Below are 143,367 nucleotides of genomic sequence, written 5' to 3'. Positions count from 1 at the left end.
GGAAAAAATGCGTTTAGGCGATAATCCCCTTTTCTGGATACAGGCACAGCTACTGCAGAACACCACACTCCCGATCTGGATACGAAATAACACTCCGAACTGGAACAGCTGAACAAGAAAAGCATACAATCCGCTTACACTCTTGGCAGTCAGCTTACAATCCAATCCCCCCCAAGAACGAGACGACACTTCATTTTGAGGGTTAAGCAGGAACTCAAGACTGGGACACCCAGTCTGGCTTTTATTACCAACAAGTACATACAGGACACTCCCAGGGGGAGGATGAAATTAACCAATCACATGGATGTACCTCCCACACATTTCCTCCCCTTAGATTAACACTTAACACAATTATACTGTACACCTTTTTCCCCAATTCCTGGATGTACCCCAAATACATATGCTACACCTCCAAAACAGGTATCCCCTGATAGCCCTTATTCAGGGGGACAACATATGCAAGAATCAGCCCATTCGGATAAATGGTTCAGGAGTTATGGAACTTTAAAGTATTGACCGACCGCATGGGTAAAGTATCCGAAATCAGTTCCATGCATTTTGGCCCTGCGGTCGGTCACAAACAAGGGAATGAAAACAGACGAATTGCCTGTGTTATAGAGCCTGGAGAGGGTTTGAATGAATTCCCTTGTTTGTGGGGTTCTTTCTACCGAACGGGGGGTCATTCGGTAGTTTCCATACGAACTTCTGAAAGTATGGAGGTCTCAGCGGTGTTTGCCTAGTCAAGTGTCCGATTTCAGTTCCAGACACTCGACGGCAAAACACCGCTGTTCGGTAGTTAAAGATGGCCGCCGCCACGTGTTGGTTTCCTGAATGGCGGCCACCCAGAGGACACAGAACACATTACATGATTGCCAATTACCCGTTTGCAACATTGTTGCAAACGGTAATTGGAGGCACACTTAATCCTGGGTGGTCTGGTTGTTCGGTAGTTTCCTCAATACAATGAATGGAGTGGTTCTACCGAACAATCAGATGAAGGCTGCATATATATATATAACCCAGGTTAACTGCATACAACAATACATACATGACATTTAAAGTATTAAAGGCAGGATTACTGTACTACGTTCCACAGTCTTAAAGGTACAGTAGTCCCAAAAGTTCCAATATGTCCATCGCTGCTTTTAAAGGGCCAGCAGCAGCAATACAAATTATTACCTGCCCAAATATAGTCTTTAAAGTGCAATATGTCCAGGGGCCATAGTCAGCGGGCAGGAGGCTAGCAGCCAGGCCTCTCCAGTTCACAGTGGCGAAGCTGGTTTCGCCACAGAGAGATCCTTTTTCTTCCCCATATTGCATGAAAATGGTGCTCTGCTTAATAATGTGGAACACCCTTCTTTAGTAGTTTTTTCTTAAATTGGGCTCACCTGGCAATCTAATTATCACAGGTGTCCGAGATTGTTTTCAGTAAACAAAAGAGCCCTGAGACACAATGCCATCCATGAGTTAAACTGAAAATCAAAATATTTAATCTTTGTGACACTTAAATAGAATTTGCATAATAATTTGGAACAGGGTGGATATATATATATACACGTACATACACTATGTGGACTTAATTATTGAATTCAGGTGTTTCATTCAGACCCTTTGCCACATGTGTATAAACTCATGGATCTGGCCATGCAGTCTGCATTTACAAACATTTGTGAAAAAAAATCATTCTGAAGAGCTCAGTGATTTCAAGCATATAGTGAGTGCTTCAAGGAATGGGTTTCCATGGCCGAGCAGCTTCATGTTGTCAGGGTGGCGGTCCGGTGACCGGGACCCAGAATGCCTGATGTTGATAGTAGGAGTCACAGTGTGGAAGTGGATTAGCAGGGTCTGGTGCAGGGTAACCGCATGCCCCCTGGTGTTTACCACCAGCGTGTGTGCGGCCACATACCAGGACCCTGATGAAGCTTGGAAATAAGCAGACCTCCAAGGAGCTGAATAGTTAGGCTCTGCAGCAGGAATGTATCCAGTACAGATCAAGGCAAGACTAGAACAGACACCAAACATGAAAACAAGACAGAACTAATAGAACCCAGAACAAGAGAAGGATAGGTAGCTAAACCCAGATCATGTATACAATACATAAGGGAAACATTAACAGAACAGGGGGAGGACAAGACAGGACAAAATAAAACAAGACAAGATATAATAGGCAAAACAAGAGGAGACATAACTAAGTACTATATGTGAAAACCTATGGGGAGTCAGCTACATTATATGATCATACATTGCATAAACCTGCCACAACGTCAATATGCCCCATATTAAGCAGGTCCTACTCTAACTGCCTAATATCTGCAACGTTCACATGCTTCCCAGGTTTCTCCCCCAGTTACATTCCACAGCATTTTGAGAATAAGTACCAATTTCCCTATGCCTGTACCTGGAGCCTCTTAAATCTAGTGCTCTTTAAAGTTAGCTCTAATGATCTAATGATCTGAGTCTCCATATTGTTATTATTATTATTATTATTAAAATTTATAAAGAATCAACAAATTCCACAGAGATGTACAATAGGTGGACTAACAGACAAGTATTTGTAACAAGACGAGTTGAGGACCCGGCTCAAACGAGCTTACATTGTAGAGGGAGTGGGGTGAAGTGGCACAAGAGGTAAGAGTAGAAAGTATGAAACAAACAAAAAATAAATAAAAAACACCATTCTCGTCCCTGAACTCAGGACAAAATGTACAGGGAGTGCAGAATTATTAGGCAAATGAGTATTTTGACCACATCATCCTCTTTATGCATGTTGTCTTACTCCAAGCTTTATAGGCTCGAAAGCCTACTACCAATTAAGCATATTAGGTGATGTGCATCTCTGTAATGAGAAGGGGTGTGGTCTAATGACATCAACACCCTATATCAGGTGTGCATAATTATTAGGCAACTTTCTTTCCTTTGGCAAAATGGGTCAAAAGAAGGAATTGAAAGGCTCAGAAAAGTCAAAAATAGTGAGATATCTTGCAGAGGGATGCAGCACTCTTAAAATTGCAAAGCTTCTGAAGCGTGATCATCGAACAATCAAGCGTTACATTCAAAATAGTCAACAGGGTCGCAAGAAGCGTGTGGAGAAACCAAGGCGCAAAATAACTGCCCATGAACTGAGAAAAGTCAAGCGTGCAGCTGCCAAGATGCCACTTGCCACCAGTTTGGCCATATTTCAGAGCAGCAACATCACTGAAGTGCCCAAAAGCACAAGGTGTGCAATACTCAGAGACATGGCCAAGGTAAGAAAGGCTGAAAGACGACCACCACTGAACAAGACACACAAGCTGAAACGTCAAGACTGGGCCAAGAAATATCTCAAGACTGATTTTTCTAAGGTTTTGTGGACTGATGAAATGAGAGTGAGTCTTGATGGGCCAGATGGATGGATTGGTAAAGGGCAGAGAGCTCCAGTCCGACTCAGACGCCAGCAAGGTGGAGGTGGAGTACTGGTTTGGGCTGGTATCATCAAAGATGAGCTTGTGGGGCCTTTTCGGGTTGAGGACGGAGTCAAGCTCAACTCCCAGTCCTACTGCCAGTTTCTTGAAGACATCTTCTTCAAGCAGTGGTACAGGAAGAAGTCTGCATCCTTCAAGAAAAACATTATTTTCATGCAGGACAATGCTCCATCACACGCGTCCAAGTACTCCACAGCGTGGCTGGCAAGAAAGGGTATAAAAGAAGAAAATCTAATGACATGGCCTCCTTGTTCACCTGATCTGAACCCCATTGAGAACCTGTGGTCCATCATCAAATGTGAGATTTACAAGGAGGGAAAACAGTACACCTCTCTGAACAGTGTCTGGGAGGCTGTGGTTGCTGCTGCACGCAATGTTGATGGTGAACAGATCAAAACACTGACAGAATCCATGGATGGCAGGCTTTTGAGTGTCCTTGCAAAGAAAGGTGGCTATATTGGTCACTGATTTGTTTTTGTTATGTTTTTGAATGTCAGAAATGTATATTTGTGAATGTTGAGATGTTATATTGGTTTCACTGGTAAAAATAAATAATTGAAATGGGTATATATTTGTTTTTTGTTAAGTTGCCTAATAATTATGCACAGTAATAGTCACCTGCACACACAGATATCCCCCTAAAATAGCTATAACTAAAAACAAACTAAAAACTACTTCCAAAAATATTCAGCTTTGATATTAATGAGTTTTTTGGGTTCATTGAGAACATGGTTGTTGTTCAATAATAAAATTAATCCTCAAAAATACAACTTGCCTAATAATTCTGCACTCCCTGTAGAAAATATTTAGCATTGGTGTTTTTTGTACATGCGTAACAGATTTTGGGGGTCAAAGTTAGAAAAGGTGTTTTTTTTACATTTTTTCATCATTTTTTTTTTTAGTAAATTATATAATATGATGAAAATAATGGTATCTTTAGAAAGACCATTTAATGGCGAGAAAAACAGTATAAGATATGTGTGGGTACAGTAAATGAGTAAGAGGAAAATTACAGCTAAACACAAACACCGCAGAAATGTAAAATCAGCCCTGATCCTTAACGGTAAGAAAATTGATAAACGTTCTGGTCACTAAGGGGTTAAGACAGCCCTGATGACACTACATTTACAAATGTGTCATTGATTTTGAAGGTACTTCAGGAACATTAAGTATTTTTTTTTCCCATTAAAAAGAAATCTGCTCAGTATTTATTTTAATATATTTATTGGTTTGTTTTTAAAGCTAGTTTAATTGAAATACATGCATTTGGTTGTTAGGACATCAAAATGCACAGCCTCAACAAACGATTTAGCTTGTAAACCTAAAACATTCACTAGGTGGCAGTACATCTTCTCTAATGGACATTGAAGTGCTCTTTCTAAGTGATTATTCTGGGAGGGGGAGAAGCAGAGTCGCTGATGATACAAAGTAGAGTCAGTTGCACAAAAACAGAGAGAAATACGTCAAACTGATCAAATAGCAGCCGATAAAGATGTCTGATTTTGTTTATTGCAAATAAAGCCAATCCGATGAGAAATGCGTGTGCTGACCTCCGTCACAGCAAGTCTATTACTGCTTCTATTTTATCAGATCCAGAGCTTATATCGTTTTACAATCTGGCCACTGTGGAAATGTAACAATTACATCTACAATAAAAGAATATTAAAAAACATATCTTCCCACGGCTGGCAGTATGGACATTATTTTTATTAAGGCAGTCAAGAGCAAATATTGGCAACAATCCATTCTGGCAGCAGCTACAAATGTGGTTTCAAAGCAGAAAAATAAGTATTGTATTAATAGAAAGTCTGGAGAACCTTTTCCCCTGTAGACCCTTTTGGCTGTGATGGAATCTCCAGTGCTTTTTTATAGGTTGTTCTATCAAAAAGAGTTCCTCAAATAGTTGTTTTATTTGTCTAAGCACCAGAACACTCTAGGACACTTTGACACTATAAGCACCCGAACTGCTACAGCTTATTAAAGAGCTTTTGGGGCATAGATATTGTTCCTGTACTCCCTGCACTGTAAACACTGCCTTTTCTGAGATAAGGCAGTGTTTATATTACTGCTCAAAGCCACCTCTTGTGGTTGTCACTCACACAGCCACTAAAAGTGACCTGGTGTGGTACTGCAAAGATTCAGCAATTTCACGCTCAGCATGAAGCCACATAATGTTCCATCACTACGAGGAGATACTGATTGATAAATACACAGTAGCCCCCCAATGATTCCAGTTTTCTGGATCGCTTACCTCTCCTCCGACTTTCTATTAATACAATACTTATTTTTCTGCTTTGAAACCACATTTGTAGCTGCTGCCAGAATGGATTGTTGCGTTCTCTGCGAGGTTAAACACTCACATGAGTGGTTTTTTTTTTTGGAATGACAAATTCATGTCCGAATGGCAAAATTACCAGACTGAATTTGTGTCGCAATGGCAAATTTGGACCAAATTTGCAGCACAAAAATATGTTAATCATTATTTCAACCATCCACGAATCATAAGGAATGGACCAATAGAAAGTTAGCTATACCTATATATACGTACCTCTCCCACTCCTTGATGCCCTGCTGTGGTTCTTGTAGCCCATATGTGCATTCCTTGTATCTCCTGTTCCTGGTTTCTGAATTTGTCCGTTAACTCAATTCTTCTGATCTCTGGTATCCTTTGACCTTGGCTTGTTATAACCTTAATCTGTATCTCTCCTCTCCTTGACCTCCGCATTCTCTCTGACACTTCTACCATTAGCCCGGTCACTTCAAGGACGGGTATATGGATTGTCTACTTATTTTGTTATAGTCGGCACGTTTAGGTTCCACTCAGAGCCCGACACCTATGGGAAAGCATTAGATTAGCTAGGAACTCAGCCAGCAGTGGAGTGGCCAATGGGGGTAGAAGGGGTAGCAAATGCAGCCCATTTATAAGTGCCACCTGGGTTCAGCTGAGTGACCAGCACCCTTAAAGGAACGGCTCTGCCATCAGTTACTTCAAAGCAAACTTGTACTTTTAACTGCAAGAACACTGACAGACTTTCTTTTTGCAAAGATATAAAAATAACAGCACTGAGCCAAACAGAATGGAGGTTATAAAACTTTGTTAGAACTTTGCTCTTTTGATTCAGGTTGATAATACTCCTAGCAGAATCATATGAACAGCAGTGACATTGCTGAGTGCCTTCACTTATACATTGCCTCATTACCAATAAATACATATAGAGATCAGTTTGATATAATAATATGTTCTGTTTCCCATTGGGTACAGATTCATTAGATCCAATTGTGCAATGATGTTAGTAATTTTGTTTGCAAAAATATTACTGGTTGGTCTTCAGCCTGTTTACTTTGTGGTAGAAAATAAATACCATTAGCTTTATTTCTTTAGTGAACACGTTTTTCTTTCCAACTTTCCAGCAGAACGAACCCACACAGCAGTAATATGTCATCCCTACACGAGGACTGGAAAACTGGGCACAATGATTTATCAATTAGAATGTAGCCCCATGGAACAAAAGCACAGCTTAGTGGAAAAGGGCCTTGACAGGGGTTAGGAGGCCTGCATAGGAGGAAGCTGAGTGGGAGTGGTTAATGGAGAGGTTAAGGGGCTGGGTGATATAAGTAGGCAGACATCTTAGGGTTTGTCCCACCCTCCCTCCCTCCCTGGGTTTTTGGCGGTAGTGGGGTTCCCGTTTTGTCACAGCGGCGGGATAGGGAGCTCTAGGAGAGGAAATAGGCTCCCCAGTAGGAAGATTATGTTAATAGTTATTGGTATATTGGTAGGTTTAGAGTCCTGGAGGTGGCTCAGAACCTGGTGGGGTAGGGGTATTCGGGTATACCCCTACCATGGTTAAATTATAATAATGGTTGGCACTTTAAGTGATGTTATGTTGGTTCAATATTTTATATTTACAATGTGAGCAAGATATTACTTTGCTGCAGAGGGATTTTGATAGACTGGAGGACTGGGCACTCAAATGGCAGATGAAATTTAATGTTGAAAAATGCAAAGTTATGCACTTCGGCGTAAAGAATACACAAGCAACGTATACCCTTAATGGAAGCGAATTAGGGATAACAACACACGAATAGGACTTGGGAATTGTTATAGACAACAAACTATGCAACAATGTGCAATGCCAATCAGCAGTGGCCAAGGCCAGTAGGGTATTGTCATGCATGAAAAAGGGCATTCATTCTCGGGACGAGAATATCATTTTGCCTCTTTATAAATCACTGGTAAGACCATACATTGAATATGCTGTGCAATTTTGGGCACCTGTTCTAAAGAAGGATATTATGGCACTAGAAAAAGTGCAGAGGCGTGCTACAAAATTAATAAAAGGAATGGAACATATCAGCTATGAAGAAAGGTTAACAAATTTAAACCTATTTAGTTTAGAAAAACGTCGCCTGAGAGGGGATATGATAACATTATACAAATATATTCGAGGCCAATACAAACCATTGTGTGGAAATCTATTCACAAACCAGACTTTACATAGGACACGAGGTCATGCGTTTAGACTAGAAGAAAGAAGATTTCGACTAAGGCAAAGGAAAGGTTTTTTTACTGTAAGAACAATCAGGATGTGGAATTCTCTGCCTGGAGAAGTGGTTTTATCAGAGTCCATACAGATGTTCAAACAGCTACTAGATGCATACTTGCAAAAACAGAATATTCAAGGATATAATCTTTCAATGTAGGGTAATAACTGCTTGATCCGAGGATAAATCTGACTGCCATTCTGGGGTCAATAAGGAATTTTTTTCCTAGCTTGTTGCAAAATTGGAAGTGCTTCAAACTGGGTTTTTTTGCCTTCTTTTGGATCAACAGCAAAAAACATATATGAGGAAGGCTGAACTTGATGGACGCAAGTCTCTTTTCAGCTATGTAACTATGTAACTATGTAATATATATATATATATATATATATATATATATATATATATATATATATATATATATATATATGTTATTTATTAAGGGGGTCATTGCCTGTTATACCTAACAGAAGGATACGGAAATAAGGGCGGGGCATAGGGCAATGACCCAAAAAGTTAAAGTATGTTAAGTTATTATTGTTTATATATTTAATAAAGCTGTGGACAATTTTACCCATATACCCTAGTGTCCGTGTTTTATGGGGGTTAGGTATGTGGGGATTTGTCGAAGGTTGTGAATGGCCATATGGCGACGATACACCGATCATTCATTATTAAAGGAACACTTCCACACCCATAGTAACAACCTTATTTAAATTTACATTTTAACTTTGATGATTTGAAGTGGCTATGGTGTCTGGAGTCTACCTTTGCAGCATTGCATTATGAAAGACTGCACATACAGAGTTTAACCCCTCTGCTGCCAAAAATATAACTTCATCTCTGGCCGCATCATTTGGGCGCCATTAGCCAGCCCAGAAGAAGATTTCCAGGCTGGCTTATGCTTGTTTGACTACTGTTGTCAACACACACAGTATGCTGGTGACAGACAGCCAATGTCGCTATCCACCCCCTCCATGCCACCTGTGTCCTCACATCAGCCTGCCTTACCTGACCTCCATCTCCTTCACGTGAGGGACAGTGACATCAGCAGCTGAGGATGGGGCCGCTAAGAGAACTTGCTTGGGAGAACTGGCGCTGGACCGGAGGAGAGTTTTAGCTATTTCCTTTCTTTAGGTTGGGGGGAAGGACCAGGATTGGAAGGGTTACTCTGATCAAAAACAGTGATTTTTTTTAAAACACTAAAACATAAAACATTGTTTTCAGGTTGAAGTAGCCCTTTAACCCCTTAAGGACCAAACATCTGGAATAAAAGGGAATCGTGACATGTCACACATGTCATGTGTCCTTAAGGGGTTAAGTTGTCCCAAACTGCCATAGCCACAATTTGTTGACGGTTTAACCTCTGAGAGTAAAAAGGTGCCTGGACTAATGCCCACATCACAAATGAATCAAAATTAAATAGTTATGAGGGTGGGAGTGTTGCTTTAAATAATTTGATCCATGAGACCAATTTATGCACCATAACCATATATTATCTGTCTTTAAATTAATATAGTGGGAATACATTTTACATTTTACAGGTTTATCAAATAGTATTATAATTGCGTGATAAACAAATAAGACACACACTAATATTTTAAGGATATTCGTGTTATGCTTTTCTTCCAATTTTTTTTTCAGTTTGAAAACGCAGATTTTTTCATTCTGCACACAAAGCTTTTTCACGTTATAGTTTCACATTCTGTAATTGTCATCTTTATATTTTTCATCTTTTCCCTGTAACTGATCACTGTAGAGCTCACATTAGACCTTTATACAGATATCAAGTAATTCTATGTCTAGAACTGAGATGACCTGCTTTGCATTTATTTATAACACAGACTACATGGTGCTACATGGACTTACATACATTGGCAGAATGCTAAACCTGTGAACCTTCACTTACCTAGTCATTACATATCATTTCATTATCGGTAATGTGCAATATCAGATATGTATTTCTATTGATTTATGAGTATTACATCTATAATGCATTACTAACACATTTCATTTTCTCCCTTCTTTCTTCCCTCTTTCTATTCATCCTTCACTCCCTTCCTCTGTTCCTCATCTTTCCTGAGAGATTTTTGAAGGCCTTACATTCAGGGTCTTCGTGCACAGAAGAATGATACCTGACATGTCCAATGCTTCTTTATGACATGCATTGCCACGCATGCAATGTATGTCTCCAATGCTTCTCTAGAGGAAGCATTGGATTGGACCACAATTATCAAGTATGGAGATAAGTCTAACAGTGTTTTTAATTCAACCTCCAGCGGTGTTATTGGGGTGTCATTAGCCAGCTCAGAATAAGAGTTCCAGGCTGGCAAATTTCAGTTTAATGCTTGTTTGTCAACTATTGTCAGTACACACTGCATGCTGGTAACAAACAGCCAATGTTGCTATGCACCCCCTCCATGCCACTAATGTCCTCTCATAAGCCTACCTTGACAACTATACCTTTTAAGTAAGCGGCGAGAGGGTGACATTAGCGGAGAAGGATGGGGCTGTTGCGAAAACTTGCTTGGGAGTACTGGTGCTGTACCGGAGGAGTATTTTATTTTTGTTAAGTTTTGTTCGGTGGGAGAGGACCAGGACAGGAAGGGTTACTCTGATCAAAAAAAACTTCCATAGCCACCACTTGCTGACGGTTCAACTACTGGAGGTAAAAAGGTGCCTGGACTAATGCTCACATCACAAATGAGCTTAAGTTGTGATGAGAATGTTGCTTTAAATAATTTGATTCATGAGACCAATTTATGCATAATAACCATATATTCTCTATCTTTAAATTAATATATTGGGGATAAATATTACATTATACAGGTTTTTTTTATTATTATTTATTGTGCTTTAAATGCTTGTTTTTTTTCCAATTTGTAAAATTCAAATTTCTTTCAATCTGCACAAAATATTTATATTTATATATTTTTAAGTGATATTTTCACATTCTGTGTGTGTCATGTTTGTATACTTCACCTTTTCCCTGTAACTGATCACTGTAAACCTCTTTCCTCCCTTAGAATCACAATAGATCTTTATACAGATATCAGGTAATAATATGTCTAGAACTGAGATGACCTACTTTGCAATAAAGAAATACGGAGGTCAGTTTGATATAATACTATGTTCTGTTTAACATTTTGTCCAGATTCATGGGATCAAAGCCCAGAAATTGTGCAATGATGTTAATAAGTGTATTTGCAAAAAAATATTACTGGTTTGTTTTAAGCCTGCTCACTTTGCAGTAGAAAATAAATACCATTAGTTTTATTTCTTTAGTGAACATTAATAACACTTTTATTCCAACCTTCTAACAGAATGAACTAAAAAGCAGTAATGTGACTTCTCTCTTAGCAAACCAACAAACCAAACGACTCTACAGGAGGACTGGGAAGCTGGGCACAATGATTTATCAATTAAATATTCATTATTAAAGGAAAAATCCCACCCCCATACTAACTTAAGCTTACTTACGTAATATCAGTTTTATCGTGATAAGTTTCAAAGAGAAGGTACAGAGAGAGGTGAATAGGAAAGACTAACAAGTCCTCTTCACTGCGAACAGCATTATTATGTAGACAAATTTAATAACTAGAACATTAATCAGCGTTTTCCAGAGCAAGTTTGAGAGAGTATCATTATCATATAACTAGAAGCTTTTCAGTGTACAGGGTATCAGCTATTGAAAGATGCAGTTTGATGACATCTTGCGGCCTTCAACCCATCCAAGGGGGATTTGACTATCTTTTTCAATATGATAGAGCGGGAGTGACAATCCAGTGCTTTGCAGATCTGGCCCAAATGAAACCCAGTCGGGATAACCCGTCACCTAGTCTCCCATCTCACCATTAGTGCAAAATATGTAAATCCCAGCAGGGTTGCTCTTTGCTATCTGCTTATCAAGTGTGTGTGATCATCATAATAAGTCCCGATCCTCCCACCCACCTCTCCTGGTCAAGACCTCAGCGGTTTATATTTAATAAAATTTATTTAATTATTAGTTTTCTTTCTTTTTTTCCTATAAACAGCATAGATATATACATATCATAGATTACATACATATCCTACATATCTTACTATGTGTACAAATAAATACGACAAATAAAGACATACATATAAACTAGGAAACATAAACATAAACATAGACAAAGTTGACCATCCTATCTTGTTCATTCAACTCTGCCCTCAAATTACATAAAGTTAGGTTAAATTTTCCACTCCAGAAATTACCGTCAGAAATTACCGAAAAATTGCTGCCCAATATATACATACCAGCATTAATTCCCAAGGACCTTTAACCAATCATCCCATATCTCATATTGTCTACTATTAATGCTTAAATTAGAGGCTATTCCTCTTTCCATTTTACATTGAATGATAATAGATGCCTTAATTTGTGGCCAAGAATCTATTGTTGTCCCCTTCCAATTTGTGGCGATGGCCATTTTAAAGGCCATCAAGGCCTGAATCAAAAGATCTCTCTTATCTTTAGTTAATTGCGGTAGATTCAGATGTAAAAGCAAATTTTCTGGGGTCCAAGAATGGTTCAAGGCAAAACATATATTTATATGATCCATTAATTGAACCCAGGCTTCCTTAATTGGTGCACAGTCCCACCATATATGTAATTCATTTGCTCCCTCATTTCCACATCTCCAGCATTTAGATGTCCCCTCTTTTGTGAATTTCTGAATCTTATTAGGAGTCATATACCATCTATTAAGTATTTTAAAATGTGCTTCCCTGATATTTAGACAGTGTATCGTGGAGTAAACTGATTGTAAAGCCTTATACCATTCCTTTATGTCGACTTTTATTGCCAAATCTCTTTCCCATTTACTTTTAGCTATAGGGTAAACCGGTCTTTTTATCATTTTTATAATCTCAACGCATCTCGTTAGTAATTTAGTATTTTTCTCTGAATCTATCAACGCATTTAATTTAGATAATGAGAAAGAGCACATATTTCTTCCCAGGGCGCTTTGCAAAAAACTTTTGATTCTAATATAATTAAACGATTGTGAGAACGAAATACCATATATTCTGCGTATCTCAGCAAAGGGCATAATCTTCCCATCTACTAAAAGGTCCGCTAATTTTTTTACTCCAAATCTAGTCCATTCGGACGTATCCATGTTTTCCATCCATATGTCTAAATTTTTAAAAGTAAGAGCAGGTAAGACTTTGTTTTTCAGGTCTAAAAGTTTTTTGAAATGTAGCCAGAACTTTAAGAGCGATCTAGTTATCAGATTATCCGTCCTACAACTTATATTTTTATTTCTACTGTTCTTTCTTGTCGGCCACATTAATCTAATATTATTATATGGATCTGTAATATCTGCCCCTTCTATTTTAAACCAATCTTGTGAGCACGGATGCTGCCTAATTAAAGGCAGAGTATGCATCAACTGTGACGCTTGGTGGTACAAAAAAATGTTTGGAAAACCAATCCCTCCTTCCTTATACTTCAAGTATAGAAGATCCTGGCCAATTCTAGGTTTCTTGTGAGACCAAATATAATCCCTGAATAGCTTATTCACAAGTCTAAGCCGTTGAGGATGAATCTGTAAAGGAATCATCCTCAATAAGTAAATAAACTTAGGGAAGACATATGCCTTAATAAAATTAACCCTTCCCCACCATGATAACTGCAAGGCGTTCCATTGTTTCAGAGAGTGAGTACATTCTCTAATAAGGGGAATTATATTGGCCTTCATTGTGTTCTCTGGGTCCTTCACTATATTAATTCCAAGATATACAAATCCCTTTTTTTCCCATTTGAAGGCAAAATGTTCTTTTAGCTGTTGCAATTCTCTTCCCTCCATATAGAGGGATAATGCCAGTGTTTTTTGAACGTTAAGTTTATAATTTGACAGGAAACTATATCTTTCAATTACCTGCATGGCAACTGGGACTGACTTACCGGGGTTGGTTAACGTTATCAAGGTATCATCGGCATATTGACTTATCTTAAAATCCTTGTCCCCTTTTTTAAACCCAGTTATATCCGTATTATTGCGTATTTCATATGCTAGAGGTTCCGCCGTTAGGATGTATAATAGTGGAGAAAGAGGGCAGCCTTGGCGTGTGCCGTTTGATAGCGTAAACCACTCTGACTTAATCCCCCCCTCCTACTATCCTGCTAGATGGTGAGGAATAACAGGCCATTATCGCTGATAGGATCTGGCCAGCAAATCCAAAAGCTTTTAGTGTTAAGTTCATAAAATTCCAACCGACGCTGTCAAATGCCTTTTCTCCATCTAAGGCCATCACTAAGAAAGGAGTTTTATTCTCATGGATTTTAGTGAATATATTTAATATCCTCCTGATATGATTTGAGGACATCCTGCCTGGTATAAAGCCTACCTGATCCTCCGCAATCAGGAAAGAAATTATATTCTTAATTCTATTGGCAATAATTGAGGCATAAATTTTATAATCATTATTTAATAAGGCAATAGGTCGATAATTCGTTATTTCTTCTGGATTTTTGTTATTTTTTAGAATAGGAGTAATATTCGCTTCCAGCATTTCCTTAGGTAATTTGCCGGTGTTAATCGCTAAGTTATAACATTCCGCCATCCCCGGGGCCAGTCTATCCCTATACATTTAAAAAAAAGAATCCGTAAACCCGTCTGGGCCTGGGGCCTTATTTTTTTTCATAGAATCTATTGAATCCAGGACTTCTTGCAGAGATATCTCTGCGTTTAATTGCTCTAATTGTAGCTCGTTAAGTCTAGGGATATGAATACTCTGGAGGTAATTATTTATATCCTCTTGGGATGATATCGTCGGTAAGTTATATAAATTGTAATAGTAATCTCTAAATACCATTCCAATTTTCTTAGGATCCAATATAGTATCGTTTCCCTGTTTTATTTTTGTAATTAGTTTATTTTTTTTGTTGATTCTTCACTTTATTAGTAAGGATCTTATCCGCCTTATTACCCCTATAATAGTAATTCATTCTCATAATCTGTAGGTTTCTATTTATTCTAGACATCAAAATGTCATTGATTTTATTTTCTATGATCCTGATCTGATTTGACCTGGTTCTCCCCGGGGCAACAATATTTTCCTTATGGCATTCACTTAATTCAATATATAAACTAGATAAGGATTCTGGTCTATTTTTCTTATCTTTAGCTTCTAGACTAATTAGATGGCCCCTGATAACGCTTTTAAATGCGCACCATTTTATGTCCGAGGACACTTCATTATTGTCATTCTCCTCCCAGTACATATCTATCTCATTGGCAATCTGTTCCCTATTCACTTTAGTAATTAATAGCTTATTATTTAATTTCCAATCTGGTCTTTGCTTTAAAATATTATTCTTTAGCTTAATTTTTACCATGTTATGATCCGACCACGTGACCGTGCCTATATTTGTAGACTGTACATGTTCCAATAAGCTTCGATCTCCAAATATAAAATCTATTCTTGAGTATGAACAGTGCGTCTTACTAAAACACGTGAAATCTTTCTCTGAGGGACCTCAGCGGTTTATAGTGTTTATAGAAAGTAGTATTAACTTAAGCTTATTTAAGGGTTATTACAAGCACCATAACCACTTTGCTGATTTGAAGTGGTCATCTAGCCGGCAGCATCATTGGGGCGTCATTAACCAGCCCATAAAAAGAGAAGTGAATTTATTTATTTCCATTTCTTCGCCTCTCAAGCCCCCTCCACCCCCCTGGGTTATTTCTTAGCACTTTAACTTTATCTAAGATGACTAACATAAAGTTCTTTTCTTTTCTTTAGTCCTCAGTTTGTCCTCCTTCACTTATATAATTCCCCTTTATACTGCCTTAGCCTCCATCCACACTCTACCCTCCACACCCATGCTCCCCCCTTCCCCCTGTCTCCCTGCCTACTTCTTCCGGAGAGAGAGAGTGTCAGTATTCATTATTTGTCTCAAAAAAGAAAAAGAAAAAAGAAAAGGAAAAATGAAAAAAAAAAACTTTTAGTCATTCGAATGCCTAAATCTTCATAGCTAATTAGTGACCACCTGTTAAGGTCACTAAACCAGTGTGAGCTCTTCTTTGCCATTTACGTTGAATTGGAAGGATGTCATTGAATGCTTCTTTCCCCCATTTTCCCTGCCCCATATCAGCTCTTGTAATTTATTGATGAAATAATAAGTTGTTCTTAGAAAAGGTAGAAACATAGAAACATAGAATGTGACGGAAGATAAGAACCATTCGGCCCATCTAGTCTGCCAGGTAAAGACGGAAGAGAGAAAAGAAAAAAAAAGGATAGTAGAAACAGCACAACCCCCGAACCCCTCTTTCTTATGCTATAATTTACATTAGTAAGTCTACAATCGCAAGAGCTGCTAGCTGGTTACCTTTGTTGTCTCTAGTTTATCTATCCAATTATTCCAATATCTCTTTGAGTCTGTTTTTGTAGTTATTATTAAACCTTTTTACATTTTTGTTTGCCATATCACCTGTGAACCGAGCTCTGTGATATTTGGGACTTTAACTGTTTTCTAGGTTTGTCCAATGAACAATTTAGCAGGTGTTCTTGTGTGTAAAGTTATTATTAATGCTTTCTTTTCAATTTTTGCCCCAGTTACTATTTAATAGAATTGTTCCCGGTTTCAGTTTCACTTTTGTGACTTGATAGATTAATCTTTTGATCTCCTTCCAAAACGTAATAATCTTTTCACATTGCCACCAGATATGTACTAGGTTTCTGGTGCCCGCGTTGCACCTCCAACATTTTGCAGAAGTATCTGGTGATATCTTTGTCAGTAACTTCGGTTCCAGATATCACCTATTCAACGATTTAAAATGCACATCTGTCCGGTTTAGACAGTGAATATACTTATATAATTCCTTTAAGGAGTTTTTTTTAATGTGCAAATTTAAATCTTTATCCCATTTCCTTGTTGCTCCTATAGGTTCATCATATCTCTAGTGGTATAGTACATCCACATGTTTTGCCAGTAAATGTTTACAGTTATATTCTAATAGTTGATACATTTTCTGTATTTTAATATAAATATTCTAATATATATCCTTAGGTGATATAGCAAATTAATCATTTAACTGTTGGAAACATTATTTTACTTTCTCATCTAACAACATATCTTTAATTTTCTTTATACCCAGGTTTTTCCAGGAATTTACATTCATATTTTCTTAGTTATTGTCAATTACCGAATTAGGCAATAGCTCATTTGGTTTATTTTTGAGTTCTATCTCTCTTTTAAGTTTGTCCTACCAACTTATCAAGTTTCTTATAATTGAACTTTTAGCAGTTGAGTCTGTAATCAGCTTTTTGTTTATATCCAGGGCCCAGAAGATTGAGAAGAGATGACACATAAGCTCACAATGCCACAACAGCTAGAGTAAGAAAACTTTCAAACATAGGTTTACAACTATTAGGCATTAGATAACACTGCACATTTCTATTATTTAATGTCGCTTGTCAGAAAGGTACTTCTTATCTGATTATTGGAAACAGTTATAAACAAGAGTAGGTAAAACGAGATAGTATATAATTAGCTCAGAAACTGGCTTGCTTAAAGTGCAGAGTATGCACGGGAGAGACGCTAACTAAAAGTTAATTATAGACATCTGCATTGATATGACCAAGCTAAGGCTAGAATGTTTATTTTATATGGTACTTGCAGGTAAGAGGAAAGTTCAGGTAGGAGCATAAGTTGAGTGAGTCCACAGTCCACATAACATAATGCGCTGTGTCCATGGCAGTTGCCACTGATCTCTGGCTTTGTGTCCAGCATCAGGTTCATCCGATCCCCTTTTGCGGCAGTCGTGAAGCTTGGGCAGGCAGGTGACAGGGGTCCCCCCAAGCAGTGCCCCTCCAGTGCCCAGACGAGATCCGGTCCAAAGTTTTGATTACACAAGTCCCCTGTCTGTTTGTGCTCAGATCTTGGTCTTGGAGACACGTGAAATGATTGCGGAGCATGTGTTGGCAGGAGAACTCTAGTGAGTTGGGGTGGTGAATATAGGGGAGTCCTGTATTGATCTATGGTCTCGTAAGGGAGCAGCTCCGGACTGGGTAATGCCGAGCCTGGGGTCTTCCGGCTTGATGCCATCTGCCAGGTGGGGCAGTGAGCTCCCGGAGAAGAGAGGGGTACTGAGGGGTTAACCCCGGGGTGAGTCTCTGTTAGGACTTTAGGCGATTCACCCCTGGTCGGAGATTGAAGTGCTGGGTCTTTCGTTGGTTCGTCCATCTCCTTCTCCCTGCTATCAAGATCACTCCTGAGGCCTGTCCTGGAGCTGCAGGCTGCTGCACAGAGTCTTATGGGGTTATTTCGGGGGACCTCTTCCAGAGTGCCCCTGTGGGTAGAGAACTTGGCCCAGAAGTCAGCGAGTAGATGGTCTAGCCGCTCCGATAGTGAGGGCAGAGTGGATCTGGGTGCTGAGTGACACGTGGCATCCGCCATGTTATGTGTTGTTGGTACGAAGGTGCAGGTAAGCCTATTTTGGTGCCTTAGTCCTGGGCTACAGGCTGTGGTTGCTTGGATATCCAGGATATCCGGCGGGGGGAAGTGTACCGGGGAGACCTCCAGTGAAGTAGGATGCCATTGGTGGAGGGATCAGCCACCTCCCTCATGCCGTCTGAGTAGGCCGCATTTAAGCCTAAGATCTTTCCCCTGGATGTAATCGCGGATTTTGGTTGAGGACTCGATTGTGCAACAACGCAGTAGTAGACCCCTGTCTCTGGGGCTTGACCCCTTAAGGACACATGATTCCCTTTTATTCCAGAAGTTTGGTCCTTAAGGGGTTAAAAGCAGGCAATAAGCGGGTTGTTTGCAGGAATTTTGGCTGATTTTAGCCTTTTTAGCCCGGAGCTCGTCTGGTGTGTGACCGCTCAGCTTAGCTTCCAAGCTCCGCCCCTGAAGCCAGATTTTTTACTCCTGTTTTTTTTATTTTGTGTAATAGATATTCTAAAATCAAAAATACAGCTTTCAAAATCAAAATATAAAGCACGGAAGACAGTCGGCAGCCCATCTCATCCCGTTTTTTTATTTTGAACCAATGAGAAGTAAATCTTGAGCCCATCTCATAGAGTGCTGATATAGCTTGAAACATAGGGCCCCTAATTACATTTTTTGCTGCTGCAAACATAAAACCCATCCGATACTGTCAAATACCTTTTCTTTGTCTATTTACAGTATGAGTTGTTTTTTTCTCACCTCTATTCTATATCATCTATAATAACGATTATTCTTCCTAGATTATTGACCGATGATCTATCTACTATCAGTAGAAATTAGATTTAGTATGACGGCTTTTAATATGTCCGTATTGATCAAGGAGATTGGTCGATAATGACTAATTATCTCAGCATCCTTATTAATTTTATAAATAGGGACAATATTCGCTATAAAGAACTCTCCTGGGCATTTACCAGTGTTCATTATTTGGTTGAAGACTTTAGTGAGTTCTGTTTTTAAACTTTCATCACTTTGCTCCAGATGGATGTAACATACAGACTGTTTTCATTCTGCACACAAAGTTATATTTTCACATTCTATAAATGTCATGTTTATATACTTCACCTTTTCTCTTGTAACTGATCACTGTAAAGCTCTTTCCTCCCTTAGAATCACAATAGACCTTTATACAGATATCAGTTAATTATATGTCTAGAACTGAGATGACCTGCTTTGTATTTATTTAGAACACCCACAACATGATGTGTACATTCGTACATACATCGGCAGAATGCTAAACCTGCGAACCTTCACTTACCTAGTCATTACATATCATTTCATTATTGGTAATGTGCAATATCAGATATGTATTTCTATTGATTTATGAGTATTACATCCATAATGCATTACTAACACATTTCCTTTTCTCCCTTCTTCCCTTCTTCCTTCCCTCTTTCCATTCATCCTTCTCTCCCTTCCTTCTTTCCTCATCTTTCCTGTGAGATTTTTGAAGGTCTTCACATTCATCATCTTCATGCCCAGCACGATGAAACCTGACATCTCCAATGCTTCTCTATGAGAAGCATCGGACTGGCAGAACATGCATTGCCACGCAGGAAATGTAGGTCTCCAATGCTTCTCTACAGGAATCATTGGATTGGACCACAATTATCAAGTGTGGAGATAAGTCTAACAGTGTTTTTTAAACTTTTCTTTCATTAACAAAAAGGGAGTCTAAAATAAATAGGCACACAAGAAGGTTAAAAAAATATCAACATTTATTTTTAACTTTAGAGTGTTTTTTTTTAAGGGGCTTTAAAGAATGACTTAAGTACAATTATTTAAATACAATATCCAATGTCATTTAGTGGGACAGCAAATAATCCAGTTCCAGTCTTGAATGATGAATGTTTTTCTTTTCTTAATCTATTCTACAACCAATTCTCTTAATCCTTTGAAGAACAGAAAAGTATCTACAAAAATTACAAAGTTCCTTTTAAAGTATTCTTCAAAATAATAATTTAAGGACTTTCTATAATTGGAAAATGAGAATTGAAAGAAGTATGTAACTGGTGGCAAATGTTCATTAGCATTAGTCACACTCTAATAATTCATGCAGATAATGCTGAGGCACAAGGTGTACATCATTAGCAGTTTCAATTATTTATTGATGTTAGATAAAAAAAAAGTTCAGCAACTTCAAGGTCACTGAACCCACTTCTGGCTATAACAGTCATGCTCTTGAATTTCAGGATGAACTAAAATACCCCGGGAGTTTTGTGCTACACATTTAACTGCAAAGATGACCTTTTATTCAGTTTTTCTGTTTAAGTCACAAGATGCAGATACTTATTGTATTGAATCATTATTCTAGCTAGAATTACCAAAGCAAGAATCTGTAGTTAAACGAGCTGTTATGTAGGTGTGTTATTAGACTCTTGTGGCTTGTGAGTACTTTACAAAGTGTCTGTCGTCACCATTGGGTGGGATTTAGTGAATTCCTGAATAAATACGTTGATTAATTAAGTTTAAGGTATAGATAAGATTAAATAGATTGATAACTTGATAAATAGACAGACAGACAGACAGACAGATAGATATAAAGAGAGATATAGATATAGATAGAGAGATAGACATATAGATAGACAGACAGACAGACAGACAGACAGACAGATAGATAGATAGATAGATAGATAGATAGATAGATAGATAGAGATATAGATAGAGAGATAGATAGACATATAGATAGACAGACAGACAGATAGATAGACAGACAGACAGACATACAGACAGACAGATCGATCGATCGATAGATAGATAGATAATTATTATGAGTTCATATCTGTGTTTGTGTATCTGAATGCATGCCTGTGTGTCTGTATGGTAATGTGTCCATGTGTGTCTCTGTGTTCATGTGTGTGCGAGTGTTACTCATGAAATAGCGTGGAATAATTTCTTGTATTGCAAATTCTAACATTTACCATTTCCAAGCAGTCATCGCGTCTGACTGCGGTGGGAAAGGAATCTTCTTGTGCATTGTACGATCGTGTGGGATCTTCCCAATAGCTTTGTGTAAATGTAAAGACCCCACAAGAGACGGCAACACTTTCAGATCATCACTGGATAATTAGATGAGGAACTGAAAGTGACATGAATTCTCATTCCTTTATAATAGAATGTCAAATGTTAATATGGACATATATGGGAATAGTCACGCTTTCTAAATTAAGAATTGTTCGTTTCACATTCAGGCAGCCTGAAATGGCATTTTAAATCCAAGTTTAGTGATTAATGTGTGCACATGTTAACCTTTAATGCCGTGTCTTGTCCCAAGTGACACTTATTGATCCTGACTGCAGTTAAGCTTTGCAGACGAAACTGAGTGTAATTTGTTGTTTTTTTTGTCTGTAGTCAAATATGGTTTTGTGATCAATTTAAAAAAATCAGTTGCAAGGAATTCATTGGTTTACAGTTGAACCACATTTATTACAAGTATTACAGTAAGATACATAGAATACAAACAGGTAATTGGGGAGAGCAGCTACACAATGAGCATGATAATCCTTCAATGCAAATTTAACCAAAGACATACAACCTGAATATATATTGTGCCGCTGTTGTATAGTTATTTTCAAAATAGTCAATACACAAAAATAATAATAAAAATCTTTTTCTTTAAATGAATACTCTAAGCACCATAACCACTACAGCATGCTGTAATGGTTATGGTGCCAGGTATGTTGTAGTGCCCTCCCATTGTAAGAAGCTAATCCGGTTTAGAATGATTTGACATCATACCTCGTGTCCGCTAGGCCTGCCTACACTCCATCCATTAGAGATACAGAAACTCTCAGCCTGATGGTGCAGCAATGGCTGAGCCCTGCACTTCTAATGGAAGCATCTGAGTAAGCATTCTATCCTTGGAAGGTATACTATTAGTTATTTTACTGAATGCATCAACATGTACCATTAACACTAGACACGCTTTTGAATTTTACATCATGGCTGTCTATGATCTGACAATGAAGATGCATATTTTAGCATCTATAAGAGCAATTATTTTGTTCAGCGACCACATACTTCTAAAGTACTGATTTACTGATGTAGTCAAGAGAACATGTCTCTCATTGCGCACTAATTAATATAATGATTAACTATCTGATCTGTTATCATTCTTTATTACAGCAAAACAGGAAAAATAGTAATCTTGTACCTTTCAAAGGTAGATCAATACAGAACATTGCATGACTAGCTGTGACTCTTTGTAAGACTTCCCTCAACTCCAACTTATCAATATCACTTGGATGTGCCTTCACCGTCCCTGGGCGTGGACAAATGTAAAAGTCCAGTACTATGCATTGATTAAGCAGAACACCCAGCATTTATTAATAAAGGAAAAAGAGAATAGATGCATGCACAAATCTGCTCTGTAATTATATATGTCTAATTTATTATCACAGTAGCCACTTTGATTTGTACACAAAACCAGATCTTATATTTTTTTTCTGGAATATAACTTCAATCAAGAAACAAGTAAGTAGATTTTCACATCAAATACAGTAATCAATAATTTGCATTTTGTTTTGTCGACACATACCAGTGTATATGTTTTTTTTTTCTTAATTTTGATCAAAAAACTGGGTTTTTTACTACAGTGAGAATTTAAAGTGAATTCAACATGAATTTCAAATTTAAACCCAGAGTAGCTAAACTAAAAACATGGCTGACTAGGAGATTTTTTTTTAAATTTTTCCCCCAGATTTTTTCATTTTCAACTTAAATCTGACATTTCTGAAATTGTTTGAAAGTTTAAGTTTTTATTTTTTTAAATCTACCTTGAATTCTCACTTCAGTAATCTCTGTACGTGGTTGGATTTTAGTGTAGAAGTGGTTTTATTGGTGGAATTTATTTTTGATTCATAATATAAAATACAGCTAGAAAGATTTTAATATGATTTATTTTTCAAGAAAACATTCAAATATTCCGATACCATTTTATTTATTATAATTTTATTTATACAGTGGTGGGTGGTATGGGAACTATAGGAGACATGGAATCCCAATACGAGGGGAAAAAAATTAGACATTCTGAAAAATAGGTCATACGCTACCTTTAATGATTTGAAAACCAATTAGTCGTGGAGAATTCAGACACACGGGAAAATAAGTGATATGGAATCAAACTACGATGTGAGAAATTTAAGTTAAATACGGATGAATAATGGTCAACAAAAAGGATAAAAACTATCATGGGGTTCCATCTATGTTTAATATTATCACCTGCTTATATTTGTTGGGTGTGAAATTAGGAAAAGGCTCTGGCATACATAGCAAGGATTGATTGGGAACATGACAATAAATATGATATGGGGAGATGGAGCAGAATTTAAACATCAGAAAACAAATAGTCTTGACTAGTAAACTATCGAAAATTCTTCAGGTCACGATCTAGATGTAGGTCTCCCAGAGAAGAAGTAAATGAGACCTTAAAGGTTGACATGGTTACTTACTATTGCGAGAATTGTCAGGAATTCATAGTGAATTCAAAGTGAATTGCAAAATTTACGGCAAATTAACAGAATTAGAATAATTCTGCAAGTCGGTTCTGCTTTCAGTTTGGGTAAGGCAGTTTGGCCGCTGCGAGACTAGCATGGTGAGGGAGTGAAGGTAAGCATAAAACTAAATCCAAATCCTCACAGGAACAAACACCTAAAATAGGTAGGGTAACACTATAGCATTGGGAGTACAAGTTTGTATTCCTAATGTGATAGTGTTCCTTTAAATCTGTCTTTTTTCTTAACTGGCAGGGCTTAGCACTGTGGAGCTAACAGAAGCTCTATGCAGATGCGTCAGAGAGCAGGGGAGTTTACAAGGCACCCGGCGGGTGCTAGGTAAGTATATGATAATATTCAGAGATGAAAAAAGGGGCCCAAACATATTTCTTGTTCCAGGGCCCTAAAAATGCAAAGGGGGATTTGGATCATATTTCCACAAGCCTTTCACATTAATTTTTCCAGCACCCAAAATGGATTTATTTTATCTTTTTTTTTTTTTTTTGCCAAACCAATGGATTAATGAATAGTTCAACAACTTTTTTCCGACAGAAAAAGGATGTAATGTATCCGCCTGTATACATTTGTCTGAAAATAGACATTTCTGCAAAAACTGGAGGAATTTACTATGACAAAAACTGTCATTTTAATTAATATGATAAAACTAACCACCACTTTTCAGATGACTTTGATAAATATCCCCCAGTGTTTAATTTCTCCTCTTCCTTGAATACTTTATCCTGGCGGCGAGGTGCAAAGGACAGAACTTACAGCAATGATTGACAGGAAGGTAAGCTGCAGGCATCCAGTTGCAGCATAAAAAGGTGTGGATTTCTACATTTAAAGGGCAGCTTTTATCAGATTTTCACTTCTTGAATGTAATGAACTTTTTAAAAAAGGAAAGAGAAGTTAAAATTCCCATTTGTAGTTGTCCTTTTTTCTTTTTAACTTTGTTTAAAACACTTTAAGTAAACATACAGGGATATTCATTGAAATGAAAATTGTCAAGGATTTAAAGTATATATTTAACTGAACCTATAAATTAAAGAAAAAATAGCTGAGTGGTAAAAATTCTCAAATTAAACTCCGCTTCCAGTTTGGCGTTAAGTTTTAAATTCACTTTCGAATTCCAAACAAGTCTCACTTTAGTGAACACTCCTAATGATATACAAATTCTGGGCATTGATAGTTCCACTTTATGTTTGGTTATTATTTTGACATAAAAATTTGACAGAAATTACTTTGAATTCCAGACATTCCACAGTCTACTGATAACTATTATTACTGGTATTACCGAATAACACCGAAGACATCCAATCCAGATTCAAAAAACACTTGGGGCTTGATCTCCACTCTTGCCACTCCCCAATTCCATCAATTAACATGCCTCTTGGCACACCCACAGTTACTTGCAGTTACACACAGATGCCAATACACAAACATAGATATAGACTGGCAGACACAGACACAGACACATACAGACATGCCCAAGCACACACAGGCACAAGCAAAGACACACACACAAACACAGACAGGTAGACACAGGCACGCACACATATACACTGACAGGTACAAACAGGCACACATAGACAGGTATATACAAAAGGGTACACACAGACAAGTATATACAAAAGGGTACACACAGGCAGGGAGAGGTATATACAAGCACAGATAGAAATGGACAGACACACAGAGTCACAGACAAGTTTAAACAGATACACACACGCATAGACACAGACAGGCACACCAGACACAGACAAGCAAAAAAATCATACAGTAATGTGCATAGTGGTGTATCACAGAGCTCAACAGCTGTGTGTAAATAGATCTGTTTGTTTTGTATTTGTGGTGGAGTTTTTGTGTTTGGGGCTGTAGATAGAGTGTGTGTGAATAGGTGATACAGTGCATGTGTGGTGGATGTAGTGTGTGTGTAAGGGATGCAGAGTCTGTGTACAGGGGATTCAGTGTATGTGTATGTGTTTGTATATGATGTAGTGTGTATATAGGGGTTGTAGTGTGTTTTTGCTGGTGGTGCAGTGCGTATATAGGACATATATATATATAGTGTGTGTGTGTGTGTGTGTGTGTGTAGGAGATGCAGTGTGTATTTGCTGGTGATGCAGTGTGTGTAAGGGATGTAATATGAGATAAGGGATGCAGTGTGAGTAGGGAATGTATTGTGTGTACAGGAAAAAAGGGGAGAAAAGGCTGCGCCAAGAGATACAATAAAATAAGTCCCAATAAAAATATAAATAGGATATATATAAATATATATAAAAGTCAATATAAAAAGGAGGATAAATGTCTATGTTGCGCTGGTGTTCTCTCTTCTTATGATGCTTTGGATCCTCCCGTGATATGTAAAATATAAAAGGGAAAAGGACCAATGGTGCAGATTGTGGGGTACGTGGAAAATGAAGAATAAAGATGTAATAAACTCACATTTATATGAGCTATAACCAGCTCAGGTGGAATGGGCGTTCTGCAGTATAATCCCTGCTAGTAGGATATCAGGAAATTCTGATCCACTGGTGCTGTCCAATTCTCAGGAGAAGGGAGAAAAATATATAACAGATAGTGCTCTCTGAAGATAAGATGTGGTATATACAAAACAAAATAAATATACTCACAGTATACAGTGCAGATGACACTGCACTTGAGATATGGCGTGGGTGGTATAATCCCCACCTTAGGATATATAAAATGCCAGGAAAGGATAATATAAAATTGGAGTGATAAAAATATATATAATAAAAATATGAATGGCACAGAGATAAAGCCAAACGTAATTTATTATTAAAAGTATACAATAAAATCCATTAACGCGTTTCACCTCAAGGGTTTTATCAAAATGGAATAAAACCCTTGAGCCCATTCCACCTGAGCTGGTTATAGCTCATATAAATGTGAGTTTATTACATCTTTATTCTTCATTTTCCACGTACCCCACAATCTGCACCATTGGTCCTTTTCCCTTTTATATTTTACATATCACGGGAGGATCCAAAGCATCATAAGAAGAGAGAACACCAGCGCAACATAGACATTTATCCTCCTTTTTATATTGACTTTTATATATATTTATATATATCCTATTTATATTTTTATTGGGACTTATTTTATTGTATCTCTTGGCGCAGCCTTTTCTCCCCTTTTTTCCTGTACATCCTTATCCCAGAGGGTTAGAGGGTGACCCTCTGTAAGGTTGCTGCCTCCTTTGTATATTATTAGCGCTAACCTACTCTACACTTTTTAATGTATTGTGTGTGTAGCGGATGCAGTGTGTGTGTGTGAGTGCTGGGGAGAAAGAATGTGTGTCTGTGATGTAAATGCAGTGTGTGGTGTGTGTGCTGGGGATGTATGAAGGGATCATGGACTGTAGTGTGTGTGGAGGGGGGTGAGATGGTGCTTCAAGTTGTTTAATACATATGATTAGATCTGGTATTGTCTAAGGAATCCCATGTTCGAAGTTCTAGCCCTACAGCCCCCCTGCCCCGTCGTCACCTTTTGTTCAATCCACATATCTTCTGTTGTCCAAATATTACAACTCACTCACTTACAAAATATAGACTTTAGCTCTGCCCCTCTACCCTTAATATTGTTTATATTAAAAATCCAGTCTTGATGACTTATTGATGTAATTTTTTTGAAATATCCCCCAAAACATCTCTTTGAGTTATATTAACACCTGATCTATGCAAGGTTACACTATTAATACTATCAGCAGCATTTAGTAAATACACTATTTAAATATTTCAGTAATTATGTTTGTTCCTTGCTATTTCTTACCTGCAGATTTTTCTGGTAAAATATAATTTGCAGTATTAGTTTTTGTTTATTTTAACTTATTAGTTTTACTCCTAGTTTTGTTCATTTAAAATGCAACTTTTATTGCTGGATGTAATCTTTCAACTATGGTAGCAGTTTTCTTGTTATTTTAGATAAAGGTCTTTAGGATCTTTGACCTGTGATATGCTATCTCTTTTATGCTAATAATCACCATAAATGTGGCGTTTATGTAGCAAAAATGTATGCACTGAATACACCTCTACCCTTTATCACAGTATCGTTGATGGCTAAACCGTATTAAAACCTTTTTAGTGCATGTGGAGTATTGCATCGCAACATTGGTTTCTTAGCTATATTAAATAAACACTACAGGGTTAGAAATACAATCATGTATTGCTGTAAGATATTCTATTTTCTAGATGTGTTTCTAACATTTCACACTGTGGTGTAGTTGATATTGAGTGACATGAACAGATGACAAGTTTTGCAAGCTCTTTACCGTTTCTGAGGGTCCATGGAACATGGGATGACGTAGGTTATAGGAATTACCAACAAGCATATTGTATCACAGTCATAATGCTACACAGACAGTTTGGTGGTATATATATATAGAATGTATTATCTGTGTAAGGGGGGAGACAAAGACAATGAGACACAGACTCAGAGATTCACATGACATCAAAGCCAAAGTGTCTCCTCACTCTGAATATCCAGCATATACCATCAGCCGTTGACCTATTTAACATCAATAACGTTGACTTTGTATTTGTAAAGCAAGAAGATTAATTCTCTTTTATAAAAGAAGCCAGGAAAGTCTGATTGCGTCATATTTTTAAGTGACACCGAAGAATTATAATATATGTGATACCAGGCGAGCCACCCAACATCAAGAAACAAGAATATAGCAGATTATTATTTTGGAGTTCATGTTTCTATAATTACCAGTGCCATAATTTTAACATATGTATTTAGGTGTCCTTCCTGTGTCTGTGATGGTTTGAATGTGAGTTTGACTTACCTCTCAACCCTTGCTGTGCTGGTCTCTGTCCTGCCTCCTTGCTTGAGATAATTTGACTGATGATCTCAGCCAATCCAATGCTTCTCAATAAGGGAAAAAAATTTGGGAGGATAATGCACATTCACCACAAAATGCTGCACCAATCTAGTGCTGCTCTATGAGCATTTGATTGAGAATCGAGTTTGAATCTCAGTTCTCAAGTTAAGAGTGCCTCTGTAAGAAAGACAGCCACTAGAGTTGTGTTAACCCTGCAATGTGTTTCATGGCAATTTTGAATTATTTATACAGGGCCACAGCACCCAGGTAGCTTCATTAAAGTGTTAGTGGTTTGGGAACCTTCAGTCGTCATTTAATAAAGTGGAAGATGCCACACTTTGACTTGGTGCTCTAGAAAAGGAATTTCAAACTCTGGCCCACCAGATGCCCACCAGAGGCTCACCAGAATTCTTTGAATTCAGATGGCCAAACAATCATAGATTTTGTAGTTCAACCACATCTGGGAGAGCTGAGTTTGGAAAGCCTGCTCTAGAATTAGTTCTTGGCCCTTTTTAGAAATGTGGTTAAACTAAATCAACTATATAGTAATTGTCTCTCTGCACCGTTTCATTCTCTAGAGTTGAGTTAGGTTTGCTGCCATGCCAGTATATAATTGTAATGCTTTCTTATCCAATTAATGCTGACATAATGGTACACCCAACTCTGCTCTACTATTTCACAAATGGTCCAGATGGTTGTCCTGGAGAATATTCTTCAATCAGACATTAAGCTTTCTGACTCTTGAGATAAACATCCTCTATGGGGTTAATTTTGCTTCTAATGCTTATATCCCGACCACATGATATAAATATATTTAATAATATATATGTAATGATACAGTCTTCTCTATTTCATTTTCAGGAGAATGGATACTAAGGACTCATTTATGTCAGGTAAATACAATCATATTACAGATGGAATATAAAATGTCTTAAACCAGTTCACGTCAGGAGGTAAATAATGCATAGTGTGCCCAAAGTCAATGTTGCAGGAAAATATATTTCATCAAGTCAACTTTTTCTCAGCAAACTAGCCGGCATTCAGAGGAGACACATTTGATTTTATATTTTTCACAGTACTGCACAATTTAAAAGATGAAATATGAAAAAAGACACCTTTGTGGTTTTAACACTAGATAGTGACTGATAGATGTACAATGCCTTGCAAAAAAATAAATTAACACAACAAAGCTGAACAAGCAATCAATAAACTCCGAATTTTATATGAACAGATGCACAGAAAATCAATTTTTAGCACTTACAATAAGTGATAAAAATGATAAAATAGATAAATAAAAAGATAAAAAGAATTCCATACAAACGTGAAGAATTGCTTACCTAAAATAAATGAATATGAAAGCTGATGTTGGGCTAGAAGTATACTTTGTAAATGTTTTTGCATTAAAATCACATACTCCAAAATGTGTTTTCAGGATAGAATTTACATTTTGTCTTTTCATAAATGTATCAGAATTGGCTCTCTGTGCCTTTTAAGTCATGGTAGACCTATAACAAAATAACATTACGTTGGATAATGCAGAAATACAACTTTTGTGTTTTGGGTCTAATCAAATGCAGACACTATGCAAAATGCAAACACAATACCTCATCTCTGGGGACAAGAACAAAAGAGGAATCAGACACCAAGAAGCTTTAATGACAAAGATATTAGTCCTATTTATTTTCAAACAACAAGAAAGGCACGGTTTTGGTCAAAGATTTATAAACTCCAAGGAAGACTGAAAATAAACAGTTTTTCCTGTGGTTGGTGAAAAAAAGGTTAATTGCACAAAATAAAGTACTGAATACTTTTTTTTGTTTTCAGTTTTAACAAAATTCACAAAATAAAAATGACTGTGTGGGCATTTGTTAATAAAACGTTTATTGCAAAAACCTACTACCAAGAAAAACAGACGTAGGTGATGAGGAAATACAGCTAGCCTTCTCATTCTGTTTTTTCGTTGCAAAACTCCTAAATTAATTTCTGTTTTAAAGGGATACTATGGGCAACAAAACAACTTTAGCTTAATGAAGCAGTTTTGGTGTATAGATCACGCCTCTGCAGTCTCATTGCTCAATTCTCTGCCATTTAAGAGTCAAATAATTTTGTTATGAAGCCGTAGCTACACCTCCCTGCATGTGACTTGCACAGCCTTCCCAAACACTTCCTGTAAAGATCCACACTCCAGATGTTGTGGACTACATCTCCCATTATGCTGGCAAAGGATCAAGGGAGATGTAATCCAAAACATCTGGAGTGCCAAAGGTTGCCCACCCCTGCCCTAGGTAGTGTGTTTTTATTAACCAAATTATTCTTTTCATTTTTTTGAATTCTGCAAAACTGTCTCTAACAGTGAGGAAGCCAATTATCACGGATAATGGGACTACATAACCAGTCTTAAAAATATATAAAATACATGCAAGTTTAATCATAAAGTCCCAGCTGGCCACCGGTATTCCAGAACCTCGACCTCCAGATGTAGTAAATTCCTAAGGTGTAAAATGAACTGGTGTTTGTTGTTCTACTCTGTGACTTTGATGGTCCTATCCATTTTCCATTAACTGCTTCTTGCACCTTCTTCCCTCAATATTTATATATCAATGCCACATCAGTGAACGTAGAACATTTCGATTTAATGACTAGAGGCAAATTAATCATACCTAATGGTTTGTTATAATTATATCAACTTACTTTGTTTACATTCTTAGTTCTACATATCTATCTCCCCACCTTAACCAAGTTATGTTTAGTGGTTAATTTTTTAAACAATTTGTAGAGTAAAAATATAATAGCTTAACTATACCAAACACTTAAACCCAAATGATACACACTTAATCCATATGAGACAGCATATTCATAGCTACATAATAATACCATAATATCTTAAGAATATTTGTGTTCCACGGTTGATATTTTTAGGGCAATAAGTACAGTAAGAAATAATCAGTAGCTTGTTTTTTTCTCTTTTGGAACCAATTTGAATATCAGTACAATAAAAGTGCCCTCTAAGCATGGGAAACCTTGTGGAATGGTAATGTGTACCATAACTTTGTATTTATGATCAATATTAATTGCATGAGAGTGTAAGAAAGAGAGAATGCAAGAGGTAGTTACTTACTGATGTCTTGTATAGAGCAGAAGCATTGGAAATCAATTCCTGGAGCCTACAGTTGTAGCTTAACCTTGAAAACATGGCCATGACTTGATTCAACACGAGTTAAACTTGATATCCAACAGATAAAACTTAAACAATCATTGCATACTGACTCTGTCTAAATGAACACTCCAGACTGAAAGTGACCCCCCAAGTGCTTTACACTGAACCACTATCACATAGAAAATACAAAATTTAATACAGCAAAACTTAATTTTGTTAAAGCAAAACAATAAAATCGAGTGTGGAAAATAAATTGCTGATCCCACTCCCTTTTCGTTGATTTTTCTGAAGACGTGGCTTAGATTCTGAAGCCCCAGATAATTTTGGGGCAAAATTGTTATAAGACGTATTAAATCCCCTCCACAGCCAGGTCATGTTTTTGAAGACCTACGTTTCAGTGTGCAAAGTTAGGATGGCAATCCAGTGGTGAGTTGAGAAGAGGTTGACACTGCAGAAGGACATGGTGACACTGAGATGTAGAGGCAATGCTAATGGAAATAACATGGACATAGAATAAGAAGATTCATTGCACTGAGAAGGTGGAGAGTTGATGACATTTATGAGAGAAGAGGGTGACACATGGAGAGATATTGAACAGATGGCTCTGCATTAAAAATGTGATTCGTGTGTGACAAATAGGTGGTACTGGGAACAGATATGGGTAGCTATCTACACATGGGTATAGAAAGTGTAACTCTAGGGTGTGAGGTGAGATTATGACACTTGGAAAACACACTGGCCTCCTAAGCCAGAAATTGTGGGTTCATGTCATATCTGGGGCCATAAAATCAGTGCTGTGGAATTTGTTGGCACTTTTTTGTGCTCAGTGATTACATTTTTAAGAGTCAGAGGTAGTTTGATGCAGGGGCCAGAGCAGGGGTAGGCAACCTTCAGCACTCCAGTTGATGTGGACAACATCTCCCCCTAATGCTGTGCTAGCATTATAACTGTAAGAGCATTATGGGAGATGTAGTCCACAATATCTGGAGTGCCGTAGGTTGCCTGCCCTAGGGTCTACCCTGGGTTTAAGGGGTCAAAAGTGAAAAAGGTGGAGCCTGACAGACAGTAAAAGAAGTTAGAAAATAGTCTTGGGATGAGGTAATTTGCTTTAAATTCAATCCTAATTCCCTAAGTATTTTTGAAACTGTATTTGTGGCCCTGTTCTTGTGACAGTGCATTGCTTTCTTAAGCCATTCTGTATCTTTATTGTTAGTTTTTTTTATTGTTTATTATGATTTGGGACTTTCAAATTTTCTTTTCTTAAGGAAGAGTAACGAATATATTTTAAAGTTAATTTGTGCTTTAAATTACAACAAATAAAATAGAGCAATGCCGGAAGAACTATAGATTAACCTCCTGAAACATTGTCTATTGACACAGTCTGTGTTGAGGCCCCAGCCTTGCGGTAGATCTCCCACATTCTGTGTATCTTAAAGTGTGTAATTCTGTGTGTCTGTGTATCTGCATGTATGTCAGTGTGTATATATATGTCTGTGTATCTGTGTGTTAGTTTGTGTGTCTGCTTTTGCGTGTGTGTATGTGTGTCTGTGTATCAGCATGTATGTATCTGTATGTGTTATATGGTGTGTATCTGAATGTTTGCCAGTGTGTGTTTGTATGACTGAGACACATTGAGAGGTGTGTGTGTGGGGTGGGAGAAAGGGGGGTAGGTAAGACATATGGGGGGGCCCCTGGACAATTTTCAGTGGTTTCTAGTTATGCCTCTGCATGGGGGTTATGGTTCTACAACATCTGGGGATCTACCTTTCGGGCACCTCTGGTATACAGAAATAAACATAAATAAAACAATGTTTGTATTTCTCTTCTTCATTTGCAAAATTTGCCCTGGTTTTGCCTTGTCTGAACCATTTTGTGATGTCATTTGCTAATATTTTAATGTAAATTTAAAAGAAAATGTTATATCTTTAAAAAAAATAAAATAAAAATGTTTGCCATAAATAGAAGATGATTTTCAATGTTTTATTTAATGGTGTAAAGTCCAGTGAAATGGCAGTTCCTCTTTAATTTTTTAAAATGCTAACTTACGAAGGGAACCATAACACTTCTAAATGCAAATGGACACACCTATGTTTGAAGAGCTGATAATGAACTGTCACACATTGCTTTTTCATACTGCACACATGTGATTGGCCCTGCAGTGAACATGTCTTAGTTATATAATGGTATAGTGTATTTGACTTTAATGCCACGTGACTTAAACAAGTATTTGACAATTATTTTGTATTTATTTTGTCTTTTAGAAGGAGAGTTGCAATCATTAGCAGATGGGTATGTACAGCTTTTTTTTTAAAAAACTCTTTCTACAGTGAAAAAAGTATAATGTGTAATAATTAAATTATCGTTTTTTGTAGTATTTCTCAAACCAATACCAACTTAGATTTGCTAAGTTTATTAGTATTTTAAGTTTATTAGTGTTTTAAGTTCTTAAACCCAATATTATGCCAGCATTTCTGACATTTCTTTCCATCGGTGAACTGTTTATATTTTAAACATTACACATCCCAAACAATGTTTATGTAGAATTTGTGGAATATATGTCTGTGAGATCTATATAACTTGTATTTGCAATGTTGTAAGATGTATTTTCACAATGAGGTTTAGATACTTTATAATGCCTTAGTGAGCACTATTAACTAGGGATATGCATGGGCAAAAAATTTTGTTTGGTTTGGAAATTCGGGTAAGTAAAAAAAATGAGTCTGCTTCGGCAATTTAGACCAATGGCATTCGGTTCGGCACTTTGGAACTGCCGAATGGCATTCAGTTCAGACATTTGGCATTCGGGAACACAGCATTCGGGCATTCATTTTGGGCATTCGGCAGTTTGGCATGTCGTCCGTTTTGAAAGATAAACATTTGTGTGTTTTTTCTTAAACAGCACAGTTTTACATTGCATAGTGGACCACAGCAGCACCCAGACAACTCAATCTTAAAGAAGAGGTTTAGTTAATAATTAGTAGTTTTAGTTTAGTATATATACAATTTACAAAATTATATTTTCACTGAACAAAATTATATTTTCACTGCACAGATAGTGCAGCCAATCAGGGAGCACTATCAGCATGCAACTCTTCTGCACACTATATAATCCCAACCCTGTGACACCATCTATGTGGAGAGTTTAGGAGCAAAGAGTGAGCAAAGAGTGAGCAGAGTGTGAGAGCAGAGTGTGAGCAGAGTGTGAGAACAGAGTGTGAGAGCAGAGAGAAAGAAATGTGTGTGTGAACAAGCAAGTGAGAGTGTGTGTGAGAGAGAGAAAGCAAAGTGAGAGCAAGTAATGGCTGGTACACACAATTAATCACTACAGTAAAGTCACAGTGCAGCAGAGAGACACCTTGGCAAAATCAGAATTAAGTGGCTGTCCTCTAACATTAATCACAAAAAAATTGTTGATTTCATTGGACAGGGAACAGTGAAACCGCATTGGGCAAGCAAGCATTACATCGCACAAAAGTGTTTTACCACTTTTCAGAAATCTGAATCACTTCGGCATTTCGGCACTTCAAGGCTTCAGAGCTTGGGCGCTTCGGAACCTCAGCACTTCAGACATTCGTAAGCATCCGAATGTCCGAATGGCATTTAGATTGCGTATGAATGCGTATGAATTTAGATTCAGATTCAGATGAAACGAATTGCACATGTCTACTATTACCTATGCCCACTCAATTCTTTTAATGATAAAATAGGCTAAGTAAGTTAAAACTTACCTTGAATCCAGCACCAAATGAGGTTCTCATTTCCCGTTTTCCCACCCTATGTTTTGTTACACTGTCTCACTGTCTCAATGTAAACATTGCAGTTTCTCATTGAGATGAATTGGTCTCGATGACTTAGGTGGCTCTTTCAGCGTAGATACAGAACATTTGAAACAAATGCATAGCTCAACCATCTGACATTCAAATGGTTAAGGTGCTCTGCAGACACATGCCATAGGTAAATGGGTAGGAGTTAACTTCTTCATCCAGCAGACAAATGCCACCATGCTTACCAGACTTGACATGTACAAAGTGGTCAGGACTTTCCCCAGATGTGAAAATGGCGCATTGGCACTTCCAGTCCTCATATTGGTCAGAAGTTCAGATTACTTACAGGCTGAAAATGTGATAGTCCTGTTATTAAATATGGTGGTGGTAGTAATAGTAGTTTAACCTGCATATAATCCCCATTGACCAAAACAAAACAACAACAAATCGTTTTCGAAATATCCTCAGACGCAAAGATGTTTTTCAAATGTTCTTTTTTTAATAGATCGGAAAAAAAGGTTAAGAAGAAGAAAAAAGAAAAAGAAATACGTGTTAGTTTCTTCCAACTGGTATGTGTGTGTTTTTGTTGCCATATCGTATAATTCAATAACAGAAAACTAAAAAAAGAGATACATTTGAGCATGTTATGGTGCCATAATGGATAAAGAAGACAATATAAATACTTTTTACCTCTCACAGAGCTCTGATTAAACACAGTTAAAGGGACACTATAGTCACCTGAACAACTACAGCTTAATGTAGTTGTTAAGGTGAGATCTATAGCTCCCTGCAGGCAATCTAATGTAAACACTGTATTTTCAGAGAAAATACAGTGTTTACATTGATTGATAGGAATACCTCCAGTGGCCGTCACTCAGACGGCCACCAGAGGGACTTCCTATCATGCAGGGCCCTAAAAAGGCCCTGTACACGTCAGACGTTTGAAAATACACTGTGTGCGCGCCTTCTCTGTCCAGCCTGTCAGCGGAGGAGGGGGGCGGGCAAAGACCGCGAGCTGAGCTGTCACTCAGCTCAGCTCGCGGCCGTGCACACTGCGCGCATGGCGGTAGTGCGCTCAGGACTTCAGAGGGCGGCACGAATGCCGCCCTCTGAAGTATGTGCGCATGTGTGGCGAAGCCGCGCATGCGCACAAGGGAGCAATGACGCTTACAAATGGAAGCGTCTGATTGCTCCCTGCTCGCACTCGCCTATTTCGTCATTTTGACGAAATAGGGGGCGCGGCTTCATGAGGCTCCCGGCGATGGAACCAGGTAAGTAAAATTGCCTCCCTGGAGAGTCCCTTTAACATGTGACAATACATTCTTGTATCTGCCAGTTGAATACAAATGTTCCCACTTCTGTCAATGGCCAAGCTATAATTCAGCTTCCATAATTAAAGAGGAGCTGTCACATCTCCGGCAATTTATACTATTAAATAAAACACTGAAAATCACTTATAAGTTGCGTCAACATTTTATCATGAGACGCTCAGTTTTCTCTTAAATTTATATTAAAGATTTAACAAATTACATTGTAACCCAGTGCACACAAGTCAAGCCAGGGCACACTTTGCAAATGAGGAGGAGAAATATAAACTGTGTTTCATTTCTCCTCTTCTCTGTCTGCTCTCTCTATGCTGACTGCCAGGTGAAAAGGACAGAGCATATAGTAATGATTGACAGGGAGCCAAGATGGAGACACCCAGTTGCAGGATAAAGAGGTGTGGATTTCTACATTTAAAGGAACACTATAGGATCAGGAACACAAACATGTATTCCTGACCTTATAGTGTTTAACCCACCATTTAGGTGGCTTGCTCCCCCTTAGCCCCGCAATAAAAGTTTAACTGTCACCTTATTTCGCTCCGCCTCCTTTGTGACATCTTTAAAATGGCAGATTTTTTAGCCAATCCAATGCTTTTGCATAGGGAAAGCATTCGATTGGCTAAAATCGACACGGGGCGGGGCCAAATGCCGTTTTGGCCAATCAGGACCTCCTCATAGAGATGCATTGAATAAATGCATCTCTATGAGGAAAATTCAGCGTCTCCATGCAGAGTGTGGGGATGCTGAATGTCAGGGCTGCTTTTTCGACAGCACTGACCCAGGAAGCACCCCCAGTGGCAATCTAAGGAGTAGCCACTTAGAGATGTCCCTAGAGATAATGTAAACACTGCCTTTTCTCTGAAAAGGCAGTGTTTGCATGAAAAAACCCTGAACGGAACTATTATACTAACCATTAAGCTGTAGTTGTTCTGGTGACTATAGTGTCCCTTTAACTTAATTTTTATCAAGTCAACTCACAAATACAGATTTGTTAGTGACAGTTCTTTTTTAAGGTGATCTCTTGTAATATAACCCAGCCCTTAGTCTTTCTAATACACAGTTAGATCTTTACTCACTCCATCCAAGTCCATAAATATAGGCAGTAAAGAAGGGTACGTTCACTATCTTACCCTCTTAGAAAAACACTGTAAAATAATACTATAGATAAATTGGTCTCTTAAGGTCAGATCATATCCTTTGCTGTGTCTTCACAATTGCATCCGCAGATTGCTTATATTGGCATGGAATTTACGGTACTTCTTATTTATATTTGGTAGCTCAGTAAGCCATGCTATTGAAACATGATTAGGACAATCAATTTTGGAATTGAAACATTAAAGTGCAAATTGCTATGATCACGTAAACCAGTGGGTGAATCCAGAATCGTCAAACATTTTACCTAGAACTCCGTTTGCCTAAAATGCTAAAGCTGTAGGTTGAGAAAACGGACCAACCCAATATGATGGACCGATGTGATTCTGAATAGAAGTCTTTCCTGTTAAAGTATTGTTTAGCCATGGTGGTAGAGATCTCCCTGTTGGATAGATATGCTTTGTAAATAACAATAAATTAACAGCCATGTCATAGTGGAAACAATGCTGCCGGACGTCTGCCGAAAAGAAACATTTTAGCAAACAAACGCTTTTTTTTCAGCAAGTTTTAGAAGCAGATGAATTAATCCATTGGTGCATAATGCAAAATGGCAGATAATTACTTTTTTTATTGAACTTTTTTTTAAATATATATATATATATATATATATATTTAAATTCAGAAATGTCTGAAATGCTTTTGATTGATAAGGGATGATTTTTCTTTATTTTTAAGCTTATTGTTTTTTGCCAGTCTGTTATAAAAAGTTACGAGAAAATACTGCCATACCAAGTTATTCTTTTTACCTTCCTTATGCAAGATAGAATCCCAGGGAAACATGTCTTTTTAACAGCTCTGCATGTTGCAGTATAGAGTATATATTCCAAATGTTCAACATTGCAGTTGGGTAAGGAGTTTGCCATTGTTTTATCAATGTTAAGAAAAGTGAGAAAATGGTATCGATGCTACAGAACATTAGCGAAACATCCTTACTGGAATAACCAATAATGTAATTTCAGTTTCGCTTTGCTACTACAACGGATAAAGTTATGATGATTATTGGAAGTCTGTGTTCTCTAGTCCATGGGGCTGCTCAACCATTAATGCTCTTCATCTATGGCTTAATGACTGACACATTCATAGCATTCGAGAAGGAAGTTCAAGAACTCCAGAATCAGGACAAAATATGCCTCAATGGAACCATCAGTTGGAAAAATGGATCTGACTATCAATTTGAAAACCAGACAGTGTCTTGCGGGTAAGATGTAGAAGTACTTTGAATAATTGACATATAGATTACCCAATATATTCAGTTCTGTCTTCGAGTTGACAACAGTTTTGTATTTACCAAAAGTAAAGAAGTGTTTGCAGGGATTTACTGGGATGTAGGCGCGGAGGGTCATCTTCAGTGACAAGACCCATGTCACAAGTGATGCCTGTAATGGGTGGGAACACCCAGAAAAGTAACAGGACTGTCTGAGAACGGGCAGGCCCGCTGACTAACAAACTGCCAGGGAGGCCTCAAGCCTTCCTAACCAAGGAAGGAGTGCTGGTGACGTGATCCCTGCTTGATTCTAGTGCCTTCTGCACAGTGCACACAAATCTAAAGATGTGCTTGCACCGTGCTGACCACAGTAAAATTGGGACTGTCTCACCAAGCATGGGTCTGTTGGGAGGTCTGCACTAAATGCCCAGCCTCCTGGGCCCTATATTACCCCCATTAAAATGCACCCATAACTCATGTTGTCAAAGTTTTAAGCTAAAATTCACAGGCATTTTGTTCTCCTGGTGTTAAATTTGGTAATAAAGGGATTAAAACTATAGCAAAACCAAACAATAGAGTGTGCTGTCCCTTTAAGACCAACAAGTGCAATATTATGTAGCAAACAAAGTGACCAAGTGCACTTGTGCAAAAACACACCATGAAAATGTTTACAACATACTTTGCAAAGATAGTGTAATCTCCAACCAAAAGATTAATACTTAGCTTTCCCATTTTGGAATATACCTTTAAACTTGTATCGGCATTCACATATAGATCTCAAAAAAAGGGAAAATACACAATCATAGGACAGTATGTTTGAATGTTAAATGTGCAAAATATGGAAGAGAAACAGTCACAAGGATAGAGCAATTTAGTGTGTTTTTTATTATTAAAACCATAGCAGCCTCAGAATAAAATGTTTAAATGCTTTAAGACCTTCTGCGAAACATTGCCTTTCACATTCTATACTGAACAGGAATGACAGTGTATAGACTATTTACGTAACTGTGAGGCTTATCAATGCTTTGTGCGATACGAGAGATGTTGGGGTTAATCTTTTACTGTACTGTAACCTTTCCTCCTCTTTCCTAGAACAAACATTGAAGCGGAGATGACACAATTTGCATATTACTACGTAGCAATTGGTATTGCTGTGCTAGTCCTCAGCTATTTCCAGGTAATTATTTGAAACTAATGTTCTTCTTTTAAGCAATTTTTCACTAGAACTAAAAGTGAACATAAACAAAACTGGGAAGAGTTTCAAAGGGACATTTTTTTAGGAATTAAAAATAAAATATTGTTTCCAAGAGAGGATATAAATACATGAATAAAGATATAAATACATGAATAAATCAACTGGCCAAAACATTTCTAAACAAAGCATTAATACCTCTACGGCACTCACAATGGTATTTCTATATTGTTGTCATAAAAAAACAGGTGTGGGAAGTGAGCATATTGGTTAAGCCTTAACTATGAAGAATTGGCAGGGGAATTGAAATGCCAGGCAAAAATAACAGATCTGATTAACGACCGAGTTAAAGAATTGTTCCAGTATGTGTGTTTGGCAGAAAATGTTTTATTCACCAGTCAGTTCATTACAAATAAAAGCATAATACAGTCCCAGACTATGAAATAATGAGTGTAATCCTTTTTATTATGATAATGATATATTTAAATATTTTTTATAATCATCATATTGTATAGAAAATATAATTGTATTTCTAGATGCTGGCTTTTGCTATTTGCTATTTTGACATCTTTCTCAGAGACAGTTTCCTTATCTAAAACCATCCCTGATGATCATGTGGTCTTTGTAAATAATTCCAGGACTTTACTAAATCATGACAGATATTCATGATGTTTTTGAAGACATCGATGCTAGTACTATATTCAGCTCTTTAATTCCCTTTAACAGAGAAATAATAGTACAATACGTCAAAACAGCAGTAAAACAAAAGAGAATGCAGTTAGAGACATCACTCCCTCCCACCAGTAATGTATCAGAGTAGACTATAAATAACAATGTCAACGTTCCATTGTCCTATTTCAGGGCTGCCCAACAGGGATCCCCGGATGTTGTAGAACTACGACTCATATGATGCTTTGTCATTCTAAATGCATTCTAAAGGCATGCAAAGCACCATGGGAGTGTAGTTCCAGAACATCTGGGGATCTACCTGTTGGGCAGCCCTGTTTGTTGAGGAACTATCCTCAATAATCAAGAGGAGTTAATTTTCATCAAAACTGTAAAATAAACTATCTCATGTATTTGATTTAGGCTGCATTCTCTTCTATATACTTCATTGCAGAAGAAAAAGTTCCATCTATGAAACTACAGACTGGTCACTAGCTGTACCTATTCTTTCCTGTTATACTACTGTTTTTATTTATTGTGCTATTTCTTTTTTGCTAATTATGAGAGTAAAGGAAATAGATTCTTAAAGGGACTCACCAGTCCCAGGAAAACATATTCGTTTTCCTAGCACTGCAGGACCCTACAGTGTCCTTCCATCTCCCACCCCTCACCCCATGTTGCTGAAGGGGTTAAAACCCCTTCAGTGACTTACCTGAGTCCAGCACCGATGTCCCTCGGCGTTGGGTCAGGCTCTGCCTACTCTCCTCCCCAACCGTCGTCAGTCGTCAGGAGAGACCTAATATGCTTTCCTATGGGGAGGTCTAATGCGTATGCATGGCCATTGCCGGGGATGCGCATTAGACCTCCCTATAGGAAAGCATTATTCAATGCTTTCCTATGGGGATTTTGGCAACGCTTGAGGTCCTCACATAGCGTGAGCACGTCCAGCATTGTTTAAAACACTTTTCGTGTTCTAAGAATACGATAGGACTTAACCCTGCAAGGTAATTATTGTAGTTTATAAAAACTGCAATAATTACACTTGCAGGGTTAAGGGTGGTGGGAGTTGGCACCCAGACCACTCCTATGGGCAGAAGTGGTCTGGGTGCCTAGAGTGTCCCTTTAAAGCTTAATGTGAGTCTGTGTTTCGTGTTATGTTGTTACTAAAATATATTTGTAGCAACATCTGTTTGTCCGTCCACCCCTCCACCCCTCCATCCATCCATATTTAATCAGTCTATCTATCTAATGGCAAACAAGTGAAAATAAACATTAACATTCAGATGTTAAAAAGACAGCATTCGATAAATCGGAAGTACTTACTTCAACAGAAATATAATATATTTTGACATAATCACATTTAGAGAATTGTAACATGGAATCTAACTGGTTTAATATAGGCAATTCATTATTTAAAATATTTCCATACGTACTGTCTTAATGTATATCTCACTGGGTTCAATACATAGATGTTATTTGATTGAATTCAATCCAGGTATCTTTTATTAATCCCTTCAGATTTCATTATGGGTTATTGCTGCAGCTCGTCAAATTCAAATAGTGCGTACGGAATATTTCAGGAAGATAATGAGACTTGACATTGGCTGGTTTGATTGCAATTCAGCAGGAGAACTAAACACAAGAATTTCAGAGTAAGATTGATACAATTGATTTTAACATTGCATTAAAAATAATTGAAATGTTTCCTGCGTATAATACTATAGTTTATAAAGTAGATTATATCTCAACATCAATAAAACTATGTGGCTGTTGCATTATTTCATTATTTTCTCTTACCCTTGCAGTCTAAAACAAATCGTGAATTGTTCCAAATATAGTTTTAGGTAGTTATAGAGTGGGTCCTGTAACATATGGGGTACTTTGAACATTTACAGTCTTATGCAATGTATAGTCACACGGTAATTCAATTCCCATTATTTTTGTATGTATATACATATGTAGAGGACATTTTTATTCTCTAAAGCAGGGGTCAGCAACCTATGGCACATGTGCAATGCATGACACCTGACTGGCCTTTGCACGGCACTCAAGGCTGCCAGAGACAAACAGGCTCTGGCCTATAAGACATCCCAGTGGGACTTCATATATCTGCTAATGCAAACTGAGTGGTGATTGCAGATGGTAATGGTCAATCCTTAATTTTTCAATTTTCACATTGCAGCACTTAGAGGAAGTGATCTCAGATCATTTCTTCCCAGCGCTTGGGAACGGGAATCCTCACTGGAGTAGAGCAGCCCACAGCAGCTATGTCAGCTTTTGCCCTTGACCTGTTCCTGGTCAGCCACCCACACTGCTAGATCTCCACAGATCTGCAGAATGGGCCTTCCTCTCATACATACAGTGAGGGAAAAAACATGGTAGATGTATTTTAACAGACAGAATAACAAAAAAAAAATCCAGAAAAACTTATGTCAAAAATTTTATACATTTATTTGCATGTCAATGAGTGAAATAAGCATTTGGCCCCTTCGACTTAGTACTTGGTGGAAAACCCTTGTTGACAATCACAGAGGTCAGACATTTCCTGTAGTTGGTCACCAGGTATGCACACATCTCAGGAGGGATTTTGTCCCACTCCTCTTTGCAGATCCTCTCCAAGTCATTAAGGTTTTGAGGCTGACGTTTGGCAACTCGGACCTTCAGCTCCCTCCACAGATTTTGTATCGGAATAATGTCTGGAGACTGGCTAAGTCACTCCAGGACCTTAATGTGCTTCTTCTTGAGCCACTCCTTTGTTGCCTTGGCTGTGTGTTTGGGTCATTATCATGCTGGAATACCCATCCACAACCTATTTTCAAGTGCTCCTAATCTCAGCTTGTTATCTGTATAAAAGACACCTGGGGTCCAGAAATCTTGCTGATTGATAGGGAATAAAATTCTTATTTCACTGATTGACATGAAAATCAATTTATAACTTTTTTGACATGCGTTTTTCTGGATTTTATATTTTGCTATTCTGTCTCTCACTGTTAAAATACACCTACTATTAAAATTATAGACTGATCATTTCTTTGTCAGTGGACACACATTCAAGATCAGCAGGGGATCAAATAAGTTTTTTCTCTCACTGTGTATACTAACAACCCACACACTCACAGACCCCATAAGCACAGCACTACTGACAATCCACAGACACGCAGAAAACCTCACAAGCAGCCCCACACATACACACACCACCAAACACACAATGTGACATATCATCCACACACGCAATTCCACAAACAGCCAAAATACACAGCACACATCCAACGCTATCATACACAATACTGCCAATTTCTCATGAACATATGCAATATAACATCCCAACATCACACAAATACAACGCTACAAAGCAACTGCAGCAACATACACACCACAACTTTAAACAAAATAGGTCTGGAGCGCCAAGGGGCTTTGAGATCTTGTTTTGACAAAGTACTACTAAATGGTTGCCTACTCCTGGTCTAAAGAATAATTCCTGTACAAATGATATTCAGTAACATTTTTTTATTTTTTTTAGTGATATCAACAAAATTAATAACGCTATTGCTGATCAGGTTGCAATCTTCATTGAGAGGATTTCTACATTTGTCTTTGGATTTTTAATCGGCTTTCTTGGAAACTGGAAATTAACCCTTGTTATTGTTGCAGTCAGTCCTCTTATTGGTTTAGGAGCAGGATTAATGGCACTGGTAATTATTACTACCCATTTTTAATATTTAACTACTTAACTTGATGGTAGTCATGTATGCTGCATACATCAAACCTACTACTGAACTACAGCCTGTCTTTAGATCAGTAGTGTCATCTGTAATCCGTACCTATATGATATTACGCAAGGTAAACTCGATTTCACCTGACCTTTGCCTATAATAACTTATTTTATGATTAAACTCTGCATGCCTATAATATATCTTATCTCTAACATAAATATTTTGTGATCCATTATATTATTTTGGGAAAAAACTTTTTTAGGGCTTTACCCTACCGATCAGTTTATTCACAAAAACATAAATGCTTAGAATAATCTGTAGCCAAAGAGTCACAAAAATTGCTCTAATTTATGACAAAATAAAGTACCCTTGTATGGTACAGCCTCTTCTAAAGGAACACTCCAGGCAGCATATAATTAAGCAGCAAGACTGCCTATGCATGACCTATTCATCAAAACTACTTAATTTTGCTAAAGTTTCTTTTGTGCTCAGAGTAGCCTTTCATTTGTATTGGAAAAAAAAATACTATTCACTATTGCCTTGTGGAATATTTTTGTGAACCAGCAAATTGTTTTAGGATTTTTCAAATTCGGAAAAGGTTGACTTTTCAATGTCTACAAATTGATCTAGGCATCCGTAAGAGGCACTATGGTGGGCTGAAGTCTAGACACTGTTCTGTATCTCTCTCAACAATATCACAGAACCTCAGTTTTGGTATGATAATTATTATTTTTTTATATAAAGGCAACAAGAAATATTTTGAAGACTGGAGGTACAAAATATAAAAAATAGGGATGACAACTTGATTGTATATTTTGCTGATGCCCCAAGTGTCTTCCTACACCAGGGGTATGCAACCTTCGGCACTCCAGATGTTGTGGACTACATCACCCATAATGCTCTTACACCCATAATGCTGGCAAAGCATCATGGGAGGTGTAATCCAAAACATATGGAGTGCCGAAGGTTGCCTATGCCTGTCCTACACAATGAAGTTAGAAAGAACATTTATGTCTTGGGGTACAGTCAACCCTTTTATAATCTTCTTAATGTTTCTGATTTTCTAGGCTGTGGCAAGACTGACAGGCAGAGAGTTAAAGGCATATGCCAAAGCCGGTGCGGTGGCTGATGAAGTCCTATCTTCCATCCGAACTGTGGCTGCTTTTGGTGGAGAAAAGAAGGAGGCTGAAAGGTGAATCAGTCACATTTATTTCCTGCAGTCTTTAATCAAGTTATACGTAATTAACCGACAAAATCTAGTCTTAGTTGAAGGTCCAACATAAGCCTTGATTTCATATTTTTGGATATGATTTTCAAATATTTTTTTTTCAAAATCTGAAAAAAAAAACGCAAAATATAGCAAATATAAAAATATATCAATATATTAAAAATATTACTAAATTAAAATATTTTTCAAAATACTTGATAATTGTAATAGTTTATCCAAAAAATGTTAAATCATATGAAAAGCTCATCTAAAATAGGAAATCAAGGCCATAGATGGTTTTATGGTATCAACATCTTTATCAAAAAAAAATCTCAGATAGTTGGTCATAGGAGTTACAGTCCAACTGCATTAAGGGCTGCCAATATGTCCACTCTTGTGCTATAGGGACTATTTTGTTAACTATCTCTTTAACTGTCTTAACTGTCTCTTTAAAAATGGCAAACATAATTTGTTTATTTTTTTTATATTTATTGATGCAGTGCAATTTGGGTAAAGTTTTTTTTTTTTAATAGCAGAATATTTGCGTACTTTAAGAATCAGCTAGCATTTGTCTTGTCTTTTTTGAAGTTACTAATACCGAATTAATCATGTGCTGTTATCATTAACAATGATATAATGTTTCTGTTATATTGTTTCTTTCTATGTTCTATTATTTCTTTCTCTGAAATATACCGTTGTATAGTCCTATATACAGTGCATGACATGGTTCAACGTGATGTATTTTGTCTGCAGGTATGACAATAACCTGATTGAAGCTCAGGCTTGGGGTATCAAAAAAGGCACCATCATAGGCTTCTTCCAGGGGTACATGTGGTGTATTATTTTTCTGTGTTATGCTCTAGCTTTCTGGTATGGATCTAAACTGGTAACTGAAACAAAAGAACTATCACCTGGAAGTCTTCTGCAGGTCAGTTCATTTAAAGCTAATTTGTTACATTGTTACTGCATACAAGCATCCCAACCATCCCAATTTCGTCAGGCTGGCCTTCTTAATTGGCAGATATCCTGGTGTTCATAAATAGCTCTACCCAAAGGGGTTGCCCTACTCGGAAGGGGGGGGTTCATCCAATTTGGGTGGAGCTAGTGATATGAATCTCGTCATTGGCCTGCCTCCTTTTTCCCCCTCCCACTGGCATCTTGCATAATACGAGGCCCAAATTTGCTGAATATGGTATTCTATTTCCCAATATTAGGCCAGCATTGGTACTTTATTAGTGCTGATACATAGCCAGCATATGGGTCATAAGAATAATCCTATCTCCAAAAATACTCATCTCAATGTTGATGTTAGTTGATAGAGTTTTGCAGATAATTTGGCACATTCCCAGTTATACCATGCGCTATACACAGAGACACATTTTATTTATTATTATATTTTTTAAATGTTTGCATCTTCATGGTGTGGGCAACAGGTTTAGTGATGATGAATAATCTAACCTGCCAATATTCTTAATTCAACAGTGCTGGGAAATCTTGTAAGATAGGATATAGTTTATTATGGCTACAAGAAATGGTGTGTTAATTATACTTTGCTGCTATTTAGAGATAGCACAGCTCAGCTGGGAAAGACGATACAGGTAGATGCATCTCTAAAAGCTGGTGACAGAGTAATATTTCCTTTATGTATTATAAAATAAGTATGTGGGATTTCAGACTTTTAAAATACATAATTTTAAAATACAAACAGCTGATATCAAACAAAATTATTATAAACCAAGGAATACAACTGAACATGCTTTTAACTCCGAGTGCAGTACAGCAGCTGGCTAAAGCATTGTTTTGACCGCCATTTTGTTCAGTCACCATCAGGGTACAACACAACACTAAATACATTGCTGATCAAGAAGATCTTCCATGTCTGAATCTTTCTACAATTAATTTTGTTTGTTTAGAAAATGCCTTCTAATGTGTATTGATCATAGAAATGTGAATGATTTTAGCTAGTGTTTCTTAGCCCTTGAATAATGTCTGAAATTAGAATCACCATGTTTTTTCCAGGCAATCGTATTGCTTTATTCATTTCTGATACAGTCAGTGGACATAAAATCTATCCTTTTAAGGACACAACTTCAGAAGTAAAAGGCCAGCATCACGAAAAATGTATTTCCAGCATGTGTCCATGGCACTGTAGGTTTAAAAGGTGCCCCCCCTCCCTCGCACCCTCCCACCCCCCCCTCCCCCCGCCAGGCTGAAGGGGTTAAAAAACCTTCAACCACTTACCTGAATTCAGCGCCAATGTCCCTCGGTGCTGGGTCAGGCTCCAACCACATTCCTCAAATGGCCATGCTCCCATTAATATTTCTACATAAGAAAGCATTATTCAATGCTTTTCTATGGGGAAAATCTGACGCTGGAGGTCCTCATGCAGAGCTTGAGGACGTCCAGCGTCAGATAACGGACCAAAGGTCCATTTCAATTCCAGAAGTCTTCTAGTGGCTGTCTGGTAGACAGCCACTGAGGGCAGACTTAGAGCTGCAATGTTAACATTCTCTGCAACTGCAATGTTTTACATTGTAGCACTTAGTGCAATAGGGACACAGCTCCCAGACCACTTCAATTAGTTGAGAGGTCTGGGTGCCTACAGTATCCCTTTAACCCCGTAATGACGAGTGACGGACGAGGTGCAATAAATTAGTAAAATGCAAATTTCAGTTGAATGCAAACAGCAAAAAATGCCGTTGTCATTAAGTGAAAGACAAGCTACTGAAGCTCTGTCCTTAAGGGGTTAAGTAACTTTGTTCTGTAGCACCGACATAAATATGAACTATAATGTTTTATTTTACATTTAAACCAAGTTATGCTTTTTATTTGAAGGTATTTTTTGGAGTACTGGTTGCTGCAATGAACTTGGGCCAGGCTTCTCCCTGCTTAGAAGCCTTTGCAACTGGCCGAGCAGCTGCTACAATTATATATGAGACAATAGAAAAGGTGAGATCGGTATTAACAATCTAACTCCACTTCTCTTATCTGTCTATTTATCCAGTTCAATTAAGTTAAAATAATACTGTCCTGCAAAGCAAAGACACGCAAAGACCATCAGTTGCCCATTTCCCCATAAGATTGTAAATTGTAGCAACTGAAAAAAGTAATTTGATTATATAACAAAATGTTATAAATATCACCTCTGGGGCAATGGGTTTGCACCAATCTATATTTCTCTATCAATAAGGTGAAATGCACTTTTTATATGTTCTAATATTAAGACGATTGTGTCTACTTTAAGAATCCAGAGATTGATTGCATGTCTGATGAAGGGCACAAACCGGATAAAGTGAATGGTGTCATTGAGTTCCATAATGTAAATTTCCACTATCCATCAAGACCAGATGTAAAGGTATGCATTAGACTTTAACCCTGTGAACTTTATCTAAGGATGATCATAAATTTATATCTCCAGAAAGCTAAGCTTTAAATATTTTTACATCAGTTCAGATTTTCCTTATTTATGGTTTCATATTTAAGGATCTGGATAAATAAATTGTGCATTTTATAGTATACAGTTGAAATATTGGCTTATTATTATTTTTATTTTTATCAAAGCAAGATAAAAATGTGGAAATTGTGTTAAATAATTTGATACAGCGTTGCTATAACACTCTTGGCAAAGTGGCACTTCAATGCATAGTACCTTCCAAACACTGAAACGAGGTATGTTTCTCAGTTATGCTGCGTAGAGGTCCCCTGCCCCTGTCTCCCAGCACATATTTTTTATACATTTTCCATTTTCCCTTGAATTTCTGCATTCATTAACCGGCGCCATCAGTGACTGCTGACATAAGAGCGGAGAATACTGGTGAATTTTAAAGACGATGGGAACCTGACTCTGACCCACGACTTTTTTGAGCTCTGCAATCTTAATCCTGAATAAATGAGTGATCATTCCCGGTTCAACACCATAAACCTTAAAGAGGTCCAATGCCTATTTAAAGTAGTCAAATGCCTGTTTAAGGTGGTCCAATGTCTATTTAAAGAAGTCCAATGCCTGTTTAAAGAGGCCCAATGTGTGTTTAAAGAGGTCAAATGCCTGTTTACAGAGGCCCAGTGCTGTTAATCAACAACAGCCCTAGAAGGCAAGACAATATGGAGCCCAGGATCTGTCAGCCAAAGACAAAATCTATAGGTGACTTTAAAAACTTGCATATTATAGACGTCTGATGGTTCTATATTAGAGATGTCCCGAATAGTTCGCTGGCGAATAGTTCCTGGCGAACATAGCTTGTTCGCGTTCGCCAAGGCGGGCGAACTTATGCGATGTTCGGTCCGCCCCCTATTCGTCATCATTGAGTAAACCTTGACCCTGTACCTCCCAGTCAGCAGACACATTCCAGCCAATCAGCAGCAGACCCTCCCTCCCAGACCCTCCCACCTCCTGGACAGCATCCATTTTAGATTCATTTGGAAGCTGCATTCTTAGTGAGAGGAGGGATAGTGTAGCTGCTGATGATTTAATAGGGAAATCGATAGCTAGGCTAGTGTATTCAGTGTCCACTACAGTCCTGAAGGACTCATCTGATCTCTGCTGTAAGGACAGCACCCCAAAAAGCCTTTTTTAGAGCTAGAACATCAGTCTGCTTTTTTTTTCCCTGTGTAATCTAATTGCAGTTGCCTGCCTGCCAGTGTGTGTGTCAGGCTCAAAGCGTATACTGTGCCCACTTGCCCAGTGCCACCACTCATATCTGGTGTCACAATAGCTTGCATTTAAAAAAACAAAACAAAACTGTGATATAATAGCAGTCAGTTTCCTTCACACGTGTGCGTTTCAGGACCTGCCAGGGCACAGTGTCACACCAGTGCAACTCATATCTGGTGTAACAGTAGTGTAGATTTAAAAAAAAAAAAAAACTTTTTTGACTGTGAAATAATAGCAGCCAGTTTCCTTCACGCGTGTGCGTTTCAGTGCCTGCCAGGGCACAGTGTCACACCAGTGCAACTCATATCTGGTGTAACAGTAGTGTACATTAAAAAAAAAAAAACTAGAAATGTGACTGTGAAATAATAGCAGTCAGTTTCCTTCACGCGTGTGCATTTCAGGGCCTGCCAGGGCACAGTGTCACACCAGTGCAACTCATATCTGGTGTAACAGTAGTGTACATTTAAAAAAAAAATAAAATACAATTTTGACTGTAATAGATTGAATAGCAGTTAGTTGTCTCCAAGCGTGTGTGTCAGGCCTACAGCGTCTACTCTGCCAACTTCTGCCAGTGCACAGTGCCACTCATATCTGTTGCCACAGTAGCTTGCACGCATAGTACCACTAATCGAAAAAAAATGACAGGAAGAGGCAGGCCACCCCGCAGGGGCCGTCATGGTCGTGGTGCTGTGATTCCCTTTGGCCCTAGAATAATGCCCAGTGTTCAGAGGCCACGTACCCTGAACTCGAAAAGTTCTGAGGACATAGTTGACTGGCTAACACAGGACACCCAATCTTCTACAGCTTCCCCTCGGAACCTTGACGCACCATCCTCCTCCAGCTTAGCTTCGGGCACCTCTCAAGTTACCACTCGCCCGCCTGCCGCCACCACCAACACTAGCACCACAGCCGCTTCACTTGATCTGTCAGAGGAGTTATTTACACATCAGTTGGAAGAAACGAGTAACCATTATTGCCAGCGGATGTAGATAACAGTCTCAGTCAGGCAGCATTACACACATGGACGTATGGTGTGATGATGATGATGTTGTACCCGCTGCTGCTTCCTTTGCTGAGTTGTCAGATACAAGTGAAGCAGTTGATGATGGCGATGCGTCCGTGGATGTCACGTGGGTGCCCGCTAGAAGAGAAGAAGAACAGGGGGAAAGTTCAGATGGGGAGACAGAGAGGAGGAGGAGGAGACGAGTTGGAAGCAGGGGGAGGTCATCGCAAGGAGCTAGTGGCACAGTCAGACAGCATGCATCGGCACCCGGGGTCAACCAGACAGCACGCCAATCAATGCATGCTGTTGCCACCACCAGAATGCCGTCATTGCAGAGCTCAGCAGTGTGGTATTTTTTTTGTGTGTTTGCCTCTGACAACAGCGATGCCATTTGCAACCTGTGCCAAAAGAAACTGAGTCGTGGGAAGTCCAACACCCACCTAGATACAACTGCTTTGCAAAGGCACATGATCACACATCACAAACGCCTATGGGATACACACATGAGTACAAGCAGCACACAAACTCAAAGCCGCCATCCTCCTCCTGGTCCAGCATCTTCAGCCACGTCAACCACTGCTGTCCTCCTTGCCCCCTCTCAACCATCCGCCACTCGGTCTCTCGCCTTGAGCAGTTCCTGCTCATCTGCCCACAGTCAGGTGTCTGTCAAGGACATGTTTGAGCGTAAGAAGCCAATGTCACAAAGTCACCCCCTTGCCCGGCATCTGACAGCTGGCTTGTCTGAACTCTTAGCCCGCCAGCTTTTACCATACAAGCTGGTGGAATCCGAGGCGTTCCAAAAATTTGTAGCTATTAGGACACCGCAGTGGAAGGTACCCGGACGAAATTTCTTTGCACAAAAGACAATCCCCAACCTGTACTCGATTGTGCAAAAGGAAGTAATGGCATGTCTGGCACACAGTGTTGGAGCAAGGGTCCATCTGACCACTGATACCTGGTCTGCAAAGCATGGTCAGGGCAGGTATATCACCTACACTGCGCATTGGGTAAACCTGCTGACGGCTGCCAAGCATGGAATGCGTGGCTCTGCAGAGGAGTTGGTGACACCGCCACGACTTGCAGGCAGGCCTGCTGCCACCTCCTCTACTCCTTCTACTCCATCCTTTTCCATAACCTCCTTGGCTGAGTCCTCTTCTGCTGCTGCGTCTTGCTCCACATCAACGGAACCCCCCCAGCTCCCCTGGTACTATTCCACATCCCGGATATGACAGTGTCATGGGTTTTAAAATTTGCCTGCCTATTGAAGTCTATGGCGGTTCGCTCGGTTCGTCCGTTCGCGAACATTTGCGGAAATTCGCGTTCGCTGTTCGCGAACGGAAAATGTTATGTTACATCTCTATTCTATATCCTTAGCATGGGGTATTTTTTTTTTTAATATATCAAAATGTTGACATGATCAGTTTCTCAGCCTTTCAGCAGCATCTCCAGCCATCGATCATGGTAAACACGTGTTTTTTCTAACACACAATTAATCATTAGTTCTTACCATGTTAATATATTTTAACGCAACAAAATCTGGGGGTGTCACATATCACTTGATCCTATGGACCAGCCACCACTGCATAAGGGGGACAATTGCATCCTTCTCCACCCTCCCAAGTGCAGGAAAAGCTTGTGCAAACTGGACAAGAGCTTGCTATGTTCCACAAGCCCTCGAACAGGCTCCTTCATATCAGTGTAAAGGAACATGACCTGAAGCCACAGACAAACACGCACACACAAAAACTTGAGCAATTGCGAGATTGTTTTTGATAGCTGCTGTTATAAAACTATGCTGCCAATAAGGTGAATACTTTCTGCTTATTCAGCATTTCCATTCATATTATCTAATAAAAGGAATTACTGTCAAGTGCCAAACTACATGACTTATAAGTGATGTCTGGGCTTGGGTTAATGAGATCTGCACAGTCCCTAAAATAATTTGGACATCCTGATTGACTGGGTCACTAATTGCCATGGTCAAAGCTCACTAGTACATCTGCAAAGCCTGCAGATTTGTATCAAATGCAGTAACTTCAAAGGTGATTTTAATGTGTTGTTAATGTTTTGGAAATAGGTGTAACCATCAATCTGGTGTGTTTTTTTTTTATAATTTTGATTTATTCTGTTCAAATGGAAATGCTGCAAGTTACACGGTGACCTATTTAAAGATTAATTACAAAAAGTTAGCACAACATTAAAACATTGTTTATGTTTATTTTTCTGAATTTGCTAAAAAGAATGCATAATCAAAAATATTTCCCAATTTTGCAGATTCTAAGTGATCTCAACATTGCCATTAATCCAGGGGAAACAACAGCATTTGTTGGGCCCAGTGGTTCAGGGAAAAGTTCTACAATACAACTCATTCAAAGATTCTATGATCCTACAAATGGCAAGGTAAATAATCCTGTTTAGCATCCTGTCTGAATGATTAGCATTGCTGTGATATGATTTCAATAGACTTAGTCACTCAATGTTATTATCCATTGTTTCTGTTAGCTGTTAACCCATTAATCTTTTCACTTGAGTCCCTAAAACGCTGGAGCCACATAGTCCTGTTTATGCACATTCACATCTTTGCCTGTATAAACCAACACACACATACACACGCAAACACATCTGTATAATACACATTATACATGCACATTCACAGACATTCATACAAGCACATATGGTCACATACTTGCATACTTCAGTGGCTCAATGTAGATTCCAAACAATGTAGTGGCATGTTTGTTTGTTTTTAAATTATTTCTCTTTTAAGAACTTATTGACAATTTTTTCCATGCTGTTTGTCAGCTTGTGGCTTAATGGACCCGGAATTGTATTGTTACTCAGGTTACTAGATCAGGAAAACCTAGGAAGACATTCCTAGGTGGTTATGGTACCAGGAGTTTGCAGGAGTTATCACCCCCAGAATGTAAGTAGTCAAACCTTTTTAGAACAGAAAGCCAAAAGCTCTGAGTAATCGCTATTAGCTGAGAGCGATCAGTTGACGTTATCTGCCATCGAGCTACCCCTGCATTGCACGGCTTAGCACAGGAGAGCTAACAGAAACTCTCGAGGCTAAAGTGAAGACATGAGGAGTGATGCCGAGGTAAGAAGTCAGACCGTTCACTCGCTACTCTTGTAGTTACAAGTTTTCTTTTTTTAAGCCCGCGCCTGACTTTAAGCAAACTGAGAAGCAAGTTGCACTGGGCGACTTTGTCTTTAGTAAATAGTTTGAATTAAGTAATGTGTGAAGTAGAAATAAAATAACAAATATATATATAGTGGCTTACTCATTAAATAGTTATTTGTGGTGAGTTGATTACTATATTCAATTCATGGACAAAAGGTGCAAAATTGGAAAATAAATTCCAAATAATAGAATAGCATTATGTCTTAATATTATTAAATGCATTTCCCAGGTGACTTTGGACGGCCATGATATCAGAACACTTAACATTCAGTGGCTGCGCTCTGTAATTGGTATTGTTGAGCAGGAACCTGTTCTATTTGCTACTACGATTGCTGAGAACATTCGCTACGGAAGAGACAATGTTACCATGGAAGACATTACCAAGGCAGCAAAAGAAGCTAATGCCTTTAACTTCATAATGGAGTTACCGCAGGTAAAATGAGGCAAAGAGGATTTTGTGTAAATACCAGATTACTGTGTTTGATAACAGTTGAAATCCAATTGTGGAAGCTGATAAAAGTCCGTCGCTATTTTCAGAATAGAAGATAATAGCAACAGCTAGAACAACAAGTGACAGAACAAAATGGTTTATTTATAGGACGAGACATGCATTATCTATGTTTAAATGTACAGTAACACCAAAGTGAAGCCTGTTCAATAATATATGACGTAATATCTGACTTTTGAATGAAGCAGACATGATTTTCATTCAAGAGACTGTGTTATATAAGAAGTCAGAGTCAGTTACATCGAAAAGACCTGTCAATTCAACTGTAGAAAGATAGATATATAGATAGATAGATAGACCTCTCTTTCTCATCATTTGAAATTCATTCGATTCGCCTTTTCAAACCCATCTTTGCTAACATTGCTGTTATTTATCGTCCCCCTGGTTCCTCTCTCCTCTTTCTTGACAATTTTGCTACCTGGCTACCCTACTTCCTCTCCTCTAATATTCCATCCTTAATTCTCGGGCATTTCAATATTCCCATTAACCCACCCTTGAACTCAGCTGCCTCTAAACTACTTTCAATTACTTCCTCCCTTAGACTATCGCAGAGGGATAATTATCCCACCCATGTAGCTATCAATACACTCAACCTTATTTTCTCTTATGCATGCACAGTGTCTAATATCTGCAAAACTCTATTTCCTCTCTTTGATCACCACCTCTTATCATTTACTCTCAAGAATCCCCTCACCCAACAACCTCAGCCTAGCCCCCCTCAACTCAGAAGAACCTTAATTCTATTGACCTCCAGCAGCTAACAGTTTATATTGATTCACAACTCCTATCCATCCCTTCCCTCTCTTGTCCCTCACTGGAAATCTCCACATATAACACTACCCTTACTTCTGCCTTGAGCACTGCAGCCCCACTCCAAACATGCACCTCGAGTAGGATACGCCCCCAACCATGGCACACTAAATGAACACGCTACCTGCAAAGATGCTCCTGTTGTGTTGAACGCTTCTGGAGGAAGTCTCGCACCCAGTCAGACTTTCACCATTATAGATTCATATTTACGTTGTACAGTGCAGTCCTTGCCCTCACCAAACAGTCAGATTTTCCCTTTCTCATTAGTTCATGCTCCTGCAATCCCAGGCATCTCTTTGATACCTTTAACTCTCTTATTCCCCCTGCTGTAGCAACCCTCCAAACTAACCTTACAGCTGATAGCTTTGCATGCTACTTTACCAACAAGATTGAACAGCTATGGAAAGAATTCTCACCAAATTGTCTATCTCTTTCTAAACCACATGAAGATCATGCCTTACCTACCCTTAAGACTTTCTCCCCGGCTACTCAACAAGAGGTGGCTGCGCTTCTTGTCCCACCTATTGCTAGCTTGAGCCTGTCCCATTTCACCTTATCAGATCTTCCCTCTTGTCTTGTGCCTTCCTTAACACACATCTTCAACTGCTCTGCCTTTCTGGCATTCTCCATTCTGACCTTAAACATGCCACTGCAGTACCTATCCTGAAAAAAAACATCTCTTGACCCATCCTCCCCCGCTAACTATCATCCCGTATCCCTGCTTCCTTTTGCCTCAAAGCTTCTGGAAAGACTTGCCTTTACCCATATGTCTCACTTCCTCAATTCCAACTCTCTCTTTGACCCTCTTCAGTCTAGCTTCTGCCCCCTCCACTCTACAGAGACTGCTCTTATCAAAGTTAATAACGACCTAATTGCAGCTAAATCCAAAGGCAACAATTCCATACTAATTCTTCTTGACCTCTCTGCTGCCTTTGACACTGTTGATCTTGTTCTCCATCTTAAAAATCTTCAATCACTTGGTCTTTGTGACTCTGTCCTCTCGTGGTTTTCCTCTTATCTCTCCTAATGCTCATTCAGAGTCTCCTTTTCTAATTATACATCCTACCTTCGTCCTGTCTCAGTTGGAGTCCCCCAAGGCTCTATCCTTGGTACCCTTCAATTTTCTGTTTATACTGCCTCTCTTGGCAAACTTATTACCTCATTTGGATTCAACTACCACCTGTACGCTGATGACACCCAGATATATCTCTCCTCCCCGGACCCCTCCCCTGCCATCCTGCAACATGTCAATGCTTGTCTTTCTTCCATCACTGACTGGATATCCTCCCGCATTCTGAAACTCAGTCTCTCTAAAACTGAGCACCTTGTCTTTCCTCCTCCTAATACTGATCCTCCTCTTTCGCTTTCCCTTCAAGTTCATGGTATCCACATCAGTCCATACTTGCAAGCACACTGTCTTGGTGTTATACTTGACTCTGGCCTCACCTTTGAGCCTCACACCCAGTATGTTACCAAATCCTGTAGATTCCATCTTAAAAACATAGTCCACAACCGCCCATTTCTCACGCAAGGAGCTTGTCCATGCTCTAGTAATTTCTTGCATGGATTATTATAACCTTCTTCTAATTGGTCATCCCAAAAGCCGTATTTCCCCGCTACAGTCTGTAATGAATGCTGCCGCCAGACTGATTCTCCTTTCTAGTCATGCCTCTCACACCTCACCCCTCTGTTAGTCCTTACATTGGCTTCCTGTATCCTATAGGAGTCAATTCGAAGTACTAACCCATACCTATAAAGCAGTGAACAATTCTAGCCCTTCTTATGTCTCTTCACAGATCCATAGGTATGCCCCTTCTCGGTCTCCTCTCTGCCCATGACCTTCCCCTGTCCGCTGCTCGCACCCATATGGCAAACTCACACTTGCAGGACTTCTCACAGGCGGCTCCCTTCCTATGGAATAGTCTGCGTACTGCCATCAGACTCTCCCCTAGTCTTCAATCGTTTAAGAGGTGCCTTAAAACCCATCTCTTTAGGATAGCCTATGGCCTCTCAGAATAACCTCTACCTCACATACCTGTCTCTTGCTCTCTCCTAAAGGGCAACACTCTACTCTCTCCTCCAGCTCTGCTTCACTCCCACCTTATTTGAGTGCTATCTCCTGGCCTTTTTTTTTTTTGTTTGTTTTATACCCCACCTCCTATAGACTGCAAGGTCATCTGAGCAGGGTCCTCTTTAACCTATCATTCCTGTAAATGTTATTGTAATTGTCCTAGTTAAATCACCCCCTCTTATAATATTGTAAAGCGCTACGGAATATGTTGGCGCTAAATAAATGGCAATAATAATAGATAGGATAGATAGATAGATAGATTGATAAATAGATTGATAGATAGATTGATAGATAGATAGATAGATAGATAGATAGATAAATAGATAGATAGATAGATAGATAGGACAGACAAATCATAGACTGTATTTTTTTAATAGTATGTAGTTTGTAGTTGATAGTAGTTTATTTTTATATTCTTACAGCTTTTAAACTGTAAAGATAAAAAAATAACAAACTCTATATTGCATAATTCTCAAAAACTTTATTAGAAGGCTCTTCCTTTATCTTAACCTCTGTCTATAAAATTGTATTTCGTATCCTGGCCTCCAAATACTCATATACAGGGACCTTGGCTCCGTAAAGGAATCACTGTAGAGAACATACAGTTTCAGAGATCTATTTATTTAATGCAGTAGTCAGTCCTTAATTAACCATGGTTAATAAACTTGGTTTATTTAATTAGACATGTTTAGCATACAGGGTCATCTACTAATGTGGTAATTCAAAGTGAATTCAAAGAGAATTTTAAATTCTCTTTAGATCATTTTTCCAATTTGGCTAATCGAACCATAAATTTGAAATTCACTTTTAATGCTCTCTTGAGTAAATAGTCCTGTCAGTATAACTCTAAATCTGATCGAAAAGGCAGACTACTTTGAAAATAAAAAAATACAGGATTCAGAAAGGTGTGAAAAGAGTGAATGTAAATCATAGAATTTTCTTATAATGTATATTTTCACGTTATGTTCCAGCGTGATTATGATTAGTTTCACACTGAAAATGCTTAAAATTCATTGTAAGTGATTTAACACCCTACTTTTAGAAATTTGACACTCTTGTTGGAGAAGGAGGAGGCCAGATGAGTGGTGGACAAAAACAAAGGATTGCCATTGCTCGAGCGCTGGTCAGAAATCCAAAAATACTACTTCTGGACATGGCCACATCTGCACTGGATAATGAAAGTGAAGCTATTGTACAAGAAGCTCTTGATAAGGTTAGACATTCAAGCAGTACATTGATAATATCTTGTTAATTAGTATTTGATGGACCACTTATGGTACCCAGACCATTTCCTCTCAGTGAAGCTTTCTGGGTGAGGTGGCATGTAGTCTTAATACAGCAAAGTAAAATACTGCTGTTTTGTAGAAATGACAATGTTTACCTTGTAGGGTTAAACACACCGTTATTGAATGTGTTCCTGACAGCCACCAGTGGAGCTTCCTGTGCAATGACCAAATTTGACTGTCATGTAACATTGATTATGAGGATATCACACACCATCAAATGCCGGTCAAAGGAATCATTGGATTCAATGCTTCCCCATGAGAAGCATGTGATTGGATGAACATGTGCATTTCAACCCCCATGCTCCTCTATGAGGTGCATTGGATTGGGCAAGAAGCTGGGAAGTGGTGACTCTCGAGTTTAAATGCTGGAAGAAGGGTTAATTACAATTAGGGTTAATTTAATTTATTTTGTCCAGCCCTACATCTAACTATTGAAGATAACATTATAGCATTAAGATTGCTCGTTTGTATTCCTAACACTACAATGTTCCTTTAACATGATTCAATATATAAAGTAGACTGTGGAAGCCGCAAAGTATAATGTAGGTAAATCAACAATAGAACACTTAGCCATAACATTGATGTTTTCGATTATGTAGTAGGCTTATTGAGCACTGCATAATAAGAATTATATCAATAGTAATTCATTATGAACTCAGTCTTCATGTAAAAGTAATGTGATGCCACAATAATATTTCTTTTCCAGCTGAACGTTTAGTGTGTTACTCAATTTATATAGCCGAACTCAGTAGCAAACTGTTACTGTTATCTTTGCAATCTGTTATCACTTTATGCAATCATTTCCTTACAAGAACACACCCAGAACTAATCTTACTTAGAATATCTTGTGGTTTTATCTTGTTTCCGGTGCTACTTAACTGCCAGCAAAGAACGTCAACAGTGTCAAGATTGGTACATTTAGTCTATTGATACCTTACACATTCTTATGTGTTTAAAAACAAAATGTATCTACATTCTTACAGCAACCACTATTAAATAGAGAATGTTGTGAACTAAACCATGGCCTGCAGAAGAATATGTATACTTTTTAGAAAATAACATTTTAGTGATAAGGTCTCTCCTAAGTTTTCATGCGTTGATAGGACTTTAAGTGACTGAATTCCTTTTTTATTTTTTTCCTATGCACTCTAGTTTTTATAAAATACAGAAGAAAAAGGAGAGACTACTTTTCCTTATGTATATCAGTCAAGTTGACAAAATGTGACAATGCAAGTTCCTGTTTAACCTGCCAATCAAGTTTACCCACAATCCATCAGTAAAATGAATCTCACTAAAGGGAAAACAGCAGACATGATGGGTAGAGTAGAACAAAATGGCTGTGACCAGATATTAAGATCTGTAACAAGAAAAAAAAGCTAATACAAATAAAGAAAAGTGGCAATGGGGTAGTGTAATCATTAACACACGGGGGCACAAGGACAGGAAAATGAAAAGAAAAATAGCAAACAAAAATGATAGGTCCACTTTTAAAGGACCACTATAGTGCCAGGAAAACATACTTGTTTTCCTGGCACTATAGGGTCTCTAGGTCTCCCCCACCCTCAGGGCCCCCCTCCCGCCGGGCTCTAGGGGATAGAAGGGGTTAAATCTAAACTTTTTTCCCCCGCCGGGCTCCCTCGGCGGTGGGGACTCTCCTCCTTCTTTCCCCGTCATCGGCACGAGCCGCGCGCGCATTCAGCCAGTCCATAGGAAAGCATCATCAATGCTTTCCTATGGAGGCTGGCGTCTTCTTACTGTGAAAATCACAGTGAGAAGCGCGGAAGCGCCTCTAGCGGCTGTCAATGAGACAGCCACTAGAGGCTGGATTAACCCATTTGTTTCTCTGAAACTGCTATGTTTACAGCAGAAAGGGTTAATTCTAGATGGACCTGGCACCCAGACCACTTCATTAAGCTGAAGTGGTCTGGGTGCCTATAGTGGTCCTTTAAGTATTATTGAGCAAACTGTTATAGATATGTGAACTATTTTTTAACTTAATTTATTTATGTATTCATTTTGTATTTCATCACACAGTGATACTCTATTAATTTCTTCTTGTCATGTTTTAAACAAAACAAAACAAAGCAGCATAACAAAGTTCAAAAAAAGATGACGTGAAATGTGCTGTTTTCTGTATGTCCTTATTTTATAAGACCTACCTCCTTTTTTGTGTTGTGATTGGGTTGTTACATTTGCAAACTAAGAAATATAACCAGCCAAGCCCAGTGCAAGACACAGGAGAGTTTGATGATATATATGGCATATATGTCATAAATATGTTATTTCACCAGTCATCATCAACAGACCAACAGAATGCTGAAATACACAAGTGCAATTGCAAATATTAGATCAAAATCATATAACTGAAAACTTCACCAACTGAGCTGCGTCCAGTTTTGGCTCTTCGGCCTTAAATTTTTAATTTCCTGGGAAATTTCTGACAATTAAAGTGGCACCCCCCCCCCCCTCCCCTTTGAAAAATGAGTAATTCATAAAGAATCATTTTGACTGTGTTGGGATTTGACTGAAATGCCAACCCAGTCAAGAGATATACTGAGACAAAATAGGAACTAGTTTGTCTCAGTATTTTTCCTACGCCTGATTTTTCTAGACGCTGGGCGGAGATACCACAGTCTAGAAGTGTCAATCCCCCCAGCCATCACCAGTGTAGACTGCAGAGAACTGACTCTGTCTATGAAGGATCCCATCTTCTCGTGAGGTCCTCAATAGACCTCAATGCTGTACTCTCACCATGAGCTAAAGAGGACCCAACTGAGGAAGATGGCCAAGCCCATGAGGGACAGGTTCAGGTATTTGTTTGCCCCCCCAGCCATCGGACCCCCTGCGGCAATGTCACCATCAGGGGTCTTTGCGAATTCTGCAAATTCTTTAGACGGTGACAGTGATGCTTTAATAGTGCTTTTTTCACATTAACCTTTTGACAGCACAATCAATACACATATTTTTGCTGAAGATTCCATTTAACTCTGAACGCTAATATTATTTTTATTGGTTTCTCAATATTATTAAGGTACGCATTGGAAGAACAACGATTTCGATAGCTCATCGCCTTTCCACAGTCAGAAATGCAGATATAATTGTGGGATTTGATGGTGGAAGAGCAGTGGAAAAAGGAACACATAATGAACTTTTGAAATTAATGGGTGTCTATTATACATTAGTCACTCTGCAAAGCCAAAATGAATCTACAGGTAATAAACATAATATATCCTAAAATTAATAATTTATACTATTTTGCTTAGATAATGATTTATCAAGAGAAAGACACGTGCTAATGACTCAAACAATTTAGACTTTTTATTATGTATTTATTTTATTTTGCATTTGTCCATAATATATTTATTTATTTGACAATTTTTATTTAAAAAAAAAAATCAGTTTCATTCAGGGATACCACAATTTGACAAGAAAATAGTAATAATTACAACTTTGAGCCATTCAAAAGGTGAGATAACATACTGTGTTTTTATAAATTAGAAATTGCCAGAAATAGTGTTTTGTACAAATTAGAAACTGTAGAAATTACATTGCAAAATAGTCAGCTATTCTTATTTTCACATCTTTAACATTGTACAGTGTACTGTCATACTCAGGGCGGCCAAAGACAATGTGCTTCTTGGGTCGAAGGATGAAATGCTGCCCCCCTCCACCCCATCCCCACACCTCACCCACCCCCCCCCCAAACCTTGCGCACATCCAGGAGACGTAGTGTGTGTGTTGTATGCAGTGTGTATAGTGAATGCATTGTATGCATGTGAATAGTGGATACAGAGTGTGTGTGTAGTGGATGCAGTGTGTAGTGGATGCAGTGTATGTGTGGATGCAATGTCTGTGTAGTGGATGTTGTGTAGTGGGTGCAGTGTTGGTGTTTGGGTAGTGGGTGCAGTATCTGTGTAGTGGGTGCATGTAGTGTGTGCAGTGCGTATAGTGGATGCAGTGTCTGTGTGCAGTGCATCTAGTGTGTGTAGTGGATGCAGTGTCTGTGTGTAGTGCACGTAGTGTGTGCAGTGTGTAGTGGATGTGGTGTCTGTGTGTAGTGCACATATTGTGTACAGTGTGTAGTGTATGCAGTGTCTGTGTGTAGTGCATGTAGTGTATGCAGTGTATCTGTGTAGTGTGTGTAGTGGATGCTGTGTCTGTGTGTAGTGCATGTAGTGTGTGTAGTGGATGCAGTGTATGTGTGTAGTTTTTGTAGTGTGTGTAGTGGATGCAGTGTATGTTTGTAGTGCATGTAGTGGATGCAGTGTCTGTGTGTAGTGCTTGTAGTGTGTAGTGGATGCAGTGCCTATGTGTAGTGAACATAGTGTGTGCAGTGTGTAGTGGATGCGGTGTCTGTGTGTAGTGCATGTAGTGTGTGCAGTGTGTGTAGTGTATGCAGTGTCTGTGTGTAGTGCATGTAGTGTATGCAGTGTATCTGTGTAGTGTGTGTAGTGCATGTGGTGTGTGTAGTGGATGAAGTGTCTGTGTGCAGTGTTTGTAGTGTGTGTAGTGGATGCAGTGTCTGTGTGTAGTGCTTGTAGTGTGTGTAGTGGATGCAGTGTCTGTGTGTAGTGCATGTAGTGCGTGTAGTGGATGCAGTGTCTGTGTGTAGTGCATGTAGTGTATGCAGTGTCTCTGTGTAGAGCATATATGTGTAGTGAGTGCATGTAGTGTGTGCACTGCAGTGTGTGTAGTGGATGCAATGTCTGTGTGTAGTGATTGTAGTGTGTGTAGTGGATGCAGTGTCTGTGTGTAGTGCATGTAGTGTCTCTGTGTAGTACATGTAGTGGATGCAGTGTCTGTGTGTAGTGCATGTAGTGTATGCAGTGTCTCTGTCTAGTGCACGTAGTGTGTGCAGTATGTGTAGTGGATGCAATGTCTGTGTGTAGTGCATGTAGTATGTATAGTGGATGCAGTGTCTGTGTGTAGGGCATGTAGTGTGTGTAGTGTATGCAGTGTCTGTGTGTAGTGCACGTAGTGAATGCAGTGTCTCTGTGTAGTGCATGTAGTGTATGCAGTGTCTGTGTGTAGTGCACGTAGTGTGTGCAGTGTGTAGTGGATGTGGTGTCTGTGTGTAGTGCACATATTGTGTACAGTGTGTAGTGTATGCAGTGTCTGTGTGTAGTGCATGTAGTGTATGCAGTGTATCTGTGTAGTGTGTGTAGTGGATGCTGTGTCTGTGTGTAGTGCATGTAGTGTGTGTAGTGGATGCAGTGTATGTGTGTAGTTTTTGTAGTGTGTGTAGTGGATGCAGTGTATGTTTGTAGTGCATGTAGTGGATGCAGTGTCTGTGTGTAGTGCTTGTAGTGTGTAGTGGATGCAGTGTCTATGTGTAGTGAACATAGTGTGTGCAGTGTGTAGTGGATGCGGTGTATGTGTGTAGTGCATGTAGTGTGTGCAGTGTGTGTAGTGTATGCAGTGTCTGTGTGTAGTGCATGTAGTGTATGCAGTGTATCTGTGTAGTGTGTGTAGTGCATGTGGTGTGTGTAGTGGATGAAGTGTCTGTGTGCAGTGTTTGTAGTGTGTGTAGTGGATGCAGTGTATGTGTGTAGTGCTTGTAGTGTGTGTAGAGCTTGGTTGCTTCATCTAAGTGTTGCTTCTAAGTGTGTGTGTGGTTGGAGATATTCTGGAGAGTTTTACAGAAGCTTCAACTGTCTAAGAGTTGTGCTAAGAGTTCTTTTTTACTGTTACAGGTAAGATTCATCTGTAGGAAAAGGTTACTGACTGCACAAGGTTTGATTTCCTGTTGGTAATTATAAGGCATTTGATTGGATTAGGTAGCTACTTGCTATTGATTGCTATTTAAATTAGCTATTGTTTGCTAATAAGCAGAGGCCTACCCAGGTGTTAAACATTCCTAGTGGGAGGTGATTTTAGGAGTATATAAGGGTAGTTGTCATTAGCTTGGCTAATAGAGCTTGGTTGCTTCATCAAAGTGTTGCTTCTAAGTGTGTGTGTGGTTGGAGATATTCTGGAGAGTTTTACAGAAGCTTCAACTGTCTAAGAGTTGTGCTAAGAGTTCTTTTTTACTGTTACAGGTAAGATTCATCTGTAGGAAAAGGTTACTGACTGCACAAGGTTTGATTTCCTGTTGGTAATTATAAGGCATTTGATTGGATTAGGTAGCTACTTGCTATTGATTGCTATTTAAATTAGCTATTGTTTGCTAATAAGCAGAGGCCTACCCAGGTGTTAAACATTCCTAGTGGGAGGTGATTTTAGGAGTATATAAGGGTAGTTGTCATTAGCTTGGCTAATAGAGCTTGGTTGCTTCATCAAAGTGTTGCTTCTAAGTGTGTGTGTGGTTGGAGATATTCTGGAGAGTTTTACAGAAGCTTCAACTGTCTAAGAGTTGTGCTAAGAGTTCTTTTTTACTGTTACAGGTAAGATTCATCTGTAGGAAAAGGTTACTGACTGCACAAGGTTTGATTTCCTGTTGGTAATTATAAGGCATTTGATTGGATTAGGTAGCTACTTGCTATTGATTGCTATTTAAATTAGCTATTGTTTGCTAATAAGCAGAGGCCTACCCAGGTGTTAAACATTCCTAGTGGGAGGTGATTTTAGGAGTATATAAGGGTAGTTGTCATTAGCTTGGCTAATAGAGCTTGGTTGCTTCATCAAAGTGTTGCTTCTAAGTGTGTGTGTGGTTGGAGATATTCTGGAGAGTTTTACAGAAGCTTCAACTGTCTAAGAGTTGTGCTAAGAGTTCTTTTTTACTGTTACAGGTAAGATTCATCTGTAGGAAAAGGTTACTGACTGCACAAGGTTTGATTTCCTGTTGGTAATTATAAGGCATTTGATTGGATTAGGTAGCTACTTGCTATTGATTGCTATTTAAATTAGCTATTGTTTGCTAATAAGCAGAGGCCTACCCAGGTGTTAAACATTCCTAGTGGGAGGTGATTTTAGGAGTATATAAGGGTAGTTGTCATTAGCTTGGCTAATAGAGCTTGGTTGCTTCATCAAAGTGTTGCTTCTAAGTGTGTGTGTGGTTGGAGATATTCTGGAGAGTTTTACAGAAGCTTCAACTGTCTAAGAGTTGTGCTAAGAGTTCTTTTTTACTGTTACAGGTAAGATTCATCTGTAGGAAAAGGTTACTGACTGCACAAGGTTTGATTTCCTGTTGGTAATTATAAGGCATTTGATTGGATTAGGTAGCTACTTGCTATTGATTGCTATTTAAATTAGCTATTGTTTGCTAATAAGCAGAGGCCTACCCAGGTGTTAAACATTCCTAGTGGGAGGTGATTTTAGGAGTATATAAGGGTAGTTGTCATTAGCTTGGCTAATAGAGCTTGGTTGCTTCATCAAAGTGTTGCTTCTAAGTGTGTGTGTGGTTGGAGATATTCTGGAGAGTTTTACAGAAGCTTCAACTGTCTAAGAGTTGTGCTAAGAGTTCTTTTTTACTGTTACAGGTAAGATTCATCTGTAGGAAAAGGTTACTGACTGCACAAGGTTTGATTTCCTGTTGGTAATTATAAGGCATTTGATTGGATTAGGTAGCTACTTGCTATTGATTGCTATTTAAATTAGCTATTGTTTGCTAATAAGCAGAGGCCTACCCAGGTGTTAAACATTCCTAGTGGGAGGTGATTTTAGGAGTATATAAGGGTAGTTGTCATTAGCTTGGCTAATAGAGCTTGGTTGCTTCATCAAAGTGTTGCTTCTAAGTGTGTGTGTGGTTGGAGATATTCTGGAGAGTTTTACAGAAGCTTCAACTGTCTAAGAGTTGTGCTAAGAGTTCTTTTTTACTGTTACAGGTAAGATTCATCTGTAGGAAAAGGTTACTGACTGCACAAGGTTTGATTTCCTGTTGGTAATTATAAGGCATTTGATTGGATTAGGTAGCTACTTGCTATTGATTGCTATTTAAATTAGCTATTGTTTGCTAATAAGCAGAGGCCTACCCAGGTGTTAAACATTCCTAGTGGGAGGTGATTTTAGGAGTATATAAGGGTAGTTGTCATTAGCTTGGCTAATAGAGCTTGGTTGCTTCATCAAAGTGTTGCTTCTAAGTGTGTGTGTGGTTGGAGATATTCTGGAGATAAACTGGAGGTAATCCGAGGTATTCAGGAGGATAAATAAAAAGTTAAGGTTTGTTTGATTTAAATTATTCACCTCATTGGAATGGCAGACTTAGTTCAGTGTAATAGTTGCTTTGCATTTGTTTCACGTTCCACTTTTTGGAGGTTTGGTTGTTGTCTAATCTGTAGACAGTTCTCTATGTGCATAACACTCAGAATGACAGGCGGATGCGTATTAGGGACTTTAACTTGTGGCTTGGTGAATGGTGTCGGGAGCAAGGATTTGGCTTTATTGCTCATGGTAGCTCTGTTTGGAATGGAAATAAACTGTACAAAAAAGATGGTTTGCATCTTTCTCAAAAGGGAACAAATGTTCTCAGTGAGCAGTTCAGAGGTTTTGCTAGGATGTATTTAAACTAGGAGGGGGGGGCAAAAGGGTGATAAAACATCAATCCAATTGTCCCCCAAAACAAGGACAGAAGGTGCCTGTAGCAAGTGTGTTAAAAAATGATAAGCTTAGAGTCATGTCTACAAATGCTCGCAGTTTAGGGAATAAGATCCATGAACTTGTGGCAATAATGGCAACTGATAGTGTAGATTTAGTCGCTGTTACTGAGACATGGTATAATGAGAAAAATGACTGGGACATAGCAATACCAGGGTACTCTTTATATAGAAAAGACAGGGAAGGCAAGAAAGGGGGAGGGGTGGCCCTGTATGTAAAGAATAGCATAAAATCTAGCCTAATAAAGGTTAGTGAGGCGAACATAGAGTCAGTTTGGGTTACGTTAGAATTTGGTAATCACACAGTAACTCGTGTAGGTGTGATTTATAGGCCCCCAGGACAAATTGAAGAGTTAGATAATCTACTAGTTGAAGAAATAGCTAAAATGACAATGAAGGGGGAAGTTATCATCATGGGTGACTTTAATCTTCCTGATATAAATTGGAAAACAAAAATAGCTACTTGTGCCAGGAGCACACATATTCTAAACTCCCTACTGGGATTGTCTCTAAAACAAGTCGTTGAGGAGCCAACTCGTAAAGAGGCCATACTAGATTTAGTGTTAACAAATGGAGTTTTGGTATCAGATATTACTGTAGGTGAAAGTTTAGGATCCAGTGATCATCAGTCAGTGTGGTTTAATATAAGAACAGTGACTGAGTCACACCACACAAAAACAAAAGTTTTAGACTTTAGAAAAACAGACTTTTCCAAAATTAGAATATGTGTAAAGGAGTCATTATCAGACTGGAGCAATTTAAATGGAGTCCAAAAGAAATGGGATTATTTAAAAGTTGCACTACTGAAGGCAACAGAAAATTGCATTAGGCTTGTCAGTAAAAGCAAAAAATTCAAGAAACCACTGTGGTACTCCACAGATGTAGCCAAAATAGTAAAAAACAAAAAGTTAGCATTTAGTAATTATAAAAAAACCCAGAGTGAGGAAGATAGAATTACCTATAAGATTAGGCAGAAAGAGGCTAAGCAAGTTATAAGAGCTTCCAAATCACACACAGAAGAGAAAATAGCACAGTCAGTAAAAAAGGGGGACAAAACCTTTTTTAGATACATAAATGAGAAAAGAAAAGTAAAACAAGGATTAGTTAGATTAAAAACAAAAGAAGGAAGGTATGTAGAAGAGGATAAAGGTCTAGCTGACTGCCTCAATGAATATTTTTGTTCTGTATTTACAGATGAAAATGAAGGAAAGGGACCTCAGTTAAGAAAAAGGATAAATGAGTCATTTATTACACGTGAGTTTACAGAGGAAGAGGTTCTATTTCAACTGTCAAAAGTAAAGACAAATAAGTCAATGGGACCTGATGGAATACACCCAAAGCTATTAAAAGAGCTTAGTGGTGTACTAGCAAAACCATTAACAGATTTATTTAACCAATCATTGATAACAGGAGTAGTCCCAGAAGATTGGAAGTTAGCGAATGTTGTGCCCATTCACAAGAAAGGTAATAGGGAGGAGTCGGGCAACTATAGGCCAGTAAGCCTTACTTCAGTAGTGGGGAAAGTAATGGAAACCATGTTAAAGGATAGGATTGTTGAACATCTAAAAACATGGATTTCAAGATCAGAGACAACATGGGTTTACTTCAGGGAGATCATGCCAAACTAATCTTATTGATTTTTTTGATTGGGTAACTAAAATTATAGATCAGGGTGGTGCAGTAGACATTGCTTACCTCGATTTCAGTAAGGCTTTTGACACTGTTGCACATAGAAGGCTTATCAACAAACTACAATCTTTGAGTTTGGATTCCAATATTGTTGAATGGGTAAGGCAGTGGCTGAGTGACAGGCAACAGAGGGTTGTAGTCAATGGAGTATATTCGAAGCTTGGGCTTGTCACCAGTGGGGTACCTCAGGGATCTGTACTTGGACCCATTCTCTTTAATATTTTTATTAGTGATATTGCAGAAGGTCTTGATGGTAAGGTGTGTCTTTTTGCGGATGATACTAAGATATGTAACAGGGTTGATGTTCCAGGAGGGATAAGCCAAATGGAAAATGATTTAGGTAGACTAGAAAAATGGTCAGAGTTGTGGCAGCTGACATTTAATGTGGATAAGTGCAAGATAATGCATCTTGGACGTAAAAACCCAAGGGCAGAGTACAGAATATTTGATAGAGTCCTAACCTCAACATCTGAGGAAAGGGATTTAGGGGTGATTATTTCTGATGACTTAAAGGTAGGCAGACAATGTAATAGAGCAGCAGGAAATGCTAGCAGAATGCTTGGTTGTATAGGGAGAGGTATTAGCAGTAGAAAGAGGGAAGTGCTCATGCCATTGTACAGAACACTGGTGAGACCTCACTTGGAGTACTGTACACAGTACTGGAGACCCTATCTTCAGAAGGATATTGATACCTTAGAGAGAGTTCAAAGAAGGGCTACTAAACTGGTTCATGGATTGCAGGATAAAACTTACCAGGAAAGGTTAAAGGATCTTAACATGTATAGCATGGAGGAAAGACGAGACAGGGGGGATATGATAGAAACATTTAAATACATAAAGGGAATCAACACAGTAAAGGAGGAGACTATATTTAAAAGAAGAAAAACTACCACAACAAGAGGACATAGACTTAAATTAGAGGGACAAAGGTTTAAAAATAATATCAGGAAGTATTACTTTACTGAGAGGGTAGTGGATGCATGGAATAGCCTTCCAGCTGAAGTGGTAGAGGTTAACACAGTAAAGGAGTTTAAGCATGCGTGGGATAGGCATAAGGCTATCCTAACTATAAGATAAGGCCAGGGACTAATGAAAGTATTTAGAAATCTGGGCAGACTAGATGGGCCGAATGGTTCTTATCTGCCGTCACATTCTATGTTTCTATGTGTAGTGGATGCAGTGTCTGTGTGTAGTGCATGTAGTGCGTGTAGTGGATGCAGTGTCTGTGTGTAGTGCATGTAGTGTATGCAGTGTCTCTGTGTAGAGCATATCTGTGTAGTGAGTGCATGTAGTGTGTGCACTGCAGTGTGTGTAGTGGATGCAATGTCTGTGTGTAGTGGATGCAGTGTGTGTAGTGGATGCAGTGTCTGTGTGTAGTGCATGTAGTGTCTCTGTGTAGTACATGTAGTGGATGCAGTGTCTTTGTGTAGTGCATGTAGTGTATGCAGTGTCTCTGTCTAGTGCACGTAGTGTGTGCAGTATGTGTAGTGGATGCAATGGCTGTGTGTAGTGCATGTAGTATGTATAGTGGATGCAGTGTCTGTGTGTAGGGCATGTAGTGTGTGTAGTGTATGCAGTGTCTGTGTGTAGTGCACATAGTGAATGCAGTGTCTCTGTGTAGTGCATGTAGTGGATGCAGTGTCTGTGTGTAGTGCACGTAGTGTGTGCAGTGTGTAGTGGATGTGGTGTCTGTGTGTAGTGCACATATTGTGTACAGTGTGTAGTGTATGCAGTGTATGTGTGTAGTGCATGTAGTGTATGCAGTGTATCTGTGTAGTGTGTGTAGTGGATGCTGTGTCTGTGTGTAGTGCATGTAGTGTGTGTAGTGGATGCAGTGTATGTGTGTAGTTTTTGTAGTGTGTGTAGTGGATGCAGTGTATGTTTGTAGTGCATGTAGTGGATGCAGTGTCTGTGTGTAGTGCTTGTAGTGTGTAGTGGATGCAGTGTCTATGTGTAGTGAACATAGTGTGTGCAGTGTGTAGTGGATGCGGTGTCTGTGTGTAGTGCATGTAGTGTGTGCAGTGTGTGTAGTGTATGCAGTGTCTGTGTGTAGTGCATGTAGTGTATGCAGTGTATCTGTGTAGTGTGTGTAGTGCATGTGGTGTGTGTAGTGGATGAAGTGTCTGTGTGCAGTGTTTGTAGTGTGTGTAGTGGATGCAGTGTATGTGTGTAGTGCTTGTAGTGTGTGTAGTGGATGCAGTGTCTGTGTGTAGTGCATGTAGTGCGTGTAGTGGATGCAGTGTCTGTGTGTAGTGCATGTAGTGTATGCAGTGTCTCTGTGTAGAGCATATCTGTGTAGTGAGTGCATGTAGTGTGTGCACTGCAGTGTGTGTAGTGGATGCAATGTCTGTGTGTAGTGGATGCAGTGTGTGTAGTGGATGCAGTGTCTGTGTGTAGTGCATGTAGTGTCTCTGTGTAGTACATGTAGTGGATGCAGTGTCTGTGTGTAGTGCACTTAGTGTATGCAGTGTCTCTGTCTAGTGCACGTAGTGTGTGCAGTATGTGTAGTGGATGCAATGTCTGTGTGTAGTGCATGTAGTATGTATAGTGGATGCAGTGTCTGTGTGTAGGGCATGTAGTGTGTGTAGTGTATGCAGTGTCTGTGTGTAGTGCACGTAGTGAATGCAGTGTCTCTGTGTAGTGCATGTAGTGTATGCAGTGTCTGTGTGTAGTGCTTGTAGTGTGTTTAGTGGGTGCAGTGTCTGTGTGTAGTGCATGTAGTGTATATAGTGGATGCAGTGTCTGTGTGTAGTGCATGTAGTGTGTGTCGTGGATGCAGTGTCTGTGTGTAGTACATGTAGTATGTATAGTGGATGCAGTGTCTGTGTGTATTGCATGCAGTGCGTGTAGTGGATGCAGTGTCTGTGTGTAGTGCATGTAGTGTATGCAGTGTCTCTGTGTAGAGCACATCTGTGTAGTGGGTGCATGTAGTGTGTGCACTGCAGTGTGTGTAGTTGATGAAATGTCTGTGTGTAGTGATTGTAGTGTGTATAGTGGGTGCAGTGTCTGTGTGTAGGGCATGTAGTGTGTGTAGTGTATGCATTGTCTGTGTGTAGTGCACGTAGTGAATGCAGTGTCTCTGTGTAGTGCATGTAGTGTATGCAGTGTATGTGTGTAGTGCTTGTAGTGTGTTTAGTGGGTGCAGTGTCTGTGTTTAGTGCATGTAGTGTATATAGTGGATGCAGTGTCTGTGTGTAGTGCATGCAGTGTGTGTAGTGAATGCAGTGTCTGTGTGTAGTGCATGTAGTGTATGCAGTGTATCTGTGTAGAGCACAGAGTGTGAGCAGTGTGTGTAGTGGTGCATGTAGTGTGTGCACTGCAGTGTGTGTAGTGGATGCAATGTCTGTGTGTAGTGGATGCAGTGTGTGTAGTGGATGCAGTGTCTGTGTGTAGTGCATGTAGTGTCTCTGTGTAGTACATGTAGTGGATGCAGTGTCTGTGTGTAGTGCACTTAGTGTATGCAGTGTCTCTGTCTAGTGCACGTAGTGTGTGCAGTATGTGTAGTGGATGCAATGTCTGTGTGTAGTGCATGTAGTATGTATAGTGGATGCAGTGTCTGTGTGTAGGGCATGTAGTGTGTGTAGTGTATGCAGTGTCTGTGTGTAGTGCACGTAGTGAATGCAGTGTCTCTGTGTAGTGCATGTAGTGTATGCAGTGTCTGTGTGTAGTGCTTGTAGTGTGTTTAGTGGGTGCAGTGTCTGTGTGTAGTGCATGTAGTGTATATAGTGGATGCAGTGTCTGTGTGTAGTGCATGTAGTGTGTGTCGTGGATGCAGTGTCTGTGTGTAGTACATGTAGTATGTATAGTGGATGCAGTGTCTGTGTGTATTGCATGCAGTGCGTGTAGTGGATGCAGTGTCTGTGTGTAGTGCATGTAGTGTATGCAGTGTCTCTGTGTAGAGCACATCTGTGTAGTGGGTGCATGTAGTGTGTGCACTGCAGTGTGTGTAGTTGATGAAATGTCTGTGTGTAGTGATTGTAGTGTGTATAGTGGGTGCAGTGTCTGTGTGTAGGGCATGTAGTGTGTGTAGTGTATGCATTGTCTGTGTGTAGTGCACGTAGTGAATGCAGTGTCTCTGTGTAGTGCATGTAGTGTATGCAGTGTATGTGTGTAGTGCTTGTAGTGTGTTTAGTGGGTGCAGTGTCTGTGTTTAGTGCATGTAGTGTATATAGTGGATGCAGTGTCTGTGTGTAGTGCATGCAGTGTGTGTAGTGAATGCAGTGTCTGTGTGTAGTGCATGTAGTGTATGCAGTGCATCTGTGTAGAGCACAGAGTGTGAGCAGTGTGTGTAGTGGATGCAGTGTCTGTGTGTAGGGCATGTAGTGTGTGTAGTGGATGCAGTGGATGTGTGTAGTGCTTGTAGTGTGTGTAGTGTATACAGTGTCTGTGTGTAGTGCTTGCAGCATGTGTAGTGGATGCAGTGTATGTGTGTAGTGTGTGTAGTGTATGCAGTGTCTCTGTGTAGTGCTTGCAGCATGTGTAGTGGATGCAGTGTCTGGAGCCGTGGCTGCACTGCTGCCAATGGATGGTCCGGCCCTGGTCATACTTACCTTTTCTGGAGCTCCCCGATACAGGGGCAAGGTCAGATGCTGCACGCTTCACGTGCGAGTCTATTTGTGTGAAGTCACGCCAACGGCCTTGCTCTGCACAGCTTGCTGCTCTGCCCTGTTCATTAGTTTAAAATTAATATTTTGCACATATTCCAAATCCCATGCCTGAGGTATTAATATACAGTAATAGGTTTTATTCAGTTCTTTTGGTTTAATTTTAAATATTGTTTTAATTATTGACAATACAGAACCTGCCATAAGGGAAAATACTGTTCCAGAAAAACAGAGAACCTTCAGCAGAGGAAGCTATCGATCAAGTTTACGGTTTGTTTTCACTTTATAATTAAAAATAAAAATATTTTATGTCCAATATGTAATAATGTGATTGATGTTAAATCATAAATATACAATATTTATAATCTGTTTTTAACACACATGTTTAGGAATAATACAAATATACCACAGTAGTATAGAAAGAAGCAATACTGATTTTAACAAGTTTAAAGATGAGTATTATATCTTTGTTATTGTTTTATTTTGCTTTTTTATATATTTTTAAGGCATTATCTATTTAATGCATTACAAAACGGACACTTTCTGCCTATTGTGTCCCTTTGATGATCAGAAATACTCTTTCAGGGACTAATTGACCAGCGGATACTTGGTTTATTACATAATCACACCCTGTCATTTTACTAGATATACTGTAGGGTTTATACTCTGTATATTGAGTTGTTGTGGAGAGTTGATATTAAATTATTTATTATTTTATTTTATTAAATTTATTATTTTATTATATTAAATTATTATTAAGTTAAGGCCTATTTGCCAGCACTGGAGAATATAAGTTAAGGCCTATTTGCCAGCACTGGAGAATATTTTAACTAAAATTAGCCTCCCAGTTCAGCTATTTCCCCATATATTATATTGACATATCTCCCAGGTTTGAGGTGAGAAAACAGGATAGAGAGTGGATCCATAGGAAGTGGACCAATGACACAACTTGCTTTACATGGGATGTCCAAAGGGGTGATCTAGCCATAATATAAGGACGACCCACCCAGAAAAGGAGTGAGTCAGCCTAACATGAATGCATACCGGGGTGACAGACAGCCTCCCTGGCCGGCCCACTAAGGGCAGATCACTCTGGACATAGGCTCAATGCCATAAGTTTAATTAGCGTACTGCGAAGAGTGTCTAATGTTACTCTCATGGCATACTGCAAGCGTGTCTATTAATACTCTCGTGGCATACTGCAAGCGTGTCTCTTAATACTCTCGTGGTGTACTGCAAGTATGTCTATTAATGCTCTTGTCGTGTACTGCAAGCTTGTCTAGTGTCTAATGATACTCTCATGGCATACTGCAAGCATGTCTATTAATACTCTCGTGGTGTACTGCTAGCATGTCTCTTAATACTCTCGTGGTGTACTGCTAGCATGTCTCTTAATACTCTTGTGGTGTACTGCAAGCGTGTTTATTAATACTCTCGTGGTGTACTGCGAGCGTGTCTATTAATACTCTCGTGGTGTACTGCAAGTATGTCTATTAATACTCTTGTGGTGTGCTGCAAGCGTGTCTATTAATACTCTCACAATGTACTGCTAGCATGTCTATTAATACTCTCGTGGTGTACCACAAGCATGTCTATTAATACTCTTGTGGTGTGCTGCAAGAGTGTCTATTAATACTCTCACAATGTGCTGCAAGCATGTCTATTAATACTCTCACAATGTACTGCAAGTATGTCTATTAATACTCTTGTGGTGTGCTGCAAGCGTGTCTATTAATACTCTCACAATGGGCTGCAAGCGTGTCTGTTGATACTCTCATGGCGGACTGCAAGTATGTCTACTGATACACTCATGCTGATATTAAGGAACTAACTTGGTGGGACAGGAGCCTGAATTCAGGATAGTCCTGCCAAACCTGGAATGGTATGGAGCTATGTATGCATAGGCAACTCACCGCCATTGCTTAGTGAATGGACATTTAGGATGCTATTGATTATCTATGTGATTAATCTAACTATCTAGAATTATTCTTAGTGCAGGTGCAGGGTTTTAATGCAGTGCAGTGAAGTTATTATACAGCATGGCATGGGGTTAAAATCGCAGGTGTCGAGTTTTAAAAAACCAAAGCCCCTAATTGTTTTGCTACACATCAATTCCTCTGTTTACATTGAATTCCCGACGATTTTCACTTTAGTTAATAACCCTGAAAATGTATGTTTATAACAGCTTCAGACAAGTGTTTGATCTAGTTGCTATGAACTAGCGTCCAAGCTAATGGAACATCTTACCAAGCTTAAATGCTTGTCAGCCAATTACCTACATGCTAGTTAGTATTTATTTGTAATTTTACAGAAACACTCTACGCCTTCGTTCAAAATCTCAGCTCTCACAAATGTTTCCCGATGCTCTTTCTGGCAATATAAATGGAGGATCTCTTTTGACAGTGAATGGTTTGGGTGGCACAGAAGAACTTGTAGAACCACCTGTATCTAAAAAGGTATGATGTTTAAACAATTAACATGTATAGGATACATAGTGGTTTATCCAAGAAAATAACTGAAACTAAAACAAAACAGGTAGGTTTCTTTAAAAATACTATGGGAGCTAATTAAGTAAAGAATCACTTAATTAATTAGCTCCCATAGTATTTTTAAGCAAATCTACCTGTCCAACTATGTCTACTCTAAAATATACTCAAGTAGAGATTGTAGTCGACTTTGTCCACTGATGTAGATGTCAAAAACAGATTACATTTGTATCTTGTAATACCTTTTTTATTATAGAAAAGATATTACAAACTACGAATTTTATCTGTTTTTTTTTTTACATCTAAAATATACTCAGAATTCTAATTGTGTAATCGCAACCCTAAAATTGTATGATTCAAATGCCCGGTATGCAATATTGTGTATTGTGTTCTACCTAAATGTGCAATCAATTCTAGATTTTCTGAATTCAATCACAGTCATGCGTCAGAGTGATTATTTAAGGTGACTGATCATGTAAGCTAACTGTGAATTTTCGAAGCAAATGTCCGTGAACAATATATGTTATATATTATTCAACAGTTACCTATATTCAGCTGGTGTTTATTCCTGTGCACATCATTAATACATTATTGCTAATGTCTTTTGGATATTTTGTTATTGTAGTGTAGTAAGTTGAGAATCACCTTGATAAGTGAAATAGCAGAGCCGAAATAGGAAATCAGCTAAATTAGACCTGTAGAACCCGAGTTGCATGTCGTTTGTCAATTCACCACATCCTGTGAGCTTGTGATCTTACATCATTTTTTCTTGTTATACATTTCCCAAGATTTTCTCGGATTCCAAAAACTGTTACTCTTGATTGCTGGTGTTCAATCAATGGGCCTCGTTTCTAATTAGAGACAGGGATGTCCTTCTGTTGTTAAAAAAAAAAAAACACAATGCTGATTTTTATTTATTTGATTTTCAATTTGATGTGTTCCTTTACTGTTTAAGACTTTAAAAAAAATATTGAAGTTACCTGTAAACCAGTGCAAGTAGAGTCTCCTCACTGCAGCCTCATCTGTCTCATTAAGCATGATGATCGCTGCTTAATTAGATGTGTCTTGTAGAAAAGTTTTGAAGACACATGTGTGTCACTGATAGCTATCTGCCAATTCAGTGCTTCTCAGTGTTGTAAACACTGGAGGGACACCTACTGCCATTTAATGAGAGCAGACGAAATAGATGACTGTAACACCCACTAAACTTAGGCACGACATCTATGTCCCAGTGATGCCTTAATTCCTCTAGAACAGGGGTCCTCAAACTCTGCCCTCCCCCCCAGATGTTGCTGAACTATAACTCCCATGATTCTCTGGCTATCTATGTAATTCAAAGAATCATGGGAGTTGTAGTTCAGCAACATCTGGGGGGCCGAAGTTTGAGGACCCCTGCTCTAGAATGTAAACTCATTTGAGCACACCCTTTGTTCCTGTGCGTCCAACTCGTCTTCTTGCAAATACTTGTCTGTTAGTCCACCTATTGTGTAGCGCTGCGGAATATGTTAGCGCATTATAAATAATAATAATAATAATAATAATAATAAAAATATATATACCTGCCCCTTAACCCTTGCACTGCCCTAACACACATTAACCATTAACTACACATTAACATTAACTACACATTAACCATTAACTCTAAATTACACTGTCACTAACACTAGCAATCAAAATCTAGACTACCTTAATAGTTACGCTAACCCTTACCCCCCTCCCCAATAAAATAAATAAATATACATAATAGCAAAGCATGTATTAAGGAAAAACAATGTCATCTTGGGTTTTGGAGACATTTGTAAATGTGATTATATCGTATCCAAAACCGCTCAATGGATTTATTTTCATGATTCCCCTTTATGTGTCTTCTATATATTTGGGAACATTATTTTCCTTTTGAAGTTGTAAAAGAGAAATCTTTTGCTATGGTTTTCAGAATAAGAAGAAACACAAGAAAAAACCCAAGACGGCAGTTGTGACCAGAGTTTTGAAATACAATAAACCGGAATGGCCATATCTTTTGGTTGGATCTATAGGAGCTGCCATTAATGGGACAGTAACCCCACTTTATGCTGTGCTGTTCAGCCAGATACTTGGGGTAAGATACAAACTTAGTAATCAGAATGTCATTCATTATATTAACATTGTAGAAAAAAATTGTCTGGTAGTTTTAGATTTCTAATTCACATTCTTTTTTTAAGTCTGACTTATTTTTATATAAGATGCTGATGATGAAAAATGTTATTGAATCCACGGGGAAGGGCATTGCACATTCTAATTCTATTATATGGAATAATCATTACAAATAAAATAGAAAGGGAGGTTTGTGGGAATTGATATAATTATGCCATCTATTAAGCCACAGACAGAAATCCATGTCTATAATGAATCTAGATTGCGGTGAATTGATCTTTTTTTTTTTCTTTTTTTTTTTTTTAAAGCCAGGATTTATGAATAATTGCTATGGGTTTTGCAAGTTTTTAATGGTAGAGAATTTAGCAGTGAGACTGCAGGGACATGATCTATACACTAACATTGCCTCCTTAAACTAAAGTTGCCTTGATGCCTATAATATCCCTTTAAGTGAATAAACAGAAACAGAACGGTAGGGATCGCTGGCTTCACAACATCATAGTGTTGATAACCTGAAGACTGCAATAGTATTAAACACAATCTTTAGAAATATTATAAATTATTTCTAGTTGGCTAAAAATGCATTTATAATAGCACGGGCCACTTGATTGAAGAGTTTTAGAATGTATTCATTTTTTTTTTTTTCAATTCTCTCTTCTTCTATTTTAGACATTTGCATTACCGGATGTGAATGAGCAAAGGAGACAAATAAATGGAATATGCCTTCTCTTTCTTGGGCTCGCCGGAGTGTCATTTGTTACCCAGTTCTTGCAGGTAATATAGAGTTCTTGCATGTGATATAGAGAAAGTCATAATCGTTTGGCTACTGATGTGCCTGTTTGGGGATGGTTACACTGAGAATACAAAGCTATATGGATCGTTTGATTGCAAAATGTGACTCCTAGTTTACAAAAACTTTAATAGGATCTTAAAGATGGAAAATGTCGATTTCATAATTTGTTTTTCAAATATTCCTAATGGCTGTGAGATGCTTCACAGGTTCTCACCGATAATGTACATCTATTTTCATGAATTACAACATTATATGACAATGGTATATAAATATATACTCCCTAAATGTTGCTCTGCTTTAAAGTTCTATCCAATTAAATTTGTCTTGCGAAATGTTTCGTAGTTTGAATGATTATTTTGAGTAGCTGTTTTGGAGACATTTTAGTTATGATTTAGGAACTTCCTTTTATGTTTAAACTCCTCTTTGCAAACGCTCAATGATTATTCATCTACCTGCCCTGAAACCCCTCCCTTATTTTTATTCCTCTTGTTGTTTTTATGACAAATCAACTTTCACCAATGAAGTCAAAAGAAAGTCATGGAGAGGTATAAAATAAGGCAAATCACTGCTTGATAAAAGTCACTGACAGGGTAAACTGGGTGACAGAATACAATTTACAGAAAAGTCAAGGTGACTTAGTTTAATTAGGCACCCAAACAACTTTAGTTTTAAAAGGCAATTTTTGTGTATAGATCATGCCCCTGCAGTCTGACTGGTCAATTCCCTGCCATTTAGGAGTTAAATCACTTTGTTTATGCAGCTATAGCCACACCTCCATGCATGTCAGTTAAACAACCTTCCTAAACATTTCCTGTAGAGAGAGATCTAATATTTAAAGTTTCAGTCTGTTTAATTTAGAATTTCTTAACCCCTCCTCTATTAATTGCATTCTAAACCCTACAGGAGCCTCCTGTGTTTGATTAAAGTTCAAGTTACAGAGTAGGAGATAAACGCTTCTAAACCAAGTCGACATGCGATGGAAATTTAATCCAATTTTTTAATGCAGGTTGTGTGAGTCACAGCCAAGGGAGGTGTGGCTAGGGCTCAATGTAAAGAAACAAAAGTGATTGACTCCATAATGGCAGAGAATAAAGCAGTGATACTGCAGGAACATAATCTATACCCCATACTGCTTTATTAAGCTAAATATGTTTTTATGCTTATAGTATCACTTTAATACATAAATTAAATACATTTTGAACTGAACATATTATTTCTACAAGATGGTTCGGGAAATACTCCCTGGCTATGCAGCTTTCTATAAAATCGAAAGAAAACCTATATATTTACATATACAGTTCAGACATCCCCACAGTCATCTTAAAGAAAGAATTGATAATGTAAATATTTGTATATGTCCCAATTACATACAAATGCCATCACACTGTTTTATCTTTGATACTGCTCTCTTTTTCTCTCACTCTTGGGCTACAACAAAAATGTGTATATTATGCTAATATTTAGAATGCAGGTGATAACGCTTATGCTGATATATCAAAGTATCATAATATAATGCAAAGATGTGAATTAGAAATCCTTTGTTTGACAGCTCTTCCCCATAAACTGCCTCTCAACACTAAATAATCAAATCATCATTCTTGGGGCATTTTGGTTTAAAGAACAGTAGTTTATAAAAAGTAACATCAAAAAGCTTCAAATAATCACTGTCACTTCTTCCTTCTTTTGTAATGACAGTTTAATGAGAAAAAAATACTCTTTGAACAATGAAACTATCTTTCAAAGAGGCAATGTGCTTTAAAGTCATGTTAAAGTATATAGATAACCATGTGATGTTGTGTTTGCTCCTCTTAAATACACATCTAACCACATGCACAAGAGGCAAACAGCAGTAATTTCAGAATACTTTAAAGGGGCAGTAAACCCCATAAACTGTATGTTCCTCATTGTGGTGGCAATCATTGGAGGCCTGAAATATAGCTGATCTATTCTTTAAAATTGGGCAAGCTAATAGAAAGAAATAATAGAAAATAGAAAATGTTTCCATGATGTAAGTGAGGTTGCAGGGTTAATCGCTAGTGGATTTCACATTTAAGGCTGAAGAATTTGAAATGGAAGCATAGCTGAGAATGTTTCCAATTTGGCTATTTTTGTTTTGATTTCTCACTTGAGAGAATAACCCTGTAACGTTATTTAAGAAGCGTGCACCACTTTGGAAGGTAATCAGAAAGTTACATTTCAGATCACATTGTTATGTAACAATATAATGTGACAGTCACTATACCTGCATAGTTTAGATGTACAGAGGAGTTACAGACCGTAAGAATGGTCACTACTTTAGACCATATCCACCGTCAAACAGTGTCTTAAATAGACCAAGTATTGCACAAGTTGTTAGTACAGGAAGAAAGGGCTTGTGCCTGAAAATGCTTTCCGGTAGAGTATGTAACAAAAACATTTCAAGAGTTCTTCAAAGCTCCACTTCTATAAAAAGAATGTTACATACTCTACCAGAAAACATGGAGGTGCGACCCCTTTCTTCCTGTACTACCATCTTCTATTTAATTGGAATAAGGAGAGACTCCAGATTGGGTGTTCGAGCAGCCTACTCTCATCCAACCAATACAACTTAAGTGCTGAACCACCGTAGACTATTCCACAAGCTGCTAGGCCTAATCAGTTCTTGTCTGATTTAATCTTGCCTGCTCTGATCAACATGAGTTATATTTTCTACTTTTTCAGGGTTTTGCATTTGCCAAATCTGGAGAGCTGCTTACTCGACGTTTAAGGAGAGTGGGATTTCAGTCAATGCTGGGCCAGGAAATTGGATGGTTTGATGACAACAATAACAGCCCTGGAGCATTGACCACTAGACTTGCTACTGATGCATCACAAGTTCAAGGGGTATGGTAGAGTATCAGCACAACGTAATGCTTACATCCAAATAGATGTTTTAAATGCCCAATCCACTTGCCCACAATTGCCCTTCTAGTGTACGAATAAGGCATGCCCAGAACCCTAGTCCTTTCCCTTTGACCATTACCCCAAGTAAAAGACCTGATTATTGCACCAGTTTTCTTCACCATCTTACTGATCAAAAGTTACATATAGACACAGGATAGTGGGACGACCAAACTTTTCTCTTGGTCCTGTACATGCGGACAAAAACAAACAAACCAAAAAAAAAACAAGGAGAGGAAATAAGTAACCACTACTGGTTAAATAAATCTTAACGCAGAATAAAGGGGTTAGGGGTATTGGTGGGAGTATTTATCAGCTCCCATTAATTATAAAAGTCCCGATGTATGTAGCTTGAAAAAGCCTTTTCATTGTCACATGAGACTAGTGTTAACAAAAGTATAGTAGTATCACGTGTGTTTAATTAATCTGTATAAATCCTACTTAGTATTTATATCAAACAGGACTATTAATGGATGTTGAATGTTTTTCAAGCAAAATGTATTGGTAATAATTGCATGAGTTTGACATTTACAGGAACAAATTATCCATGGCCCAATTTGGATACTGAATAGGCACAAGTCTAATTTTTACACTTCTTCATTGTTAGCCCCAAGTCCTCTGTACATAACAGCTCTAATTATGTCATTTTTCAAAGTGCAACTTTAATGGCACCATATTTGGAGTTAACTGTATAGCACAGTGGAAGAGGGGTTGAGTCGTGGGTGTAGGGTTTTAATTCTGTGTGGAGGGGGGGGGGTTAAAACAGCATAGTTTAGGGTTATTACAACAGGTGTGGATTTTATAAAATGCTATATTATAATAGAATGTAGCTTTTGATTTATTACGAGCTGTATAGGACTACCAATACAAAATAAGTTTAAGATTACATGCACTGTGTTAAAAACTGGTTGCTGATGATGGGTTTAATTTACTATTTCACATTTTTTAGTATTCTGTGACTAAAATGACATTTAAGCAAGTCTAATTGTTATTATGTACACTTAAGGCCACAGGTGCTCAGATTGGAATGATTGTGAATTCGGTGACGAACATCGTCGCTGCCATTATAATTGCATTTTACTTTAGTTGGAAGCTGAGTTTGGTTGTTCTATGTTTCCTGCCACTAATTGGATTGTCGGGAGTTCTTCAAGCTAAATTGCTTACAGGGTTTGCAAATCAGGACAAAGAAGCCTTGGAAGAAGCTGGGAAGGTAATTAACCGTGTTCAGAGAAGTAGCAGAAATGATAGCTAAAGTACCATAATTCGGAAAAATACTGAATGAAATTAATATAGTCAAGGTCATCACAGCAGTGGATTTGGACATGTGCATCGCATCTGCATGCCCCAATCCTTACTGTCACAATGTCAGCATGGGAATGTACATATAGTATGGTTAAATAATTCATACTGCCGTAGAATCAGGCAAATGAGCACTAACTGCCATTATCAAACACATATTATTTACCTTTCAAGGTCATAGAGGTAATAACAAAAACTCCTATTGAAACTGTACGAAATCTGTACATTTGCTACATTAAATACTTGATTTTTTTATACTGTTTAAAGTGATATCATATGTGATTAGCATTTTAATTACATTGTCCATATTCTCCAGAAGATGATATTTGCTGTTATATAGAACTCGTGTGTCCATGGAATTTTAATGAAAGGCTCAGTTCCCTAAAGGGTGAAATTTTGCCGCCATGCTATGCAGTTAACGATGACCAGTTTAGTAAGAATTAATATACGTACAATAGTTCAGAGGGTTAGTTAGATTTCTTGATAATTTTGGTATAATTTTTAAAATCTGATTCACAATTTGAACCTTATTTACTACGTGTAAAAAAAAAGCAAAGACTGTTGAAGTTCCACCGAGTAGAACTTTAATAGGTGCTTGTGTTTCCTGTTGTACTTTGTATAAATCTCTTCACTTGTAATTGTCTACTGCAGTTTGTTATTAGACCAAATTGATGTTGCACACGCTCAGTGACAGAATATTTTGCACTGCGTTGTACTAAAGTATGGAGAGGCGAATTCCCAGCAATCCAAAGTAACACAGAAAAACTTGGCACATGTAGTAATATCCAAAAGGCAGAGTTTATTTCAGGAAGAGATGCAGTAACATTTTGGTTCACATCCTGAGTATTTTTCAAACCTTGATAAAGACTCAAGATGGAGGCCAAAACGTTGCCTTGATAAAGACTCAGGAAGGAAGCTTAAACGTTACCTTGATAAAGACTCAGGAAGGAAGCTTAAACGTTACCTTGATAAAGACTCAGGAAGGAAGCTTAAACGTTACCTTGATAAAGACTCAGGAAGGAAGCTTAAACGTTACCTTGATAAAGATTCAGGAAGGAAGCTTGAACGTTACCTTGATAAAGACTCAGGAAGGAAGCTTAAATGTTACCTTGATAAAGATTCAGGATGTAGGCTGAAACGTTACCTTGATAAAGGTTCAGGATGTAGGTAAGTTCCACCGAGTAGAACTTTAATAGGTGCTTGTGTTTCCTGTTGTACTTTGTATAAATCTCTTCACTTGTAATTGTCTACTGCAGTTTGTTATTAGACCAAATTGATGTTGCACACGCTCAGTGACAGAATATTTTGCACTGCGTTGTACTAAAGTATGGAGAGGCGAATTCCCACCAATCCAAAGTAACACAGAAAAACTTGGCACATGTAGTAATATCCAAAAGGCAGAGTTTATTTCAGGAAGAGATGCAGTAACATTTTGGTTCACATCCTGAGTATTTTTCAAACCTTGATAAAGACTCAAGATGGAGGCCAAAACGTTGCCTTGATAAAGACTCAGGAAGGAAGCTTAAACGTTACCTTGATAAAGACTCAGGAAGGAAGCTTAAACGTTACCTTGATAAAGACTCAGGAAGGAAGCTTGAACGTTACCTTGATAAAGACTCAGGAAGGAAGCTTAAATGTTACCTTGATAAAGATTCAGGATGTAGGCTGAAACGTTACCTTGATAAAGGTTCAGGATGTAGGTAAGTTCCACCGAGTAGAACTTTAATAGGTGCTTGTGTTTCCTGTTGTACTTTGTATAAATCTCTTCACTTGTAATTGTCTACTGCAGTTTGTTATTAGACCAAATTGATGTTGCACACGCTCAGTGACAGAATATTTTGCACTGCGTTGTACTAAAGTATGGAGAGGCGAATTCCCACCAATCCAAAGTAACACAGAAAAACTTGGCACATGTAGTAATATCCAAAAGGCAGAGTTTATTTCAGGAAGAGATGCAGTAACATTTTGGTTCACATCCTGAGTATTTTTCAAACCTTGATAAAGACTCAAGATGGAGGCCAAAACGTTGCCTTGATAAAGACTCAGGAAGGAATCTTAAACGTTACCTTGATAAAGACTCAGGAAGGAAGCTTAAACGTTACCTTGATAAAGACTCAGGAAGGAAGCTTAAACGTTACCTTGATAAAGATTCAGGATGTAGGCTGAAACGTTACCTTGATAAAGGTTCAGGAAGGAAGCTTAAATGTTACCTTGATAAAGATTCAGGATGTAGGCTGAAACGTTACCTTGATAAAGGTTCAGGATGTAGGCTGAAACGTTACCTTGATAAAGATTCAGGATGTAGGCTGAAATGTTACCTTGATAAAGATTCAGGATGTAGGCTGAAACGTTACCTTGATAAAGATTCAGGATGTAGGCTGAAACGTTACCTTGATAAAGATTCAGGATGTAGGCTGAAACGTTACCTTGATAAAGGTTCAGGAAGGAAGCTTAAACGTTACCTTGATAAAGACTCAGGAAGGAAGCTTAAATGTTACCTTGATAAAGATTCAGGATGTAGGCTGAAACGTTACCTTGATAAAGGTTCAGGATGTAGGCTGCAACGTTACCTTGATAAAGATTCAGGATGTAGGCGGAAACGTTACCTTGATAAAGATTCAGGATGAAGGCTGAAACGTTACCTTGATAAAGATTCAGGATGTAGGCTGAAACGTTACCTTGATAAAGGTTCAGGAAGGAAGCTTAAACGTTACCTTGATAAAGACTCAGGAAGGAAGCTTAAACGTTACCTTGATAAAGACTCAGGAAGGAAGCTTAAACGTTACCTTGATAAAGACTCAGGAAGGAAGCTTAAACGTTACCTCGATAAAGATTCAGGATGTAGGCTGAAACGTTACCTTGATAAAGGTTCAGGAAGGAAGCTTAAACGTTACCTTGATAAAGACTCAGGAAGGAAGCTTAAATGTTACCTTGATAAAGATTCAGGATGTAGGCTGAAACGTTACCTTGATAAAGGTTCAGGATGTAGGCTGAAACGTTACCTTGATAAAGATTCAGGATGTAGGCGGAAACGTTACCTTGATAAAGATTCAGGATGAAGGCTGAAACGTTACCTTGATAAAGATTCAGGATGTAGGCTGAAACGTTACCTTGATAAAGGTTCAGGAAGGAAGCTTAAACGTTACCTTGATAAAGACTCAGGAAGGAAGCTTAAACGTTACCTTGATAAAGACTCAGGAAGGAAGCTTAAACGTTACCTTGATAAAGACTCAGGAAGGAAGCTTAAACGTTACCTCGATAAAGATTCAGGATGTAGGCTGAAACGTTACCTTGATAAAGGTTCAGGATGTAGGCTGAAACGTTACCTTGATAAAGATTCAGGATGTAGGCGGAAACGTTACCTTGATAAAGATTCAGGATGTAGGCTGAAACGTTACCTTGATAAAGATTCAGGATGTAGGCTGAAACGTTACCTTGATAAAGGTTCAGGAAGGAAGCTTAAACGTTACCTTGATAAAGACTCAGGAAGGAAGCTTAAACGTTACCTTGATAAAGACTCAGGAAGGAAGCTTAAACGTTACCTTTGATAAAGATTCAGGATATAGGCTAAAACGTTACCTTGATAAAGGTTCAGGATGGAGGCCGAAACATTGCTTTGATAAGGCTCAGGATGTGAGCTGAAACATTGCCATGATAAAGGCTCGGGATGTTAGTTAAAACATTACTGTACCACTTCCTAAAATAAACTCTGCTTTTTTGGGGGATATTACTACGTGTGCCCAAGTTTTCTGTGTTTTGCTGCATGTTGTTATGGCAGACTGGACTTACCAGTGTAGTCCCTGACTGACACAACTTTTTATTAACCCCTTACGGACCAAACTTCTGGAATATAAGGGAATCATCACATGTCACACATGTGTCCTTAAGGGGTCAATCTACGTTCATGAAGAAAACGTTTTTTTTTTTTTTACCATAACATACATATGTCCCACACCAGGAAATTTTGCCCACAAAGAAAGGCAGGCAATTTCTTAACGTGCTCCTCTCTATCAATATATATACTAGAATGCACATAAACTCTACATGAAAAGCAGTAAATCTTTCCCTAATGATGCTTTCACTTTAAATCAAACTGTGCAGTTTTGTGATGACTTGCATAATTTACTAGATATATGTTGTAGATGGACTATATCCCTTTAACAGAAAGTTGACCTCTTGTACTTACCAATTATTGAAATAGCCCAGCAATCTGGATAATCATTGTCACAAAGCTCTTTACAGATACGAATTAGCCAACTGTCAGGGAAAGCCTATCATTATTTATATACACTGTATTGGAGGTTACAAAAGAAGTCTGATCAATTCTAATTAATCTTTTTCCAATTAGACTTAAAGCATAGCTGTCATGAAAAACATGGTTGCACTTAAAAACACAAAAAGATAAAACGTGCTAATCAAATAGAAATCCTGTGTATAGGCAATATTTTAATTTAGACAGTAGTTTCCATTGTATTTATTGTATAATGTATAGAACAATACATTAACAAAGTATATGATAAAATCTAATGAAACACACATTCTTTTCTGGGATTGAGTCACATACACCGTGAGCAGACGTGAGCAAAAACACTTTTCCAGACAGATACTTTTAGGGAGTAGAATACATTAACTGGGTTATTTACTAAAATGAGAATTCAGAGTGAATTTAAAGTAAAATTCAAAGTGACACAGTCACTCCCCACCCCTGTAAATGAGATGTCATGAAGATAAAATCTTTAAAAATCACACCAAAAAAAAATACAATTTTTAATTTTACAAGTTCTGGGTGTGCCCCCAATTCCATTTTTTTGGTAAAGATTAAATCTTTATAAAAACAGTTTTGGAATTTTACTGAAATTCCGACCCAGTCAAAAGATATACTCAGACAAAGTAGTAGTTTTCCTCCTTTTGACACCTCTTGACACTGGGTGAAACTACTGTCATCAAGAAATGTCAATCCCACAGACGTTATTAGTGACAGCTGCAGGGAATTGGCTCTGTTAATGAAGGGTCCCAGTCTCGCTGGATCCTCCATAGACCTCAATGCTGTACTGTCACGTATGCACAAGAGTACAGCCGTGACATCTGCTCCTAGCAAGAGGACCAGCAGAAGAATATGGGGGCACCCGCAAGGAACAGGTTCAGGTAAGTTAAACTCACCTTTCCCTGCCCCACGGCTACCGGTTCCCCAGCAGCGATGTCAACATCGGGGGTCTTTGCAAATTCTGCAAATTCTCCAGACGATGACAGTTCTGCTTTAAGGTCAAAATACCTGAAATGGAAAAATTTTCTAAGACAGCTATGTTTTTAGTTCGCTTGGAATTCTCCCTTCCTCTTTATCTAACTAATTTTTAATACGGTATTTGCCTAGCATAATGTCAAGGTTAAATCGCATTATGGTGTAGAGGTTATTTTGTTATATTTCTCCATATTTGTGGTTGACAGATACTTTTTTTTTTACAAATAACTAAATGTTTTTCAGGTGTCAAGTGAAGCAATAAGTAACATTCGAACTGTCGCTGGACTAGGAAAAGAAAAAATGTTTGTGGAAATATATGAAAAGCAGCTAGTTTTGCCCTACCGAGCCGCCGTTAAAAAATCCCATGTATACGGAGCTTGCTTTGGGTTTGCCCAGTGCGTCATTTATCTGGCTTATGCTGCATCGTTCCGATTTGGAGGATATTTAGTCACCTTTGATGGTATCAGCTATATCGTTGTTTTCAGGTATAATACCATAATTCAAAATTCAACTATAACAATATAAACCTATACAGGTGCAGTTCTATCCAAACCTTTTTGCTTGATTTATGTGGAATGTGAACTACTGCATTTTGTTAAAGGAAAGAAGGATTTGGCTGCTGATATCAGTGGCCACTAGTCATTATTTTTCTGTCTTTTTGCTGTATTGTGCAGCAAGATCTAACGTGCATTAACAGTGTTCCATAGTATACCACTTGGGGGTGCTAAATCCAACTAGAATCAAATGAATAGTTATCAGTTGGTGATTTAGAAGAAGACAGCAGGTATTATAGAGGGACCACGTACGTTCTAGCTCCAAATTAATATTTTAAGACTATTTCAGTCAAATCATTTTTGCAGTAATTATTGGCAAATCAGTTGCGTTTTTCCTTTTTTTCCTTTATTTTTGTATTTATTTTTAATACTAATTTGGTTGACATAAATAAACGTTTCAATAAAATTATATAACTTTTGTGTAAAGCACAATTTGCAGATGGAATGCTTTTTTTTCTCTGCAGAGTGATATAAAGTGTTTTTTTTTTACATGATAGTAGATTTATAGCAGGCACATAGAAAATATAGTTCCAGGTTCAGGTTTTATCTTGCCCAAATTTATTAAATAAATGAATACCTAAATAAAAGTCAAACACAGAGCTTCATTTGAAAACAATGTTGTAAATTATTTTTTGAAAAGTATATAAATCGTACTCAGTTTGAAAAGCTAACATTATCTGATAAAAACGTTTTATAAAAAATGGCCCACACTGTCTTCGTGTGGCCTTTGTCTGCCTTCTCATCCACAATACCATGTATAACTGTAGTGTAATAGATCTCAAAATGTTTTAAAGAAATACCCCAAACACCATAACCCCTACAGTGCACCCACAGATGTTCCCTGGTGCACCCCCACTGTAATTAGTCAAACCAGTTTGGAACGATTTGAATTCTTATCTAGGGTCCGCCAGGTTCTGTGCACTCCTAACACCATAACTACTATGCTCTAGTGGTTATGTTGCTTGGAGAGTTTCTTTAATCCTAATGAGAATGTGCATCTAGAGGCTCTCTGTCTTACAGAGGAATGTTTTACGCAAATTGTAAACACTGCAATTTCCCAAAAATATTTTATATTCCTGGACGAAAGGAGCCTCATGTATGCACCAAAACCACTACATTAAACATGGGGATTTTTGGTTCTAGAATGTCCCTGTGATTAATCTGTTTGGAAAAAACTGAAAAAATGTTTATATAACTTATACTGGTAATTGATTATAAAAATCTGTTCTTAGTTTGCATGGGTTGTGCCGTGAACTCATTAACCTTCTTTGTCTTTCGCAATCTTTAGAGTGATATCTGCTATAGTGATGAGTGGCACGGCCTTAGGAAGGGCATCTTCTTTTACTCCTGATTACGCCAAAGCAAAGATTGCAGCTGCTCAGTTCTTTAAGTTATTGGATCGAGTTCCAAAGACGAGTGTTTACAGTACAAATGGAGAGAAATGGGTGAGATATTTCTTCTGCATTTGAAATAATATTTCTATAAGGTGGGTAGATAAAAACTGATGGGGAGAGCAAATTATGTTTACTATGGATTATATCTGAGAAACAGGACTTAATATTTTTAGTATGAATAATAAGTCCAGATTGCTAGACCTATTTCATTTATATGTTTCTACAGAGTTCTGGATTCTGTTTGCCGATCCTTGTTTTATCCACAGACTATGAAACAGCTTTCAGATTGTAATGGGTAATAGTAACTGCCCACCTGGGACTCAACTGATCCATAAATATGCACATTTAAGCTTAGTATCCCCTATCGAGTCATAGCTGTGAAATGTAATTGGTCACAGTGGTATGTTTTTCTTCGCACATGGATTGAAAAATTCTACATTGATAACACAGTTCAGCATATTCCAAGGGCTCTGGTGACTTCTGTAAAGTAAATGTGGAAATAAAGAAGTTGCTGTAAAAATATGAAACCCCCTCAGGACGTTCTCTCATTGAAAATGATGATGCTTGGATTGTGCCATCTGTCACTTAGAACCGAGCACTTCTTCTTACAAAACGTCCCTGAAATATTACAGGATGATGGCGACTGCGACTTGTAGAAATTCAATGGATTTTGCAGCCAGAGACATTATGTTCCTGCTGTAATTTAAAAAAGAATACCACCTTTTGTTTTGTGTTAAAAAAACATTAAAAGCACCATAAAACATGTTTTTGACTACTAACAATGGGTTGGGGACCTGCTGAAACCATAACCTCTACATTGAGCAGCAGTTAGTAGTCAAAAACATTTTTTTAAGTGGTTTGAATTCTTACCTGGGTCCACTGGGTGCCACTTTCCTCTTCCTTTACGATCACCCATAAGTACAATTAAAGTGGCTAGTAAAATCCACTGGAAAACATAAAAAAAATAATTTTATTAAAAACACTTTAGCTTTTCACATTATAATTAGATTACTTGATTAATCATATTATATGAGTTTACTCGCAACTCAAAACCCAGACCCAGCTCTCCTTCCAACACAGAACAAGGAACGGCAGAGAAATTTACCTGGAACACGGGCTACAAATATATTAATTAGCTGCAGATTTATAAGACAAGAAATGTAGGTCTGTTAGCACTTCCTATTGAATACCAGCTTTTTGCTCATTGTTCATCTTTTCTGTTCTTTGCAGAACTCTATATTGGTAATCTGCAGTCTATATAGCAATACATTGGAATCTATATAACATGTTTCCTTATTTATAAAATAACCTATATGAACCCATATAAAAATGTCCATTGATATATCTTTATATCTGTGGAAGAGAGAGCGTTACGCCTGGACAGCACCAGAGTCAATGAGATTAATCTGCAGTGTGATTATTGCTAATTGAAATCTATGGCAGTCATGTAATTCAGTGAGATAGAAAATAAAAATGGTTCATTTCCATGCTTTGGTGATTATTTATTGGTTACCATAACTCTACAATTTTAGAATAGTCTTCATTAATCAGAATATCTTAAAATTACGCAGGACAATTTTAAAGGTGACATTGAGTTCCTGAACTGTAAATTCACATATCCAAGCCGTCCAGTTACGATGGTTCTACGAGGGCTCAATATTTCCGTAAAATCTGGACAGACTCTTGCTTTCGTCGGAAGCAGCGGCTGTGGAAAGAGCACCAGTGTCCAACTGCTTGAGAGGTTCTATGACCCCGACGAAGGGACAGTTGTAAGTAGAACAATTTTTATTTCATTAACCCCTTCACTACTGAGCATTTTGCAGAAGAAATGACCCACAGAATCCGAGTATTTTGGGTAACCTAGAAAGTAATGTTTAAATGGAATTTTCATTTCAGCATGCCTAGATAGTGCATTATTTAATGAAAACTATTTTTTTTTTATTTTGCCTGGACAAAAAAAGACCTTTAGAAATTATTGACCAATTAATGAGGTTACAGATATAAAAACCCTTATTGTAAATAAATACTATTTCTCAATACGTAACAGACTTTCTTTTTTTGCTCACAGTCTATAATCTTCTCACCTATACATTTTAGAATATGCACTCAGTGACTAGTGACAGAGTGAGGTAGGGAGGGGTGACTAGTAACAGAGTGAGGGAGGGGGTGACTAGTAACAGAGTGAGGGAGGGGTGACTAGTGACAGAGTGAGGGGGTGACTAGTGACAGAGTGAGGGGGTGACTAGTCACAGTGTAACAGAGGCAGGGGTGACTAGTGACAGAGTGAGGGAGGGGGTGACTAGTGACAGAGTGAGGGAGGGGGTGACTAGTGACAGAGTGAGGGAGGGGTGACTAGTGACAGAGTGAGGGAGGGGGTGACTAGTGACAGAGTGAGGGGGTGACAAGTCACAGAGTAACAGAGGCAGAGGTGACTAGTGACAGAGTGAGGAAGGGAGGGGTGACTAGTGATAGAGTGAGTGAGGGAGGGGGTGACTAGTAACAGAGTGAGGGAGGGGGTGACTAGTGACAGAGTGAGGGGGTGACTAGTGACAGAGTGAGGGGGTGACTAGTCACAGAGTAACAGAGGCAGGGGTGACTAGTGACAGAGTGAGGAAGGGAGGGGGTGACTAGTGACAGAGTGAGGGAGGGAGGGGGTGACTAGTAACAGAGTGAGGGAGGGGGTGACTAGTGACAGAGTGAGGGGGTGACTAGTGACAGAGTGAGGGGGTGACTAGTGACAGAGTGAGGGGGTGACTAGTCACAGAGTAACAGAGGCAGGGGTGACTAGTGACAGAGTGAGGAAGGGAGGGGGTGACTAGTGACAGAGTGAGGGAGGGGGTGACTAGTGACAGAGGGAGAGAGGGGGTGACACAGGGAGAGGGTATCTAGTGACAGAGTAAGGGAGGAAGGGGTGACTAGTGACAGAGTGAGGGAGGGGGTGACTAGTGACAGAGTGAGGGAGGGGGGTGACTAGTGATAGAGTGAAGGAGAGAGGGGGTGACTAGTGACAGAGTGAGGGGGAGGTTACTGGTGACAGAGTGAGGGAGTGGGTGACTAGTGACAGAGTGAGGGAGTGACTCCCTATCTTCCCCTTGCTTCCTGTGGTCTTTCCCCATCTTCCCATTTTATTTCCTACCTCTCTTTGCTGCCTCTGTTCTCACCTAGGCTGCTGCTCCCTTCCCTCGCTGGTGAGAGAGGGAGGGGGTGACTAGTGACAGAGGGAGGGGGAGGTTACTGGTAAGAGAGGGAGGGAGGGGGTGACTAGTGACAGAGGGAGGGAGGTGGTGACTAGTGACAGAGTGAGGGAGGGGGTGACTAGTGATAGAGTGAGGGAGAGAGGAGGTGACTCGTGACAGAGTGAGGGGGAGGTTACTGGTGACAGAGTGAGGGAGTGGGTGACTAGTGACAGAGTGAGGGAGTGACTCCCTATCTTCCCCTTGCTTCCTGTGGTCTTTCCCCATCTTCCCATTTTATTTCCTACCTCTCTTTGCTGCCTCTGTTCTCACCTAGGCTGCTGCTCCCTTCCCTCGCTGGCTGTGAGAGGTCTGTGTGTGTGAGGAGAGTACAGGAAGTGATGCCACCCTAGCCCTGCCTCTACCCCATCACACAGAGCACCGTGTGGGATAGGAAGAAGGAGACCTTTCAGAGAGAGAGAGAGCAGATGAAGCTGCCTGGTCTCATTTGAGGATGCGGGGAGAGATAATGTAGAGAGCGGTTGGTTGCTGGGGCCCTGTGCTCCATCAGGGGCCCCACAACCTATCAATGGAAGAGATCTATTTTTTTATTTTTTTTTGCCATTCCAGTTGGAGAGATCTCTAATCTCTCCAGCTGGAGCATGGCTGTGCGGCTGGGCCCCTGGCTGTCTCGGGCCCTTGGTCCATGACCGATGTCCCCAAGTGGTCAGTCCGCCCCAGGATGTGACAGAGTGTCTGTATTCGTGTGTTAAGGGGGATGATGAGACAAGGTATCTGTATGTGTGTGTTTGGTGGGGTAATGTGTCAGGGTGTCTGTGTGCATGCTAGAGAGAGGGTAATATGACAGGGTGTCTGTATGTGTGTGTTTGGGGGGGTTATGTGTCAGGGTGTCAGTGTGCATGTTTGGGAGAGGGTAATAAGACAGTGTATCTGTATGTGTATGGGGGTAATGTGACAGGGTATCTGTATGTATGTGGGGATGATGTGACAGGGTGTCTGTGTGTGCATGTGAGGGGTAATGTGACAGGCTGTCTATATGTGTGTGAGTAGGGGTATTTATATATCACATTAGACAGTCTGTCTACTTGTATTTAGTGTATATTCCAAAAATATTATTGTCTGACAGTCATCACCTCTATTTGGATTATAGGGATTCCACCAGCAGTTGCACCTATATGTTCTACAGTTGTGAACTCAGTTATCTGATCTTACCACTCTAGAGTTGTGGGTGAAAGGTAGCTAATGTTTTTCCAGTTCTGCCCAAGAATGGCAACCTTGCCAAACTATCCGAGCTACCCTATAATTGCTACATTTTGTTAGCTCCATCCAGTGCTCTGGCTGTCAGACATATTTATTGTATATGATGACTGATGGTGAAACTACAATATTAACCAAACATCTTTAATTATTTGCAGCTTGTTGATGGCCGTGTATCCACTGACGTTAACATTGCATTTCTAAGAAGCAAAATTGGAATTGTCTCTCAGGAGCCAGTGCTATTTGAAGGTAGCATTGCTGACAATATAAAATATGGGGACAACTCTCGCACTATCTCAATGGAGGAAGTAATTGATTCTGCCAAGAAAGCTCACCTTCATGAGTTTGTCATGTCTCTGCCCGATGTAAGTCTAGAAAATATTGCTCTTCTTTACAGACCCAGCTCACAATTTTCATTACCAAGGTGTTAATAACGTTTAAGAAAAGATACATAATTACATGAGTATATTGTCTAATCCAACACCTCTATGGCACAGTTGACACATGCAGACGTAAAAGCAGTCCATTCGCCCTGGACTGAAAATTGACAGGGTTATTCAATAAAGTGAGAATTCATGGTGAATACAAAAAGAATGTTATATTTAAGGTCAACATAGCTGAAGTCACTTTGAATTTAGTAAATAACCCTGACAGTTTTGGAAATTCTTAGAATTCTTTAGTTGATTTTTTTCCCTTTTTTTTTGTTGGAGGTCATCTCATTTACCCAACCAATGAAACTCAACAGCTGCTAGTTCTCAATAATTGTTGAAGGAACACTCCAAACACCGTAACAACCTTCATTATATAAGTTATGGTGCAAGAAGTCCCTCAGTTCCTAACTCCTTACATACGGTTACATTTTTAATTATTTCAATGTAAGATTCTATACTTCCTCATTTAATCATACCAATAATTGTTCACTGTATGCATGCTGCATTGATGCACACTAGGAAAGTCATTACCTCCCTTGTTCTTGAAGAGAAATACGATGTGGATAGCAGCTTAACCAAAAGCTGTGCTCAAGCCTAGTTACAAAACTGTAAATGTTAGGGGGGTAACATCAGCCTATTCAGCAGTTCCACTTATCTGCTGGCAGGGCTCTATGGAATTATACAAGTCACAATAGACAAGAACTAGGGACTTCTGTTTGACGGAGCCTCTTCTTGGCTTCGTGAGGGCTCTTTGTTGTTACTGCTTACCTACACACAGCTGAAGGATCTGTAAATCTCCTAGAGTAATTTGTATTCATCTTCTATACAATGGATTACAAATGGAGGTCACTTCCAGCATGATGTGCCCCGTTAAAACATTGAGTAACAAATATGATATTGAAGATCACATCAGGTACGAAGAAAATCTTTAACGTAAGATACTTTAATGTTCGTATTGCTCCCACTAATGTGGGGATTGTATTCATACACGTAGCTGATGATTGCAACAGTGTAAGTTTGTTCACTGAACTAGGAATCAAGGAAATTTAACAAGGTAATCACAGATGTTATCACAAAATAGGCAAAAAGTTTTTTTTTTTAAATTGCAATGAGTTTCAGTTTAGTTATTTGGCTTAAAATGTACAGTTACATAAATTCTCCACTATTACCCCTTTAGTTACTAGAACTTTTTTTTTTCTTTAGCTAGAGTGATAATCATAACTATTTTAACTTTCAGACATTTGGTCTTACAACATCAATTAACAATAAACCACTGAACATTTCAATTTGAATGTGACTTATGGTTCAATGTTTCATATATTTTTCCTTAGAAATATGACACAAATGTTGGAATGCAAGGCTCCCAGCTCTCCCGAGGACAGAAACAACGAATTGCTATAGCTCGCGCAATTGTCAGAGATCCAAAGATACTGCTTCTGGATGAAGCAACGTCAGCTTTAGACACAGAAAGCGAGAAGGTTGTTATACAAAATTCCTAGATTTTACTAGTAGCATGACGTAAAGTCATGATTTTATTAATGACACGGAGGCTCCTATTATGCTTCTCTTTCTTTTATTTTCCCTCAGCAGCGAAGAGAGAAATGAGTGAAAAGAGAAAAAACATATCATTAACATATATACATATTCATCATATTCCACAGTGCTACATAGGGGAACCTCCCCCTTTCAGTATATAAGGTGTAGCACTCTCTTCCTCTTCCTCTTTCGTCGCGATCCGAAGACCCGTAAACCGAACCAGAACTTGAATTTGAACTGTAAACTCGGGAAGCTGAACATATCTTCCTGGAAATGCGGAGTCAACTGCGAAGCTCCTGTTAGTTCCATAAGTATTTGGAATCATGCTAAAAGGGAGAGAGGGGAGAAATATGGTAAAATCTCAACTTGCAACTGGGTGTAATATTTCCATTATATATAACAATCTTGACTCCTGAAAAGGAATAAATGTCATATTAACTAAACGTAACATAAAATGTGTGATGAACATGATCAATTAAGGCTAATGTAAACTAAGCCAAACGACAGAGAACGTCAAATCTACACAGCGTAATTAAATAGAATATGGGCCAAGAAGACCCGTCCTAAAGAAGTAAGTCGTGAGTCAGTCCAGAAAAACAGGATGTAACAGAAAACATATCACCACCTCCAACCCAGGGAGGGAGGGAGGGAATAATACTCGCCTCCGTGTCATTAATAAAATCATGACTTTACGTCATGCTACTAGTAAAATCTAGGAATTTTATTAAAGACACGGAGGCTCCTATTATGCTTGTTTAAAGCTGAGCAATGACTTTATCTGAAAAATGTTGTATCGGTCTAAAGTAAAAGTTCCTGAATGTGGATTCCGTAGACCAATCTGCAGCCTTCAGAATGTCTTCCAAGCGGCATCCGGCCGCCGATGCTTTAGAGGCCATGGCGCCTCTAACAGAGTGTGATGAGAAAACAGAGACGTCTATTCCGGCCGTAGCTAATATCCATTTAATCCATCGTGCCAGCGTCGGCGTGGATACCGGCAGATGGGGTTTCTTCAGGGAGATGAACAGAGGCCCGTCATTGGACGGGCGCAGTGTAGAGGTGCGAGACTCGTATTCTTTTAGGCACGCTATTGGGCATAAGTTAGGTAAACACGGTATCCGTGGATAGCAGACCTGTTTGGTGGCCGACTTCGTTCTTCGTGAAATATCGAACGACACCCCCTCCAGGGTGAATGAACGTGCTCGCCAGTCCAAGGCTCTCACATCTGATACTCGTTTGCAGGATAGAAGGCAGAGCAGCATCAGTAGTTTTGCCGACAATTGTTTAAGTGAAAGATCCACGTTAGTGGGCCAGCCATCTATGAGTCTGAACACACAGTTGACGTCCCAGAAGGACCCGTATCTGGACGTGGGGGGACGTGAGAAACGGACTCCCTTAAGCAAACGACAAACTAGAGGATTCTGCCCCAGTGGGAGGCCGTCCACCTGGTCGTGCCCGGCTGAGATGGCCGAGCGGAAAACATTAACCGTGCGGAAGGCTTTGCCTGATTCGAACAGATGCGTAAGGAAATCTAGTACCGATTTCACAGGGGCTGATATCGGATCCAATGATCGTCCCAAGCACCAATTGGCCCACTGTCTCCATGCTGCAGCATAGGCTTGTCTTGTACCAGGTGCCCATGCGTTTGCCAGGAGCCGCACAGTCGTGTTCGAAACCTCCGTGATCTCCCAGGGTCCCCGGAAAGGAGCCACGCCATGAGGCGGAGAAGGCCCTGTTCCACCAGGGGGTGGTTTTCCCCATCTGAGTTGGTCAATAGCGATGGATGGTCCGGCAGTAGCCGTGGGTGGTCTATCGCCATCTCCAGCAGATGTGGGAACCAAGGTTGAGATCTCCAGCACGGGGTTATCAGTACCAATGAGCTCTTGAAGCGCCGGAGGTGCGCCAGACAACGAGCTATCAGGTTGAACGGTGGGAAGGCGTAAGCCCTGCCCTCGGACCAATCTTGGAGGAAAGCGTCTGTCGCTACGGCCTCCGGGTCTGGTCTCCAGCTGCAGAACTTCGGTAGTTGTGTGTTGAGTCTGGATGCGAACAGATCCATGCTCAAAGGTCCCCACAGGGACGAGATTCTGCGGAATAATTTCGGTAGCAGTTTCCAATCTCCCGAGTCCCTCAGGTAGCGGGAGTTCCAGTCCGCGGTGTAGTTGTCCAGGCCCGGGATGTGTTCCGCGGTAACGGACACGCTGTTTTGTAAGCAGTAGTTCCAGAAGTCTCTGGCCAAAACCGCTAGGATGCGAGACCTGGTTCCCCCTAGATGGTTTATGTATCTTACGGCTGAGACATTGTCCAGCTTGAGGAGGATCGAGCATGAGATGCCTCTGGGAGACAGACTGCGAATGGCGAACGAGGCCGCCAGCAGTTCCAGAGAGTTTATGTGTAAGAAGGACTCCTCCGTGGACCACCTGCCTCCTGTGGATATATTGCCGCAGCGCGCGCCCCAACCATGTAAGCTGGCGTCCGATTCGATCACCAGGTCTGGAGCAGACCCGAAGATCGCTCGGCCGTTCCAAGCCTCCATGTGGGTTAGCCACCAGTTCAGTTCCTCCCTCGACTCTGTGTCCAGGGAAATGTGAGATTCGTACGAGTGGCCACTTCTCAGGCAGGCCGCTTTCAGCCGCTGTAAGGCTCTGTAGTGTAGCGGGCCTGGGAAAATCGCCTGTATAGAGGCTGCCAACAGGCCGATGACCCGTGCCAGTTGGCGTAGGGATATGTCCGGCCGTTGCATAAGTTTCTTTATTTCCCTCTTGATGTTGGACATCTTCTCTGCTGGGAGGCAGAGAACCTGTAGTACGGAGTCGATACGGAATCCGAGGAATTCCCATTTGTTGAGAGGGGATCAGAACCGATTTCTTCCAATTTACAAGGAAGCCTAGGTTCTGTATGAGGTGTAGGGCCCACCCTAAGTGTTCTAGTAAGAGGGATCGAGTCCCGGAGAGTATTAGGATGTCGTCTAGGTAAATGATAAGGCGGACTCCGTGTAATCGGAGGAAGGCCACCACTGGTTTTAGGACTTTCGTGAAGCACCACGGGGCGGAGGACAGGCCGAAAGGTAGGCATGTGAAACGCCACTTCCTGCCTTCCCAGCAGAACTGGAGTAGGTTCCTGTGAAATGAGGCTACCGGGATCGTTAGGTAAGCATCTTGCAAATCTAATTTGACCATCCAGTCTCCGGGTAGGAGTAGGTCTCTGAGGCAGTGAATGCCCTCCATCTTGAAGTGCCTGTATTGTATGAAGGCATTCAGGGGCCGTAGGTTGATAACCGGGCGTACCCCGCCTCCTTTTTTGGGCACTAGAAAAAGGTTGCTTACGAAACCCGGTGTGTCTAGAGGGACCTCTTCTATGGCCTTCTTGGCCTGTAATTCCCTGATCTCCGTAGAGATGAGATCTAAGTGTGCAGATGGCATGTGAATCGCCCTTGGGGGAGAGGACTGAATGGGGGGAGCGGTTAGTTCTAGTTGGTAGCCCTTTATTGTCTGTAACACCCAACTGTCTGACGTGATAAGTGACCATGCCCGGGTGAACCGGGTCAGTCTGCCCCCTACCTGCATATGGGAAGAAAGGGGAAACATGGTACTCACCATAAGGGCGTTTTCCCGTGGGTGCTCCTCGACTGCCGCGGGTATGCCAAGCCCGTCCTCGCGAGGGGAAGAATGGGGTGAAGGACCGTTCCTGGGTCGGTCTCTGTTGGTTGAAGGAGCCTCTGCCCGGTCTTGAGAAACCCCGGGGGTTGCGGCCGGGTAGACGGCTCCTACCTCTACCGGCCCCGCCAAAAACCTTTGGGCTAAATACCCTCTTAATGGAGGATTGGGCCTTGTCCAAGGCCGTGAATGTCTTTACGTAAGACCCTAGGTCCTTTACAAAGGATTCTCCAAATAAAAGGCCGTTTGCGGAGGCACCGGGCTCATTAGAAGCCATGCTTGCGAGCTTGGGCTCAATCTTGAGCAGGATGGCTTTCCTGCGCTCTGTTGACATGGCCGTATTGGCGTTGCCAATCATGCAAATCAGGCGCTGGAGCCAGCCGAACGCCACCTCAAAGTCAACTGGAGCCCCAGTCGACTGAGCCGTCTCCAGCAGCTCGTACAATTTGGTGAACGGGCCCAGGGTGTCAAGGAACTTATCCTGGCAGTTCCGCATGGAGTAGTCCAGGCCTTTTTTGGGTTTCCAACCCGACTTGCCCAGAAACTGCACAATCTGGGGGTCTACCTCAGGGGTCTTGGCTACCGCATCGGGTATGATCGGGCGTGGGCATTCCGCCCTCAGCTTGTTCCGACCCTCCTGTGAGAGGGATTTCCGTACCCTAAGGGCCAGGTATCGGGCTATATGGGTCGCAGGCTCCCATTCCGCGGAGCGAGGGTGCCTGAGGTTGTCTGGGTCAAAAGCCAGGGCATCCTTTTCGTCAGAGGTTAGCTCTGCATCATGGGCCCCTGAAGGGGTTTTGGCCTTGGTTTGCCTGGACGGGAATTGTGACCCTGGCAGGTCATCGTCCCCTGAAACCTCGTCCCCGTAGGGATCTGAGAATTGGTTGTCTGACTCCTCGTCCCCATCCTCGTCCGAATCGGACAATAAATCCTGGGCACGTGCCCGTTTCCATTCCCTGGCCGCCGTAGCCCGGCCAGTAGCTCTACTGCGCGGTTGTTGCGCGCCATCATCGACAGCCTGAGGCGTGTCATTCAAGCCAGGCTTTACCTGGGTGTGGGGGGGGTCAGCGGAGTATTTGCGTTTGGCAGGCGCCTTGCGCCCTGGGCTAGTCCCTTCAGGGGAGTTGGGAGAGGGCCCTGTGCCAGACTGGGTGGGAAGGGCCTGTCTAAGGGCCTGAGAGATGGATAGGGAGATACTGGATGACATAGCTCCCATGGCCGAGGAAATGGCCTTGTTAATGGAGGTGGACATAGTGGTGTCCAAGAGGGATTGGAATTCCTCAGAACCTATAAGGTTAGAGTCGGCCTGGGAATCGGATGCTGTGGTACCCTTAAGTGGGACAGGGTGGGGATTCAAATCACCACAGGGAGACTGCATGACAATAGATTAGTAGGTAATGTAAGGCTAAAGGACAGAGGTGCTGGATTGCTTAACCCACGCACAAAGGACAGAGCAGGAGAGAAAAAAAATACCCGGTAAGAGCAGGAGCGGGGTCAAGCAGCCTCCTCGGAGCAAAAACACGCCGAGTAATGAGGCTTAAAATGGCCGCCGGCACTATCGGCGACGGGAAACCAAGAAAATGGCCGCCGCGAGTGTCCGCGCATGCGCAGAGCGCGCTCGCGGCGGAACCGAGAAGGTGAGAAAAACACCGCCGGGGAGTAAGGTCGGCGGGATATAAAGGTCGTCGAAAACGACAGGGGTGGGGTGGGGAGATAGTCAGGGGCACAGAGGAGCCCAGGGACCCGGGTGAAAAAACGGGTCGGGTCAAAACCCAGCCCAGGGTGAAGAGGGGCAAGAGCCCACCCCAAAGGAAAGAATAAGCAGTATATAAGGAATAAATGAAACTTAAAACCAGGTCCTGCAGATAGACTGCAGGCAGTGTAGGTATAGATGACAGTAATGATATAGTCAATAAAATGTACTTAGCTGGTCTGAGGGAGCAGCGAAGAAAGAGGAAGAGGAAGAGAGTGCTACACCTTATATACTGAAAGGGGGAGGTTCCCCTATGTAGCACTGTGGAATATGATGAATATGTATATATGTTAATGATATGTTTTTTCTCTTTTCACTCATTTCTCTCTTCGCTGCTGAGGGAAAATAAAAGAAAGAGAAGCATAATAGGAGCCTCCGTGTCTTTAATAAAATTGCATCTTTATTTTTTTAAAGCTGAAATACTGATTGACAAGATCCAAATTTCAGATTGAATAATTAGCTATATGTAAAGAAGTAGCTTGTTCAGAGAATATCTCTGTGATGCAGATTGAGAAGATTTATCAACGTGTACTTTGATAAATCTCATCCATTATGCTCAGGTCCAGAGTCACTTTCTTTACAATCATATAATTGACATTATTGCACTTTACCTACCAATAAGGATTTCAATCACTAAAAACTGAATATTAGTGAAATAAAAAAAACTAACTGCAAAAACAGGATAAAGCCGTGAGAGTGAATAATTTTTCAAATCTATTATTTGCAACTCGATTTTACAATTCTGTTTCACTGCAATTCAATGTTTAGTGTATATAATTACTATTGTAGTGTCTTAATATGTATAGCCGTTATATGAAATATAGTGCTGGGATATGTTACCTGTGCAATTACTGCTTTTATTGCTTGCAGCATGTATTACTGCAGTAAATGCAATTTAGAGAAAGTCTGTAGGTTCAGAAAGGAGTAATTAAAGGAACACGCTGGTTACCAATCAACTATTTTGTATTTAATAAGTTTGACCTCATTAATATGCAGTTGTGTTTTTTTTTGTTTTTTTTTGCATTTTCAAATATTTATAGTTTTTGCACAAAAAATGTTTTGCACAATGCTGTACTAAAACTAATTCCTTTACTTATTAACCCTTAATAGGGAACACATGGGATGGGTAGCAGCATTGTAACCAGGCTGTGTGATACAAAGTAAATACAAATACAAAAAGAGAAGTCCTGCGCTTAAGCTGCAAGGACTACAACACACATCAGCCCCAATATATAGTAAAAACCAAAGAAAAGAAAATGTTACTTGCGCTTTTTCCTTAATCCCTATGTATATTTAGACAAATGGAGGTCATTTAGTTGCTCCAATGGCCATTGGAGGGATGCCCGCCTGCCAACGTCAAGGCAGACCCCCCTAAGCGGGTCCTAACACTGACCCTTCAGCCTGCTTCCTTGAGCTTCTGGCAAAGATATCTCTAATGAGACAGAAAGGGGTATTTTTTATATACACCCCTTTACTTATTAACCCTTAATAGGGAACACATGGGATGGGTAGCAGCATTGTAACCAGGCTGTGTGATACAAAGTAAATACAAATACAAAAAGAGAAGTCCTGCGCTTAAGCTGCAAGGACTACAACACACATCAGCCCCAATATATAGTAAAAACCAAAGAAAAGAAAATGTTACTTGCGCTTTTTCCTTAATCCCTATGTATATTTAGACAAATGGAGGTCATTTAGTTGCTCCAATGGCCATTGGAGGGATGCCCGCCTGCCAACGTCAAGGCAGACCCCCCCTAAGCGGGTCCTAACACTGACCCTTCAGCCTGCTTCCTTGAGCTTCTGGCAAAGATATCTCTAATGAGACAGAAAGGGGTATTTTTTATATACACCCCTTTACTTATTAACCCTTAATAGGGAACACATGGGATGGGTAGCAGCATTGTAACCAGGCTGTGTGATACAAAGTAAATACAAATACAAAAAGAGAAGTCCTGCGCTTAAGCTGCAAGGACTACAACACACATCAGCCCCAATATATAGTAAAAACCAAAGAAAAGAAAATGTTACTTGCGCTTTTTCCTTAATCCCTATGTATATTTAGACAAATGGAGGTCATTTAGTTGCTCCAATGGCCATTGGAGGGATGCCCGCCTGCCAACGTCAAGGCAGACCCCCCCTAAGCGGGTCCTAACACTGACCCTTCAGCCTGCTTCCTTGAGCTTCTGGCAAAGATATCTCTAATGAGACAGAAAGGGGTATTTTTTATATACACCCCTTTACTTATTAACCCTTAATAGGGAACACATGGGATGGGTAGCAGCATTGTAACCAGGCTGTGTGATACAAAGTAAATACAAATACAAAAAGAGAAGTCCTGCGCTTAAGCTGCAAGGACTACAACACACATCAGCCCCAATATATAGTAAAAACCAAAGAAAAGAAAATGTTACTTGCGCTTTTTCCTTAATCCCTATGTATATTTAGACAAATGGAGGTCATTTAGTTGCTCCAATGGCCATTGGAGGGATGCCCGCCTGCCAACGTCAAGGCAGACCCCCCCTAAGCGGGTCCTAACACTGACCCTTCAGCCTGCTTCCTTGAGCTTCTGGCAAAGATATCTCTAATGAGACAGAAAGGGGTATTTTTTATATACACCCCTTTACTTATTAACCCTTAATAGGGAACACATGGGATGGGTAGCAGCATTGTAACCAGGCTGTGTGATACAAAGTAAATACAAATACAAAAAGGGAAGTCCTGCGCTTAAGCTGCAAGGACTACAACACACATCAGCCCCAATATATAGTAAAAACCAAAGAAAAGAAAATGTTACTTGCGCTTTTTCCTTAATCCCTATGTATATTTAGACAAATGGAGGTCATTTAGTTGCTCCAATGGCCATTGGAGGGATGCCCGCCTGCCAACGTCAAGGCAGACCCCCCCTAAGCGGGTCCTAACACTGACCCTTCAGCCTGCTTCCTTGAGCTTCTGGCAAAGATATCTCTAATGAGACAGAAAGGGGTATTTTTTATATACACCCCTTTACTTATTAACCCTTAATAGGGAACACATGGGATGGGTAGCAGCATTGTAACCAGGCTGTGTGATACAAAGTAAATACAAATACAAAAAGAGAAGTCCTGCGCTTAAGCTGCAAGGACTACAACACACATCAGCCCCAATATATAGTAAAAACCAAAGAAAAGAAAATGTTACTTGCGCTTTTTCCTTAATCCCTATGTATATTTAGACAAATGGAGGTCATTTAGTTGCTCCAATGGCCATTGGAGGGATGCCCGCCTGCCAACGTCAAGGCAGACCCCCCCTAAGCGGGTCCTAACACTGACCCTTCAGCCTGCTTCCTTGAGCTTCTGGCAAAGATATCTCTAATGAGACAGAAAGGGGTATTTTTTATATACACCCCTTTACTTATTAACCCTTATAGGGAACACATGGGATGGGTAGCAGCATTGTAACCAGGCTGTGTGATACAAAGTAAATACAAATACAAAAAGAGAAGTCCTGCGCTTAAGCTGCAAGGACTACAACACACATCAGCCCCAATATATAGTAAAAACCAAAGAAAAGAAAATGTTACTTGCGCTTTTTCCTTAATCCCTATGTATATTTAGACAAATGGAGGTCATTTAGTTGCTCCAATGGCCATTGGAGGGATGCCCGCCTGCCAACGTCAAGGCAGACCCCCCCTAAGCGGGTCCTAACACTGACCCTTCAGCCTGCTTCCTTGAGCTTCTGGCAAAGATATCTCTAATGAGACAGAAAGGGGTATTTTTTATATACACCCCTTTACTTATTAACCCTTAATAGGGAACACATGGGATGGGTAGCAGCATTGTAACCAGGCTGTGTGATACAAAGTAAGCGCAGGACTTCTCTTTTTGTATTTGTATTTACTTTGTATCACACAGCCTGGTTACAATGCTGCTACCCATCCCATGTGTTCCCTATTAAGGGTTAATAAGTAAAGGGGTGTATATAAAAAATACCCCTTTCTGTCTCATTAGAGATATCTTTGCCAGAAGCTCAAGGAAGCAGGCTGAAGGGTCAGTGTTAGGACCCGCTTAGGGGGGGTCTGCCTTGACGTTGGCAGGCGGGCATCCCTCCAATGGCCATTGGAGCAACTAAATGACCTCCATTTGTCTAAATATACATAGGGATTAAGGAAAAAGCGCAAGTAACATTTTCTTTTCTTTGGTTTTTACTATATATTGGGGCTGATGTGTGTTGTAGTCCTTGCAGCTTAAGCGCAGGACTTCTCTTTTTGTATTTGTATTTACTTTGTATCACACAGCCTGGTTACAATGCTGCTACCCATCCCATGTGTTCCCTATTAAGGGTTAATAAGTAAAGGGGTGTATATAAAAAATACCCCTTTCTGTCTCATTAGAGATATCTTTGCCAGAAGCTCAAGGAAGCAGGCTGAAGGGTCAGTGTTAGGACCCGCTTAGGGGGGGTCTGCCTTGACGTTGGCAGGCGGGCATCCCTCCAATGGCCATTGGAGCAACTAAATGACCTCCATTTGTCTAAATATACATAGGGATTAAGGAAAAAGCGCAAGTAACATTTTCTTTTCTTTGGTTTTTACTATATATTGGGGCTGATGTGTGTTGTAGTCCTTGCAGCTTAAGCGCAGGACTTCTCTTTTTGTATTTGTATTTACTTTGTATCACACAGCCTGGTTACAATGCTGCTACCCATCCCATGTGTTCCCTATTAAGGGTTAATAAGTAAAGGGGTGTATATAAAAAATACCCCTTTCTGTCTCATTAGAGATATCTTTGCCAGAAGCTCAAGGAAGCAGGCTGAAGGGTCAGTGTTAGGACCCGCTTAGGGGGGGTCTGCCTTGACGTTGGCAGGCGGGCATCCCTCCAATGGCCATTGGAGCAACTAAATGACCTCCATTTGTCTAAATATACATAGGGATTAAGGAAAAAGTGCAAGTAACATTTTCTTTTCTTTGGTTTTTACTATATATTGGGGCTGATGTGTGTTGTAGTCCTTGCAGCTTAAGCGCAGGACTTCTCTTTTTGTATTTCTAAAACTAATTCGCCTTAGCCACAGCTCCTCAGCCCAGAAAAACGTATTCATGAAATGTAAGCTTACAGCTCAGTCCTAACACAGTTGACTGAGCTGTTCTTAATTCACATAGTGGCTGCAAAACCACAGACAAACAGGCAGTGATATTCTTACTATTTGTATCCCTGGGTGTCCTATGCTTCTAATGCAGATGTGGTTTATAGTCTACTCTAGATCACACAATGCTGTCTTTAGCTGAGCCGTGTACATTCATTTGGTAAGTAAGTGTTTTTTCAGTATGTGAGGGGCAGCTAAGGAGACAGGCTCAACATTTTAGCATGCAAAAATACAGCATATTACTGAGGCCAAAACCATGAGGCCAAATGCAGTAAAGCAGTATTGGTGTTCTGAGTGTCCCTTTAAGACTTTTGTTTGGAAAATCTAAGCTGTGTTTTAATTAGTGTCTTGGTCATAAAAATTAACGGCAATAGAGCTAGAATCCAAAATATGGTCAGTAACAAAGCTTTTATAGATGAAGATAAATTTAATGTCAGAAATAAAATAAATATAGGTAACAACAGTCACTTCCTTAATGCGCCTTTTTATAGGAACGAACCTCAACTTGAACTATTTCTGTTGTGTTAATAATTAGTCTTTCATCTCAAATTTTGACACCAGCTAGCTTATCAATACCCTAGGTTGGCGAGTGTGTACTGATCATATCTTCTCTCTTTTTTTTTTTTTTTTTAAGACTGTTCAGGTGGCTTTGGATGAGGCCAGACAAGGGCGCACCTGTATTGCCATAGCTCACCGTCTATCTACCATTCAGAACTGTGACATAATAGCAGTGATGTCCCAAGGAGTCATCATTGAAAAAGGATCTCATAGTGAACTCATGGGTTTGAAAGGAGCCTATTATAAACTAGTAACCACTGGAGCCCCAATAAGTTAGATGTGGTCCACTTAATTTTATTATAATTTTTCACCAATAAATAACTGTTAGTAAATTATAAATACACAAGCTTTACATACTTGGAATGAATTAGACCCCAGTAACTACAGAACTTATTAAATTGTGTGTTTTGGGCATTCTTACACAAGGTCAGAATCAGCCCCATTTATACCAAACACTAGAAACTGGTTAAAATTGCAACATGACAACATGGGAGCCTATACATTTGTACTTGTAGACAATGATAATATACATGTAAAGTCAAGATATTCTATGCAAGCAGGTAACAGCTATACCTCTTTGATTGTGTGACTGAATGCCAGCAGGGTACTTAATACATTGTCAGAAATTTAAATTGAATTCAAAATCTATATTACATTTTAAAGAAACACTCTTAGCCTGCTGTAGTGGTTATGGTGCTAGGACATGGAAAGATGTCAATTATTTTAGCACAGATTGACAACTTACCTGGGTTCTGCCGGTTCCCAAGCTTGTATCTGCAAACTCTTGCCTACAATGTTACATTTCAGTATAGATTTTAAACTACTAGCACAGTCATATAAAGTCTGTATACCGGGACCTCAGATCTTAAAAAAAAAAAAAAAACTATCCTGCAAATTGCATGTTTGTATATTGACAATTATTTATTGCATGTTTTAGTTTAACCGTTTTTATCTTAATTTTTGTATCTGTCATATCTATTTTTGGTTTTAAAAGCCAGTGTTTAAGCACCATTAAGAAACAGAATTATAATGATGTTATAAACACAGTTCAGCACTTCTCCTGTTAATGTGTATTGTGTATAGCATATCCGCTCATACTCATTTTCCTTTTTCAAATGTGGGTTAAAGTATTGGTAATGTGTCAGTAATAAACAATAAAAATTTTTTTTTTTTAAATAAATGCAGCAACTGCACACAGTGTCCCATACCTTCTTGTTTAGTTGATATACTGTACTTTAATATTAAAAGTGTGCTGTCACTGATTCATGATTTACATGAATTCGGTCAAAACGTTGCTGTGGTTCCAATAAAGTGCCTGTCTTGAATCAAGGAGTGCCTGGACACCTATTCGGTCGAAACGTTGCTGTGGTTCCAATAAAGTGCCTGTCTTGAACCAAGGAGTGCCTGGACCCCTTTTATTTTATTCAATTGATCTTGAGAATCTGGTGTTTGATTCTGGTACAGTAAGCACCCTGGCTCTGACAGATGGCAGTGAGTGCAGTTCCATACACTTTTTCAAAAGATCTAATTTTGAGTGAGTCACTTGAGTAAGTCAGAGACCCCCTGGGCAGAAGTTTTATGAACCTGTACATTGTAGAAACTATATTCTGTTAAAATTCTCTCTCATTTCTTTACAACAGATTATTTATTTATATTGATTCATTAAATTATTAGTAAAACGCTAGGGCTATTCTGCAGCAAAATTCTAAATGCTGAAATACAATTTGTGGGTTTATATAGTGAAATATTTTTTGTCTGTAAATACGACCCGAATCATTATGGTGGAAGGTTTAGTTTTGCCTATGGTTTGTTTGCGGCATACTGTAGTCAAAGGTTTTGACAGCCAAGGAGCTGTGCATAAGTTTACATGGATGAAAACAGAGTTAGGTGTCCACAACTTTTGAGCTCTTGCCTATCTCATGAACAATCTATCCATATACACAGTGAATGCTTATGACAATATGATTGTGTGAGATCATATACTGCACATTTGCATAGCAAGAAGACCTTGTTAAAGGGACACTGTAGGCAGAGTGACTGCTCCATCTCAATCAAGTAGTTATAATGTTCTGAGTCCCCTGGTGCCATCCTTCCATTCATTGTTAAACCATTGTTATTCATTTAATGCTATACCAAATACCTCACCCCCTGTGATGTATGGGTTAATGAGGAAGCATTAACCAAAGCAGCAATGGGTAGCTGTAATTGGCTGAGAGTGTCAACTGACAATTTTCAGCCTATCACAATATGAATATGGCTAGAAGGAAGTTTATAATCTCTGTCTTAGGCACAACTCCAGTAGAGGCAGGGCTCTATGAAGTAAGGGTTCCTCATTCATCGTTGAACTGCTTGGAAATGGTTTAACATTGCATGAAGGGTCAGTGCCAAGGGACACCGTAGGCACTATAACCAATTCAATGAGACGGAAATGATATAGTGCCTACGGTGTCCCTTTAATTGTGAGAACCTAATAACTTTCATCCACATAAATGTGCACATCTCTCATTACCCAGCACTCAGGCCAACCCCCGGAGTGGATAAGGAGGGGGAGCATGACTGCTGCCCGGAGAGGTTGCCATGGTGACAAAAATTGATACAATGTTTGGGATGAACTTGGACCGGGGTCACTGGGAAATACTTACCAGACCACTGGAGAGCACGCTGAGGGAACCTAGCAGTGCTGTTTCCCGCCCACCCTCCCTGGGTTGGTGTGAACACGGGATATGTTATGGTTATATGTGTTGTGTTTGGTGTGTTTTCTTTTCTGTTTCTTTTGTCACAGCTGCGGTTTGTCCTTCGCCAGCAAGTGGAACTGAGAGCAGTGCCCGGACGGGCTTGGGGAGTCGCAGCCTGGTCTGGTTGAGGACGGACTTCAGGCTGAAGAGGCTCTGGAAGATTTGTTGTGTTAGCTGTCTGCTGGGAAAACCCAGCAGCTGACAGTTGGTTTAAATTATGCTGGCTTAATAATAAAAGCTGTGGCCGTTGCCCTTACCCACAATTTGGTTGTCTGTGTTTTATTGGGGGGAAGGGTAACGGAAGATAAAAAGGGAGAGGGTCAGCAGTCATGTAAGATCCATTTAAATGGCAACATTTAAAATGTATGCAGTAAATGATGAACAGTGTGGTATTATGCAACAAAAATGTACCTTGTATTGTAATAAAAATCTGTCAGCCCTAATGATGCGATAATGCGGGAGTGATCGCTTAATTCAATCACTCTTAATAAATGCACTTTATAAAGTTGAAGTTTAAAGAGAAAGGGAATCTTCTGATCAATAGGGGAGCACCAAAATGGTAAATTTTAACAGAAATAAATAACCTTCTAACTAAACATCAATTTCACCAAGAGAGGATGTCCTGTCAAACAGATTTAAAAATGTGATAATACACCCTCAATAGATCAGTGGTAATGGCAGGGCTTAACATATCCAATCACCACTAGCCATTGGCAAGTTAAAATTCTGCTCTGGTAGAAATTCAACTCTAAAATATGATTTTTGGTCCCTCCAGACTTGCAGAGGCTAGTAACTTTTACACCCTGTTTAGTAATGTAATGGTTAGTTATACAGACCTTGACAATTTAAACTCTGTTGATGGTATGAATATTTGGTGCACTTTTTTATTTTATTTCAAAAATTTAGATCCATTTATATTTGAGAGGCAGAAAAAAAAAACAATTTACGTCTTATAATTAGTAACTGGTATTGTTACTTTGTTTTTCAAAATCACATAGTCTTGAATACAAGTTGGCATATAAGACAATGGTATCCAGAGGAATGTAGCATCTGTGCCAATAGTGTATCGAGTCCTTGGATGTTGGCTTGTCAGGGCATGTTCCATACACCATACAACCAGGGAAAGATCACTGTTTTTTATGCGCTTGTTAAGTACTTCCTTCTTCTTTGCATCTATTAATCAAAATCACATGGAGATATTGAATGCAATTATTTAAGGTGGCCCAAACTAAAGCCTTGATTTAATATTGCAAGATACACTTTTCAAATGATTTCATATTTTTGGATAAAACTTTAAAATGATTTAATATTACGAAAATTATTTAAATTTTGGAATATTTTGATAATATATTTTTTATGTATGATATCTTTTTTGACATTTTAATATTTTGAAAAAAAAAACAGTTTTAAAGGTTTATCTAGAAATATTAAATAATTTGCAAATCTTATCCAACCATATTAAATTGAGGACTAAGTAGGTATCAACAGAAACACTTCATGTAACATGCAATTAGTGTACATTGGTATAAATATAAGATAGTATGATAAGAGAGAGATACATTCTCTTATGCTAAACATTACAGATTTATCTACTTTTACATAAAATTCAGAATTATATACCACAAATACCTAAGTATTATAAAACTTACAACAAATTAATCAGATGACAAACACTCCATCATTTCAAATGTCTCTGGAGAGACATAGAAACATAGAAACATAGAATGTGACGGCATATAAGAACCATTCGGCCCATCTAGTCTGCCCAATTTTCTAAATACTTTCATTAGTCTCTGGCCTTATCTTATAGTTAGGATAGCCTTATGCCTATCCCACGCATGCTTAAACTCCTTTACTGTGTTAACCTCTACCACTTCAGCTGGAAGGCTATTCCATGCATCCACTACCCTCTCAGTAAAGTAATACTTCCTGATATTATTTTTAAACCGTTGTCCCTCTAATTTAAGACTATGTCCTCTTGTTGTGGTAGAGGTACTTAAGAATGTATTTAATTTAGCTGGCCTTTTTCAAGTACTTATGACATTTATGCACACATTTGTTTTGTGTAGTTAAGTAATAAATTCAGTATAAATCAAAAATATATACTTTTGAATTATTATTAATAGCATTTAAATAGCTCCAGCATATTCTGCAGCAATTTAAAATTACAACAAGGCCCTAGTGAAACATGCTTACAAGCTATGAACACTTGAGGAAGGCAGATAGGTGTCTTGTCCAAGGAGACTTTCTGGTGAGGTGGCCTGACTGGGATCCAAACCTGGGTTTCCCAGTCAAAGCTGTGATGTTACCACAATTGTGTTCGTTGGAAGAATTATTCACTAAAGCACATCTGTCAGGAATCTGAAGTAAATTCAAAATGATTTCCAAGTTTTTGGCTGAAAAAAACCTTATTGGCGATTCTGGAAGCAACTGGAAAATAAAAGCCAGCCCCCAGCACCAACACCGGATAAAATGAAAATCGGGTGTTTGATACCCCCTCTCGTCCAGCTGGGACACCCGGCAACCCCCTCTCCACCGCGGAAACAGGGGACCTCCAAGAAGGGGAAAACACAGAGCCCAGACTCACCTCATGGTGCACCACGATCACCCCCTCACGGGACAACACCAGCGGGCACAGCAGGGAGGCGCCCAGAGCTGTTAGACAGAGATCCTCACCACTGCCGACACGCCGAGCCCCTGCAATAGCTCCGAGAACATACTGCAGCCTATCCCACCGATATGACGGGACCCAGTGGAGGCTCATACAACCGGACAGCGCAAGGAACAACCAGCGCATTAAGGGACTGACAAAACCTGCCACCCGCCGTGTGAGCAGGGCCTAGCCTTACAGACCCAGGGGACAGAAGTATGCCAGCATCTGTCCCGCTCCTACATCGCCCCAGCCAGCCACACTGGCCCGAGCTAGGGCCACGACACCCGAGACTCTTGCACTCCTGGGTCATTGACCCCTACTCATGGGCATAACCATAGCCAGAAATGTTCCATATCTTTTGTTTTATTTGCAGGGTCCTATGCCACCCATAATAAAAGTAGAGCAGGCTCTCAATAAATACCCCATTGCTATGCCAGCCTTTAGAAGACGTTATGCACCTTGTATAACCAACACGACAATTAAATTTTTCACCTCATGCCTATACCTAATGCTAGCTGGGCGGTGATATGCTGGACACGAAGTTAGCTTAGACACCAAAGGTAGGATCTTAATTCTGCTTAATTAATCCCAGCATTCCTTTACGTAATTTTAGTGACCTACTACTCACTACTGTGCCCAGCAGTGTCACTGTTTAGCATGATATTCAAACGAGAGTTGTGCCAAAATTGGTCCGGCAAACTGAACATCCTCCTTAACTAATCTTATTCACTCTCGGGTTCACCTGGAGGGTCCTCGTGGTGCAATTGAACCTATAGTTGAAACGAGTATGCTTAACGTGATCCTTGATGTTTTCCCTCATGCAATTCTGTGCATAAACAGTATGCTTAGCGCAAACGTTAAGATATGTCTCTCCAGATATGCCAGTTTACCATGATGTTATCATTATATTATAAAATAGTGCCTGTTTTCTTCTTGCCTACAATGTTACACCATCTGCGTGATCAATTATTGGTCATTCGCTGTTGTGGCGTGACGTACTTGCATGTTCATGTGTGCACTGCAAAAATAAAGAATTAAAAAAAAAAAAGTAGGAGGCTAACAAAGAAGATTATAAAACTGTGAATTATAGTGAATGCACGGGGAAATTGCAAATTAAATGTGATTTCCCACATTAAGCTAAAAATACTCAAAAAGAATGCTATTAGTGAAACTAAACTGTCTTTCCCATTATTTGTGGGAGCCCTATGTAATAGGCATTATATGAGCAGCTAAAATGCATGGATGAAACTACGCTCAAAGTTAATAGTGGCATCTCTCACCAATATTGTCCACCTTTCTTACAGTTTAGGTTCTCTCATAGAAAGCTATGTGAACACCTGCAATTCAGTTAATAATTACACGGCATCAGGGAAGCTAGGCCTCTCCACTGACATCATGGGGGGAGGAGATGGCGTCTCTGCAAGTGAAGACCAACCCGTTGAAATGTACCTTATAAAATAATGTAACAGCTGTAATGGAGGCATGTGCACAGAGGAAACACGAGCTTGTACATTTATCTTAAATCTGTAGTGTCACTCCCCATCAATATTAAAGTTTGAGTGGAGCGGGTGTTTATAATGTAGGGGACATGGTATGAAAAAAAAAAAGTTGCCAAACCAGCCACAAAATGCAGGTATCTGAATTCTTGCATCGTTTCTAACCTGTGTATAGAAGTTGAATAATCCTTTCATGACTGATGATGTGTGAGGCCTGTCTTATAAAATGTATTTAACTAAACCCATGAGATGAAGGGGTTTAAAAGCAATATCTAACACGCATATCAGAAACATAAATAAAAGCTGTGCCACATTCACAAAAAAAAAAAAAAAGCTTATTTGAAAACAAACCTGAAATGTCTAACTCTAAATCGTTTCTATTGTCCAAAATGTGAAATTATGTTTGAATGTACTTTGGACTCCTCAATAATGGCAGTTCACACTTTAGTGACAACCCCTGTGTATGTTTTCATTTTTACTTGATTGAGCATCATGGAAAGTGTAGTTTTCCCAATTTTAGCGGTGCCAAGATTAGCCATCTTTTGCACTATAGCAAGGCCGTGTTCATACTCTAACTAAACCTGGGAACAGCAGAAGGTAAACCTCAGTAACAAGCAAACGTATGCTAAATGTGTCTGTAGGTCCACTATTTAAAGTACTTACCTACTGCAATATAATTTTCGCCATACTGATCCTTAATATCTTGTTGAAGCTTGTGCCAAATTTGAATACGCTGACTTATAACGGTTTGTGGATCTGACAAAGGCGTTCTAAATAATCCAGGTGCAATACATGAGACCTTTACACCAAAGGCTTTCATGTCTCTCCTACGGAAAAAAAGAAAAAGTGCTAATATTAATCAATGGACACCAAAAACGGACCATTTTTTTTTTCTGACTTGGTATCTGTAGAAGACAAGTTGTTTTCTTGATATAACAAGTCAGAATAAAAAAAAAAAAATCCATGGTCTCTTTGGGCTTCCATAAATAATTTAATATTACCTTATTAGTTTTTATCTGTAATGTAAAATGTATTAGGTTTTAAATGAAACCTAAAAAAAATGACAATTTGCCAATGTGAAGGCTGGCTTTACTGTAATGAAAATTCAGTGCTTCATACATATGTACTTTTGATACACTTTCTAACTTACATATTTTTCCCAACATTGTGATAAAATAATTGAGATCTCAAAGAAAATGTATTTGTGAAAATTAAAATATAAGATGTCTATTATTGAAATTTTATATTTTTCATTTGTATTATTTTTGTGCTTCTGAAGTTGTACGAAAAATTGAAAAGCACAATAAATATGTACGTAGTTCTAGTATTAAAATTATGTAAAAAAATTCTCATGTATCTTCATGGAAACTTTTGTCCAGTTTTGCTATAAATCTGTAAGGATATAAAGATCACAATCCCAAAAATGGCACATGACAAAGTCATTAAACGTATACACGACAAAGCCATTAAAACAGACCACATTAACTTTCTTAAAAATGGAAACAAAAAATAATAATATTTTTTACTATTTTGATCCACACCTCAGCTAACAAATGTGGCTTGTAAACAAGAAACACAGAAACAGGTATCTGTTAATAGAATCTCAGGAAATGGGAATGCTGATTCATATTTGTCTCTCAGACTTTTATGAGACAGCCATGAATAGGTCTTTTCAGTTTCCTGATGTTCTATTAGTATGGGCCTGTTCCTCTGTTATGATGATGTAAAGATAACCTTTTGTACTCGGAATTATTAAAGTAAATTAGGGTTTGAGTAATCGAGGAGGATTTATCAATGTGCTTTGTTCTGAAAAATTCTAGTACGAGGGCAATCACAATGGAAATTACAGTAGTCCTTACTACTTTCATCATCAGCTGAATGTGATGAAGACACCGTACTAGATCAGGGTTGCAGTTTCACTCCTATACCAGTTTCAGAAAAAAATGAATTATGTTGAAGCAAAACAAAGACAGTATTCAAAATCACTTGCATTTTCCTCACCTTAGGCTATCATTAAATCCCTCAACACCATATTTAGATGAAAAATAGCCACCGCCGCTTGCTGCCACTCTGCCACCAACACTGGATATGTTAACTATACGACCTTTAGCTTTCTTAATCAAGGGAAGCAAAGCCAGTGTTACATGTATCAATCCTATTAAATTAACTTCAATTGGTTGTCTAATGTCTTCTAAGGTCAGCCAGTCCATTGGAGCAAGAGTACCCATAATTCCAGCATTGTTTACTAATCCCCAGAGTCCTAAATGATAATAAAAGAAAACATTAATAATTCAAGCCAATAAGTGAAATACAAATAATATATCAATGTCAGCTATTAAAATGTAACTAAGGGTCAAGTTACATTTTTGGAGTGCTATATTGATGAGTACACTTCCTTTGCACAGAAAAAAAACCAATATAACTTAGGAGAAAAACTTTGAATTTGAGAATTTGAACAACATTTTCAGCAGGTTCTCAAAATGAAAAAAAAAAACAACGCCTTCTTTAAACTGCAACATTATTCCAATTATTACATTTTTTATTTTTCTAATATTAATAGTAACTTTACATAATTGGTTTAACCAATTCCCTTTGTAGAGCGAGTTACTTTTTATTGCTCCCTTTACTTCTGTAAGTCAGTTTATATTATTCTGCTGCAATCTGCTGTTGACAATGTTGTGCAACCCACATGTAGCGATCACATCTCTTTAGTAGGATGTTATATATTACTTTGTTTTAGCATAACTAGTTTCAGTGTTAATCAAAACAAATTATAATAGTTGTTCAATGTCGAATGTATCACAAGGCCTGCTTGGTTAGTAAATTATACTTTGGGGATACTGATAATTTATAAGATATGGTTAAGGATTGTCAAGGTTTTTCCTTTAAGTGTGAATTGTTTGGAGTTCAAAGTTAATTTCGACTTTTAGACTTTGTAGCCGAATTGAACGAAATCTCACATTCAGCTTGGTTTTCACTTTGTCAAGTTTAGTTAACAATTCTTAAATTGGTGAGGTGGGAGAGTGATACTACATGGACTGGCAGAGGATCACGGAACGTGTTAAGGTGCCTACATGGTACATTGACTTCAAATGGTGTTATTTACTAATTGTCAGAAATTCAAAGTGAATTCGAAAATTTAGGAAAAAATAGCAGAGTTAGAAAAAACATCTTCTGTCAGTTTTGTTTTCAATGTGGGTATTTTGGTCTTACACTCGAAATTTACTTTGGATTTCCAGAAATTCTCATGTTAGTGCACAGTGGTTGTGTTCTGGTTACGTGTTCACTCTAGCCTCTGATATTAGGTCAAAATAGCCGATCTGGAATAAGTCTCCAATTCAAATAAGCTTCCATTTCAGCTACTTTGGCCCTACATTTTAAATCCACTTGGAAATCCCTTTGCTTTCTTACTTTAGCGAATAACCCTGTTTATGTAGAATAGATATTTGATTTGCTCCTCCACCACCAAGTGTGTGTACATGTATTGCCCGAGTATGTTTCATAAGCAGGAACCAGCAAGCCAACCCTTTTCAGGTCTGATGGGATTCTGTCACATCTGTTATACCACATAATAAAACACTACAGCCTAACTCTAACTGGTGTTAACCTTTTTTCATGAGATGTTCCGGTTTCTTTACATTTTTATGACATATTTCACAAATGAATAATCCATTTCAGACAAGGCACAGCCATGGCTAACATTGCAAATGACAAGGAAACAATGTTTAATTTGTCTTATTCTCTGTATGCTTTCTCTATGTTGTTTGCCAACTCCCTGTGCAGTCCAGGACCCCCAGGGCGGCCGGGCCCATGACAACCATCATGGATGTCATGCCCTGATAGCGGCCCTGTGTGTCTACACACATCATGGGACTTACATTTGTACTTGCATGCTTGTATTGGCAACTGAAATAAAGTGCAGACTATGGATGGTAAGCTATACAGAGGCTTCATATTGTACTGGCTAAAAGGTTTGTCACTTAAAATACTGTCTTTCATATTTTCAGCTCACACTTGGATTACAGTTGTTATCATTTTTAGTTACATAGTAATCTAGGTTATTAAAAAAACTCCATCATATTAACCCTTTTACACAACTGTTTCTACTGATAATCCAGAAGAAGGTCAAATAAATCCAGTTTGAAATATGTTCTAATTCTAATACATATTGATTTCTTTTGTAAAACCATGAAAAATATTTCCTGTATTCGTAGTATTCTACAGGACAAAGCAACTATATGTGGCAAGCTGCATTACATAGTTACATAAACTCAAAAAAAGACACGCGTCCATCAAGTTCAGCGTTTCTCACATCTGGTTTTAGTACCGTACAAAGAATCAACTTCCTCTTTGTACACAATTTTTACGTTGCAACAGGAAAGAAATGAAAACAAATTGTAACATAGAATTTAGTGGCTACATGTTTTTACACAGATTATTTCCATACATTTTCCTGTGGTTAATTTATTAGGAAACACAGAAGAAGCTGATCATTTAGCTTTTGGACTTGCACATGTGTTAATGAAATTATGTTCATAGTATTCCATTTACAAATCTATACTTAAAAACATGCCGTTACAAAATATTACAGTGTCAATACACATAAAAACAAGGTGGCACTATAGCACCATTTATTATACTGAATATAATTAGGAGTACACTGCTGTATCCAATTTAGTAATGATGAGGAGTCCAACAATGAGACTCAAGCTGTAGGTTTACGGGGTCTTGGGGTTAGGGTTTGATGGAGATTGTTATTCATGGCCTTTGCATCGAGAAAGTAAGTACCCTCTAAGCCTAAATTCTAAGCCATCTTATCCTAATGCTAAGTACCTCCTAACCTTACTCACCCCTAACCATACCCATAACCATTAGACCCTAACCAGACATCCTCCAAACACTACCACAATTCTCATGTCAATGCCGATATCCTAAACCTAAACCCCAATCCTAAACCTATTTTGGTAGAATAGTTTTCAGTGATGATATTTTCTTTAAAGATTCTGTGCTTGTAAAACTACAATGTCATCCTATGGAATGGAGATATTTAAATTTTTGCCTATGGACACAACTTGGAAGGGTCAAACAGGGAAAAGCCAGGGACATGTTTTATTAACATGTATTTCAAGCAAGCAAATGCCAAGTGGGCTGCAAGGTTTTATACTGTAAAAAATGGTCAATTAAAACATACGGATTTCACTCCAAAATGCTCTTGACTATTTTATTAAAACTCCAGGGAAATGTCAAAGGGAAATATGAAGGACCTACATTTGGCAACCTTTTAAAAGTGCAAATGTCTGCTATTAAAAAAAAAAAAAAAGATACAATCAAAAAAGAAAGTGTGTAGGTGTAACCTGTGTATTGTTGATTATGTCAACTAGACTGCAAAGCTAACAATTAATGTAGCATGTATTGTGCCTATTTTGCTTGGTCGATACTGGCTTTGAGAAGTAATAAAAAAATCTTGTTAAAGATAAATAGGTCCTTCAAATGTAGCCCACACAACAAAGCTGAATATATTCTGATTTAATCTTGTAAAAAGAAGAAAACCTATTACTAAAAAATTAACCCTACATAGAACAAGGGATGTGTAATCACAGATTGTTCTGTTTGAAAGCTCAGAGTATTAATGGACAAAAGAGAATGTGAAAAAAAATTAAACTTTTGAAAAAGAGTTTAAAAAAAATAGCGGATACAATAAGTTATTTATGTCTCTAGTATCTATAGATATGGATGAATGGGGGGGATGTTGCATGCAGAACAATAGTGCCTTCATGCGGAAATAATACAAACAGTGCAGTAACCATGGAAACCAATTGTATCCCTGGTGATTGCTAAATCTTTAGAACTTTGTCCCACAAGTGTTTTTTATAACTCATTCTGTGCTACAGTGTGTCAAGAAGATTCATTCAACACTTTTAGATTCATTTCTCCTGTGATGTATTACTTTACTTTGACTTTTTGAAAGGATTCTCTAAGCATAATGTATTTTTGAATTAGAAGAAGAAACTTAAAGGACACTGAGAAGATGAAAAATCTATGCCAACTTTTCCATTTGGACTTTGATAAACTACCGTTGCAAATAGGGTGACCAGAATTTATCCGTCAGTACAATGGACTTACCACTGCTGCCAACTATTTCATCCACCCATTCAGAGACGCGTTTTACATTTTCTGGAACAGTGACATCCAGCTGTATTGTTTTTAGTCGATCTGAAGTTTCGGCGTTAAGTTTAGCTGCTCCCTCTTCCGTATAACATGTTGCGAGAATTCTAAACCCTTTCTGATCAAATGTCCGTGCTGCATGGTTTCCAAATCCTGTGTCACAGCCAGTGATCAATATATATTTGTCATCAATATTATGGATTCTAAATCCATCCCTTATTTTCCACCAAATGTAGAAAGGAATTACACAACACAAAATATACACAAAAATCATAGCTGTGTTTTGTTGGTGTTTTAGTTCCTGAAGAATAAACAGAAATAATAGATTAGTCAGATGATGACATTGGAAATTTTACTATGGATATATAAATATCAACCCTGAATTGGAAAAATCAAGAACATCTACAACATATTGTATATATACACAAAGCAAATGGCAACATTATTTAGAGCCTTGGATGAGAAATGTGGACTATTTTAGGAGTCAAGAGGAAAATGGTTTAACAGATAAAGCAAATGAGGTACAAATAAATTATTTTAGATTTGTATTAGTAAAATTATTTAGGCTGGTAGTTTTTTTTAGATTTCAATAGAGCTCATGGCCACTGGAAGGCACCAATAATAAATACTCACCCCAACAGTTTAACGTTTGTCTATGCCCTTGCTAATGATGGTCTGTTTTTTTTCCAAAACCATTTTTACAAAGCTCTTTAAAATATAGTTGTACTTAACTATTTAGACTACATTAGAAAATAATTTTAGGGTTCCATCTCTACTCTGATTTACACCTTTATTATTATTATTATTATTATTATTATTTATATAGTGCTCGATAGACTGTCACATTAGTTGGACCCTTAGGAGGACAACATTTCTTGTCCTCCCATGGTGAACCCTGAAGAAATACAAAGTCAGTTTGGGTCCCATACATTTAAAAGAATTATTGTGGCAACTTATAAAGTGGTATTTGAATAACATTTGAGGACTATTTCTATTTATAGAGAACTTCACTTCTCCGGAGGAACAGGTCATTATTCTCTAGTCTTGTAAGTAGTGGAGCAGAGAGACAGTCTGACATGCAATGTAAGTTAACAAATACAAAATGTTCAGAAATTTTGGTTCTCTAGCTACATTTTAGTCATGGTTTAACCTTGATTTTACTTTTAAGAATGCTAAAAGCCATTTTGATTTAATTAAGATAACTTTTACTACTGTATGACAGCTAATCGGGTAAAGATTTATGAAGACCTTATTAAACTCATGACAACAGAATTGTCTTAGCTTAAGGGAGCCGGCCTTTCCCCATGCTACCTACTTAGTTCAATTTTGTGTACTACTGTAGATGATTTACAGATACTGACATGGATACTGACATTGAACTGACATTTACTGTCTTGCTCTTTATTAACAAAGTAAACGTTTCATTACATTTTCTTTCCATAAATCATTTAAGGTTTTGTAAAAATATGCTATCCAGTTACATATTATGGATCAGATCAATGTAGAGGCTTTTAGATTTATTAATTAACTGCACTAAACTTTGGCTTCGATAGTTACGATAAAATAAATAAAATAAATAAAAATAGGAGATCTGGGGAAATTTAATTTCATGTGTGAAGGTAGTTGGGATAGTGTAGGAAAAAAACCCTTTTACTTATAACAACTTACCCAGAATAACTTGACGCAAGATGTAAATGGTGACAAACAGGCCACAGCTTTATTTAAAACAATACCATTATTAACATAACACATTACCATGACATTCATTAACCGCAACTTCCATTACCAGATCCTTGCCAACCAATCTAAAATAACCTGGGTGCTTGTCTCTCCCCTCGTCCATGCACCACAATTGGCCTTCCAACTGGCCTTTCAATACCATCCATGCTAACCACTGGCTTTTGCTCTGTGGGCACGTCCCCACTCTAGGAGGGGAGCAGAGAGAGCCCAGCAGGCCTCGGGGAGACATGAGGACTTTCGGTGAGGTAAGGGGGCTCTCTGAGGCACTGGAGGCTCGCATTGTAAGAACCTACCACCAGTCCCACTCGGCGAACGCTGGGCCTCATGTGACTTGGCTTGCAGCTTACTCACCATCCTGGAGGCCCGAGCCACACTCCGTCACTGTGAAGAGCGGTACCGGTGCTGGAGATCCGAGGGCATAGCATGGGCTGCCGTGCGATCAATCATGGGTGTGAGAGGGAGCCGCGCCCAGCCTCGTGGCCGCAGACCAAGAGACCACAAAGGTAGGACTGTGGCTCCTAGTATGCTCAGTCATCTGACGTGCATGTGCCTGTACTGCAGGCGGCGCCTGGTACTGCAGGCGGCGCCTGGTACGTAGCCGGGCCCCCCGCAACCCGCGCTAAGGCATGGGGCAAATGGGAACTCTTAGTCCTCGTGGCCATAGACCGCCAGGGCCGCGAGGCAGGGCTGGTGCTCCTGCGCCGCGGAGAAGCACGGCCTCCAGTGGAGGGGCTGAAAAGGGCCCTCCAGGCGCGGGTTGGCGGATCCAGAAGCAGTCTGCAGCCGCGCCAGTTGTGCCTGCAGCTGCACACCACCTTCCTGCAAGGCCTTGCCTTGAGGTCCACCAAAATACCTTACACTCTATGTAGCTGGGAAACACCAAGAGAAGCTGTTCCCAAGGCGGATAATTAAGATGGCTGAGGGTAACAGAAAATGGCTCCCTCTATATATATCCCTTTAACTTAGGCCTCCCCCCTTACCTACAGGACCTCTGTTCTTTGAACTTATTACACTTCCCCCCACTCACACATGTCCCTGTTCCCAGCTAGTCCTTTGGTCTGCCTCCTCAGGGTCTATACTTCTAGTTGTTAACTCACCAAAACATATGACAAATAAATCAGTTTTGAAAAGAAACCTAGGTTTATTTATAAAAATCCAGAATTTTCTTCAGCATCAAGTTTGTGAGAAAAACCAAAGGCAATTAAGCCAAGTGTATATCACTAAACCGCCTAAATGCTAATAAATCACAGGGATATGAAAAATGTCCCCAGTTCATTATTTATCTTTCAGCATTGCTGCCTGTCCTAAAATTGTACTCATTTTTTTGTGGATTCAACAAAATTCCTGGTTTAGTAAGTAACTAAAATTCTGTAAGAATTTTTGGTAATTTAATTTTCTGTGCATAAACAAGAAGTCAAGAGGACTCTGTTATCCTATATTTTTACCTGTGTCAATATTTGTTAATGTTCAGTATGAGAAGCATTTAATTTTCTTACTCATAAGGTTAAAGTGGAACTGTCAATTCTCTGCTATGTTTACATATGGGTTAATCCAGCCTCTATTTGCTGTCTCATTGACAGCCGCTAGAGGCGCTTCCACGCTTCTCACTGTGATTTTCACAGTGAGAAGACGCCAGCGTCCATAGGAAAGCATTGAAAAATGCTTTCCTATGGACTGACTGAATGCGCGCGCGGCTCTTGCCGTGCATGCGCATTCAGCAGATGACGTTGGAAGAGGGAGGAGAGTCCCCAGCGCCGAGGGAGCCCGGCACTGCAGAAAGGTAAGAATTTAACCCCTTTCTCCCCCTTCAGCACGGCGGGAGGGGGACACAGAGGGTGGGGGGACCCAAAGACCCTATAGAGCCAGGAAAACAAGTTTGTTTTCCTGGCACTATAGTGATCCTTTAACTATTTTTGATATATAGCAGTATTGCAATATTTTGTGTGTTCCAACTATTGCTAGATTTATTATGGGGCTTTAAAGGGAAACTATAGTGTTAGGAATACAAAATTGTATTCCTAGCACTAGAGTACCCTATAGTGCCCTCCTTGCCCAACGCCCCCTTTTGCAGCAGAGAAAGGGTTAAAAAAAGTAATTCCGCTCCTCCTCCCCCAACGTGAGCCGCCGTCGGGAACCTTACATGCATGCGCGCTGAGTGCAGTTCTTTCCTATGGGGTTTTAGCTGATAATGAATGTCCTCATGCAGAGTGCAGAATGTCACCTAATGACATTGAAGTGCCTCTGCTAGACAGCCACTAGAGGTGGAGTTAACCCTGTAAGGTAATTATTGTAGTTTATCAATAACTGCAATAATAAAGATTACAGGTTTAACCCCTTAAGGACCAAACTTCTGGAATAAAAGGGAATCATTACATGTCACACATGTCATGTGTCCTTAAGGGGTTAAACTGACAGGAACACTGCACCCAGACCACTTCAATGAGTGTCCCTTTTACTATTTCTTAGCGCCACCAGGATATTTAATATATGATATCTCAATACAAGCATATTCTATTATCTCCTTGAATCCCAAAGATATTCAGACATTGCAAAGCAGTGTCTGTGGTAGATTCAAGGCATTCAAGGAGTTAAATGCATAATCTCTAACATTTTGTGACATACCTTTACAATCCTATATTGTAACTGGTGTTTCTTTAAATTACATACTGGGTAAAAAAAAATAGCCTTCCATACAATCTATAATACAACACTAATGCCAAGCATTTCTGAACCACACAAATACAAAATAATTGGAATGTTACAATCAAATACTCGGGAGATAACCTTTAACAGTAAAATTCACAGGGGAGTTGGCAGCTATATCCCTGAATTCCATAGATTGTTTTTTATGATCACTTTGTTTAAAGGTGTAAAGCAAATATTAAGCTAGATCACGCAACTTTATGACAGCAATTTACCTGTTGAAAGTCTGCAACTATTAAGCAGATTATCAAAGTGTGCTTTGAATTAAGGCACAAAAACAAAATGTTGTTATGCTGCTGGATCAACATTAATTACAATGCAAATAGAGTTAGACTTTAAATGATCACACTTATTAATTCGTTATAGTTTTGTGGATATATAGATAGACAGACTTGTAGGCAGCCAGGCTGACACAGACAGAAATACAGACAGGCAGGTAGAGATATGCTTCAAATGATCATACATATTAATTTGCTGTAGTTTTGTGTATAGATAGATAGATAGACAGACAGACAGACAGACAGACGGTAGATAGATAGATACATAGCTAGATAGATAGACTTACTTGTAGGCAGCCAGGCTGACACAGACAGAAATACAGACAGACAGAGATATTCTTCAAATGATCATACATATTAATTTGCTGTAGTTTTGTGGATAGATAGAAAGATAGATAGATAGACAGACAGACAGATACATAGATAGATCGATAGATAGATCGATAGATAGAGAGATAGATAGATAGATAGATAGATAGATAGATAGATAGATAGATAGACAGACTTGTAGGCAGCCAGGCTGATACAGACAGAAATACAGACAGGCAGGTAGAGATATTCTTCAAATGATCACAGATGTATCAATTCACTATATATTCATAGATAAATATACAGGCAGATTTGTAGTCAGACAGATAGGCAGAGAGACTGACAGAGACAGGAAAACAGAAAAGCAGGTAAAGATATGAACTGGTAGACAGAACATTGTACATACTGTTTAAAATTTTCATTAAGCAACAGAAGTATTGAATGTAGAAGCTACTGAGATGCTGTAATGATACTTACATGGTTTTAAGAAGCTGTCTCATAGAACGAAGTTGTGTTGGTAAACTACTGGTCTTACAAATGACTTCCTTACTATATTACACAAGGAAGTAGCAGTACAAATATGTGTCATGTCATTTATTGCATGCCTGACACAGAGACAAGACTTAAAATAGGAGTAACAGGTGAAGTGACAGGGTAGCTCAATTAAATGTCATGTTTGCCAGACCATTCATTATTTCAAATTACATTTCTAAATAAACAAGCAGTAATAGTTACTCATGAAGTCAACTTGAAGATTTATTAATGGTTTAACATACGCCCATTACCAGTCTAATTGTTTGTGTACCAAAAAATACTTTCGGGTTCCCTCTTATCCCTATATTTTCTTACTTTGTGCCCTCAGCACTGACAGGTAAAGTGAATAACATTCATTATATCATTACAATGGCAGCTGTCAATGGGAGGGGGTGAGGGGGGGGGGGGTGGAATTAGACAACAAGTAAACAGTCAGTTCTTGAATTTCATGTGTGGGAAGCAGGAAAAATGGGCAAGCAAATCTAAATGACTTTCACAAGGGCCAAATACTGATGGCTAGATGACTGGGTCAGAGCATCTCCAAAATGGCAAGTCTTGTGGGGGGGCGTTCCCAGTATGCTGTGGTTAATACCTATCAAAGTGGTGCAAGGGAAGACGACCAGTGAACCCGCATCAGGGTCATGGATGCCCAAGGCTCAATGATCCATGTCGGGAGTAAAGGCTGTCTGATCCGATCACACAAAGGAGCTACTGTAACTCAAATTTCTGGAAAACTTAATGGTGTCCATGATAAAAAGGTTTCAGCAGACATAGTGCATGCAGCTTGCAGAGTTCACATGATGATCCCTGTACACTGCTGAAAGCATGGGGACATGCTATGGGGACATGAGTGTCAGAACTAGACCATGGAGCAATAGAAGAAGGTTGCTTGGTCTGATGAATCACATTTTCTTTTAGATCAGGTGGATGGTTGTGTGAGTGTGTGCGCGTCATTTACCTGGTGAAGAGATGGCAGCTTTATAAGCCTTCCCCCACCCTGCAGAGCTCAGTCTGTGCGGAGCCCTCCATGGGTGCTCTTTTTTTTGTTTTTTTAAAGTGCGTCGGTTATTATGGATTTTTATTTGCCCTTTTTTGGGGGCTGAAAAAAAGAAGAGTTTAGAAGAAAGAAGACATCAATTGGTAAGTCTATTTTTTTGTTATTTTTTTACAGGTATTTATATAAGGGTCCCCCCTCGTTATTTTTAGGATGAGGGGGGTAGGTAGGGTTTATTTTTGGGGGGAGGGGGTGACTAGGGGTTTGGGGACCCCTAGTCACCTGGGGGGGCTAATTTTTTTTATTTAGGGCACCCACCCACCGCTTAGGGGTGAGGGCCGGGGTGGAGGACAGTAGGTCCCCTCCCTTATTGTTATTTAGGGCACACACCCGCCGCGCAGGGGTTGGGGGCTGGGGGGGGAGGACAGTAGGTCCCCCCACATTCTTATTTATGGCCACCACCCACCGCTCAGAGGTGGGGGCCGGGGAGGAGGACAATAGGTCCCCCCCTTATTGTTATTTAGGGCCCCCACACGCCACTCAGGGGTGGGGGCCGGGGCGGAGGACAGTAGGTCCCACCCTCCACATTCTTATTTAGGGCCCCCACCTGTCAAACAGGGGTGGGGGCATAGGTTTTTTTTTTGTTTTTTTTTACAGTGAGCAGCCACTGGCTGCTCACTGTTTACTAGACACGCCCCTACTCGCGGTATAGCGAGTAATGGCTGAATTTACTAATACTAAGTAATCTTTTCTTAGTATTAGTAAATTTGGCTGAAAGACCAATTTAGGTCTTTCAGCCTTTTGGTAGATAGCTCCCTAATACCGTGGGAATTAGGGAGTTATCTACTAAGCGGCTGCTTATTTTATGTATTTTATGTTATTTTAAGTGATTTCCCTATCCACATTTGTTTTCAGGGCACTTGTCCTACTCTTACCCCAATTTTACTTCCTTTTGCAGCCCTCTAGCCCTTTCCAGGACTTTTTTAGAGGCATTTTAGTGCCCAAAAGTTAGGGTCCCCATTGATTTTAATGGGGTTCGGGTTCAGGGTCAAATTCGGGGTCAAGTTGGATCCAGAACCCGGACTTTTTTTCAAAGTTCGGCCAAACCCGCCGGACCCGAACATCCAGGTGTCCGCTCAACTCTATGTACAACCCTTCATGGTAATGATGTTCCCTGGTGCCAGTGGCATCTTTCAGCAGGAAAACGCACCACACTGCTAAAATTGTTCAGGAATGGTTTGAAGAACATGACAAACAGTTCGAGGAGTTGCCTTGGCCTTTTAATTCTAAATCTAGATCTCAATCCAATTGATCACCTGTGGGAAATGTTGGAACAATCAATCTGATACTTGGATTCCCCACCTTGCAACTTGCAGGACTTAAAGAATCTGTTGCTCTTGTCTTAGATTTAACAGAATCAAGAAAATTCTACTCAGGAAAGCTTAGAACCCTGAATGTATGTTGCACATTAACTCATATGTCCATCCTTTTGACCATCTGCAGTATGAGGATGACCAGCATCAGTTAGGTGACCAAAAGTCGCCTTACCAACTGGAGTTTTTATTCTGTCAGGATTTTGAAATTCAGGCCCCAAATGCCACCTGATGGCTCAAATCCAGACCAAATGCTGCAAATCCAGGAACAGAGGCTTCAACTTAGGGACCGGATAAAAAAAATAAATAATCCGAACTGTGTGCCCGTTAGCATTGTTATCAGCCAGCGGCTAAATAGCTCAAAACCTTTGGCGTCACAAGGCTTATTATCTGGTGGCTGCATAGTAATGATGTTACTATAACAGCAGGTGAGGAAATGTCTACTAAATGTCTAAACCTAGTAAGATAAAGGGGGAGGGCATAGTCCCCCTGCACCCTCACCCATGGGTGTGAGGTGGGGCTACTTTAAATATAAGCATTGGGCACCTATTGCCTAATATTCATAATAAAGGGGGGGAGGGTTGGGGAGGGTACTGACCCCTCCACTAGCCCACAACCATTTCCACTCATATTAAATAAACATTTTATTTACCCACCTCACTCAATGTCACTGTTTTCATTGCAAGGTTTAAATGCCTCTTGTGGCTGTCACTCAGACAGCCACAAGAGGCACATCCATTGAAATAGCAGAGTAAAATACCTTTTTTTACGCAATGAAGGTGGGAGCCAGCCACATAAACTGCCAGCAAGGCTCTATATCATAAAGAATGCACATATGGATTCATAATGGATTCATAATGCTACAGTGCCCCTTTAAGACGTTTACCCCCTGTTCTATCAAGTACAGTACAGTTAGTCAGTTGGGATTGATAGGATTGGAAACAGTGTGATGAAAGTGGAAATAATTTAGGCCCTCTTATAAATGTGTATTTAATATTCTCACATATATACTAGCATACTTAATTAACTCCCCACCCTGAACACATGAATACAACATGATAGTTTTTTAACATTTCTGTACAAGTGGCTTTTTCAATAAATACAAAGTTTTAGCGTCTAAAATATATTGGGGAAACTAAAATAAAGAAACTATAAAACTGATATTATTTTTATTGATAATTTAGTGTTAAAGGGACACTCCAGGCACCCAGACCACTTCTGCCCATTGGAGTGGTCTGGGTGCCAATCCCACTGCCCTTAACCCTGCAAGTGTAATTATTGCAGTTTTCTTAAACTGCATTATTTACCTTGAAGAGTTAAGTCCTCCTCTAGTGGCTGTCTTATTCAAGGCTTTACTATGGTCAGGTCTAATGCGCGTGCACATTAGGTCTTCCCCGCCACTGGCCGCACATGCTCAATAGCAGCATAGGTGGAACCTTACCCTGACCGAGGGACATCTGCGCTGGATACAGGTAAGTCACTGAAGGAGTTTTAACCCCCTCAGCAACATGGGATGGGGGGGTGGGAGGGAGAGGGGACCTGCAGTGCCAGGAAAACGGTTTGTTTTCCTGGCACTGGAGAGTCCCTTTAATTCTAATGCAACCACTTACCTCCTGCCTAGCCGATAAAAATTGATTGGTGTACAGTCATTTTACATTGTATACACTATAAACATCCATAGGTCTACACGCATACCTACTTAAGCGCTACACACATATGCATCACATAAATATGACCATATATTATACTACTATTATATTACAAGCATATGGATTTACACATATACAATCACCTGCTGTATATTTATTTGAGGATTGTGTTATGGCTGGTTTAGTGAGTGCAAGTTCTCTGGGCTCATCCTGTACATGAAGTAACTATTTCACGCAGACCCAGCGTCAGATATATCAAAGCAAAATATATTCTCTTCTGGGGCAAAATGCTCAAAGTTGAGCGACATTCTGTGGGTTTCCATGGTAATTGCTCCTTGTTTTGCACTTTGGCCCAGAACAGCCCCTGTATTTGCTTTGAGACTACTGACCTTATTTGTTCATGAGGTGAACAACCGATATATTTTAACAGGTCCTAGCTGCACTGTTAGAAATGACAAATGTATCTAAAAGTAATTCACCATAACAATGAATTGATTTTTTTTGCTATTCAAAGTTAGTGCTTTATATAAAGTTAGTCAGGGGTCAAGTCCTGGGGAAAAAAGTGTGGGAACTCACCCAAGATTCCCGCCCCCCCCCCCCCCTTAAAAAAAAATAATTACACTCCTATGCATATAGTGCAGTGCAGGGTGTGTATAATGGATGTAGTATGTTTGTAGTGAATGCAGTGTGTATAATAAATGTAGTGTGTTTGTAGTGAGTGCAGAGTGTGTATAATGAATGTATTGTGTTTGTAGCGAGTGCAGTGTGTGTATAATGAATGTAGTGTGTGTAGTGAGTGCAGTGTGTATAATGAATGTAGTGTGTTTGTAGTGAGTGCAGAGTGTGTATAATGAATGTAGTGTGTTTGTAGTGAGTGCAGAGTGTGTATAATGAATGTAGTGAGTGCAGTGTGTGTATAATGAATGTAGTGTGTGTAGTGAGTGCAGTGTGTATAATGAATGTAGTGTGTTTTTAGTGAGTGCAGAGTGTGTTTAATGAATGTAGTGTGTTTGTAGTGAGTGCAGAGTGTGTATAATGAATGTAGTGTGTTTGTAGCGAGTGCAGTGTGTGTATAATGAATGTAGTGTGTGTAGTGAGTGCAGTGTGTGTATAATGAATGTAGTGTGTGTAGTGAGTGCAGTGTGTATAATGAATGTAGTGTGTTTGTAGTGAGTGCAGAGTGTGTATAATGAATGTAGTGTGTTTGTAGTGAGTGCAGAGTGTGTATAATGAATGTAGTGTGTTTGTAGTGAGTGCAGAGTGTGTATAATGAATGTAGTGTGTTTGTAGTGAGTGCAGAGTGTGTATAATGAATGTAGTGTGTGTAGTGAGTGCAGTGTGTATAATGAATGTAGTGTGTGTAGTGAGTGCAGAGTGTGTATAATGAATGTAGTGTGTGTAGTGAGTGCAGAGTGTGTATAATGAATGTAGTGTGTTTGTAGTGAGTGCAGAGTGTGTATAATGAATGTAGTGTGTTTGTAGTGAGTGCAGAGTGTGTATAATGAATGCAGTGTGTGCTGGATGAAGTGTGTGTGCTGGATGATGTGTGTGCTGGATTGTGTGCGTGTGTGTTGGATGATGTGTGCTGGATGGTGTGTGTGTGTGCTGGATGATGTGTGTGTATGTGTGTGCGTGCTGGATGATGTGTGTGTGTGCGTGCTGGATGATGTGTGTGTGTGCGTGCTGGATGGTGTGTGTGTGTGTGTGTGTGTGCTGGATGATGTGTGTGTGTGTGTGCTGGATGATGTGTGTGTGTGTGCTGGATGATATGTGTGTGTGTGTGTTGGATGATGTGTGTGCGTGCTGGATGGTGTGTGCATGCTAGATTATGTGTGTGTGTGTGCGCTGGATGGTGTGTGTGTGTGTGCGTGCTGGATGGTGTGTGTGTGCTGGATGCTGTGTGCTGGGGTGTGTGTGTGTGTGCTGGATGATGTGTGTGTGTGTGCGCTGGATGGTGTGTGTGTGTGTGCGTGCTGGATGGTGTGTGTGTGCTGGATGCTGTGTGCTGGGGTGTGTGTGTGTGTGCTGGATGATGTGTGTGTGTGTTGGATGATGGGTGTTTGCTGGATGATGTGTGTGCGTGCTGGATGGTGTGTGCATGCTAGATTATGTGTGTGTGTGTGCGCTGGATGGTGTGTGTGTGTGCGTGCTGGATGGTGTGTGTGTGCTGGATGCTGTGTGCTGGGGTGTGTGTGTGTGTGCTGGATGATGTGTGTGTGTGTGCGCTGGATGGTGTGTGTGTGTGTGCATGCTGGATGGTGTGTGTGTGCTGGATGCTGTGTGCTGGGGTGTGTGTGTGTGCTGGATGATGTGTGTGTGTGTGTGTTGGATGATGGGTGTGTGCTGGATGATGGGTGTGTGTGTGTGTGTGCTGGATGATGTGTGTGTGTGTTGGATTGTGTGTGTATGTGTGCTGGATGATGTGTGTGTGTTGGATTGTGTGTGTTTGTGTTGGATGATGGGGGGGGAGCATTTTTTTTTTTTACTTTATGTGTCTATATTTTTTTTTAATCCCCCCTGCGTGCTAGATTATGTGTGTGTGTGTGCGCTGGATGGTGTGTGTGTGTGTGCGTGCTGGATGGTGTGTGTGTGCTGGATGCTGTGTGCTGGGGTGTATGTGTGTGTGCTGGATGATGTCTGTGTGTGTGTGTGCGCTGGATGGTGTGTGTGTGTGTGTGTGCGTGCTGGATGGTGTGTGTGTGTGTGTGCTGGATGCTGTGTGCTGGGGTGTGTGTGTGTGTGCTGGATGATGGGTGTGTGCTGGATGATGGGTGTGTGTGTGTGTGTGTGCTGGATGATGTGTGTGTGTTGGATTGTGTGTGTGTGTGTGTGTGCTGGATGATGTGTGTGTGTTGGATTGTGTGTGTGTTTGTGTTGGATGATGGGGGGGAGCATTTTTTTTTTTTTTACTTTATGTGTCTATATTTATTTATTTTTTTAATCCCCCCTCCCTGCTTCTTACCTTGTCAGGGAGGGGGAGATCGCCTCTTGGTCCGGTGGGGGAAGCCAGCCGCTGCACACAGGGGCCATCACACGCTGTGTTCCCTCTCCAGCACTAACTCTCGCGAGACTCGCCTGTGCGGAGCGTTGCCATGGTAACCCGTGGCAACGCTCTAACAGCCGCGGGTCTCGCGAGAGTTAGTGCTGGAGAGGGAACACAGCGTGTGATGGCCCCTGTGTGCAGGTAGCACGGCCGGGCCTGCAGGATCACTAGCGGGAACGGCGTTCCTGCTTCGGAAAAAGTGCAGGAACGCCGTTCCCATGCGTTCCTGCAGGACTCGAGCCCTGAAGTTAGTGCTTTATATATAGTGCTTTATATATACACTGAACAAAATTATAAACGCAAAACTTTTGTTTTTGCCCCCATTTCACATGAGCTGAACTCAAAGCTCTAAGATTTTTTCTATGTACACAAAAGGCCTATTTCTCTCAAATATTATTCACACATCTGTCTAAGTCTGTGTTAGTGAGCACTTCTCCTTTGTTGAGATAATTCACAGGTGTGGCATATCTCACCGCATCAAAGGGATGATGGACGGGGCCATGTACCGTCAAATACTGGGGGAGAGCCTCCTTCCCTCAGTCAGGGCATTGAAAATGGGTCATGGATGGGTATTCCAGCATGATAATGACCCAAACACACAGCCAAGGCAACAAAGGAGTGGCTCAAGAAGAAGCACATTAAGGTCCTGGAGTGGCCTAGCCAGTCTTCAGACCTTAATCCCATAGAAAATATGTGGAGGGAGCTGAAGGTTTGAGTTGCCAAACATCAGCCTTGAAACCTTAATCACTTGGAAAGGATCTGCAAAGAGGAGTGGGACAAAATCCATCCTGAGATGTGTACAAACCTGGTGGCCAACTACAAGAAACATCTGACCTCTGTGGTTACCAACAAGGGTTTTGCCACCAAGTACTAAGTCGAAGGGGTCAAATATTTATTTCACTCATTGACATGCAAATCAATTTATAACTTTTTTGACATGAGTTTTTCTGGTTTTTGTTTGCTATTCTGTCTCTAACTGTTAAAATTATAGACTGATAATTTCTTCGTCAGTGGGCAAACATTCAAAATCAGCAGGGGATCAAATATTTTTTTCCCTCACTGTATATAGCACAACAATTTCCTACAAATATGCAAACTAGCAAAGCAACTCAATGCACTAATGCATCATAGTAACTTATAAATAATTCATTAAACAGGTTTTTCTGCTTTCAAAACCAAAGGGTTGGAGTGTGATTCCATTTGTTCTCTTTGGGTTGGACAAAATGTAAATAAGTTGCTTGGCTCATTATTTTGTGATATGACTAATTCATTCAATAGTATGTTTCAAGACAAATGACTGTCAACTGGAAACGGCAAAAGGTTTCCACATGTTAATATTAATATTAAAGGGCTAGTCACTAAACATTGAATTGTAAAAAGTTAAAATCTGAATTACAAAATCTAAGCAAAAATAACTTGCCTGGAAAAATTCTCCAATCAAGCTTCAGTCATAGCTCAACAACTGTTGCCTCCATTTCGTAATTTAGTTAGTATTCCCTACAATTCAAAGTTTTGTGACTCCCCCCCCCCCCCCCCTCCCCTGGACTGAATCAGAAATTGTGGATAATCGTCAAATGATCTCAAAAGTGGCTGAAATAGCTTCTCTGAAAAACTAGTCGAGTTATAGAAAAAAAAAAAATTGGCATTTTTTATTATTTTTTTTTATTTTTTTATCAATGTCCCATAATTACTCTTAATTCCCTGCTAAGGTATTATTTGTTTTTGCTTAATGCATTTCTAATAAAAAAAAAAAATTCAAACTAAAGTCGTTTCAGTTTTGTCCTATAAATGTATTTCAGAAATGTCGCATGTCTCTTTGTTTGTAATTCAAGATTGTTTTAATAAAATACATGATTTGTGAAGGTTTTTTGGGCTACTCGGAAACTTTGCTGCAACACCAGTAAGTAAAAGGTTCCAAATAGAGTGCATCAATTCCCTAGGAAAAGAAAAAGAGACCGAAGGTTCAATGGTCTTATAAGAAAACATTTTCCCCCTGGTTTAACTTCTATGCCTAGTGACTGTAAGGTCTACTAGGTTAGCTATGCCAGTATTATTAACTATTTCAGGTCTAAGGCAGAGAGCAGAGCAATACCTGGCTCTTCCCTATGTCACTGAAAGTGAAAGTTTACAATTATATGCTAGGGTCTGTGGGTTCTCTCACATTGAGATAGCCAACTGGATCTCTCAATAAATACATAAATAAATATATAAAATATATGGGGTACTTTGGACACTAGTAGTACCAGGGGAGGTCTGGCCTCTGACTAGTGCGCTGCCATGTACAGGGTAATAGGTTAATGGGGATGTCCATTTTACTGACCCTTAATGTTGAATGTTGAACCAGAGGGTCAAATCCCAGGTTCCCCTCTAACTAATGAGAACAATCAAAAAGACAAAATCATATTAGCTTACCCTTTAATTAGTCCTCACTTAGTTCTCACACTAACCTCACAAGTGTCATTACAGAGAGGACCACTAGCATATGAAACTAGTACCAACCAATCGGGTAGTCCGAAAACACAATGTCTCAATGCACCAAAGACCCCTTGCTCATTGTGGTTTAAGAGGTAACAGCTACACCTCACTGATGAGAGCCGTCGAAGGATGAAACAATTGTCTAGGGTTGTTATATCTCTCATAAATATATTATACTACTGCACTTTTAGGTGGGATTAGTCTGATATGCTAAAATTATAAATTCTCTCTGCAATGACACATGTGATCTAAAGCATCTTTGAGACCGGAGAAGTTAGCTAACAAAGGTCAAGCTTTTACATTTATACCTATTCACAGTGTTATCATATTTTTTTTTCTTGAGTGCACTTTTTTACGAGTGCTCAGACAAGACTCCTTTGCTCATAATGCCTTGAAGGGGATCAACAATACCTCACTAATGAGGCCTAATGAAGCGTCAATCCATAGACTTCCCTGTAGTCTTCATTCTTTAAAAAAACATCTTATTTCGAAAGCATATCAATTAACCAGTTCATTTCTTCACTTGTATCTCATGCCTACCCATTCCATGTTCGCTAAATATGTCATAGAAGGTGTATACATTTTAAATTGTTGGTAAATTCTACAACCAATGTTCTCTCTGGATTTTGTACAGTTTATCTTTACCTTATGTGTAATTACACCCCACTTTATTAAGATGGTAAGCTCATATGAGTAGCTTCCACATACATTTTTTTTCTGCATGTTGAACCTGTGTTTTTATGGCTGGTATATTTTGTTCAACCACTGTATAGAATATGCTGTTATTTTTTTAAAACCAATAACGTTATTAATAAGCGAATATTGGCACAGTGCATTGATCTTGGGATCAGGAATGCCGCTAATCTTCTTCATACCGTATTCCCAGGTTTGCAGGGTACTTACCCTCAATGCCAGTAGCAATGAGACCGAACTTACAAACTTTGACTTTTTACTTTTTGCATTAAACTGTCTGCAATAGAAATACAATGTTGTTAGTAAATGTCACAGGCGTTTTAACACTACGGTCCTTGACCTGGTTATTGTAAACACTGGCTCTTTAACAACAGCATGTGAAGGTAAAACAGCTCAGCTAATATCACATTACTTTGTGTTTTTTGGAGAACTCCTTCCTAGGATATTTTAACTTTTTTATCATGTGTTTTCCATGAAATAGAACCTGTTTGCTGATCCAAGGAAAAATCAGACTACCAGTTAGGAGTCAATTAGAGTGTTTTCCCCTATTTTGTGGCAAAATTGGAAATACCTTTAAATTAGATTTTTCACCTTCTTTTGGATCTACATCTGTAACAAAGATCTGTGAAAGGCTAAACTTGATGGATGTTTAGAACTATGAATTTGCTGGCCCTATTGACTAGCCCCAAACTGATAACCTTCATACGGCCACAATGCATTCTTTACAATGTTGATAATTGCAATATTTTTGGAAATTAAAAAAAAAGCCCCCCAAATAATCATATATTTAAAGAGGAACAAAACATCAGACAAATGATTTATTCACTAAACAGCTAATTACATTGAATTGAAACATAAACTTTAAATATTTGTCCAGTAAGAGATGATTCAGAAAATTGTCTAACTTTTTAGTTACAGTTTGGCTATTACAGCCTGTATACCCAGTTTATGTTATCAATTCATCACCTTTGATGGTTTAGTAAATGAGCATCAAGTATAGATTCTTGCTTCACTTCCACCTGTTCACTGGTTCTTAACTCCAACACGACGTTAGCGCACGCTATGCCATTCAACAAGAGCTTTTATAGCTCTGGATCATGTGAGTGTTCTATTAGCACTCCTTATTAAATGTGGTTTTAAAAAGATTTTACACTATATGCACTTTATTTTGTATGCAAAGGTAAAAAGACAAATATATTCTAAACTGGAATACAAAGTTAAGTGCCATTTTAGACATGCATGTATATTTTGCATTTCAAAGGGAAATAATCGCTCCACTGTCTTTCATTGTATTTGCTAAAATGAATCCATATGTCAAAACTATATTGTCTGCTTGCAATGTTTCTGTAGCTGCTTATAAATACAATGGTCTTAAATATTTACATGTTGAACACAAGTGTGAACATAGGGTTTAGTTAGCAATTTATTAAAAAAAAATCACTGTTTAGTAGATGTACCCCAATGCAAAGATGCATGCATTTATTTATGATTTTTTCATTGTGTGTATATGTAACAGCACAACATGGGGGAGAGTCAGCGCTTGATAACACAAATAGAGAGACAGCAACCCATAAAAGGGAATCCCTCTTAGACCCTTAAAAGCAAGATGTAAGAACAAAAAGAGGAGGTGAGGGTTGCACCAATAAGTCTTGTAGTAGTAAATATACAACTGAAAACAGACCAATTGGTCTAGGTGATTGTACAACAATTAAAATGGTATGTCTCACTAAAATAACAGTGTAATCCTCAGGATAGAAATATTCGTATAAAAAGTCTCACAATATAACAGGATAACAGGATAAAATAGGGGTTCCTCAGGAGTTGATCTGGTTAAAATATCCGTAAATGTGAAGAGACAAGGAGAGACACGCCAGACATTCATACACTTATATAGATAATCGAAGTGCACTCAACCCTTCGTCATGGAATCCAGGGTGCTCCAATGGACAAGTCCCAGTACCAGAATGGACCAAATATAAAATTATTAAATTTAGAAAATAATCCAGGCACTCCAACGAATTCCAAAATAAAGGCAATTTTATTAGAACCAGGAACTACACAGCAACGTTTCGACCCCTTAGGGCCTTTATTCGTTGGAGTGCCTGGATTATTTTCTACATTTAAGACATTCATACACTGACATTTGGGGACACTGGGAGACATTGGGACCCTCTGAGAAATAGGGACACTGAGACACTAGGGACACTGAGAGACAAGGGGACACAGACCAGGGGAGACTAGGGGACACTGGGAGACTAGGGGGCACTGGGAGCCATGGGGACACTGAGACACTAGGGATACTGGCTGGGAGACATGGGGACACTGGGAGAAATGGAGACACTGTGTCCCTAGTGTCTCTGTGTCCCAATGTGCCTCCCAATGTCCCTGTGTCTAACAGTGTCCCCATGTGTCTCAGCATCCCCATGTCTCACAGTGTCCCCTAGTGTCTCAGTGTCCCCATGTTTCCCGGTGTCCCCAAGTGTCTCAGTGTCCCCAGGTCTCCCAGTTTCCCCTAGTGTCTCAGTGTTCCCATGTGTCCCCTAGTGTCTCAGTGTCCCCATGTCTCCCTGCTGCCTTTTGCCTCATCCCTCACTTCCCTGAGCTGTAGGCTGTGTCTGCAGGCTGGGAGCTGCTATCTGAATTCTCTGTGCTGTGTAGCTGCTCCCCCATGGATTAGTAAGTAGAGAGATGCAGGGAGGGATATGCTGTAACTTCCTATCCCTGCCTCTCTCCACACACAGTGACCCCTACTGGCTGGTGCTGGTATTGCAGACTAATCTCCGTTTATACTGAGAAAAATATCTGCATTTGTATTGCCGGTATTACTGAAATAATGGCCAGGCAGCCTCAAATACCGGCTGTGCCAGTAAAATACCTGTCAGGTAGCAAACCTAAGAGTAGGGCCTGGGCCTGGAGCTGCAGCTCCATCAGCCCCTATGTTAATCTGGCCCTGTCAATAGAGTACAATATATTATTACAAAAAATAATATGCAATATACAATGAGGGAAAAAAGTATTTGATACCCTGCTGATTTTGAACATTTGCCCACTGACGTTTGGTAACTCGAACCGTCAGCTCCCTCCACAGATTTTCTATAGGATTAAGGTCTGGAGACTGGCTAAGCCACTCCAGGACCTTAATGTTCTTCTTCTTGAGCCACCCCTTTGTTGACTTGGCTGTGTGTTTTGGGTCATTGTCATGCTGGAATACCCATCCACGACCCATTTTCAATGCCCTGACTGAGGGAAGGAGGTTCTCACCCAAGATTTGACAGTACATGGCCTCGTTCAGCATCCCTTTGATGCGGTGCAGTTGTCCCCTTAGCAGAAAATCACCCCCAAAGCATAATGTTTCCACCTCCATATTTGATGGTGGGGATGGTGTCCTTGGGGTCATAGGCAGCATTCCTCCTCTTCCAAACACGGCGAGTTGAGTTGGTGGCAAAGAGCTCGATTTTGTTCTCATCCGACCACAACACTTTCACACAGTTCTCCTCTGAATCATTTAGATCATTTAGATGTTCATTGGCAAACTTCAGACGGCTAGTACATGTGCTTTCTTGAGCAGGGAGACCTTGCAGGCGCTGAAGGATTTCAGTCCTTTACAGCGTAGTGTGTTACCAATTGTTTTCTTGGTGACTATAGTCCCAGCTGCCTTGAGATCATTAACAATATCCTCCCATGTGGTTCTGGGCTGATTCCTCACCGTTCTCATGATCATTGAAACTCCAGGAGGTGAGATCTTGCATGAAGCACCAGACCGAGGGAGACTGACAGTTATTTTGTGTTTCTTCCATTTCCTGTTGTCACCTTCTCACCAAGCTGTCTTGTAGCCCATTCCAGCCTTGTGTAGGTCTACAATCTTGTCCCTGACATCCTTGGACAGCTCATTAGTCTCGGCCATGGTGGAGAGTTTGGCATCAGATTGATTGATTGATTGCTTCTGTGGACAGGTGTATTTTATACTGTTAACGAGCTGAGATTAGGAACACTTCCCTTAAGAGAGTCCTCCTAATCTCAGCTTGTTACCTGTATAAAATACTTCTGGGAGTCAGAAATCGTTCTGATTGATAGGGAATCAAATACTTATTTCACTCATTGACATGCAAATCAATTTCTAACTTTTTGACATGCGTTTTCCTGGATGCTTTGTTTGTTATTCGGTCTCTCACTGTTAAAATACACCTACCACTAAAACTTATAGACTGATAATTTATTTGTCAGTGGGCAAACGTTCAAAATCAGCAAGGGATCAAATACTTTTTTCCCCCTCACCATATATACATACACACATATATAATTTAGCACAAAACTGGTAATAACTATAATCAATCATGACAGGTGCATTCTGTTTTGAGGTATATTTCCATAGGTCTCTTAAAGGATTTTAGATTGAATGAAGATTTGACTGTGTCTGTGAGGTTACTCCATATTTGCGGGGCTCTGTAACAAAATGAGGATCAAGCCACTTTATTTTTGTATAGCGGTATGCTAAATAAAGGGATGGTCCTGGATCAGAGATGTTAGGAGTTGGGAACAGCTGGGGAGAGCCTTCTACCCAGGTCGGATGGGGACTTACCAGAAAAGCTCTTATGCACAAGGCTGGAAAGATGAAGAGTGCGTTGGGAATAATGGGAGTCGATAGTTGCTACTTAATGACTGGCTTTCTGTTTCCACAGATTCTACCTCTCTGTCAATTCTTGTGAAACTTTGTAGCCAGTAAATAGTAACTACTTAACAGCAGCGACAAGCATTTTAGTGAATAGTGGCTGGCCAAAACAAACTATCAAGAACACCATAAAAGAGCTCTGTAAAAAATAGTAACTATAACTGTGCCTCATTTTCCTACAAAGCTCCATAGCTTACAGATATAAATAAATAATTCGCTCTGCACATTGAAATAAAAGATTGATATTTTACCAAGTGATGGTTTTGGGAATATTCAACACCAAACACTTTGTCACACAAAATCTCAAAACATGTCTATGTTTACTCCATCAGTTTTCACGTTGTTCTTGTGCTCAAAGTGAGAGGACACGGGATATTTCTATAAATTAATGATTTCAACTGTCAGTTTTTTGGACATAAACTATTTAACTGAATATGGGATGTAAATATTACATTGGATCCGTAGAGAAAGTTCGCAGCTCGGTGTTTCTGTGCAGATTCCTTTGCACACATTTCAGTAACATCAAGTAGTTTGACCTTGCAGAACCTTTAAAATAGCCCAAATTTGCAATTTGCAGTTGCCTATACTGATGCATTCGTGGTTTAATTTAACCCCTTAAGGACACATGACATGTGTGACATGTCCTGATTCCCTTTTATTCCAGAAGTTTGGTCCTTAAGGGGTTAAGACTCTGTTTACAGAATCCTTGGAAACAAACTAAGATCTGTCAATTGGACTGACTGATTTATCACTACTGAGGTTAACTACTATGCCCAAATATACATCTGAAAACCTTCATTTTGAAATAATATCTTAATGTGGGTCCTAGATTCTAATTCATATTCTTAAGAGAATTTTCATTCAAAATAGAAAATGAATGTTTGAATTACTCTGCAGAGAGCAATTTGGTGTCCACTGAAAATGCAAAATTTATAAATCCTGACATTTCTTAATGTTACAATTGTCAATCCTTTGCGGTCAGATTTGGAGATTGCTTTTTTGCTGCAAACAT

General features: G+C 39.4%; 2 protein-coding genes across 2 annotated transcripts; one reads left to right on the top strand and one right to left on the bottom strand.

Moving 5' to 3' along the window:
• The first annotated feature begins 22,909 nt into the window (after window positions 1–22,909).
• On the top strand, window positions 22,910–109,546 carry LOC134571451 (bile salt export pump-like). Its single transcript, XM_063429704.1, has 28 exons — window positions 22,910–22,953; window positions 29,677–29,708; window positions 34,234–34,261; window positions 36,242–36,305; window positions 39,173–39,411; window positions 40,510–40,594; window positions 42,794–42,927; window positions 44,796–44,967; window positions 46,056–46,180; window positions 46,949–47,123; window positions 49,031–49,144; window positions 49,440–49,550; window positions 54,124–54,249; window positions 55,263–55,466; window positions 59,465–59,635; window positions 62,740–62,920; window positions 74,727–74,802; window positions 76,844–76,988; window positions 78,955–79,116; window positions 79,821–79,925; window positions 82,645–82,806; window positions 83,870–84,073; window positions 89,645–89,886; window positions 91,244–91,400; window positions 92,921–93,118; window positions 95,959–96,165; window positions 97,563–97,709; window positions 108,923–109,546. Exons 2-28 carry the CDS (start codon window positions 29,681–29,683, stop codon window positions 109,121–109,123), a joined length of 3,963 nt encoding a protein of 1,320 aa, XP_063285774.1. The 5' UTR covers window positions 22,910–22,953; window positions 29,677–29,680; the 3' UTR covers window positions 109,124–109,546.
• Window positions 109,547–111,966: 2,420 nt separating this feature from the next.
• DHRS9 (dehydrogenase/reductase 9) lies at window positions 111,967–123,781 on the bottom strand. Its single transcript, XM_063429405.1, has 5 exons — window positions 123,743–123,781; window positions 121,854–122,196; window positions 117,732–117,990; window positions 116,394–116,557; window positions 111,967–112,754 (listed from the first exon to the last, which is right to left on the bottom strand). The coding sequence occupies exons 1-5, from the start codon at window positions 123,779–123,781 to the stop codon at window positions 112,525–112,527; spliced, it is 1,035 nt and encodes a 344-aa protein (XP_063285475.1). The 3' UTR covers window positions 111,967–112,524.
• Between the last annotated feature and the right edge of the window lie 19,586 nt (window positions 123,782–143,367).

The sequence above is a fragment of the Pelobates fuscus genome, chromosome 8 (assembly GCF_036172605.1).
Source record: "Pelobates fuscus isolate aPelFus1 chromosome 8, aPelFus1.pri, whole genome shotgun sequence".
Taxonomy (NCBI): domain Eukaryota; kingdom Metazoa; phylum Chordata; class Amphibia; order Anura; family Pelobatidae; genus Pelobates; species Pelobates fuscus.
The sequence above is the reverse complement of the archived record's forward strand: the minus strand, read 5'-3'. Positions and strand labels throughout refer to the sequence as shown.

Coding starts and splice junctions, on each gene's coding strand:
- LOC134571451 (XM_063429704.1), top strand. CDS start 29,681: ATGGATACTAAGGACTCATTTATGTCAG. Junction 74,803..76,843: donor AGCTATCGATCAAGTTTACG/GTTTGTTTTCAC, acceptor GTAATTTTACAG/AAACACTCTACGCCTTCGTT. Junction 82,807..83,869: donor ATGCATCACAAGTTCAAGGG/GTATGGTAGAGT, acceptor TGTACACTTAAG/GCCACAGGTGCTCAGATTGG.
- DHRS9 (XM_063429405.1), bottom strand. CDS start 123,781: ATGGATGGTATTGAAAGGCCAGTTGGAAGGCCAATTGTG. Junction 117,991..121,853: donor TGAAATAGTTGGCAGCAGTG/GTAAGTCCATTG, acceptor ATTATCATTTAG/GACTCTGGGGATTAGTAAAC. Junction 116,558..117,731: donor GGATTTAATGATAGCCTAAG/GTGAGGAAAATG, acceptor TTTTTTCCGTAG/GAGAGACATGAAAGCCTTTG.